The 139,698-nt window shown below is 38.0% G+C and overlaps 9 protein-coding genes across 20 annotated transcripts in view; 3 read left to right on the forward strand and 6 right to left on the reverse strand.

The window, feature by feature from the left end:
* The first annotated feature begins 8,928 nt into the window (after window positions 1-8,928).
* Window positions 8,929-12,465, forward strand: si:ch211-170d8.2 (uncharacterized protein LOC571755 homolog). The gene is made up of 3 exons (XM_051654078.1): window positions 8,929-10,438; window positions 11,476-11,620; window positions 11,742-12,465. Exons 1-3 carry the CDS (start codon window positions 10,030-10,032, stop codon window positions 12,106-12,108), a joined length of 921 nt encoding a protein of 306 aa, XP_051510038.1. The 5' UTR covers window positions 8,929-10,029; the 3' UTR covers window positions 12,109-12,465.
* Window positions 12,466-14,353: 1,888 nt separating this feature from the next.
* LOC127415136 (hepatocyte nuclear factor 1-alpha-like) lies at window positions 14,354-29,667 on the forward strand. Of its 3 annotated transcripts, none has more exons than XM_051653710.1 (10): window positions 14,354-16,847; window positions 19,959-20,158; window positions 20,303-20,486; window positions 20,599-20,801; window positions 21,229-21,380; window positions 22,037-22,178; window positions 22,274-22,450; window positions 25,661-25,773; window positions 28,961-29,045; window positions 29,166-29,667. In XM_051653710.1, exons 1-10 carry the CDS (start codon window positions 16,549-16,551, stop codon window positions 29,288-29,290), a joined length of 1,680 nt encoding a protein of 559 aa, XP_051509670.1. In that variant the 5' UTR covers window positions 14,354-16,548; the 3' UTR covers window positions 29,291-29,667. The 3 variants fall into 3 exon arrangements, with proteins under 3 accessions (XP_051509670.1, XP_051509671.1, XP_051509672.1); XM_051653711.1 differs by having other exon boundaries at window positions 20,306-20,486; XM_051653712.1 differs by having other exon boundaries at window positions 16,591-16,847; window positions 19,964-20,158.
* Window positions 29,668-29,801: 134 nt separating this feature from the next.
* On the reverse strand, window positions 29,802-34,783 carry c24h12orf43 (chromosome 24 C12orf43 homolog). Of its 4 annotated transcripts, none has more exons than XM_051653713.1 (7): window positions 34,667-34,783; window positions 34,320-34,443; window positions 34,154-34,184; window positions 33,978-34,076; window positions 33,775-33,857; window positions 33,459-33,549; window positions 29,802-30,260 (listed from the first exon to the last, which is right to left on the reverse strand). In XM_051653713.1, exons 2-7 carry the CDS (start codon window positions 34,411-34,413, stop codon window positions 29,912-29,914), a joined length of 747 nt encoding a protein of 248 aa, XP_051509673.1. In that variant the 5' UTR covers window positions 34,414-34,443; window positions 34,667-34,783; the 3' UTR covers window positions 29,802-29,911. The 4 variants fall into 4 exon arrangements, with proteins under 4 accessions (XP_051509673.1, XP_051509676.1, XP_051509674.1 ...); XM_051653716.1 differs by having other exon boundaries at window positions 34,655-34,760; XM_051653714.1 differs by having other exon boundaries at window positions 34,663-34,753.
* A 4,596-nt stretch (window positions 34,784-39,379) lies between these two features.
* On the reverse strand, window positions 39,380-49,696 carry LOC127415202 (protein unc-119 homolog B). The gene is made up of 5 exons (XM_051653843.1): window positions 49,390-49,696; window positions 48,921-49,034; window positions 46,757-46,859; window positions 46,168-46,340; window positions 39,380-41,486 (listed from the first exon to the last, which is right to left on the reverse strand). Exons 1-5 carry the CDS (start codon window positions 49,613-49,615, stop codon window positions 41,374-41,376), a joined length of 729 nt encoding a protein of 242 aa, XP_051509803.1. The 5' UTR covers window positions 49,616-49,696; the 3' UTR covers window positions 39,380-41,373.
* A 6,000-nt stretch (window positions 49,697-55,696) lies between these two features.
* On the reverse strand, window positions 55,697-66,391 carry LOC127414818 (malectin). 3 transcript variants are annotated; one of them, XM_051653148.1, is made up of 6 exons: window positions 66,005-66,391; window positions 65,653-65,857; window positions 64,179-64,357; window positions 62,541-62,717; window positions 61,464-61,521; window positions 55,697-58,776 (listed from the first exon to the last, which is right to left on the reverse strand). In XM_051653148.1, the coding sequence occupies exons 2-6, from the start codon at window positions 65,852-65,854 to the stop codon at window positions 58,535-58,537; spliced, it is 858 nt and encodes a 285-aa protein (XP_051509108.1). In that variant the 5' UTR covers window positions 65,855-65,857; window positions 66,005-66,391; the 3' UTR covers window positions 55,697-58,534. The 3 variants fall into 3 exon arrangements, with proteins under 3 accessions (XP_051509108.1, XP_051509110.1, XP_051509109.1); XM_051653150.1 differs by lacking the exon at window positions 61,464-61,521; XM_051653149.1 differs by having other exon boundaries at window positions 65,653-66,391.
* Window positions 66,392-67,998: 1,607 nt separating this feature from the next.
* Window positions 67,999-88,610, reverse strand: LOC127415219 (calcium-binding protein 1-like). Of its 3 annotated transcripts, none has more exons than XM_051653870.1 (7): window positions 86,939-88,610; window positions 73,287-73,317; window positions 72,571-72,714; window positions 72,373-72,479; window positions 70,012-70,086; window positions 69,867-69,939; window positions 67,999-69,737 (listed from the first exon to the last, which is right to left on the reverse strand). In XM_051653870.1, the coding sequence occupies exons 1-7, from the start codon at window positions 87,653-87,655 to the stop codon at window positions 69,712-69,714; spliced, it is 1,173 nt and encodes a 390-aa protein (XP_051509830.1). In that variant the 5' UTR covers window positions 87,656-88,610; the 3' UTR covers window positions 67,999-69,711. The 3 variants fall into 3 exon arrangements, with proteins under 3 accessions (XP_051509830.1, XP_051509829.1, XP_051509831.1); XM_051653869.1 differs by having other exon boundaries at window positions 68,000-69,737; window positions 72,373-72,482; window positions 86,939-88,102; XM_051653871.1 differs by lacking the exon at window positions 86,939-88,610 and adding an exon at window positions 73,422-73,669 and having other exon boundaries at window positions 68,004-69,737; window positions 72,373-72,482.
* A 15,139-nt stretch (window positions 88,611-103,749) lies between these two features.
* LOC127415210 (aspartate beta-hydroxylase domain-containing protein 2-like) lies at window positions 103,750-112,349 on the reverse strand. 2 transcript variants are annotated; one of them, XM_051653852.1, is made up of 4 exons: window positions 111,531-112,349; window positions 109,704-110,894; window positions 106,806-106,919; window positions 103,750-104,936 (listed from the first exon to the last, which is right to left on the reverse strand). In XM_051653852.1, exons 2-4 carry the CDS (start codon window positions 110,602-110,604, stop codon window positions 104,827-104,829), a joined length of 1,125 nt encoding a protein of 374 aa, XP_051509812.1. In that variant the 5' UTR covers window positions 110,605-110,894; window positions 111,531-112,349; the 3' UTR covers window positions 103,750-104,826. The 2 variants fall into 2 exon arrangements, with proteins under 2 accessions (XP_051509812.1, XP_051509813.1); XM_051653853.1 differs by lacking the exon at window positions 111,531-112,349 and adding an exon at window positions 110,999-111,522.
* A 3,414-nt stretch (window positions 112,350-115,763) lies between these two features.
* On the forward strand, window positions 115,764-132,622 carry LOC127415208 (glutathione hydrolase 5 proenzyme-like). 2 transcript variants are annotated; one of them, XM_051653849.1, is made up of 13 exons: window positions 115,924-116,008; window positions 116,246-116,323; window positions 117,353-117,480; window positions 117,585-117,680; window positions 119,089-119,275; window positions 119,705-119,865; window positions 120,100-120,246; window positions 126,829-126,959; window positions 127,256-127,440; window positions 127,624-127,715; window positions 129,390-129,502; window positions 129,580-129,690; window positions 129,782-132,622. In XM_051653849.1, exons 3-13 carry the CDS (start codon window positions 117,435-117,437, stop codon window positions 129,926-129,928), a joined length of 1,416 nt encoding a protein of 471 aa, XP_051509809.1. In that variant the 5' UTR covers window positions 115,924-116,008; window positions 116,246-116,323; window positions 117,353-117,434; the 3' UTR covers window positions 129,929-132,622. The 2 variants fall into 2 exon arrangements, with proteins under 2 accessions (XP_051509808.1, XP_051509809.1); XM_051653848.1 differs by lacking the exon at window positions 116,246-116,323 and having other exon boundaries at window positions 115,764-116,008.
* A 4,154-nt stretch (window positions 132,623-136,776) lies between these two features.
* The window catches only part of LOC127414911 (glutathione hydrolase 1 proenzyme-like), a 10,407-nt gene continuing 7,485 nt past the window's right edge, over window positions 136,777-139,698 (reverse strand). Inside the window, exons 10-14 of the mRNA XM_051653307.1 lie at window positions 139,121-139,308; window positions 138,366-138,493; window positions 137,817-137,929; window positions 137,165-137,278; window positions 136,777-137,056 (exon numbers count right to left, since the gene is read on the reverse strand). Coding sequence (XP_051509267.1) covers window positions 136,910-137,056; window positions 137,165-137,278; window positions 137,817-137,929; window positions 138,366-138,493; window positions 139,121-139,308 — 690 coding nt within the window. The 3' untranslated portion in view covers window positions 136,777-136,909. The remainder of the gene's footprint in view (window positions 137,057-137,164; window positions 137,279-137,816; window positions 137,930-138,365; window positions 138,494-139,120; window positions 139,309-139,698) is intronic.

Below are 139,698 nucleotides of genomic sequence, written 5' to 3' on the forward strand. Positions count from 1 at the left end.
AATTAAAAGGTTTATACCCGTTTATATATGTACAATCTAAAGTTCAGTAAATATGCGCTTCCCCACTGCTCGCACTCACAATCTGCTGAACACTGCACCACAAGTGAAGGCGAGAGGGCGACGCGATAGAGGGAATTCCTTGCATTTTGAAAGTGAAACATGCAGGAATGATTAAAATTGTGCTCAATCCCCGCAATAACCTGCAATTGAGCTTACATTCATTATTTAGATTTTAATCAGGCTACTTGTCCAGTCAAGCAATTAAAATTCTCTTTAACTTGCCCATTCAAAATTCCACTTGTCGCGGACAAGCATTAATGTCGAGCCCTGAGAATGTTGCTGGTTCGAGCCCCACAGCCACCACCACGGATTCCTTGAGCAAGGCACTTAACTCCAGGTTGCTCCAGGGGGGGATTGTCCCTGTAATAAGTGCACTGTAAGTTGCTTTGGATAAAAGCATCTGCCAAATGCATAAATGTAAATGTAAAAATAGAGGCTCCAGGAGGAGAAGGTGAAGTAAATACGATAGCACTTTTCCGCCAAAATAAAGCTCCAGGTGAAGTAAATATGACAAAAATATATTACTATTGTACAAAACTAAAATAATACTCATAATAATAATAATTCAGTAATATATAGTATCATAATAAAATTTAACTAGGCTCCAAAAAGTGAGTGAACTTGTAGTTTTTGCACACCCTGTTCATTCACACATGTTTTGTAAGTAAATATTGCTTTTTAAAACTGTATTGTGGTATTGGTGCATCTAAATGAAAATTATAAAATATTGTTCTTCCTTTTGTTGATTTAGTGAAAAACTGTGGGAAAGCATGCCTTAATTTTTATTTTATTTCATGCATTAAACATTTGAGTATTCTAGGCTACAATGGCTGTTTGGTTGAAATTATGGTTCCTCCGATTTAAAAAAAAAAAAAAATGCCATTTCAGAAAAAATACGTAATTATCAAGATATATGTTGAATATCGTCAATAAGCTCAAAAATGGAGATATCATTTCTTCAGCCATATTGCCCAGCCCTAGTGCATGATGCTCAGGTGTTGCTATGCGGTACCTATGGTGTTCTAAGTGATTTTTAACATGCTGCTATACAATTCCTATGTGTTCAGAGTGGTTGCTAAGGTGTTGTTAGGTGGTTTTTCAAGTGTTCTGGGTTGCTAAGTGTTTGCTTACTGGGCCAAGTCAAAAGAGCCAACCCTACTGTCTGTAGCACTAACGGCACGGGAAGAGTTTAGCTAATAGTTTGGGGTTAGGGGGTTTGACCCCAAGTGTGAGCAATAGTAATAGTGATGCTTGCCTTAGCAAGCACCACTAATACTGAATAACATTTTGTCAATACATACATTTTCTTTCTTATTCTTAGGTCTCACTGCACTCAACCTCCCTGCCTGCCCAGGGGAAAGTCACGCCTCCTGGCATGCAATTTATCTGACACCCCAATCACAGATATTGACTCTTCAAATTCAGACCCCACCCAGTGTCTCCCACACTCCTATCAGATGATGCCGTCCTGTATTGCTCCTCCCTCTCTGATATGCTGTGTTTAAGCCCCTCTCCCTTACTGGTTAACACTCCCCTTCACTCTAGTCTTATGAACCAATCAGAGTATTTCACACCTGAGTCACACGACCACAGCATGTCTACTGGAACAAACTTTGGTATGGTAAAAAAACAGTGTTTGACAGGAAGTCTAACAGGCTTAAACAGAGAGGAGCAGTCACGGCAGGGTGTAGATTTGAAGTTGGATTCAGGGAGTATCAACTCTGAGGCAAAAACTAAAAGTGAGGATTCAAATTCAGACCAGGAAGGTGGAGCCCTGACCAAAAGGAATCAATCACAGTGCCATGAGAATCACATGGATGACTCTCACCATGACAACCAGATTGACAGGACTGAAGGAAACAGGCTGAACACTTAAAATCATGTGAACAATAAAAATGACACATTCCAAGGAGAGACAGAGGAAGAGGCAAGACGAATGAGCGAGCAAGTAGTAGAAGAACAAAGGCTGAAGGAGAATGCAAAGAGCAAATATGACCTCCCAAATGGCTCCCCACCACATGAGACCCTAGCAGACGCTTCTCTAGTGCCCACAATACTGTACCAGCATAGAGTCAGAGGCCTGGTACTAGCCCTGCTTGTAGAGCCAGAATTCAGCACTGACAGGTGAGAAGCATGTGTGTGTCATGCACATGTGAGTTTTTGTGGTGTTTTTATGCCAAACTTCTTAATGTCTGGAAAAACAGTGGCCCCAAAATGTACTTTAACACTTAAAGAGATATTTCAGCCACAAATGAAAATTCTGTCATTATTTATGTGTATGGAACACAAAGATATTTTGAAGGATATAGGTGTTTTTGTCCATACAATGTAAATCAGTGGGGTCCAAAACTTTCAAAGACATAAAGGCAGCATAAAAGTTGTTTAATCCATGTCTTCTAAATTGATATGATCGCTTTGGGTGAGAAACAGACCACATTTTAAGTCCTTATTAACTGTTAATCTGGACATCCACAGTTTCCTTAGCCTATTCATGGGAGAAGCACTTTCATTCACTTCCAAGGTCTTGACGCATGCGCAGAGCGCTGTGCACCAACCATTGTAAACACTAAAATAACCCTAAATAAAAACTAGAAAATGCAATTTTGGCCTGTTTCTCACCCAAAGTGATTGTAGCACTTCAGAATACATGGATTAAACAACTGAGGTCGTATGGATTACTTTTATGCAGTTTATGTCCTTCAGTAGCTTGAAAGTTTTGGACTCCATTGACTTGCATTGTATGGACTAACACCTCATACATCCTTCAAAATATCTTGGTGTTCAGCAAAAGAAAGTCATACACATCTGGGATGGCATTAGGGTGAGTAAATGATGAGAGGACTATCATCTCTTTAAGTCACACTTTAAAATGTATGAATGCCATTGCATTAGATACAGAAAATGAAACCAAGTGGCATCTGCAAATAAATTATGCTAGAACTTTTTTAGATCTAACTTTTCTGAGCCATTTTTGTAATTGCTTTAAACCAGCTGGTCGCAAGCCAAGGTCATATTTAGATCAGTGATTCTCAGTCATGGACCAGAAAGTACACAAAGTGTCCTTTCAAATACCTTTTGTCTTAAGTTTGAATAAGGGTGGGTAAAAATATAGATTTTCCGATGCATCGCATCTACACTTGAACAGTCTCGATATTGATTATTAAATCCCAAGATCGATCTTTTACTCTATGCCCAACCCACCACTACAATGAGAGGAAATCACTTGTATTTGCAACCAAATTTTTGCGCTATGTGACTAAAATGTATATATTTAGAAACTGGGTGGTAAATGTTTAGATTTCACTCACCAGTGATTGTGTAGTATAGTGGTGAAGTATTCAGCAGTGAGATCCTTTCACTGTGTGTTGAGAGTAGAAGTTGTTCCGTATAATGTGTGTCCAAAGAGATCCACACGACCCATTTGTCACTGAATAATGTCTCTTTTAATATCCTTTCTGTTCTCTACAGTCAGTTGTTGATCAAAAACAACAAAAAAATAAACATTTAATTCTAATCACGCATAGCATGGATGAGATAAAGCCGTTCGAGTCTCTCATTAATTTGCATTCATTTACAGATGCTCTTTACAGAAGTGGCAGTTTTCTTAAAGGGACAGTGCCGGTTTTTAGCACGTGTTCAACAAATCAATGTAAATAGTACAAATTATGCAATTAAACAATAAACATGTAACAAAATATAATATATGCAATATATAATCATATTTATTGACTGAATACATGGATTTGTTCATTTTAAAAAGCTCCAATGTGACCAAGTGATGAAAATCAAATAAAATATAATTAGTAAAATTTATATTTTCATAATGTACCTAGTTATAAGTTCTCCTGTATAATTAACAGCATTAGCTAGGAGATCATTTCTTTCATATTTAAGCAAAAGGGACATAATAACGGAAATATACCCATATGAATTGATATTGAATTAAAAGTGAGAGCTTGTGAATCGGAATGGAATCTGGAAATCTGTATCAATACCCAGCCCTACTTCTGAACAGTACAATTGTTATATAATCTAAAACCTGCTGGACTTGAATATTGTGATTTTGCTATCTCAAAACAAAATTTAAATTTAGTTATCTAATGCAATTACTCAAACAAATTAATTATTAGTGTGTCCCAATACTTTTTGGTGCCACTCTCTATGTACAATATATGTATGATATAAACGCAAGCCAGTGAAAGACGGAATTATGAATGAGCAATAAAATACTTTCTCTACTGTTATTGCAGTGTCACAGCAGTGTGGCACCTCTGAATGGGCTTGAGGCTCACCTGAGGAATACTTCGCCTGAGACCCCCGGCCCACCAAGGCCCTACATTTTTGCCCACTATGATTGCATTCAGAACACTCTCACTAGTAAGCAAACTACACACATACACACAGACAGTATTAAGTGCATAAAAACCATTGAAAATTGTTGCAAGTGTAAATATGTTAAGAGCACATTCACAAGTGCAGAAAAATACTAGAGCTCCTCTACCCATGGGCACAAGCACCGATGCACATGTGCAACGTGTACAAAGTTTAAATGAATATTCAGTTGGGAGGCTATGTCAGGTTGGACTATGACACATGCACAACCAAATGAAAGGCATTATACCAAAACAACCTTTTTCAACTAAGGCTAAATGGTAACACACACCAGTCCCAGTTCTACGGTGGTGCTTGAGGGTGCTAAGCACTCTCAATTGCAGACCAGGGCAAACTACTGCCAGCGGGTCGATTTATCATGAATGTTTTTATTAGATCTTTCATTTATCTGGCTTTTGGACCTACCGCGCATCCACAAGCTTTTAATATGCCCAGGGTTGCCAGATAATAGATGCAACGCCCCAATCAGAGATTTATACTTGCACAAATAGGAAATATTTCATCTTATGTCATAATTTATGCAATCTGGCAACCATACATGCGAGTGCACGAGCTTTCTCTCCGCAAAAAACAAACAAACAAACAACAACTTAGCGCTCAATAGTGCACGGAGGGGACACACAAGTAAAACCAAGTGAGAGAGGAATATGTTTATTCTTTGTGTTATTTGTGAAATGCTGAAGTCCCTCACACCTGTATGTGAATGTTACTCAGTGGTGTGCTGAATGGGGTGCCAAACATTGAGTGGGCCACTGCACTACTCCATTCCCATTTCTCACACACAGACACTCTACAGGAGGCTATTGTCAGTTTAGAGTGTATGCTTGAATGGCTGTTTAGTTATTAACAAATATTTTAGGTGTATATTGTTTGGTTAGGTTTATATTCCACATTTGTCTCTGCTTGTGAAAGGATTTGGAATGATCATGGAGATTAGTGCTGAAGTATTTTAAAGCACTTTTCACTTGTGTAAGTACTATAATTATTGTGTGTGTGTTTTTATACTGAATTTTAGAAATGCTGGCTCTGCAGTGTATGGAACCCATACTACGGCTCAGGAGATGTATTTTCTCCAGCAGGGAACACCTGTGAGAAACTCTGGAAGTCCTGATGCTCAGTATAGTGGCTTCTCCCTACCCAGAAAAGCTTGTCAGCGACTCCTTAAACATGGAGTTAACCTGCTTTAACTGGGCTCCAGTTTAAATATCAGTCTATTTAATCTCCTATTAGGTGTCTTTCATTATTATACACTATTGTTATCTTGTTCATACCACTAAGAGACCAATGCTGTTTGTATGCGGAACACTGTTCATTCGTTTTATCATAAACGATAGAAACTAACAGTGTCAAATGTACTGTCACCAGAAATAGCCCACTTTTGGCTCTCAAATAAAGTGTGTCTAATTAGAGGCTGTGAGCACTTCAGCTTTTTAATCAGTGATTGCACTTAGAGAAAAGGAGCCTGATTTTAAAAGTTATGCAAACTATTAAATATTAAAGTTAAAGATATATATGTATAAATAGTCATAGAAACTTCTTGAATATGAATAAACATCCTTTGGTAAACCGGTTAGAGACTCTGTAGAAGTGGCTGAAATGTATTCAATTATTGGCATGTTATTATTAGAGGTCAAACAATAATACATTTTGCCGATACCAATAACTAAGGTAGTGGAAAGAAAAATGCGACCATATGGAAACGTGCACCATCAGCACATACATTGTGTCTCCAACTTCATAGATTGTGAATAATAAAAGAGTCTGTGAATATATATATATATATATATATACACACACACACACACACACACGCACACACACTGATGAGCCAAAACATTGACCACTCACAGGTGAAGTGAATAACGTTGATCATCTCCTTACAAGGATACATGTCAAGGTCTGGGTAGATCAGATGGTAAGAAACAATCAGTTCTCGTTGTCAACGTGTTGAATGCAGGAGGAATGGGCAGGAGTAAAGACCTGAGCGACTTTGACAAGGGTCAAATTGTTATGGCAAGATGACTGGGTCAGAGCATCTCTGAAACGGCAAGGCTTGTGGGGTGCTCCCAGTCAGTAGTGGTGAGTACCTACCGACAGTGGTCCGAGGAGGGACAAACCACAAACCGGTGACAGGGTTTTGGGCACCCAAGGCTCATCGATTTGCGATGGCGACGAAGGCTATCCCGTCTGGTCCGAATCGACAGAAGGAGTGCTGTGGCACAAGTCACAGAAAATTGTAATGATGGTTACTGGAGGAATGTGTCACAACAGAGTGCATTGCACCCTGCTGCGTATGGGGCTGCGTAGCCACTGACCGGTCAGAGTGACCCCTGTCCACAGTTAAAAGCACCTAAAATGGGCACACGAGTATCAGAACTGGACCTTGGAGCAGTGGAAGAAGGTCACCTGGTCTGATGAGTCCCATTTTCTTTAACTTTATGTGGCTGTGTACTTATGCACCGTTTACCTGGGGAAGTGGTAAGCTGGTCGAGGGAGTGTGAGCTCTGGGCAATGTTCTGCTGTGAAACCCTGGGTCCGGCCATTCATGTGGACGTCAGTTTCACACGTGACACCTACCTAAACATCGTTGCAGACCAGGTACACCCCTTCATGGCAATGGTATTCTCTGATGGCAGTGGCCCTTTTTCAGCAGGTTAATGCGCCCTGCCACACATTGTTCGGGAAAGGTTTGAGGAACATGATGAAGAGTTCAGGATGTTGCTCTGGCCTCCAAATTCCCCAGATTTCAATCCGATTGAGCATCTGTGTGATGTGCTGGACCTACAAGTCCGATCCACGGTGGCTCCACCTCACAACTTACAGGACTTGAAGGATCTGCTGTTAATGTCTTGGTGCCAGATACCACAGGACACCTTCAGGGGTCTTATAGGGTCCGCGGGTAGGCGTTGTTTTGTTGGTATGTGGAGGAACAACAGCATATTAGGCAGGTGGTCATAATGTTTTGGCTCATCAGTTTATGTATACACACTCACTGACCACTTTGTTAGGAAGACCTGTACACCTACTTACTCATAAGATTATCTAATCAGCCAGTAGTGTGGCAGCAGTGCAATGCATAAAATCATGCAGATACGGGTCAGGAGCTTCAATTCATGTTCACATCAACCATTAGAATGGGGAAAAAATGTGATCTCAGTGATTTCGACCTTGGCATAATTTTTTATGCCAGATGGCTGGTTTGAATATTTCTTTAACTGCTGATCTCCTGGGATTTTCACACACAACAGTCTCTAGAGTTTACTCAGAATGGTGCCAAAAAACATCCAGTGAGAGGCAGTTCTGCGGATGGAAAAGCCTTGTTGAGAAGGGCCAGACTGGTTCAAGCTGACAGAAAGGCTATGGTAACTCGGATAACCACTCTGTACACAGGGTTGGGGAGTAACGAAATACATGTAACGGGATTACATATTTAAAATACAAAATATAAGTGACTGTATTTCACTACAGTTACAATTTAAATAATTGGTAATTAGAATACAGTTACATTCAAAAAGTATTTTGATTACTGAAGAGATTACTTTGCATTTTATTGTTATTTGTTTCATTTAATATTTAGTCCTTTCTGATGGAAAACATTTATACATATAAATGATGCGATCCAAAGTGCATTTGAACAGCAGTGAAACCCTTTCTTATGATGTGTTACATTCATACGAGCAGACAGAGAAGTTTGAAGTAAGTTTGGAGCAGAAGAAATAAAAATAAACCTTGTGTAAATTGTCAGCTTTATGCTAAGCTAAAATGCTATTTCTAGAGCAAAATGCTACTTCCATTTTACATGCACGTTACCAGACACGATCATATTTGTTTATCAAGAAAATTCACGTTGGATCATAATTTCTTTTTTTCTAGTAAGACCTCTGATATTAGGGCAAAAATCATATTCTTGATAATTTGTTATTGTTTTCTTGTAAAAATGTCTAAAAATCCTTAAATCAAACCAGTGCTGAAGAAGTAATCCAAAGTATTTAGATTACGTTACTGACCTTGAGTAATCTAACGAAATACATTACAAATTACATTTTACAGCATGTATTCTGTAATCTGTAGTGGAATACATTTCAAAAGTAACCCTCCCAACCCTGTCTGTACAATTGTATTGAGCAGAATAGCATCTCAGAATGCACAACACATCCAATCTTGAGGCGGTTGGGTTACAACAGCAGAAGACCACATCGGGCACTTTAGTAGGACCATAGTGTTCCTAATAAAGTTCTCAGTGAGTGTATGTACACGCACGCATACACAATCCTTAATCTGGTGAATATATATAGGCCTTAAAAAGCTTAATTTGGTAAATTGTGTAAATATAGAGCATTGTAACAGCCAAGTCTACTTCATTCAAAATAAGAGTCCCGAAACAAGTAAGGGAAAAAATGGATGAATATTGTCAATGCTAAGAGAATAGAACTAGAGAATCCCCTGTAGGAGGAACATGGAGGGATAATAAAAAAAAAAAAAAAAAAACATTGCAGTTGATTTTTTGACTATAACCGATAGTTCCAAAAAACAAATATCGACACCAATTAATCAGTAGCTATTACATTTACTATATGTGTGCACATGATATAATGGCCATCAAGATAAAAGGATTGGAAGTCTATGTAGTGGGACCAAAAATGTATTCTGACACTTAAATCACACTTAATGTATAAATGTCTTGCATTAGATAACAAAATAGCAGCCAAGCGGCATTTGTTTTAAAGACAGATGGCACAAACAAACTCTTCTAGCAAACCATCTTACAAAAAGAAGTTTGTTCAGTTTTAAATTATAAAATTATAGATTTACTGTTCAAAAGTAAAGTATTTGAACAGTTTCTGATTGACTTAGTGGAACATGTCCACAGATAATGTGACGAAGTACACGTGGTGTTTGCTAGGACACCTGTGTGAAGTCTAGAGAGACCCGTTGGTTCAAAGTAATGGCAAAAATGACTCCAGAGAGAGAATTTAGTTCAGAGAAAAGTTCTAGCACCATGTTTCCAGATTAAATTTTGTTTTGATGTTTTGTTAGCCAATACAATGACATTCATACATTTTAAGAGTGGTTTTAGTGTCAAATACTTTTGAGGGCCACTGACTGTTCCTAGATAAAGAGTTTCAAAATCTACATTCAGTCCAAGGGAACAACTGAGGAGTGCTATTTCCTCTCTTTTTGCTGTGGAGCTATTGTAAGCGTAAAGGCACTTTGGGGCAGAGAAGGAAAGTTTTATGCTTCCCCTAGTCAGAGTTGTTTCTCTTGCAAATGAGCAGCTCGTTGCTGAAGATGCAGATGTTCTGTAATGAGGGTCATTAGGAGGGAGAATAAGAATGGACTGGACTGGCAGGGCTCTAGGCGCCTCATTATGCAGACACATTTTGAAAAGGTCGATGGGGGTGCGAATGGCTACTTAAGGGTGCCAAACAAAACCAGGGGGAGGAGAGTCAGAAGAAGTCAGAATACAAATTCCACTGAAGAAACTGAGCTTATTGTTAGAGCAGGAGGATTTAACCTCTCCCGAGATAAGCATCTCTGTAGCGCAGCACCACTAGCGGATTTATTTGGATACTAGAGATGGCCACCGTAACGCACATATTGATTCCTCTGCTGTTTCTCGCTTTCATGGCTTTTCCCATTGGAGTACAGTGCCGATCTTTGCGTGCACACCTTCGTAAGATGACATCGTTTCAAGGAGAGCGTAAAATCCGTATTGGTCACGTCCAGAGACGGATCCGTCGCGAACCGGGCTCCGAGCGCGCACAGTGTGACCTCCTGAGTGCACCGTGGACGGAGAGCACCACCCCGGTTGGTGACTGGGGGCAAATGTATCGCCTTAAAATATTATCGACGATGAGTGATGGTCCACGTCGTGCTGTTTTCCCAGAGCAACCCCTCTTCCGATTCGTTAGACGGGTTTATCGCTGTTGTCAATTGGGGTACCACTGTGGAAGTGTCAAAGGAATACAAGGGCGAAAACTTGGAGGTAAGTAGCTCTATGTTTCGTATTGCTTTTTATGGGCAGTTCACAAAGAACGCGGCTTGTGCTTAAAAAAAAAAAAAAAGAACAAAAAAAAAGAAGAAAAAAGAAAAGAAAAAGACAGCGCCACGATAGAGCAGATCGCAAATGTCTCAAGCCGCGTTTGACTTTCTTTCTTCAGCAGAACACAAAGAATGTTTCAGCTCTGTAGGTCCATACATTGCAAGATAACATGGTCGAGAACTTTGAAGCTCAAAAAGCATATAAAGGCAGCATAAAAGTAATCCATTGACTCCAGTGGTTTAATCCATGTCTTCAGAAGTGATATGATAGGTGTGGGTAAGTAACAGATACATTTTCAAGTCTTTTTATTTTTTATTTTTGTATTTTTACTATAAATCTCCACTTTCAAACAGCCCTACTAAACACTCTTTTCTCCTAAGTTTTTCTTTTGTTTTTGGAGATTCGCATTAGTCGTGCACATGGCCACCTACTGGGCAGGGGGGAGAATTTATTAAAAAAAAAAGTTACTTAAATATTGATCTGTTTCTTATCCACATCATCATATAATTTCTGAAGACGTGGATCATTAAACCATTGGAGTCGTATGGATTACTTTTATGCTGCCTTTGTGCTATTTGAGCTATCAAATTTTTGACTCTATTGACTTGCACTGTATGGACCTACAAAGCTGAGATATAAAGAATCTTTGTGTTCAGCAGAGGAAAGAAAGCCATTCACAACTGGGATGGCATGAGGGTGAGTAAATGATGAGAGAATTTTCATTTTTGAGTGAACTATTCTTTTAACATGGCACGGCACTCTTGCGAGAGATGCACCGCAATGGTCAAAGACGTACGTTTAGTCTAACGCATTTACATTGAAAAACAGCGCAGACAGACTAAAAATGCATTCGATGTAACCGGCCCCTCAGAATGTTATTGTGGAGCTAATACTCTGTATATTTTACTTCTTATATTTTTTATAAATATATATGTAACAATACTATCTTAACATCCTCTGTCTCATTCTGATTTGACAAGACTCCAGCATTGAGTTTCTTCTCGGTGAGGATGTGCTGTCAGCACCGTTGGTGAGAGCAGAAGTTCATTTTCACTTTTCAAACCCCCAACACCTCAACATCCAACCTGTGCTGCCCTTATTGGAGAAACGAGGCTTCCCTACCAGGTGAGACATAGAAATTTGATAGATGTAGTGAAAATGGGTTGCTATTTTCTTTTAGCACGGTTCTCTGTGCACTGTATGAGTTTTTAAAGATTTAGTCATCCCCATTTTTCTCTTTTTGCAGGTATAGTGTCTGGATGAGAGATGGAGTAGTGGAGCTGAGAGTCGATCTACTTGGCCTCTTCCAGGCACTGCAGCTGGCCATTGGTGGAGCCAAAAGAGGCCCCAGCCTAATGGAAATGCATCGGGTGAGGGGCCTGACCAGACCAGGGGCCCTTGGCCAAAGGGAAAGACCCCCATCCCTTCAAGACACAGCGCCCGTAGTGTGGGGGGAGGAGAATGAGGACAGGGAGGGTGCGGCCCCCCTAAAGCCTGCTTTAGAGTTAGGACTGGCATTACACTACAGCTTAGCACACAACATCTTACAACCCTGTCAAACCTGTGGTGTACAACTGGCACATGCACCCTTTATTGCTTTGGCATATAGATAGCAACAAAACAGCTATATTGAACAGTGTCTTAGGTAATACATTTCCGGCCAAATACTATGAATCCCTAGCTCTCCCCCTTTGCAAGTTCTTTGTGGCCATAAAATCTCTTTCCATTCAGTCCACTAACACCTGGTGTGAATGTTCCCTGGATGGTTCCCTATTTATTCAAGAATTGCTAATGATTCCCATTGTTCTCTGACATTGGTTCATCAACTCTAAAAGCTTACTGTAATTCAGAGTGGCTTATGTTATATGGAACACTATGCACTTCAGCATGTAAATTGAATTTATTAAATTATGGGTCTTGTTTCTGAGGAAAAAACTATCACTGTACAGTATAATGTAAATAGTGTATAATTACAGCTATATATAAACATTTTTTTTTTTGCTTTGTACCTGAGTGTTTGTCCCTCTCTAATGTTTCTTAATGCTGACCGTTGTATTGTCTCAATTATTTAGAGGTTTACTTGGGATTAGTTATTTATCCTAGAAGTAAATTTTATTTTATTTAAATATGAATGGGCCGAAAACGAACAAAAAGAATGTTGGAAATTTGCAGGCTTACATGAGATTTCAAGAACAAAAAAGGTTTTTGTTTAGATTTGCCTTATCTATATTTTTACAGTTAAATATCTGCAGCTACTCACAAATAGAAGCTTCCAACATTGACAAACTACACAACAGAACAAACATATAAACATTATATAGTTTGTTAACTTTGTGTTAGTGACTTGAATCAGTACTTTCTCTCATTAGTTTGGAGACATTTGAGCAGGGCCGTTTCTGAGCATTTAGGAGTCCTAAGCAAAATCACCCCATTCCACACACACCCCACACCCCTTTTCCAACTCTCTAATTGAGCCATAACAGCTTCCTGAGTCTTAGTTGCAGCTTTTATTATATAGATTTATTTATATATATATATATATAGCATATATCTATATATCTATATATATATATATATATATATATATATATATATATATATATATATATATATATATAATCATAAAAAAACAGCTTTCTCTATTAGCTTGGGGACCCTAAACGGCCACTTATTCTGCTTGTAGCTAAAAACGGCCCTGCGTTTGAGTCTCCAGTTGTGCAGTGCAGATATTTAGTAGTGTGTATCATGCTACTATTCTTTTATAGATATGTTTAGAGCAGAGGTTAAATAAAGGGTGTTATCCCCAGGGGGCTGCATTAAAAGGGGGGTTTGTGGAAAATTTCAGAAAAAAAGGTTTAAAAAAAATTATAAATTTGGCATTATTACCGTTTTAATTTGCTTTCTAAATGCTGGAAAGTATTAATTCAGATTAAACAAATTTATTGACAGCCATAGTCTCTTCTATCCATTGTTGCCTTTGGCTTGCTCACTGGGGATTGTAAGGTAACATTTCTTCTAAAGCTGCTCTGGAACAAAATATCTCTGAAAAGCGCTATACAAAATAATTTGAGCTTTAGGTCTATACATCATACATTTTTCTAATACTGGTCAGTTAAAAAATGCACAGTCCACTTAATACACAGTAAATATTTTCTTGATAACATTTTGATAATTTCGTTTTGCTTTATTACAATATAAAATCCTATTATTTAATTTCCTAAACATGTAGTCTTTATAATTTCACAAATACTGCTGATATAGCCAGTATACCCATCGTAGGTTACTTTTGAATTGTAATCTGGTACTGATTACAAATTACATGACTAAAATTGTAGTCAGGTAATCTAATCTGATTGCTTTTGGATTACTTTTGGATACCTTCTGACCTAATTCTTGTTTAATTGATGTCACACAGATTTGAGTAAGCTTGTACCATGTTTACATAATTTAGTTAAATGCATAAAAAATGTACTTAATGCATCAAAATATGAGAATTTAGTATTTGTTATGAATGGGTTTTACTTACAAACACCATCCATGTGTGGTAATAGAACAGACCAGTTATATTTGTGAATCAAAAGTTGTGTACAGTTTTAAAGCTGTGCACAAAAGCAATTTACAAAACTAAAACTAACTTTACCTCACTAATGCAATTGGATTGGCATTTATGTGTGGATTACTGCTCTATCTCTGCAATTATGGCTGATGGGGGCTTGTATCAGGTCTGTGTGTGCAATTCCAACACCCACCCCAGCTGTAGACTGATTTTGAGGGATCAATAAATGAATGTTATCATGTAATCCATAAAATGTAATTTAATCTGATTACAAATACTTGATTTATGTAATCCAGAATACATGTAATCTGTTGCTACCCAGCACTCTGTTTTACATAACACTTACTGCTTGCATGGAAAAAATTGGTCTTAACATATGAATATACATTTGTATACACATACAAATGTTTAGATGTCTTAACATTTTAGGATCTTGCTAGGAGATCATATTTGGGGGTCACTGGCATAAAAAGTTTGTAAACCACTGGTCTAGAGAACAACCAGAATCAAAATTTTAAGCAGATTTTATTACAGCCATAATCACATTTTACTACCATAGTCCAGGACACAGTGACGATAATTATGCATATACAGTTATTACTTTACTATTGTACAATGATCATGTGTTCATATTTTATGGAACCATACATTTAACTTTAAAAAGCACTAAATGATAAAGTTAAATAAATATCCTTGTTACATACCATATTTCTAATTTCTAAAATAATCTGTCCTATCTATTAAAAATACACCCTGCATGAGGTCGATATGTAACCATTTTTTAAACTGTACTTCTGAGATATGGCAAAACTTCCAAATGAATAGACCAATCTGCACAGAACTTAAAATGGCTTCAGCAACAGAACCCCCTATCACTGCAAAAATTATTTTCTTACTACGAGTATTTTTTGTCTTTCCAGTAAAAATATCCAGTAAAATATCATTATTTTAAAAATCTATATATGCCAATTGGGTAAGAAAATAACTTGACTCAAAGGGGGAAATATTCATTTTCTTACCCCATTGGCAAATTGTTTCTTGTTTTAAGCAATGAAATGTAAGATTTCAATGAAGACGTGACAAAATATCTTCTGCCATTCTGCTTCTCAAGTCATTTCTTCTTGTTTTAAGGATGTTTTGATATTTTCACCAGAAAATAAGACAAAACACAGTAGAAGTCCTTAAGAAAATATATATATATATATATATATTTATTTTTTATTTTTTTTATTTTTTTTTTTATTTTTATTTTTTTGCTGTGAAAGAGCAAACAGCTCATCATTTAAAAAGGCTTCTGTCAGGGAAATCTGATGATATACCTTAATGTGTCTGGACATTTTGTGGTGCCTCTTCATGCTCAGTTGCACAATGTTTTCAGACAAATCATATGAAAAAGGCAGCACATATCTGGTGTAATAATAGCAAATAAAAAAAAAAAAAAACAAGGAATTTTAAGATTGTGTTTTCCAATGCCTAGAATAGCCAGGAAATTTCTATAGTGAATGTACAGTACATTGCTCTAGTTATGCTACACAAAATCATAACCAAACTAGTCTAAGTCTTAATGGTTAAAAAAATCCTTAGCCAGTACTAACAAATAAAAGGCCATGGAAATTCATCAGTCAAAAAGTGTGGGTACCCTGAAATACGGTATAGCGAATATTACCCAAAATATTCAACACAAAATAAGCTTCACATGTTCTGTACTGTTTTTATATTTCTCTCAAACAATGGCAGCTATGTATTCAATAGACAAATCTGCATTTCTTTAAATACTCTTATGGATCTGCCACTTCTAATAAAACAGATTTGCTTGTGTTTATATTCTACTTTATATAAAGTTTATTATATATAAAGTATATTATTTTATTATATTTGCACTATGTTGTGTTTTATATTTGTTCTGTGACGTTGCATAATAAGACACTAGAACAAAATGACTGAGTTTTGAAAGTGTTTGTAATGTTCATTTTCACAGATTGGTTAGACTCTACACTTTGCCCTTAACACAGGTTGAAGCCAAAGTTCTCCAAGAGAGAAAGAGAGACTTAGAGTGACCGAGTAAGGGAGGAGGGAATGAAGGAAAAAACAAGCTGGGAAAAAAAAATCACATTTCAAAGCAAAAGAGCAACAGGTGTCTAGACATAATACAGGAGCACAAATAGAGGAACACTAGAAAATATCAAAGAGAAAAAAATGAAATCTTCACCTAAATAAGCTCCTTATCTAGAGGAGAGACCACTGAGCTCCAATCCTGAAAAAACAGGTACATTTGGAATGAGCAAATGTAATTTGCAATATTGTTTTGGCTTCTATGTGTGTGCACATTACTACTGTTTGCACAACCGAAGTGTGTGTTTGTGTTCGATTGCTTCCAGTGACACAGACAATGCTTGTGTTTCCTTTCCCTTGTGTGTCTGCGTACACGAAGGTGCCTTCTTCCAAGATCTTTGACCAAGTCAGGAACAACGGCTGCTGAGACACCAGAAAACGTGAGATGGATGGAGGAGATGGCAGGAGAGCCGGAGGAGAACGAAGTGGCCAACTGTCTGCCTTGCAAGAGCAGCTGGTCTGGTCTCTACTGGGCTCAGGGTTATCAAAGGAGTTGCTGATCCAGGCCATGGGAGATCTGGAGAGAGAGCGGGCATCAACTGGTGTGGAGAGGGCAGACCGGGCAGATGGAGAGAGCTCGGAGGACGGAGAGATGGACAATCCACCTCCCATTTTCCGTGAGCTGGAGATGCTTCCACCGGAGGAGGCCGCGAGACAAAGAGCTCAAGTTGAACATCTGTTGCAGTAAGTGTTCTGGTGTGCTCTGATACACTTTCAGCAGGTTAAAGTGTACTAACTTCATAATCTAATAAGATTTTAGTGCCTAAGATGCTTTTCTTAATAAGCAATTGCACGAGAAAACATTAAAAGAATTCCTTCTTGCATTAATATATTAGAACATCTCTATTAAATTCGCTTGTGTAGAGAAAGCTGTTGTTTTTCTTTTCAAACTTCCTATCTTCCTCCACAGATACCTGAATAAACCAATTGCTTGTTCTTTTCTCCTCTATTCTTGCTCGCCGGCTTCCTCTCCCTTCTACTGCTCTGTTTCCAAACTGATGGGGTAAATATAAAGGAGGTTCCACCTTTTCTAGTTACTAATTACCCACCCTATTCATTATTCTCAGGCCATTTCTATCTTTTTAATAAATGAGCTACATTGACTGGTTAAAATTAACAGAGTGACACAGTGTCCATCTATATCTGTGTGTGTTTGTGTGTACACTTGACTATAGTGATATTGTAAAGATAGCACATTGTGAGGTAGCTTTGTTTCCAAATGTCTGACACTTTGGACAGTTAATTGATAACTGTAACTTGTGATAAAGCACATGATGCACTTTATCTAAATATCAGGGGGCTGTGTTATTTGTGAGTGATTTGTATAGGTAAAATGTATTGCTTTTGGGAATGTTTGTGTGTTTGTGAGTCTGTGTGTGTTTGTCTTGCATTCACAAGGGTTATTTGCGATCTCTTTTACTGGACTTTGCCCCCTTGTCTCTTGCCTTATCTTTCAGTGTAAACATTGCACCCTCTCTATTTGCCTTCTTCTTCCCCTAACCCTTGTCTCAGAGTATCTTTTAAAATAATATCTTGATATATACTGTTTTTGTAAATGTTTTCAGTTCTTGACATTTTACTTTTATAATTTTTTTCTAATGACACGGAGGGGTAATTCTCAGGAAATTAGTGTCCCTAAGACTTACTACTGATACAATTTACAGGATGCTAAACTTAAACAGAAAAATCTATCAAATAATATAGCTCAGAAATAAGTATGTGTTATGGCAATTTTTTTTTTTTTTACATTGTTTGTGAAAATCAGACAATGTGCATGTCCTCATGCATTACCATTGCAATTTAATGGGTTACATACAATAAAAAAATAATTAACTCCACCTAAATTTTTCTTTTATCAGTCTTACTAAAAGAATGTAGCATTTTAGCTGTTGACTTACACTTGGTAATGATAAATAACTTTTGGTACTTTGCATGGCTTTAACCACCATATTTAGGATTGGGGGTAATAGCTTTCAAATCTGTCATTGAAAAACCCATATTTGTTGACCACTAATCTGAATATTTTGGATGGACAACCCAACATTGTACTTAAAGGGATAGTTCACCCAAAAATGAACATTCTTTCATCATTTACTTGACTTTGCATGACTTTCTTTCTTCTGCTGAACACAAAGATTTTTAGTAGAATATCACAGCTTTGTTGGTCCATTCAATGCAAGTGAAAGGTGACCAGACCTCTGAAGGTCCAAAAATCAAATAAAGGCCACATAAAAGTTATCCATATGACAGTGGTTAAATCCATATTTTTGGAAGCGATATGATAGGTCTGGGTGAGAAATAGATCAATATTTAAGTCCTTTTTTTTTTACTATAAATCTCCACCTTTGACCAGCCCTAACCAGTAGGTTATCCAAAAAACAAAAGAAGAAGGATGTGGAAGTGGAAGTAGAGATTTATAGTACGTATTAGAAGAGAAGTATGGAAACCAGTTTCTAGTAATTATGATGGTGAAAAATGTGAACAATGTCCCACAGGCCCAGTAATATATATTGCTGAACAAAATGAAGCAAGATCATGCTTTTTTAATGGCTATTGTTGCTATATCAAAAGTCCTGATTGGATTTTTAGTTCAGTGCAGTTACAGTATTTTCAGTGTCGAAATAATTGAGATAATTAGTTCTGTACACTAAGGGTAAACTGCGCCTTATCTCTGTTTTTGGAAGCGTGTTGGGCTTATTTAAGTTCAGAGCTTGTTCTCTGTTGTCCATAAGAAAAACGCGCCGCATCTGTCAAACGCAGAAATACTGTACACGTGCAGACATACTGTCAAACACGCGATCGGCAGAGCAAAAGACATTTACACTTAACGTGGATGTTTACAAGAATTTATATGATAGGAACATTGCAGCACTGATATAAAATGTATACTTATAAACTGAGGTCATCAGAGCCCATAGTTACAGAATCACCCTGAAAATGACCATGACATAGACAAGCCCATGTTAGCATTATCACCAACACTTACCTTAACACTGCCATTTTAATACTGAAATATCCGCTTGTCTTGGGATAAAATGAAAGCATAGCATGACGAAAGAGAGTGTTTGTTTTGAGAGCTTGCTGCTGCAGGAGTGATGAGCTCGACTCGAGTGACAGAGCGCAGCCGTTAAGTTCCGCTGTCGTAAAAGTCCCATTCAAAAAACTCTCAATAAATTACAAATTTATTATCACTTATTAAATTAAAACCAGTAATGTAACGACAGGAACGTCACCCAATGTAACAAAGTAAATGTACATTAATGTACCCACCATTACATACTGTATACTCAAAGTAAATATAGCGCATTACTACCCACCTCTGCATATAGATTAGTTTTATGCTACCTTGATCTTTGGACCTTTAGAGTTCTCGCCACCATTCACTTGCATTATATGGACCAACAGAGCTGAGATATTCTACTATAAATCTTTTTTTGTGTTCGGCAGAAGAAAGAAAGTCACACATCTGAGTTGGCAAGAGGGTGAGAAAAAAATTATTGACATTTTTGGATGAACTATCCCTTTAAGGCATTTGTTGCAACCGGCTGACAATAGTTTGGACTCGAGGTGGGAAAGTACGATTTCTTGGACGTTCAGTAATCTTTTCAAATAAAATAAATTAATACATAAAACATTTTTGAAAATTACAATTCTGACACTTTCTGGCACAGTTTCTGGAGAATGACCCAGTAAAAAGCATCCTGCTGTTCTTGTAGCATATTCGTAAGAACTTGTTTAGAAACATTAAAGAATTTTACACTGATTATAATATATTTTTTTATTTATTTGTGTCAGAGAAGATTCTTGGCATGTAGCTAAAATGGTGAAGAGCTACATGCAGCAGCACAATCTACCACAGAGAGAGGTGGTAGAGTCCACCGGTCTCAACCAATCACATCTCTCCCAACACCTCAACAAGGGCACGCCCATGAAGAATCAAAAACGTGCCACATTGTATAGCTGGTATGTCAAGAAACAGGCAGAGATTAGCCAGCGTGAGTGTTACCCTTTCTTATTTTTGTTATGTGAGGTTCTGTTATAGAAAGACTGAGCTAATAAAATATTGGCTTAAAGATGTCACACCAAATTAAATCCCAATCCAAATTAACATTGTAATGGTTCTCTCACACTAACCAAAGCAGAATTCACCAACGCCAGTCGAGGTGTTGTGTCAGGAGAGGAATCTGGGGAGGATGGCCGAAAGGGACGGAGGAATCGATTCAAATGGGGCCCTGCCTCCCAACAAATCCTCTTCCAGGCTTATGAACGACAGAAGAACCCTAGTAAAGATGAGAGGGAGGGATTGGTGGAGGAGTGTAACAGGTAAGTGAAGATAAAGTAATGAAAGAGTGAACTGGGCATCATAACCTAAATTGACTATGTTGGTAAAGTTGCAACATGTGCAATACCTGATGTGTATGTATGCTTGTTTTAGAGCGGAGTGTCTACAAAGGGGAGTGTCTCCTTCTCAGCTAGCTGGTCTGGGCTCTAATCTGGTGACAGAGGTACGTGTATATAACTGGTTTGCCAATCGGCGCAAGGAGGAGGCATTTCGCCACAAACTGGCACTGGACGTGCCTTACAGCAGCCAATCAGCACCCCCCACAGGCCAGACTCTACCATCCAGTCCTTCACCAGGTAGCCATACCATTTCATTCAAATTTGAAATTCAAAACTAATGCCTATCAATCCATATATCATCTATGACACGCTGTTATCAATTCAAAGTGCATGAAATTAGTAGTGCATTAGTAGTCCAGTAGAGCATGAAATGAAACTATAGAGCCCAGCTGCAAGAAACCCCTTAAGAAAACCTGTAGTTTCAGTTGTAATTGTATTGTCACGAAGGGTTTTCTTAACTTAAAGGGATAGTTCACCCAAAAATTTAAATGTTCTCATTATTTTCTCACCCTCATGCCATTTTAATTGTTGGGTGAACTAACCATTTAAGGGGGTTCTAGCAGCTGGCTGCAGATTTTAAATCTTTTACTTCAGTTCTTACCTTCGGCTTTGTCATGAATTTGAACACTTTTACCCACTTTTCTCTTTGTTTCACACTCTAAAGGTCTGAAGTACAGTCAGTCAGTTGTGTGTGAGAATTTGGGCACAATAAGAAGCTCAAGTGGTGAAGATAGGGGTGGCGGCGGTCATCTGGGAGCCAGTCCAGGCCAGCTAGAACCCAGCCATACACTCTTGGACACACATCACCACAGACCAGTGAGATTAACAAACAGGACACACTTCATCACAAATCAGTGACATTGACATCTACTGTATGCATTTGGTAGACGGTTTTATCCAAGCGACTTACATTGCATTTCCATGGAGTCAAATCCATGTCCTTCGTGTTGCTAGTCACTAGTTGATCTACAGCAGGGATGCTCATTACATTTATGCATTTGGCAAACGCTTTTATCTAAAGCGACTTACAGTGCACTCATTACAGGGACAATTCCCCCGGAGTTAACTGCCTTGCTCAAGGTCACAGTGGTGGTGGCTATGGGGATCAAACCGGCAACCTTCTGCCTACCAGTTCTGTGCTTTAGCCCACTATGCTACCACCACTGCTGCTCAATCCTGTACCTGGAGGTATAACTTTTTTCAGAGTTTAGTTCCAACCCTGTAGTAACATCCCTGCCTGTAATTTTGTAAAGAACCCATAAACATTGATGAGCTGGTACAGGGGTGTTAAATTATGGCTGAAGCTAAACTTTGCAGGAAGGCAGATCTCCAGGATCAGGATTGAGCAGCCCTGATATACAGGAAAACATTATGCATGCAGTAGCGGTTATTAAGGCACATGCAGTCAAAACATGATTTTGCAATCAATGTTCAGGCATGAAACAAACCTCAAGTTCTGTTTCCTCACCTAGACATCAGGAGGTGGTTCCTTACCTCCTGTTAGTACTCTCACTTCTTTGCATGGAGTATCAGGATCCTCGGCTCCCCCTCCAGGACTGATTATGGCCTCGCTACCGAGTGTAATGAGTCTGGGGGATTCCTCACTTCTCATAGGTATTATACATGCATGATGAAGCATAATGATATGAATTCACAGCTTAAGACCAAAGCACTTGTAATTAATGGCTAATATATGTCTTTTACTACAGGCTTGACATCCTCTCAACAACAGACTGTGATCAACAATGTAGGGGGTGGGTTTACCACCCTCCAACCAATCTCATTCCAGCAGCACCTTCATACTCAGCAGCCAATGACAAACCAGCTTCAGAGTCACATTGGCTCTAGCTCGTTCATGGCAACAATGGCCCAGTTTCCATGCCACAGTAAGTAATTCTGGTAGTGGACATTATTTTCTTAATGATTTTCACAAAAAATACAGACATTAGTGGAATTTTCTGGGTTCAATTCAAACTTGTATTTTTGTTAAGGAACAGATCACTCAAAAATGAAAATTCTGTCGTAATTTTGTTGTCCAACCCTCTATGACTTTCTTTCTTATGAGAATCACAAAAGGAGATGTTTCAATGAATATTGCAGTTTTTTCAATACAATAACAAAAGTAGTCCATTCGGCTCATGCGTCATATGCCAAGTCTTCTGAAGCCATTTGATAGGTTTTGGTGAGAAACAACCTGAAATTGAAGTCATTTTTCAGTGAAAATGTTGATGTCCGTGTTTACCTGTTTGTGTTGTTTAGAGCTACACAACTGTAATTCTCTTGTTAACATTCAAGCCATTGTTAACAAGCTTCTCTCACAGTGCTCATGCTCAGGCACAACAGACATTTTAACTGAAAAATTACCTAAATTTTGGGTTGTTTCTCACCAAAATCTATCAAATACCTTCAGAAGACTTGGCATATTACGCATGACACACAAGCTGCATGGACTACTTTTATGATAGGGAACAAAAAAATGAAATGTTTTCCATTTTGCTTTTTGAGAAACCTGTGTTCCAAATGGTAACCATTTAGAACTAAATAAAGGAACAGTTAATAACATACTTTTTAAAATGACAATACTCTGTGTTAAGGGTGGGTGATTTTCCAGTTGCAGTGTTGCCAGGTCTCGCAAGAGAAACAATGGACCTGGTCTGACAAAACAAGCTCAGAATAAGGGACTGACTTCAGCCAAAATAAGCGAAAATTTAAAAATGTTCCCATGTGGGTGAAATATTTGCATAGTAATGATAACAAGCATAGTATACAGTACAGTAGTCTATATAAGATAACATTTTCTCAATTTTAAATATATCCCCCAAAATATTTGTAATTATTTCAAATATACATCTAGCAATCTAAAATCAATTAATAGCCTAAATCTTTCTCTCTCCTGCATGCATGCACACACAGTATTTGGACTAAACGTCACCTTATGCTGACCAAATTACTTTCATTTTTTAAACCTTGGTGTACCTACAGAGAGCGAATGCACAGACCAAGTTTTCTGGAGCTAATAAAGTCCTGATTCAACTTGTATAGATAATTTAATTTTAATTACATATGCTTTTCAGTCAAAACCTGGCAGCATCAAATCTGTAATAATGTATTAAATGGAAATAATTTGCTTTTTACTGCAAAAATTTTCAATTTCAAGCAATGTATAGCCTTTATTCCTCAAAACAATGACTGACTGACGAGTTTCTAGAAAAAGCTGTTTCTTTTTTGCCATTTTTGACCTAATATTGACCTTAAGACATGCCAGTCTATTGCATTCTGTGGCAACTTAAAAACAAACACAAAGACAATGTTAAGTGTTAGCACAACTGAAACAGCAATGTGATAGAATGTGAGCAGACTTATAAAGCAATGGCTTACATGTGATTGGCTAGGTGTTACCTAGCTAATGGTGCGATGATGTACAGCTGCTAGTCTTCCTGCTAGAACTACGCTGCGCTTACATTTCCTGTTCAGGTTATTTGGTTCCATGTCATGTTATTTCCTGTTTCCCTCCATGTTCATGTGTCTTGTTTTCATTGGTTTATTGTCTTGTTAACTCGTTATCAGTTCTAGTTTGTCATTGGTTTAAGTTTATTAGTCTTGTTATCTTGTTTATAGTTCTGTCTGTTCATTGGTTGTTACCCTTGTCCATGTATATATACCCTCATGTTTGCCATGGTCCTTTGTGAGGTATTGTGTTTTTGTAACGTTGGTTCTATGGTCAAGTCAAGTCTAGTTGTTTATGTCTGTTTTGTTTCACGTTTGATTTACGGTTTTTGGATTTAACATTTGTAATAAACGGCACTTGGGTTCTTCACATCATCTCGTCTTCATCTGCCTGTCATTGCCTTGCCAGCCATCATTACAGAATACCTCACCTAACCATAAACCCAGCAGTTCAACTCCTACACCTACGTCAGGGGAATCGTCCCCTGGAGGAATATGTAGAGGACTTCTGCGCTCTGGCCTGCAGGGTCGACTTTAATGAGATCGCCCTCAAGGACTGTTTCCATTTTGGGCTGAATGAGCCGGTCTCCTCCCTGATGCCTGACGGTTGGAGTATCTACAGCCTAACTCAGTATATCGATCTTGCCCTACTGATAAGTGGTTCACCGTTCACTGTGGGGGGGGGGTGTGGATAATGAGCCAGCATCCCACGTCATGGCCGACGAGCCAGCGTTCCACGTCATGGTCGACGAGCCAGCGTTCCACGTCATGGTCGACAAGCCAGCGTCCCACGTCATGGTCGACGAGCCAGAATCCCACGTCATGGTCGACGAGCCAGCGTCCCACGTCATGGTCACCGAGCTTGCGCCACCTTCTGCAGTTCCTGAGTCTGCTCCATGCCATGTCACAGCCACGCCAGAGTCGGCTCCATGCCATGTCACAGCCACGCCAGAGTCGGCTCCATGCCATGTCACAGCCACGCCTGAATCTGCTCCATGCCATGTCACAGCCAAGCCCCAGACTGCTCCATGCCATGTCACAAGCAAGCCTCTGCTCCACGGTCCAGGCCCGCCTCTGCTCCACGGTCCAGGCCCGCCTCTGCTCCACGGTCCAGGCCCGCCTCTGCTCCGCAATCATCCTTTTAGCGCTGGGACAAGTGTTCTGTTCTGGGAGGATGAAATTTTGGTTAGGTGTTACCAACATAATTCAGGAACTTTCTCTTTGAAAAAAGCACTTTACATATAGATTCGACACATCCTTTTCTGGTATCTTTGCACATTTCTGGTGTAACCAGTTTACTGGCTTTACATGATCATGATGACAGAAGTTGAAAAAGTGAATATAAGATTATTAAGCTATTCTGTCACACTAGTCTCATGTTAACATGTATAATGTTAAAGTTGTTTGCAAAAAGTGAAGTTTTCTGGCTACACTTTGGAAACATATATGCAAATTTTGAAGTTTATCCCGGTGCAATGCCTTGCCCCACAGACTTCTGCTACAAATGACTGTAAACACAATTTGTGATTGTTTTTATATTTTTTTTAATAATTTGTTTTAAGCTCAGAACAGTCATTTAATTGTTGTTTCTGATTATTTGTTTGCATTATATCACTGAAATAGTGGACTGTTTTTATATTATTTTTCAGCGTACAGCAAGGCAGACCTGACCTGTTACCCCTCTAGTCTCCTATCCCAGGCTATGGTCATCGCAGACAGCAACAGCATTGGGACACTGACCAACCTAACAGCTGTTCGACAGGCATGAACAAAACACACTGACCTACTGTAGGATTTATTCACAGTGAGAGAAAAAAGGAATGACGTTTTATACTTTATCCAAAGGCAACATTCAATAACATTTGAATAACTGCTGCATTAAGCAATTCAAAGTCAAACTATACAAGAGGAATTGTAGGCTACTTCATGTAATAACTAGGGCTGTTGATTTAAAGGGAAAGTTCTCTCATCATTTACTCACCCTCATGCCATCCCAGATGTGTATGACTTTCTTTCTTCTGAAGAACACAAATTAAGGTTTTTATAAGAATATTTCAGTTCTGTAGGTCCATGCAATGCAAGTGAATGGGTGCCAACATTTTGATGCTCTAAAAAGCATGTAAATGCAGCATAAAAGTAATCAACAAGACTCCAGTGGTTAAATGCATATCTTCAGAAGTGATATGATAGGTGTGGGTGAGAAACAGATCAATATTTAAGTCAATCTTTGCTAGAAATTCTTCTCACTGCCCAGTAGGGAGCATATGCATGAATAATGTGAATCAACAAAAACACAAGAAGAACGTGAAAGTGAAATTAAAGTGGAGATTGACTGGGCAGGGAGGAAACTTTTATAGTAAAAAGGGACTTAAATATCGATCTGTTTCTCATCCAAACCTACCAAATCTCTTCTGAAGACATGGATTTAACCACTGGGGGTCAAACAGATTACTTTTATGCTTTCTTTATGTGATTTTTGGAGCTTCAAATTGTTGGCACCCATTCACTTGCATTGTATGGACCAAAAGAGCTGAGAAATTCTTCTAAAAATCTTAATTTGTGTTCAGCAGAAGAGAGAAAGTCATACACATCCGGGATGGCATAAGGGTGAGTAAATGATGAGAGAATGTTAATTTTTGGGTGAACAATTCCTTTTAACACGTTAGTGCGATTAATTATATAAAAAATAAAGTGCTAAAAATTAAACACAATTAGTCATACTTTCTGATCCGTACATAAATTCCACAATAAAAGTACAGTATGTATTTGACTAACATCAGAGCAGTTCAGCTTGAAATACATATAACTTCGTGTTTTCACAAGCCGCGTTAGCAGGGGGCAGTCAGCGCTCCTCAACAAACCTCACAAACAGTACAGCCACAGACAGGATGTGTTCTTGACAGCTGGATGAAGCCAAACAGAATGCATGGATCTCAGATTTGTAAAGTTTTAACTACTTTTAACTATAGCTTTCAAAATTAACGCATTAACGCATTAATTTTGGAACGCAATTCATTTAAAAGGTTTAACACTCGCAATAAACGCATTTACCGTTAATAAAGCATAAACACTGGTTGGACCAGAGCAGAACCTTTGTGATATGTCAGTGTGTTCGCCCGGAGTCATTACACTGATGCACACACCACAACAAAATGGGTGCTTCTCAATCGGAAGTCTGCAGCCTCGTTAGGCTGGATATCCTGGCTGCCACATTATCAGGCACCATCGAAGGCCGTCTCATTTGTGAGGACATTTGGAAGGCAGCCTTGTTTTGCAGCCTTCGTTTGCCATATTTTGGGTTTAAATATAAATTCTAAGATCAGTGTTGCAAACGGTATTATATAAAGGTTTTTTTGAGTGACTCTAGCTTTGTGAATAAAACATTTTGCTAAAATAATTAAGGGATTATTGATATATTTCTTGTTTTCTGAAGTATATGGGTTTTCCAAACAAAGTAAAATATCACATTGTTCTAAGCAAAGAGCTCTAAAATACTAAGCATATGGTTTGCCATGCGCACTTACAAGACTGTCTCATTCTAGCACTGAATGCTAGAATAGGAGCCTAGCCTACAGCCTCTGAAGGACTGGTCTAGGAAGTACACTGCCTTACTAGGCTGCAGCCTTCCATTTGAGAAGCACCCTAAGGCTGCGTCTGAAAACTAGAAAATGTTGCCATTGGAGGCTGTATACGGAGTTTCCCTACGAGTTATATTCATTAAAAAACGCTGTGGGTTTACCCATTAACTGATTAGGTAGCAAGTCAGCTGTCTACTTTTGGATGCAGTCATTTACCCTGTCAATGATCAAGTGATGGCGAAAGGAACTCTTAACGCTATTTGTTGTACAAAACAAGCCCAGATGGGACTTCTGACAGTAATCAAGTACTTTACAGCCCGTCATGTGCAATGTAATTACCACAGAAGCACGTCAAGTCTTTACTATTAAAAAAACATCTGCAGCGCTTTTCATGTGGAGTTCAAAGCAGAGCTGGTGTTGATGCCCTGATGTGAATCATGAACGCGGCTTTACGATTGCTGAAGCAAAGCAGATAGCTACACTCTACTGGCAGATTAATCTTGTGGAGGATGAGAGTTTAAGAGATTTAATGCCCATTGCAATAAATATGCAACCTATGGAGGGGCTAGTTCCTTTAATTAGTCATCCTCCCACTTAGACTTTGGGAAATGTGTAATGTTACTTGAATCTGTGCTATTTTAGTACATTTCTATCTTTATACTGTGGAAGGCTTTGTTTGGAAAATGTTAATAAAGCATTGTTGTTATATATTGTTTTCTTTCCTAAAAAGCAAATAAATGCATTTTGACAGGAAAAAAAGGTATATATAGAGTCAAACTTCACTACTTTTAAAATCTGTGATTAATTGAGATTAACTATGAAAAATTTTGCGATTAATCGACTGACAGCACTACTTTTAACTTGACTAAGTGTCCTAAAAATGCAGCAATTACGATGCTTAAAACCACTGAGATGCTCCAAAAGCATTCCTCTGACGCATATGTACATAGACTGAAAATAACTAAAAATAGACTAAAAATAGCGCAGATGGAACAAGTCCTGTGAGAACGGCAGATTGACAAAATCAGTTGCAAAATGGATTGCTGTCGATGACTTGCTGTAGGCTTGTTCAATGACAAAAAACAAAAGTATATTGACTTCTGTTATCTAATCAGTGCTTTACTCTTCTGCCATAGTAATGCAATGCATTTCAATCTGAATTATAATATTGTTCTAAATGTATACTTCTAGTTATGTATTATTTATATACAATTATTTCTATTTGGGGGCCATATTTGTATCCAGTTAATTTGCATGTCATGTAATTCATTTGATTAAAAATGTTAATCGTTTGACAGCCCTAGTAATAACCATACAAACAATACATGAATCTGACTCTTTCAAATTATCTATCTTTTCCCTCTCTATCAGATTCTCACCTCAGATCCTGAGGGTCACACAGACACTCCCATTGATGATGAGTCTTTACACCTACAATCAACTTCACCAGAGCCAGGTATCAACCTTCTCAGAGCCCGTGCTTATAGTCAAATTCAGTTAAATTTCAGGTATTACTGAAATCAACACTTATTCTGATTCCATCCATCTATAATTCTCTTTTGAATCACATTTTCAGTGTCTTCAGGCAGCTTGGAGCTCTACACTCAGACGAGCGAGACCCATCCTTCTCACCTGCTCTCTTCTTCACCAGGGGACATAGACCCTTACATCCCTACACAGATGGTCTCCACTGCACAATAGCTCCTGATGAGAATCCCACCTCCAAACATGGCAGAGAACTGCTGAGATTTCTTCAGCAGAAAGGAACGCTGCTGATCCATTTGAGAAAATGAGAAATAATGTTTTAGATGCATTGGAGAAAAAAAAAAAGAAATAAAAAAAAAAAGAAAAAAAACTGATGACATATCGAATAAAATACAAAACTGCCATGTCGCTAGTTGCTGCCTACCTACTCAAAGATTTTAGAGGTTTGTGAAAACAGTTGTGAATTACACTCCTGACAAGGACAATTTAGTCTTGTTTAATCCAGAATAATATACTAGATTCATGTGTGAACAAGTATAAGATTTAGCATTCAAAATTTCACTGTAATAAATGTAGAGAACTGGGCATATAAATGTAACTGAATGTGCTGAATGTTTTTGTCTTGTCAGTTCGTTAGACAGATTAGTGAATGAAAAAGTCACAGTATACTTTTAGTAAAACAAAATCTTTAATGATTATTTTTTTGGGGGGCATGAAAACTTGGTCATTCTTTGCATTCATTGCAGTCAACTGTTACTGTTTAACGAACATCGTAAAATATTACATCTAGAACAAGTAATTCCAACTTCTGTTTAAACACACAATATAAAGTCTCATTCAACATTTGTCCATTCCTCCCTCCTCCAACTTTATCCTTTTCTTTTTCTTTTTTTTCTTTGCCAGTTTCTCTACCACAGTTGGTTTCTCATTTGTTCCTTTTCCATTAGATTGTTTCTCCGCTACATTCTCTTCACTTCCCTCTTTCAGCATTTTTCTTTTCTTCTTTTTCTTCTTCTTCAGGACTGTGTCTATATTCTTTTCAGTCTCCTCTCCTGTCTGTGGCTGTTCTTTTGTCACACGTTTCTCCTCTATTTTCTCTGTAAGGGGTTGGGCTGAAGGACCGAGGAGGTCTGATACAGACACTGCAGCTTCTCGAAGCCTCATCTCCATCTCACTGTCACTGTCACTGCAGAAAGAATGATAAACAAGATTAATTTCACAACACAATAAAGCACAATATAAAGAATCATATGAAGCCCGTCAAGAACATGTCAGGGTCATATAAAATTTTTTGCATTGTGACATTTTCATGACAATTAAGCACATTACCCCTCAATTCTCAGTATTGAAATAATACTATGGTAGAGTTGAATTGCCTGACTTACAGTAAAGAAAATCATAATTGAGAATAAAAAAAATTACTAGCGCTGTGAATCGGTTACATTTTTAAACTGCACATTTTTCTGGGATCAACCATGATTAATCATGGTACACTAAAACAAAAATTAAAATAGTCATAAATATATGTACTTTATACTTTGTCTCAAAGAACTTGCAAGTAATTGGTTTGATTTTAATTATTTAAATATTTACATGTTAAAATGTTCTGTTTTTCTGCAGACAGAGTTAGACACATTTTTACAGGTATAAATCTTTGATACAAGTATACACTACTGGTCAAAAGTTTTGAAACACTTACTCATTCTTTATTATAATTTTTTTCACATTTTTGAATAATAGTAAAGTCATCACAACTATGGAATAACATAAATGGAACTATGGGAATTATGTTGTGACTAAACAAAATCCAAAAGATATCAAAACTGTGTTATATTTTAGCATCTTCAAAGTACTCTTGACATTTTCTCATCTGGGATGCTTTTTAAACAGTATTGAAGGAGTTCCCACCTATGTTGGGCACTTATTGGGTGCTTTTCTTTATTGTTTGGTCCAAGTCATCAATTTCAAAATGTTTTTTATTTTTTTATTAAATTTTTAGGTTAGGGTTAGGGTAGGTTATTTTATAATGAAATAAATTAATATGGTGGCATAATTATATTTTTGTCTACAAAACTAATTTCAAACATTTAAGCATATGCCTTCAGATCAAAAGATTTTTAAGATCATGAGAAACATTTCAGTCAAGTGTTTCAAAACTTTTGACCGGTAGTGTGTTTACATGCCAAATTCTGCCGTTTTCCAGTTGACTTTTTTAATAACAGAATCAAATGGGCAGATTCGATTTACATCAAGCTTTATTGGAAAATAAACGTAAGTGTACATTACAAATGCATTATAAGACACAATACAACCGATACCGATTTTAGAGGGGGAAATTTACAGATTACTGATATGGTGGCCAACATAGTTAATTTTTGAGCTGGAATGAAAACAGACCTTTTCTATGTGGATTTTTCACCGATTTTGCACCGATATGACTACGCAAAGGTACTCAGAAGGCTGCTTTCTTAAACAAATATTTTTTCAAAAGAATATTTGACATTATTATTATTCATTTTCAACAATTTCTAGAAATGAACACTGAGAAAAGAATAAATAAAAATACAATAAATAGCTTAATAAACATCAGTATTACTGTTTAGTATCAGTCAATGGCTGACCATGTAAATAAAGAATAAATAAAATAAATAGCTAAATAAACATCAGTACTGTATAGTATCAGTCAAATGCTGACCATTAAAATAAAGAATAAATAAAACAAATAGCTAAATAAACATCCATACTGATTATTATCAGTCAAATTCTGACTATTTTAATACTGCCAGTCAATTAGGGGCAGGCTGTAAAATAAGAAGCATTTACACCTGTCGAATCAAGAGATAACAGCGGCAGTGGTGTTACACTGTATTCTGCTGTACAAGTTCAGGGGGAAACTTTCAACGGTGGAAAATCAGACTTCTAAATATTACATTTTATAAATGCAATGACTGGAATTGTTCAGTTGAAGGGGGTACCAAACAGTGAATTCTGAACAAAACAGTTTGGTGAATACATATTTACTCATTAGCTTCCACTCAGCTGACAACAATGAAAGTAACTGCATGGTTAGCTAGTTAGCTCTAAGCTCGTTGTCACGGAGAGTAAAAGATGGACCAGCATTGCGTCTCACCAACTAGGTAACAACGTAGCGTGAAATCAACACTCAACAGACACAATCCACCACCGCACTGTTGTCTGCTGAGCTGCAAAAAGATGCTCTGATGTTTACCTTTCAATCTGCTATGTTACTGACTGCACAGACAACTATAGCTAACATAACAAACAGATGTGATCAACATGAGTGACATGGTTGTCAGGGACAGGGTTCACGTTTTTTTATATAAATTGATGGGGTCATTGTTTATTAACTTTCCAGTATGTATTTCACAAACTAGTTAGCAACTTAACGCGAAGACACCGCTTAACTCCGCCCCGCTGAACTCCGCCCTGTCTGCTGAGCCACAGTCAGCTCAGCTCTGTAAACAATGGAGTCGGAGTGCACTCTGCTGGACAAACTACGTTATGACACCAATTCTAAATCACCCCAGCATTGTTTTCTGCATTATATGTTCTGAAAAAAAGTTTTCATATCTGCGCATATCGGTAAACATATACACCGATACCGATATATCGGTGAAAGGCTAATATCGGCCGACCGATATATCGGTCGGACACTATTTAAAATCTCAAAACTTATTTCTCTGGCTGCTGTTCAGTCTCTATCACACACACGCTGGGTCTCGCTCACGTGGTTTAGCTTTTGACATCGGTTTAGATGACAGTGAGTGAGTGTTTGAGCTATTTGAAGAGATAGGGCAGCTTGTCCGTATCTCTCCCACACCTAGCTCACCACTTGCGGCTGAAGTAACCATTCTCCATACAGTAAATGCGCTCGTGTGTTTATTATGTCCGGGACATATGTTGCACGTAATGAATAAGCATGCGCTGCTCCACAATCGGTTTCTGTACTAGGATATTCAGTCGAGTCAAGCGTTTACCTCCTGGAAATGTATATATGCATATTTTAGCAACAGGAAGTGGGGAAAAACATTAGGGAAGTTTCAACAATGGGAAAAAAAACCCAAAACAGATATTGCATTTATGTCAATTTGTTTAACACGTTAAATAGTCAACTATTAAATCGCAGAAGTGAATGAGTTAATGATTTCCCAGCCCTAAAAATGACACATATTTTTTGGGGCAAAAGTCCCAACCAGAAACAGCACTATAGTAATGACAAATTGGCCTTTTCTTAATGTAAAATGTAATTTCTTTTTTTTTTTTTTTTTTTGATCATGTGGTGCAATATGACCCGGACATGTTTTCGTAGGATTCACCCTAAAAGTAGTGTCTATGTACTATCACAAGCAGGAGTCAAACGCACCTAGAGCTGGGAATTGGTCTTCTTTTAGGGGGTGGAGGTGGTGACTGCTCCATCCATTTTCCAGGAACAGATGTGGTGAAAAGAAGGAAACCTTCAGCAAATTACAAGAAACAAGTCTCAGTTCAAAACCTAAACAGTAGTTGTTGGTATGTTGATTTATTATTGTAAAACTGTCTTTTAAAACTTCAATGGCAGTTCCAGATGTGCATTACTGTACATTTAAGAAGTCCTTAGCTAAATGTTATTAGATAGAACATGCCAAATCAATACTATGAAATATGTAGCAGCAATCAGTCTATTATAGGAGATCGCACACCTTTTTCATCATGTTCTTCCTCTCTGATTTCAGACTGACCAGGTTTTGAGTAATCGGTCTTCGAAAACACCTCTGAAATGCACCTAATGTTGTGTGTGTCAAGGAGAGAGAGAGAGAGAGACAGAGAGAGAGAGAGAGATCACACTTACAAACAAGAAAAGATGTAAAATTGCAAAGAACTGGGAAATGGGATTTTGTCTCACCCGTCCAATAAGGCTCCTAACTTTTTTGCCACATGTGATCTGAACTCTGGGGTTGTCCCGAGCTCATTACCATCATGTTCATGTTTTGAAACGTCTGCTCTGTGTAACAACGTTAACAAATTATTCACAAAACAACAAAAAAATCTCAACGTGATCCATGTTCAAACTGAACTCACCTATGACTTTGTCTGCTGTTGCTGGCTCCATCTAGGTGGGGGTAAAAACAACAACTAAATAAGCCCTAGGATGTCCATGTAACATGTCAACAGTAAATTGGCTAGTGACACTATTAACAAGGTAGAAAGTAAGGGTACATGGATCTCCTTAAGGATAGTGTGGTACCTTTTCCATTGATCTTGACATCCTCTGATCCAAAGCTCCACACCGCCTCTTTCAGTCTGTCCGAATTTTCATCTTCACTGCTGCTTTCTGACATTGTTCAGTTTTATTTGTCCGTCACAAGTACCTTATGTTTTTAATAAACAAACATGAGCAAACCCAGTAGTTTGAAGCATTTACACAAAAATTACGACTTGTGATAGATGTTAAGAATTAATTTGGCTTAGAGTGGTTAGCAGAATATTTGCTTCACCGCAGAAACAACGGCAAATAACGTTGAACGTACAGTATATTCGCATATTAGAAAATGTAACGTGGCTGTTAAACCACATACATACAAACATACATACATATCTGCTTCACCACGCAAAAAAATAACATTTGAGCGCAGTCTTCAGCATGTTCCACATGTTTTAAAAATTCAGCGTTGTTCCGTTGACCATTCAGTACTTTACTGCCCCCTGTTGGCCCGGAGCTGAATCACTCCACTGCTGGAACTTCATAAAGTCATTCTGTTCAAATTCATACTGCTTTATTCACTCCCTATATGTATGTATTACGGAAGCTCTGAACCGCACGGTGGAAAAAAAAAAAAGTGTTGGTGTCTCAGTTCCTTCTGAGCCTAAGTCTTAATTTTTTTCTCTCTCTTCCAACATTTTTTCTTCTCTCTTCAAATTATATATTTTTTTTCCTCTCTTCAAAAAAATGCATGCGGTACCAACCTTGGCCACCAAGTGCCACTATCAGTAAACATGTAATCTTATGCTTTTAATGCTTTCTCTATTGCTGTATAGCTGAATAATACATTTATTATTTATTTAAGGGTTTGCAAACCTTAATCAAAACAAAATCAGGTAACATATGTTTGATATGGCATTTGTTGTCGTGTAACAACTGGAGTTATTTTTTTGTTTGAAATTGTTGGTCTTTCTAAACCATCTATGCCTCAGTGTTACATGGTGGAAGCCAAGGAATGTATTGAGGAAAACGGGAAACATGGGGAAATTATTATTATTTACATTTATGCATTTGGCAGATGCCTTTATCCAAAGCAACTTACAGTGCCCTTATTACAGGGACAATCCCCCTGGAGCAACCTGGAGTTAAGTGCCTTGCTCAAGGACACAATGGTGGTGACTGTGGGGATTGAACCAACAACATTCTGCTTAAGTCCACTATGCCACCACCGCTCCTATTATGTCTGTCCTTTTTAAGTGTTAGGGGTACATCTGGTAATGTTAATATTGTTGTAAGTAATCTAATTTCTAAACAAAAAGATCATTTATAAATTAAATCTTCGTGACTGAACGGGGATGTCATGTGCAGACTTTCATGGTGGAATTTAATTATATTAATATATTTTAATATAACAAGTTGTCTATGCTTTTGAAACACACTGTCCAAGATGAAGAATGTCAAATAAATATCCAAATATTGTTGGTCTGTCTAAACATGAGCTAGACAGTTACGCCGATGTAAAATGCTGATCCCAAACAAATTGGTGAGGGGTGAGGAATCACCTATAGTATCGCTCCCCGGGTTCCACGGGGGAAGAATAGTAGGCTACACACACCTGTTTTGTATTAGCAGTATGGGCGTGAAGCTATAAAAGTATAATGATTTCTGTTGTTGGGGGGGGGGGGTTTGGTACTGCAAATTTTTTTTTTTTGCCGGAGCTGCCGTGCCGTGCCGTGCCGTGCCGTGCCGTGCCGGGACGTGGGCTGGCTGTTATTGCGAAAACGCCGTGAGTAAATTGGGAGGGGTTATTTGCGACTTTATTGGGTAATCTTGAACTTGAGGTTTAGGCGGCCGCTGTTGATGTGTTCTACGAATGGTGTATCCCACGCCCGGTAGCGGGTTAAAACAAATTTTTGAAGAGAGAAAAATAAAAATTTTAGGAAGAGAGAAATTTAAGACTTGGGCTCAGGAAGGAACTGAGACACTTTTTTTTCCCCACCGTGCAGTTCAGAGTTTCCGTAATGTATGGCCCTGGTTTGCCTTGTTTTAATTTGTTTTATAAAGATAAATAAATCTTGTCAGATCTTAGTTTAACATCATTTCCCGTTTACTGAAGGCGAGATTTAAAAAAAATATATAAATAAATAAAAAACAGGTAAGAAAACGAGGTTCACATGCTAGAAAAGATGAACATGATAATGCAAGATCAAGGAATAATGAATGAAAAGATACATATCTTAACAAATTGTAAACATATGTATTTTCAAACAGCTGTTTGTATTGATTCATTTATTTACATAAGGATTCCATTAATTAAAACCACAACTGATTACGTTGTAAGAGAACCAGTGTTAGCTCAGTGCTCAAGTAGTATTTCAACTCATAAATAATCAAGAACATGTTTTTAGAAAATGCTTTATTTTGCTTTTTGAAGAGCAAACAATTTTGCAAACCAATAATTAAACTGAAGGCCGATAAAAAAGGCAAGTACAGTAAATTGAAAATTTGCTATATGGCTTAACAAAACGGATAGAATGTGCCAGAGTTTTAGACTTGTGTAAAACTTTTAATTGATTTATAAGCTAAACCATAACTAAAGCAAGGACATTTTTTTTTAAATGAGTGGATATATCTACTGTAACAAATAACTGAACTGTAATGAAAACAGAAACTATGCATGTTTAAATATCTCTTATCTGCATTTCTCATAAGCAATAACTGTATAAATCCATGTAAACATCCACGTTAAGTGTAAATGCCTTTTGCTCTGCCGAACGTGTGATTGACAACTGGAGTGCGAACAGACAGCATTTCTGCGTGTGGTGCCCTATGTAGGCTGCGTACTCTGCGTTTAGGGAGCGGCGGTACTGTGTACAGAACTAATGATCTAAATTCTTTCAACACTGAAAACTGTAACTACACTGAACAAACAACTATGAAATAGTGAAAGTAGGCATTAATAAAACATGATCTTTCTTTGGTTTATATTTCAGCATTATATATAATGTCCCTGTGGGACATTTTCACGTTTTCACTGTAATAAACGTTTCCAAACCTCTCTTCTTATTGAAGAATTCATTCAGATCTGACAGGAGCCCTTAAAGGGATAGTTCACCCAAAAATGAAAATTCTCTCATCATTTACTCACCCTCATGCCACCCCAGATATGTATGACTTTCTTTCTTCTGCTGAACTCAAATGAAGATTTTTAGAAGAATTTCTCAGCTCTGTAGGTCCATATATTGAAAGTGAATGGGTGGCAACATTTTAAAGCTAAACAAAATCAAATAAGACAGCATAAAAGTAATCCATAAGACTCCAGTGGTTAAATCAGTATCTTCAGAAGGGTTGTGATAGGTGTGGATGAGAAACAGATCACTTTCACATTCTTCTCTGCATATCGCCCCTGCTGTCTAGCAAAAAATGACAAATATTAATCTGTTTCTCATCCACACCTATCATATCACTTCTGAAGATATGGATTTAACCACTGGAGTCTTATGGATTACTTTTATGCTGCCTATGTGCTTTTTGGAGCATCAAAATTTTGGCCTACAGAGCTAAAATATTCTTTTAAATATCTTAATTTGTGTTCTGCAGAAGAAAGGAACTCATACACATCTGGGATGGCATTAGGGTGAGTAAATGATGAGAGAATGTTCATGTTTGGGTGAACTATCCCTTTAAAGTGATAGCTCAGCCATAATTTAATATTCTGTAATCATTTCCCTACCCTCATGTTGTTCCAAACCAGTGTGACGCTTTGTATTATGTGGAACACAAAATATGTTAGACAGAATGTTAAGGACTGACAGTCTCAGTCACCATTCACTTTCAAAATATGGAGAGAAAAAAACACATTCACTGAAAGTAAATAGTGACTCAGGCAAACATTCTGTCTAATATCTCCTTATTGTGTTGCATGGAAGAAAAAAAGTAATATGAGTTTGGAAAAACATGGTGAATGATGACAGAATTTCCATTAATAATAATAATTCTGTAGTACATGTTCAATGTGTATTATGTAATGGAATATAGGGGAGTAAACATCTATTATGTCATTTGTGAAATTAACGAGTTACTCACTACTTGAGTACTCTTAATTGGATACTTTCTTACTCTTACTCAAGTAATTATTTATGTTAGTACTTTTACTTCTACTTGATTAATTATTTTTTTAAAAGTAATTGTACATTAACTTGAGTACAGTTTTTGGCTACTCTACACACCAGGGATTGTGCATTCCTGGTGTAACTCGGACAGCTGTTGTTGCCATCCTGTACCTGTCCTGCAGGTGTGATATTCGGATGTACCGATCCCGTGCAGGAGTTGGTACACGTGGTCTGCCACTGCGAGGACAATCAGCTGTCCTTCCTGTCTCCCTGTAGCGCTGTCTTAGGTATCTCACAGTACGGACATTGCAGTTTATTGCCCTGGCCACATCTGCAGTCCTCATGCCTCCATGCAGCATGCCTAAGGCACATTCATGCAGATGAGCAGGGACACTGGGCATCTTTCTTTTAGTGTTGTTCAGAGTCAGTAGAAAGGTCTCTTTAGTGTCCTAAGTTTTTATAACTGTGACCTTAATTGCCTACCGTTTGTAAGCTGTTAGTGTCTTAATAACCGTTCCACAGGTGCATGTTCATTAATTGTTTATGGTTCATTGAACAAGCATGGAAAACATTGTTTAAACCCTTTACAATAAAGATCTTTAAAGTTATTTGGATTTTTACAAAATTATCATAGACATATTACAAAAAATACAGAACTTTTCAATCAGTGCATCTATTGAAATTACGCTGTTCTTTCAAACTCATTAAAATCTTCAACAAGGGAAGACAATATCAGACCTGTTAGTATAAAAAGAGAAACACATACAGAGTTGTGTATCAGCAAACCAAACAGTAAGACACCGTATATGACCGAGCTTTAAATGACACAAACTTTCGATCAGGCGAAATCGAAACTTTGTGTTGATGCTTCCAGACTGACAAACCTAACAAAATGTTGGTCCTGAGAGTGAAAACAACAACAACAAAAAAATTGTGACACTCTAACGATATTGTATTTTACTTTGGAGGAAAAAGCTTTGAATAAAACCGATCGTTTATCAAATGTTTTATTTGTCTCTCTGAACAAAATTCCCCGTGCCACTTGGGACAGAATTCCTATTTTACACAGTATAATACATTTAAAGGAAAAAGACATTAAATGTATTCCAGTTTACACAATGCACAACAAATAACAATTTAAAGCATTCGGAATAAAGCAACTGTTTTTAATAAAACCAACCAATCAATGTTCATATTCCATTGCTATAATAGCAGTCACCAATTTTAAAAGACCAAAGATGCTTCATTACCTCTCTTTCAGTAACTCAGGGCTTAAAACATAATTTAAATCTACTAAAAAAGGGGGATATTAAGAAGAAATATGGAAGTTGCAGAAATATGGGGCCAAAGCCATTAAACTGAAAAATTAATCATGACTCTTAGGCTTATCTTATCTAATTTATGGACTAAAAGCTGTTTAGCAATTTACTCCTTTGAGGTTCAAGCAAGTCAAAAAAGGCATTAAACATAGATGGTTCATGGACCTATCTAAGAACCCATTGCTTTAACAATTGAGTAAGGCATTAAGACAGATATGCAACCACAAATACTTAATAAACTGTTATTACACCCACTTTTTCTTAAGGACACTTAAGAATGTAAGCAAGTCACCTTCCAGTTGAGAACTGACAGTCTGTAAATGGATTGAGAGTTACGAACCGACATGTTTGTAAATGGAGTAAACCCATTTAAAATAGAAAACAAAATGTGGATGATCTGATCGTGATCTAATCGAACTTTATATTTATTTAAGATAAGGCCAGGGGTTCATAAAATTAGGGTTCTCAGTTGCTTTATATATTTTTGTGTCTCAAGATGTTCCTGACATGTTCACCTATCACTTTGCAAATCACAGCCCCCATTTAACATTGGGTTGAATTAGCTCAAAGGTAAACATCAAAGCTCTGAGAGAAGCTAAATAGCTTGAAAGGTGCACAAGGACACATCCTGCTCTGTGAGTGGAAAGTGTTTTCTGTGTGCACAGTAGTCAGACAGCTGAGTGTGACATGAAAAGCCCTCATACATGACAAAGACACATGTTCTATTAACCCAGTGGTACTGTATGTGAGCCCATAAATGTTAAAATTCACACTGTATCAAAAGTATAACCACAAGACATAAACATTTAGTGTGATAAAATCTTTTACTAACCTTATCTGTATTAACATTTCCAATATTAACTTTGTTGCCATGACGACGTGATGCAGGTAGACTTGGCAAGCGATTTATTTAACTAAATGCATGTTAACATTAATAATGTTTACGTCTTGTGGCTATACTTTTGTGTGTATTTACACGTTTATAGATTGGCCCCATTCACGTCCACTGTAAGCGACTTACTGTAACCACATTGTCCTTTTTTGTTTTTTTTAACAAATAATGTATGTCAAAATTATTTTTCAAGGTGCTACAAATTGTATTGAACCCAGAACATTCCTCTAATAACCATCACAAAAAGTGAGGCAGTATTTATTCAAAGATATAAATGGCAGGATTGCTTAATTTTAGCACATTTTGGAGTGAAACAGTAGTTTTTTTTGTGCATTTTATAAAGACCTCACTCAAATATTCAAGATTCAGGTGGGTTACATCTCTTTAGAGATTATTAAATCTCACAAAATCATGACAAAAGGTGGGTAGGTAGGTGTAGAAAGTAAAAAACAAAACTCTACAAGTGTAGTTAAAATCTCCTACATTGTTGTCAACCTAAAACTGGATGACAAGGCAATTTCACAACAAGAGAACAGCTTCACTTTTTGCCAAACCCACAAGTAGTTTATGCAGTTTGTGTAATGCAGGAACTTCATGGAGGGATGGTCATTTCCAGTTGGGTGGGTTGATGGTGCCATATCGTAATGCTGGTGACAACACCGTGTGTTGTTGGTAGCGAGGGGTGGTCCTGCATTCGCATTCCACACAAACACTATCCAAGCAAAACCCCACGGTCACTCCAACAAACAATTCACAGTTTTCTTGCTGGCGCAGCACTACTGGCCTCCATTATAAGCGTAGTCTGCCTTGTTGTGCATGATGAGTTTGTTGTCCACAAAGTAAAAGCTGTCTGATCTGGTCTCGTATGGGTGCTCAATCATCAATCGAACTGCAGGAAACAGAGAAATGCCACAGCACACACAGTTACACATCTGTTTAAAAGTTCTTGGGTTTATTGTGGCTTGACACAGACATGTAATGCTGGCTCCTCTATCCGAGCACCTGAGGACTGAAATTCGATGCAAGGCTGACGGGATAGGTGGGATGTCTGACAAAGCCAGGTCAATAAGTGACTTGTAACAGAGCAATTGGTAACTCTTTTGTGCCAGATTTTCTTTTTCAGTTAAGGAAAATAAGCAGTTTGGCATTATATCAAGGTGGGTTTTATTATGCAGCATTTGGCATGTGTGTTATGAGAGTGCTGGCAGAGATGCTGTAATGCGGATATGCACCTAAACTTTAAAGTATGTCTAGTATGTTGTTAATATTAACCAAACAACAATAAAAAAAACAACAACAAAAAAACAAAACAACAACAACAACAAGACAATGAGAAAACCACTCATTGCTCTTGGCTGGATAACTTTGGTTGCTTTAACCCTTAAATGCATGGGTGTTTCGCCAAACATTATTACAAACTCAGGTCTTAAGCGACCCGGCACGTATATCTATCACAAATGGATCTACAAAATACCCAAAAAGTGTCACATTTTCAAAACATCCTCAAGACTTTAAGAAAATAATAGAATAGAATATATTCTGATATATTTTGATGTTTTATTTGTTCATATATCAAAGAGGTGATGCAGCGAATCTAGAATAGGATTCATTATTTTCACACTGAAATTTCATGAGATGCAACTGACTGTCAAACACATATTGAGCTACACATAATTAGGGCTGGGTATTGATACAGATTTTTCCGATTCTATTTCCCTATACTACTCCAGCCACCATGAAATCTTGGCAGTACAACACTGCAGATGTTGTTGAACTTTGTACGACAAATTGCTTACCATTTTCCTTATTTGTAAGTCACTTTGGATAAAAGTGTCTGCTAAATGACTAAAGGTAAATATCTATTCATATGGGTATTTTCCATTAATTATATAGTCTCTTTTGCTTACATATGAAAGAAATTCTCTCCCAGCTAATGCTGTTAATTATACAAGGGACCTTCTAACTAGGTACATTATGAAAATATTAATTTTACTAATTATATTTTATTAGTTTTTCATCATTTTGGTCATATTTGTATTCAATCAATAAATCTGAATATATATATATGATATCTATCTATCTATCTATCTATCTATCTATCTATCTATCTATAGATATATATATATATATATAATTTTTTGTTCCATGTTTATTGTTCAATTAGATCATTTGTACTATTTACAAGTGTTTACATTGATTTGTTGAACACCTGCTAAAAACTGAAACTGTCTCTTTAAGAAAGATGGCATTTCTGTAGAGCATCTGTAAATGAGCGCATGTTAATGAGAGAGACTGAAATGGCTTCATCTCATCTATGCCATGCATGATTAAATTTAAATGTTTATTTATTTGATCAACAACTAACAGTAACGAAAGGGGATTAATGGTGCATTCATGTGCTATCGGAATTATTATAAATATGAGTTTCTCACTCGGAAGTTGCACACAAACAACCCCTCAAGTCGTAATTATGACTGGGAAACGGAGATAATTTTGATACCCGAGTTTCCGAGATGGGAGGAGTCGTAAACTTTTAACATGGTGGAAAAGAGTATGGTTTCTGTAGTGAATGACAGGTTTTAATAATTTAAAGCTTGTATTTGACCAAAATTCCATTATCGCCAGAAAGCTGAGTAATATGTATTATGGTGTCAAAATAAATGTTCCTTAGAAATATGTATGAACAAACCTGGCGTTGTCCATGTTTCCTGTTCTTTCCGACACTTGAATGCGACGTACTCGTAATTACCACTTCAAAAGAGGGAAGTAGGATAATTCCGATAGCACAAGAAAGCAGCATAAAAGAGACATTATTCAATGACAAATGGGTCGCGTGGATCTCGTCTTTGGACACACATACACAAAACAATTTTTACTCTCAACACGCAGGAAAAGGACCTCACTGCTGAGTACTTCACCACTATACTACACAATCACTGGTGAGTGAAATCTAAACATTTACCACCCAGTTTCCAAATATATACATTTTAGTCGCATAGCATGAAATTTGGTTGCTAATATGGGCAATTTTCCTTTCACTGCAGAATAGGGTTGTGAATAGATTAAAAGTTCGATCTTGGGATTTAAGAATCAATATCGAGATCATTCAAATGAAGAACGCGATGCATCGGAAAATCTATATTTTTACCCACCCCTCCGCATAAACACACAATCCACACTTAATCTACACATATATTTTCTCAGGCACTTTTTGAGTCTAAACAAAGGCACAACTTACATAATAAATAGTAGGCCTACACCCAAATTACAATAGTCATCTCATACTATAGTTCACTTCCACGTTGCCTTTTCGCCAAATAGCAATGTCAATCACTGACACATCAGCGACACCTTGAGCTAAGAAATTGTATGTATAATATTTGTGTGTACACGTACATGAATATGTCTACTATATGTCACTATTATTCACACACAGAAAATCAACGTGATATAGTAGTCATTCGTATGAATGTAGTACTCAATTGTCTTATATTAAACAAAGAAATATACACTGCCTGGCCAAAAAAACAAAAAAAAACAAAGTTGCCGTCTGGATTTAAATAAGCAGATACTTGAGAGCCAATGATTGGATCATTATTGCAGTGATTAATATGTTTCAGCTGGCAACAATTATTTTAACGCTAACTGATACAGTGTGTAGCTTCTCATTTCTTAAACAACCATGTTGGGAGATGTATCTCGTGGTTGTGGAAAAGATGTTACTGTGTTTCAGAAGGTGCAAATTATTGGCCTGCATCAAGCAAAGAAAACAACTAAGGAGATTGCTGAAATCACTGGAATTGGGTAAAGAACTGTCCAACGCATTATTAAAACCTGGAAGGATAGTGGTGAACCGTCAGCTTTGCGGAAGAAATGCGGTCGGAAAAAAATCTTGAATGATAGTGATCAGAGATCACTAAAGCACTCGGTGAAGTCACATCATTAAAAATCGACAGTAGACTCATGGCTTTGTTAAATAATGAAAGTAACAGCATTTTCACATGCACAGTGCGACAAGAACTTACAGGATTGGGACTAAACAGCTGTGTGGTCACAAGAAAGCCACTTGTTATTGAGGCTAATCAGAAAAAATGACTTCAATTAGCTAGGGAGTATAAAGATTGGGCTGTGGAGCAATGGAAAAAGGTCATGCGGTCTGATGAGTCCAGATTTACCCTATTCCAAAGAGATGGGCGCATCAGGGTAAAAAGGGAAGCACATGAAGCGATGCACCCATCATGCACAGTGCCAACTGTACAAGCCTCTGGAGGCAGTGTTATGATCTGGGGTTGCTTCAATTGGTCAGGTCTAGGCTGAGCAACGTTATGTGGCAATAAAATGAAGTCAGCTGAATACCTGAATGTACTGAATGACCAGGTTATCCCATCAATGGATTTTTTTCTTCCCTGACAGCACGAGCATATTCCAGGACGACAATGCCAAGATTCATCAGGCTCAAATTGTGAAAGAGTGGTTCAGGGAGCATGAGGAATCATTTTCACACATGAATTGGCCACCACAGAGTCCTGACCTTAACCCCATTGAAAGTCTTTGGGATGTGCTGGAGAACACTTTACGGAGTGGTTTGACTCTCCCATCATCAATACAAGATCTTGGCCAAAAATTAAAGCAACTCTGGACGGAAATAAATGTTGTGATGTTGCATAAGGTTGTCGAAACAATGCCACGACGAATGTGTGGCGTAATCAAAGCTAAAGGCGGTCCAAAGAATTAAGATTATGCCACTTTTTTTTGGGGGGGGGGGGCAGACAGAAGACTAAAGAAGTGTGGGCATGACTCCAAAAAAAATAGATGAGGTACAGGGGGTTGGATGAGGTCACGGGTCAGCAAAGACCCGAGGTATGCATTAAAGGGATAAAAGGCATTAATGTATAAAAATCATACATTGAAGATCAGCAATTTAAGTTGTTTGATGTTACATTTCATTAGGCTACATTTTTACATTTCAGAATGTTTACTGGAATAACTGATAATGCTGTTGAAAACTTAAAGCACTGCTGTCTTAATCTTTGTTCTATTGTTTTTATTTGTTCTATTGCTTGTAATTTGTTTCTTTGTTCTTACTTTATTTCCGACTCTTTACTTTACTGTTTATTTAAGAATCACCAAACTGCTTTCAAACGTAAGCAAAATGGATATTATAACTGAAATATACCCAAATGAATCAGAATGGAATCAAAATTGGAATCAAATTGTGTTGATAAATCTGTATCCATACCCAGTCCTAGTAATTTTTTTATGTTAAAAGTTCACATATTCTAGCTTAATATGCAGTCTACTACAATTTGTAGGTTGATTTCTACTACAAGTGTAACAATGGCTCTGTGGTGCTATCAGAACATTCCTTTGCTATTTTGAGCAGCTGGTCTAGCCTGACACAGCAACACAGTCGAGTAGGACTATACATTTTGTACAACCAGTTAAAGACGGGGGAATATTTCTGGAATCTGTTTGAAAAGAGTGATTATTTTTGAAATTCCACTTGGCGATGCAGAAATGACACACTAGGTTAGCAAAGTGTATAGTTTGTCAAAATTGAGAACACTTACTGAGGTCATCTGGGAGCTGAGGGAACTCGTAGATATGCTCACACGTATTCCGACTGTTCGGGATACAGAAGCCAAAGTCAAAGTCAAAGCTCTTCAAGAGGCGGTCTTCAAAATAGTGTCTCTCAATCATTCTGAAGTTGTTTACAGGCCGATCGCCAACTGTAAACTCCACACTGAGAGAGTGTGAAAGGATAAGAGATGAGTGAGATAATCCTCTACACACCATTGCATAAAATGATTCAACTATACAATACAAGCCCATTGAGTTCAGTTTGTCTATAACTACACACAAGAGATTCATGATGCTGTCTGTTGAATTGACTATCAACTATACTTACAGACCAAAGTCTGCTCATGTTTACAGCCATAGTGAAAGAATGACTGAACCAAATCATGACTTATTCATGATTTCTGTGGAATTTGGCTAATAACATTGCTCAAGTGTTTGCAGCAGATGACACAACACAGCTCCTTTGTTTAGAAGCGTGAGATTTATTCCAACATGACTGAATTTTGTACACTCTGAGGTTTGTTTACAAAGCAGCTGAATCCATAAGACCATCCTTATTTGAGAGGTTCTGGGACTTACGTGGCTCCTACTGTGCGTAACTTAAGGAATGCCGGCGTGAATTGGTAACGAACAAAACGGCCAGCACTTATGTCAACATTTTCCTCATCGTCCTCATCAATATCTAAAAATAACATTGTTAGGAAGAGTAAATGAACAAACAATTTTATTTGGACACACTCAAAAACATTTGCCTACTTAAACTCTTAATTTGAAGTTGTATTTTAAATCTAAGGGTGAAACTCAAAAATAAAATGTTACTCAAAGAACTATTAAATTTTTGGTTGAATTGGGTGAAATTTTAGTTGTGTCTCTTGAATTTCACCTGGGTGATTGTCATGAAACCTGTGAAGAAAATATCCTGGTCATATTTAATAATAATAATAATAATAATAATAATAATAATAATAATAATATATACTTAACAAAAAGAAATTTAATTCAAGCCTATAAAAGGGATAGTTCACCAAAAAAATTATAATTTTCTGATCATTTACTCACCCTCATGCCATTCCAGATGTGTATGACTTTCTTTCTTCTGTAGAACACAAATAAAGGTTTTTAGAAGAATATTTCAGCTCTGTTGGTCCATACAATGCAAGTGAATGGTGGCCAGAAATTTGAAGCTCAAAAAAGCACATAAAGGCAGCATAAAAGTAATTCATACGACTCCAGTGGTTGAATCCATATCTTCAGAAGTGATATGATAGGTGTGGGTGAGAAACAGATCAATATTTAAGTGCTTTTTTTTTTTTTTTTAACTATAAATCTCCACTCACTCCCACATTCTTCTTCTTTTGTTTTTGGTGATTCACATTCTTTGTGCATATCACCACCTACTGAGCAGGGAGGAGAATTAATAGTAAAAAAGGACTTAAATATCAATCTGTTTCTTACCCACACCTATCATCACTTCTAAAGACAGATTTAACCCATGGAGTCATATTGATTACTTTTATGCTGCCTTTATGTGCTTTTTGGATCTTCAAAGTTCTGGCCACCATTCACTTGCATTGTATGGACCAACAGAGCTGAGATATTCTTCTAAAAATCTTAATTTGTGTTCAGCAGAAGAAAGGAAATCATACACATCTGGGATGGCATGAGGGTGAGTAAATGATAAGAGAATTTTCACTTTTGGGTGAACTATCACTTTAAGGCTGTAGCAAGGGAGTACTACTATGAAATATAAATTCTATACAACTTAAATAATATAGGCTATAATTTTTTCACATTGCGATAATGAGAACTGAGGGGTAAAATGCGTGCAGCTCTCATGAAAATAATGTTACAAAAAAAAATCTCAATGGCCCTAAAATAGGCTTCATTTTCTATACGCATACTATAATTTATTATCCGTTTCTTTTGAATTTGGAGTAAAATAGGACCGGGACATTTTGTTAACAGGTTTTGTGAGAATCACCCACCTATCATGTCAAAAGTAATATATGTAACAGTACTTATTATTAAAGAGATAGTTCACCCAAAAATGAAAATTCTCTCATCATTTACTCACCCTCATGCCATTCCAGATGTTTATGACTTTCTTTCTTCTGCAGAACACAAATGAAGATTTTTAGAATAATATTTCAGCTCTGTAGGTCCATACAATGCAAGTGAATGGTGACCAGAACTTTAAAGGCCCAAAATGCACATAAAAGCAGCAATAAAAGTAATACATATGACTCCAGTGGTTAATTATATATCATCAGAAGTTAAATGATAGGTGTGGGTGAAAAACAGATCAATATTTAAGTCCTTTTTTATTATAAATCTCCACTGTCACATACTTCTTTTATTTTTGACGATTTGCATTATTCATGCATATCGCCACCTACTGGACAGGGAGGAGAATTTATAGCAAAAAATGACTTAAATATTGATCTGTTTCTCACTCACATCTATCATATTGCTTCTGAAGATATGAATTTAACCACTGGAGTCTTATGGATTACTTTTTTGCAGACTTATGTGATTTTTGGACCTTCAGAGGTCTGGTCACCATTCACTTGCATTGTATGGACCAACAGAGCTGAGATATTCTCTTAAAAATCTTAATTTATTTTCTGCAGAAGAAAGTAAGTCATACACATCTGGTATATCATGAGGGTGAGTAAATGATGAGAGAATTTTCATTTTTGGGTGAACTATCCCTTTAATTTGAACACAAACCAATGAAGCATACCACAGTGTGGTGGTTTGGCAATCTCAAAAAGCACTGTGCTAGACTCCAGGTCTCTGATCTTGAAACGTGTGAAGTCAATGTTGTAGATGTTGTCCTCTGGTTTACACAAATAGTCTGTGGATGAAAAATAAATCATGTATTTCAAAGATTACATAGTATGGGCGGAATATAGACTAGTAATCTCTGAATTTACACACATACTGTGTGTATTTAGAAAGCTCTCAGACTGCTGAGACATGACAGGCTACATCAAACTGAACTAATGAAACCCACAATTCTTGATTTGCTATCTTTAATATAGACATTAAGGCAAAGTTCTCTCTGAAAACTCATTATAAAATGTCTGACATGGATTGGCCCTGTTACTATATAAACACAAGTATTTAAAGGATGCTGTAACTGAAATTAAATCTTGAATTCAGAGCATCTGAAGATAAATCAGGTGTCAGTGCGGTCTCCGAGCTCTTACCGCGAGTGACCGCCCGGAGTCCCAAAACTTCATCCGGAGTGATCTCTCTTCCCAACGCCCGCAGCTCTTCCTCCGTTACAGGCCGCCGGTCCACTTGATTTCGTCGCGATTTCAGTCTTTTCAGAACACCGCCTCCGGTTTTTCGTTCTCGGGAAACAGCAGCTGTAGAATCGGAGCCGTTAACGGCGGCGGTCGCCGTTTCATTGCGGGAGCTCTGGCTGCTCATTTCTCCCTAATTTCACTTGTTATTGTAACGGTGAAGCGTAAACTGCGTCTCTATTGAGCTCGAGGCTCGCTGCATGCAAGATGGCGTAGCGCGTCACTATGGAGAACATACGCAGAAAGCACTGGCCTTTGATTGGCTGAACGCGTTAGAAAGTTGCTATGGTTACCGTTATTTCTGCGTTTTTTGTTGTTGTTTTTTATATAGCAATCCATTATTGATTTTTTTCCCCGCATACGTTTTTTATTATTACATTTTAATTCATTTAACTTCATTTTTATAATCAGTTCTTTTGAAATGTGATTATTAATAGTGCCGTCAAATGATTAACATTTTTACTTATCTTTTTATTTTTCACGTAATGTACCGATTACTTAATCGAATTAATCGCACAAATCAATATTTTCTGAGAAATGCCCCCCCCCCCCCAAAAAAAGATAACAATAATTTTAATACTTAAATTATATAACAAACAGGGGCGATCCTAGGATTTCAATCTTAAGGGGGGCTCAGCACCCCCATGAAACTTTAAGATGATTCCACGTCGTTGTATAGATCCTATTGTTTACAGAAACTTCGGCGCATGCGCAGTAAGTGGCGGCAGAAAGCTGATAGACTGTTGTGTTAGATTTGACAGATTAGACGATTAAACGAAGGTACGACACAAAAGCATCATATATACACAAATATTCTTAGCTATACAATTATTATAATGATTGTAATGATTATAATGAGTTAATAACAAACCTGTAATAATGTTCGCTTTATATGTTTGTTGCAAATCAGTGAGTTGAAATGATCTCCTCAGTCCAGTCTGCTCTGTTGATGACTTGAAGCCACAGCCATCTACGAGAAGCCTCTAAATCATTTTCAACAAGGATTGGTCTACAGATAGTTTTTTTAAATTTTTTATCATTCAAGATACAGTAGCTAATATTCATTCAGAATATTGTAATTTTCTATAATAAACACACTTATTACATCATAAAAATAACTGAAACCGCTTAACTGTTCAAACAATAATTTTTCTACTCTCAATTTAACAAAAATCTTAGATAATGAATCAATAATTTTGCAATTTTTATAAAGTTATAACAAACACCACAAAAGCCTATTGTTACAAAAACGTCACATTTAGTTTAGTTGTTATTTAGTGGAGTGAACTATCTCCAGATGAGTTTTCTACTGTATGTACTCTATGTCATTAACTCATGACTTGAGTTTTTTGAATTCGTCTTTTGAAAAGAGCAAACCACTAGAAAAAGTGATTTTAATATCAAGAGACTAACCTGGTAAAATAAAGGTATAAAATACAAATAAAAAGATTGCAGGTAGTTCAGATTTGTTCACGTAGGCCAGTAGGCTGCAACAAATGTCTTTCATGTGTTTTGAGTGAGTCATTAAACCATTGATAAAGCACCGGATCATTCAGTCAAAACAAGTCTAATTATACTTTATTAAAATATGCGTCTACTAAGAAACTTCAGCAGAGTGTTTAAGCATCATAAGCATTTCTCCGCAACTGACAACAAACATATCATTTTGTGATCTATTGTGCATGACTATCAAGCTATACAAAAGGACAATATTAGCCTAAAAATAATTAGATTTTATTACATCCTGAATCCTGCTGTCATTGAAATGTCATTAGTCACATTTACTCTTAATCCAACCAGCCCTTTTCTCTCCTTGTTAAATGAGATTACTGAACTAAACGAACAACCTCCCTCCTCTCCTTCAGTCGTTCAACAGACGCTGATCCTTGCTCGTTTACTAATCGACTGGGGAAATGGGGCGTATTCGTTCAGTAAGTCAAACCAATAATATGCTCCTTTACAGCCTGGACTTCACTCCAATGCTATTGGTTCGCACTTTAATCAGTCTTTACAGGTGGAAAAAAACACCAATGCAGTCTCACGCTTTAAACTAGAGCAGTGCTGTGGCTGTTTTAAAGATCTGCGTGCTGATTGCAGTCACAGATTTTTAGGGGGGCTGAGATGAATTTAAGGGGGCTGAAGCCCTCCTACAATGCATCCAGAAAGTATTTACAGCGCTTCACTTTTTCCACATTTTGTTATGTTACAGCCTTATTCCAAAATAGATTAAATTCATTATTTTCCTCAAAATTCTACAAATAATACCCCATAATGACAACATGAAAGAAGTTTGTTTGAAATCTTTGCAAATGTATTAAAAATTAAAAACGAAAAAAATCACATGTACATAAGTATTCACAGCCTTTGACATGACACTCAAAATTGAGCTCAGGTGCATCCTGTTTCCACTGATCATCCTTGAGATGTTTCTACAACTTGATTGGAGTCCACCTGTGGTAAATTCAGTTGATTGGACATGATTTGGAAAGGCACACATCTGTCTATATAAGGTCCCACAGTTAACAGTGCATGTCAGAGCACAAATCAAGCCATGAAGTCCAAGGAATTGTCTGTAGACCTCCGAGACAGGATTGTATCGAGGCACAGATCTGGGGAAGGGAACAGAATAGTTTCTGCAGCATTGAAGGTCCCAGTGAGCACAGTGGCCACCATCATCTGTAAATGGAAGAAGTTTGGAACCACCAGGACTCTTCCTAGAGCTGGCCGCCTGGCCAAACTGAGCAATCAGGGGAGAAGGGCCTTAGTCAGGGAGGTGACCAAGAACCCGATGGTCACTCTGACAGAGCTCCAGCATTTCTCTGTGGAGAGAAGAGAACCTTCCAGAAGAACAACCATCTCTGCAGCACTCCACAAATCAGGCCTGTATGGTAGAGTGGCCAGACGGAAGCCACTCCTCAGTAAAAGGCACATGACAGCCCGCCTGGAGTTTGCCAAAAGGCACCTGAAGGACTCTCAGAGCATGAGAAACAAAGACTGAACTCTTTGGCCTGAATGGCAGGAAACCAGGCACCGCTCATCACCTGGCCAATACCATCCCTACAGTGAAGCATGGTGGTGGCAGCATCATGCTGTGGGGATGTTTTTCAGTGGCAGGAACTGGGAGACTAGTCAGGATCGAGGGAAAGATGAATGCAGCAATGTACAAAGACATCCTTGATGAAAACCTGCTCCAGAGCGCTCTGGACCTCAGACTGGGGCGAAGGTTCATCTTCCAACAGGACAACGACCCTAAGCACACAGCCAAGATAACAAAGGAGTGGCTATGGGACAACTCTGTGAATGTCCTTGAGTTGCCCAGCCAGAGCCCAGATTTTAACCTGATTGAACATCTCTGGAGAGATCTGAAAATGGCTGTGCACCGACGCTCCCCATCCAATCTGATGGAGCTTGAGAGGTCCTGCAAAGAAAAATGGGAGAAACTGCCCAAAAATAGGTGTGCCAAGCTTGTAGCATCATACTCAAAAAGACTTGAGGCTGTAATTGGTGCCAAAGGTGCTTCAACAAAGTATTGAGCAAAGGCTGTGAATACTTATGTACATGTGATTATTTTCGTTTTTAATTTTTAATACATTTGCAAAGATTTCAAACTTCTTTCACGTTGTCATTATGGGGTATTGTCTGTAGAATTTTGAGGAAAATAATGAATTTAATCAATTTTGGAATAAGGCTGTAACATAACAAAATGTGGAAAAAGTGAAGCACTGCGAATACTTTCCGGATGCACTGTAAATAGGGTCTAGCAACGACTATGGTTCCTGCCCTTTTTGACTGCTTAATTTCCATGACCTTTCCAGTCGCTTGTAATTACTGAATAAGATTTTTTTTTTTTATTAAGAATTTTGATTCAGATCTATCTGCTAATGATTTGTTTTGACCAATTTGTAAACCGATTTGACTGATTCACAAAAAAAAAAAAAAAAAAAAAAAAAAAACCCACAAGAAATATCAAGCCGATTAAATATTTTAGAGCGGAGCCAAATCTGAAAATGTACACCAATGAGCAAAAACATTATAACCACTCACAGGTGAAGTGAATAACACTGATCATCTAACAAGGCCACATGTCAAGGTCTGGGTAGATCAGATGGTAAGCAAACAATCTGTTCTCATACTCAACATGTTGAATGCAGGAGAAATGGGCAGGAGTAAAGACGAGCGACTTTGACAAGGGCCAAATTGTTGTGGCTAGACGACTGGGTCAGAGTATCTTTGAAACAGCAAGGCTTTTGGGGTGCTCCCAGTCAGTAGTAGTGAGTACCTACCGACAGTGGCCCGAGGAGGGACAAACTACAAACCGGCGACAGGATGTTGGGCACCCAAGGCTCATCGATGCACAAGGGTAACGAAGGCTATCCCATCTGGTCCGAACCAACAGAAAGTCTACTGTGGCACAAGTCACGGAAAATTTTAATGATGGTTTCGGGAGGAATGTGTCAAAACACAAAGTGCATCGTGCCCTGATGCGTATGGGGTTGCACGGAAGAAGGTTGCCTGGTCTGATGAGTCCCGCTTTCTTTTACATCATGTGGATGGTCGTGTACATGTGTGCTGTTTACTTGGGGAAGTGATGGCACCAGGATGCACGTGGGAAGACGACAAGCTGGTGGAGGAAGTGTGATGCTCTGGGCAATGTTCTGCTTGGAAACCCTGGGTCCAGCCATTCATGTGGACATTAATTTGACACGTGCCACCTACCTAAACATTGTTGCAGACCTGGTACACTCCTTCAAGGCAATGGTATTCTCTGATGGCAGTGGCATCTTTCAGCAGGATAATGCGCCCTGCCACACTGCACACATTGTTTGGGAATGGTTTGAGGAACATGAAGAAAAGTTCAGGGTGTTGCCCTGGCCTCCAAATTCTCCAGATGTCAATCTGATTGAGCATGGGATGGACCAACAAGTCCAATCCACTGCAGCTCCACCTCACAGCTTACCGGACTTCAAGGATCTGCTGGTAATGTCTTAGTGCCAGATACCACAGGACGCCTTCAGGGGTCTTGTAGAGTCCATTCCTCGGCGGGTCAGTGCGGTACTGTCAGCTCACGGAGGACCAACAGTGTATTAGGCAGGTGGTCATAGTGTTTTGGCTCATCTGTGTATTTTCACAATAGAAATTTCCATGATTTTCCCATGACTTTTTGAGGCCTGGAAAACACTATTTTAAAAAAACGGAATGACTATTTGCACCCAGGTGTAGATAAAACCTGCCACACAGTAGAGCTATTTGCACCCCAGTAGTCTATTGGAAACATAGAAATTTACGACAAATTGCTTTGACAGTGTGACTTCAGTGGTGTTGGGCAAGGATCTCTAAAATATGTGTGGGGCGTAATATCGGTGTTAAAGTGCCTTTTCGACCCGGGTTCGATTGCGCATTTGTCACTATCTTTCCCCATTCATTTTCCCGTCTCCTCTCAATATTTTATTTAATACTATTCATAATACATAAAAAAATTATATAAAAGGTAGTTTTACTATAGTAATATTTCAGTAACCATGTTTGTTGATGGAAACCATAGATTTGATGCAATTAACAATTTGTTACTACAACAGTAATATGGTGTTTATATAGTAACCAAGTTCAATTTTGTGGTTACTATGATCTTACTACAAAATACCATGGTGATACTATAGTTACTGTAGTAAAACCATGGTTAATTTTTTTTTTAGTAGGTTAAGGTTAGGTTTAGGGGTTGGTTGTGTGTCTGTGGTACAAAAAACACAAAAAACATGCTGCAGTGATGCTCATACACTGTATGATAGTATTTAATTAGTGGTGCAAATAGTATCTGCCACTATTTACACCAGGGTGCAAATAGCAACTGCCTTTAAAAAAATCCCTATTATTTCTAGGTTTTCCATGACCGTCGGAACCCTAAGTAAATATAATAATTCTGATAATTCAAATACATTACATTATTGTGGCAGACGAGTAACAATACAATACAAAAATAAAACAATACAAAAAGTGGCTTTAAAAGTAAATAATTGTACATTGACTGTAAAGTGCATTGATTGTTGAACTTCTAAAAAGGCACCACACCAATAGTTATCAATAAATAATACAATTATTTCTAAACCTAAACTAAAACTGATTGTCAACAGTCTAATGAATGAAACGGCGTAGATAAGTGAAGGCAAATGTCCTATATAAAAAAATAAAATCAAAAAAACTTCAAGGCCAGTTAGATAAAATAGCACATTTATTAAAAAGAAACCGCATCAATTTGCAGTTCTCAGTTCAGAAGCCTCTCTAGGACAGTGGGGGTAACAGTTCTGTTATTATTTCACCAGTTTCCATGTTCTGTTCAGTTCACAGGGAGGAGGGTTAAAGGGGGACTGGTAGTTCAACAGAGACATGTCTAACATTATCCGAGGAACTACATCCTGCGACAACAGTTTGTGTGGCATGAAGCAATACACATGAACTCTTCACGAAAGAGGGCACAATGAAGGACCTCCATGTGGTCTTCGGCTACTGTCCAAGGAGATGTGTATTTTGATCAGGTGACAAAACAAAGAAAAGATGAACCACAATGCAACAAATTAACAGAGATCAAATCTGAGAGCACATAATGTTAAAGCACATGAGGATGTATTCAAATTTAAGGCAACAGGGAAAAGTACATGATGAAAAACAGAAAATAAAAAGAAACCTAAAAAGAAACCAAAAATGCTTTAAAAACAAACATCCGACAGTGCAATAATTCACACTAGTAAATCTAAAGATCCTGAGGAAAAAGCAACTGCTTTTGACAAAGTGTCCATATTTTTAATATTCAACCCATATCCTTTGCTTATATTATACAACATAAAAAGAAATCCAACCGTAAATTAACTACTCTCAAAATGATTCAAGCGCTTTCTGACAATAAGTCAGAGTGTCTGTGACTATCTGCAAACCATATCACTGTCATTATAAAGACCATTTCCACAACCAGAACAAATTTCAAGGCTACTCCTTCAAACTTTAACAAGTGATTTAAAAACCCAGACACCCCAATAGTAAGAGCATTAACAAACAGCAAAAGAAAAATAACCGTATGGCACAACAAATGTGAACAAAGTACCTTATATACACATGCACCGTGTAAAAGTTCATAAGAGGAACAACAAAACTCGTGACTTTGGCGACAATAAGCAAACAACTTTCTGCAACACTCTAATAACTGAAAAAGGTGCTTCAATGTTATCATGAAAGGCAAAACGCTGCCCTCCCATCGTGAGAGGGTGAAGACCAACATAAGTATTTTATTTTACAAGTTAACGGAAGAGAAAGGGTCAAGCACTCACACATGGGACACAATCAAACAGTACAGTGGCATGATTGTGTCATTATTGAAAGAGTCCGATGGTTTCAGCAGTGTGAGAGGTGGTCTCTTGGTAGCACACAAATCACATTTTAAGGCAAGCTTGTATGACCAAAATTAAATGAACAAAATTGCAGTTTAGAAATACCTGGGTGAAAAAACGACATACAGCCATGATCGTAGAGACAAAAAGGATACAAATTGTAAGACATAACATATACTAGTCACAAAACATGCTGAGAGAATGCATTTTTCAAAGAAATTAAATTGATGAGGTGGAATGCAAATGTTCCCAGATTTGGTGAAAGTTCACTTTCGGCCACCACTCAACAGTCGCAATTATCATTAAATCACAAAGGAGTGCGAGCTTAAATGACAGCACTGAAATTAAGCCACTTTGAATACAAAATTCATGCTTCACATCTGCATCCATACTTCACAGTGTATGGCAGGCATGTATCTGTTGAACTATGCATCATTGGACGCAATCGATCGCAGGCAACATTTGTCAATCATAGCATTATCAGGAAACACTTTTCATTTTCACCACAACTGGTGGTATTATGTGTAAACACACATAAATCAAAAAGTTTCTTTGGTGGTGGTGTTAAAAAAGGGCCTGGAGGAAAACTCAGTGATAGTGGCAAAAAGAAAACATGGTAATGACAAAAGTCCATGCAATGTTAATTTAGACAATAATGCACACTGACCAATCAAATCAAATGCTTTCCAAGACACATCATGTACCTATATGAGTGGAGAAATATGGGCATTTAAAACTTTCAATTAGCACTTCTGCTCAATACAATCTTAATGTCTGGGACCCAAATGCCAGTTTATGAAAGACCCACTTTATGTTCCTAATTAAAGGGGGAACAACTATGCCCAACTTTAGCAGAAAATTGCATGTATTATTTAATGCAGAAGATATGCAGTAATTTTGAGACCAAACTGTCCTTGTGAATGGGGAAAAAAGAATAATTTACAGCTGGATATTAAAATGTGTTGCTATGCAAATATGTAATTGAAGAATGGGAAATAAGGTGATTAACATTGTTCTTAATGCTTCTTTAAATCATGAAGACAATGAAAGAACCTGGAGTAACAGAAAGCTTTGAGTGTTTAATATATCTCCTGATTACCTGCCACTGAGGGTTGTGTCAATAAGGGCTTCAGAGGTTTCCTGTACTATTTCTGCCTCCCACTGGAGGCCAATGAACAGCAGATCAATGCTATAGGTGATCAGAAAATACTCCTAGCCAATAATTTACTATGAATTAGGACAGGTGATCTAGGAGCGTCCCAAACTCTTCCTCTTATCTCTTGCAAGACCAGACAAACCAGGTTTGCAAAGTGGTTTGTCCTGCCTCACGTGTGTGTAGGTGTGCATTTATTCAATACCTCTTGGATCTCCTCAAACTAAAACTGATATTAAATGTGTACAAACACACACACACACACACACACACACACACACATGATCTCGCCCTCGCCCTCGTATTTTCTGGGTCACCTTTTTCAATGAGGAGCAATCTCTCAAACCTCCACATTTCTGCATGCTGAGTTCCTCACTCATCTTTTGTTTTCTCTCTATCTGTTATAACTTCAATCTGTATTCCTTCCTGTCCCCGCAGCTGTGTGTCCCTCCCCCCACCCCTTCACAGCCTGATGTCAATCGCTTTTCCTCTCCCTCTCTCGTTCACCTGGTTCCCTTCACAGTCGGCAGAGGCAGAAGAGGGTGGGGATGAAGACCCCGAACGCCACTAGTATAGGGAACATCAGGCTGCTGTTATCAGTAGCATATGGGTTGGGGGTGCGTGGACCGGACCGAACAGGATTCTTGGAAGCGGTGGAGGCACTCTTCTTTTCGCCTTCTCCAGCCTCAACCTCATCTTCTTCCTCCTCATCCTCCTCTCTCTTCTCCAGCCCAGGATGTGGCTGTAGTTTTGGAACATCTGATAAAGTTAGGGAATAAACCAGAGGTTGTTAGAGGCATCATAGACAAAAACATCTTAACATAATTGAAAAAACTGAAATACATTTTCATGACTCCATAACTAAAACAACATAAATAAATACATTCTAGTTTTTGATACTCTGTATATTATAAAATTATAACCTTTACAACCAGCCTTATTAAACATGAAAATGCCACTAGATGGTGATAAAACTAGATGTTCTGAGAGATTTAACAGCATTAAATGATATCAGTTAACACAATAAAGGGATAATTCACCCCAAAATGAAAATCCCCTCATCATTTACACACCCTCATGCCATTCCAGATATGTATGACTTTCTTCTGCAGAACACAAACGAAGATTTTTAGAAGAAAATTTCAGCTCTGTAGGTCCATACAATGCAAGTGAATGGTGACCAGAACTTTGAAGGCCCAAAAAGCATATAAAAGCTGCATAAAAGTAATCCATAAGACTGCATTGGTTTAATCCATTTCTTCAGCAGCAATATGATAGGTGTGGGTGAGAAACAGATCAATATTTAAGTCCTTTTTACTATGAATTCTCCTCCCTGCCCAGTAGGTGGCGATATGCACAAAGAATGTGGACGTGAAAATGGAGATTTACTGTATAGTAAAACAGGACTTAAATATTGATCTGTTTCTCACCCACACCTATCATATCGCTTCTGAAGACATGGATTTTACCACTGGAGTCTTAAGGATTACTTTTATGCTGCCTTCATATGTTTTCTGGAGCTTGAAAGTTCTGGTCACCATTCACTTGCATTGAATGGACCAACAGAACTGAGATATTCTTCTAAAAATCTTTGTTTATCAGAAGAAACAAAGTAATTAACATCTGGGATGGCATGAGGGTGAGTAAATGATGAGAGAAATAACATTTTTTGGGTGAACTCTCTCTTTAACTTTGGCAGCCATAAAATGCTAAAACTAAAATAAAAACTAAATATATTGAAAAAATAAAGTAAAACAGTATATGTATAAACTAAACTGACAGGACATTGAAAATAAAGAAAATATACAGATATAAAGCTATCTGGTTAGAGGAAGAAAAAAAAATATTCTAGAAATCAAGGCTCCCACACCTTTAGACCAATGAGTTTCCACGACTTTTCCAGTTGCTCGTGATCACTGGATAAGGATATTTAAAAATCGTTTATGGACCTTTTTTTTTCTTTTACAGTTGTGATTGAAAAAGAGGCTGTAAGGGATAGATGTACACATTTGTTCAATGGGTTGGACATCTTCGTGTTGATCATCCAGCTGACGAAACATTAAAATACATCATGCCAAAAAGAAATCCAGCTCCAGAAAACAGGGGTGTTGATAATTAGACATGATCTAGAACAGTGCTTCTCAAACTTTTCAGGCCAAGAACCACCTTCGATCAAATCAGAACATTCAAGTACCACCTAGTCACCACCAATGTTCACTCAAATATTTTTTCTGCCTTTGGCAGATATACATTTTTAGCGTAGTCTTAACGATTGTGAGCAACAAATACAATGCCATATTTGATTAATATCAATATTCCTGTAGTTTACACAATCAGCAAGAGTTTGTTTCTAAAATCAAACATACAATATTAACATTTAGAAGTTTTGGAATCCAGTTCAAACAAACTACTATATATATATATAAATTTTGGAGCTTGGGCATTGCTAGACCCTATTTTTCATCTCAGCCCCCCAAAAATTATACAGCTAGCATCACACTTAAAATATGTGATAATGTGCATGTGATCTATGAAAATGGCAGCTGCAGTAAGCTATATGAGGTTCATTTTACTCTGAATCATGCCCTTACCAGTCGTTAACTTTAAAACTGGTCAAGCTAAGTATTTTCCTTCCTTCTAGTCATAGGCGGACTCGGCCATAGGTGACATAGAGGCAATGTTCATCACATAGCGCTGCCTTGCACACAGCTGTCAGACGCGCACTCCATTTCTCTGTCCCTCATCAGAGCAATCTTCCAGTGAAATCAAAAACAAAATACAGCCAAATACAACCCAGTGTCTTTGAGTCAAAAGCACCATTTAAGTCTGAAGAATGTGTAAAATAAACAGAATGATATCTTGCCTCAATCGCATCTGTTTTTGCTGTTCTATTTTCTGCATGGGAATAATATTGTGCTGTGCACATAGAGATATCAGCGCAGCCGCGCGCAACGAGAATGTTAATCCCCCCCCACCAATAATCAATCAAGCAAGTACAACCCCCCCAATTTTTATACCATGATCAATGGAAACATGTAAATGCTTCATGCTGCAACACACCCAATGTTCAAACCAAATCTACGGCGTTGAAATATGACGTTCTAAGGTCTATAGAGACTAAAATCACAAAAAGTGATTTCTAGCCAATGAAACATTTTAGAGAGGAGAAGAAATAGAAAAGTATATATATTTACTAAAGAAATTCCCATGACGTTTTAAGATTGTATTAACTTCCATGACTTCTCCAGGCATGGAAATCACAATTTTTAAATTGGGTAAAGTAAATAATATTAAGTCAAATTCCCTGATATTTTCTAGTTTTCCCATGACTGTGGGAACTTCGAATATTAGTAGATTGGTACTTGACAGAAGAGGACTGAACTGATGAAACAGAAATAACGAGACAGACATGGTGCATGCAGACAAATCCAAGGGGTCCCTCTCACCTTCTAGCTTGCCCTTCATCACATACAGTGCACAAACCTTGGGGTTGTCATAGTAACCCTGTGAACACAAGAGATCAAGACATTTTAAGGTTTAATGCTTGAATGCATGCAAACACATGGATCCAGTGCAGAAAATATGCAAATCAATTCTAGCATATTCTGGATGGCGACTGACTTGCAGGGTTTGTAACAGTGAATACAAGGTTTGAGGCGTGCACATGGTCAGGCCTGTGGCTTTTAGCTCTTTTGATTTCTTCTTTGAACCTCAAAAATTAATGATCAATATAAATGTTTTTATTTTATGCAACAATGACTACTTCTCTATACTATCGCAAAAGCTTCCTGAACTCTATTTGGCTGTATTTTGCTATCAAGGAACACAAATTAAACTAACAGCAAACTATCCAACTCAATCAAACAAGAACTTTCCCTCTGGTAAAATGGAACGGTTTGCCAAAATTGAGTTGCATTTCACCAGGTGCAAAAGCGTGAAAAAAAGAACAGAAAATGTGATGATTTGTGCATTGACTGACAGACAAGTTAATGCGTATTGCTTCGCCATATCCATTATTGTCATCAGGCTCAATGTACACAGTTCCTCAGAAATTAATCGCTGGCAGAAACCCCATAAGCCAAACACGTTTGCTGTTTACATAAGAAAAAAGGCAGCAGCTTTGGAAAAATCAATAAAATAGCACTACTAAAATAAGAACTGTTTTAAGCGACCACAATTAGTTTAGACAGAATTTGTCTAAAAAATGGTAAGACTACACTTTTTCTAACAAAAAAATGAATGTTCTTTTAGCAAACAAGAATTAAAGGGCTTATTACATTGATCCATGTCTGGTTTATTCAATAAAAGATGACTGAATAGCTATTACTCAAAGAGATTGTTTTTATAGATTTTAGAGTGCTGAAACTGAAACCAATGTCTAATTCCATTCTGTTTGTTTGAAAAATATCTTGATCTTGAAGGGCTGGGGAATCTATAAAAAACTTGATGCAAGTAAAATCCACTTTAACATCAAATGCATACGTTGTTTCAAAGGTATACAGTAAGCATAGGGTGACTCTTACCTTTACAAACTCTACCGTGAGTTTCCCATTAAAGGTAGAAACTTCTCCATGCACACTCAGTTTTCCTCTTTTTATTGAAAATGGCACTATTTCATCATGAGCTGTGCTGTGGCCCACACGGTCAAAGATATCCAGATCTTTCACCACAACATGGCCATTCAAACGCACATCAAAAACCTGAGAAGAGTGAACAAATGGTTTAAAAGCCAAGAAAGAGATGAAATCAAACACTAGGAGGGAAAGCTGTATGAAATAGAAGGGCTACGGGTTAGAACATCAAAGTATAATTATCATGTTCAAATATCAACTAACAAAAACTACACAAGGATGGTCCTGTTTACACCTGGTGTTAATATCAGACTCTGCTATCCGATCACAAGTGGTCAGGCGCAACAGATCGACATTTACGTGTAGTAGTACCAACTGCCTCAAATGCATCACCTTCGACCACTTCAGATCGGATTTCGAGGGGAGGGTCTCTGTTTTCATGACTATATGTATCATTTACTAGTTTTACTGCTTGTTAATAAAGCAAAAAAAAAAAAAAAAAAAAAAAAAAAAAAAGTTGTGCACTCTTCAAGGTATAGTTCACCCAAAAATGAAAACTCTCATCATTTACTCACCCTCATGCCTTCCCAGATGTTTATGAATTTCTTTCTTCTGCAGAACAAAAATGAAGATTTCTAGAAGAATATCTCAACTCTGTAGGTCCATACAATAGATGTGAATGGTGACCAAAATCTTGAAGCTTCAAAAAGCATATAAAGGCAGCATAAAAGTAATCCATAAGTCTCCAGTGATTAAATCTGTCTTTAAAGCAATTTGACAGGTGTAGGTGAGAAACAGATCAATATTTGAGTCCTTTTTTACTATAAATTCTCCTGCCTGCCCAGTAGGTGGCGAAATGCACAAAGAATGTGAATTTCCAAAAACAAAAGAACATGAAATTTAAAATGGAGATTGATAGTAAAAAAAAAAGGACTTAAATATTGATCTGTTTCTCATCCACACCTATCATATCACTTCTAAAGATAAGGATTAAACCACTGGAGACTTATGGATTACATTTATGCTGCCTTTATTTGCTTTATGGAGCTTCAAAGTTCCACCATTCACATGCATTGTGAGGACCTACAGAGCTGAGATATTCTTCAGAAATCTTTGTGTTCAGCAGAAGAAAGTAAGTCATAAACATCTTGAATGGCATGAGGGTGAGTAAATGATGAGAGAATTTTCATTTTTGGGTGAACTAAACCTTTAACATGATCTGAGTGACTGCATGTTGATGTAATTTATGTATATGTGCATGCATGCATGGATGGATGGATGGGATTTTCCAAATTTTCTGTTAAGTCTGTTATTTTCTTTTAAAGCCATTTGTAACTGGCAAAGTGTAAAACCATTATTTTAGCGCAATGGATGATTTACAGGTGATCCCTTGTTGTCTGGTACGCATCAGGACATTTACACAGAAAATATGTGTAATTTCTGCGGAAATTACACGTTTTTTGGACCCCGTTTACACCCATGTTTACCGCTTTCCACTTTAGATTGGATCACCTGAAACAGATCTAAATACCAGATGTAAACATTGTGTGATTTTATGAGGGTTGCAAGCAGTGTAGCAGAAATTCTCACCTTTTGTTGAGACTGAGCGAAGTAAACCTCAGCATATTTCATGACTAGTATATAGTCTCCCTCTTCCCTGATGGGTACTTCATATCCAAATGTATCCTCATTGTAGCGTTCCGTCTGGTAGAGAATCTGATCCTCTGGACTGGAGCGCAGTATAGGCAGCCGAACACCATAGTCTGATGCTGGAGATGAGAAAACAGTGCCAACATGGCCAAAAGGTGAATGTGGGAGCAGGTGTACATGCCGGTTTGTGCTTCATAACATGCTGATGAAACGTTAAACTAGAGGATGTTTTTTAAAAACCTCTGTTAAGAAGTGGCCTCATTTTAGTTCTTAAATCTATTTATAGCCAACAAAGCGCAGAGCGGAAAATTAAGAATTTGAAACCGTGGTAGTTTTCTGGCAACACTGACGCAATAATTTGACATCTGACAGAAACCCATGGTGCATAATGTTTTTACAGAGCTTTCAAATGGATTTCATAAGCCCTTACATGTGCATGAATGCTGTATTTTTCATCTGACTCAGGAAGTGACAGTCATCACATTTCAAGTGATAGTAACTTCCTGATATGTTCAACAGTCCTAATAACCAGCTACTAATGGACCAGATAAACCAAAAACCAATCCCTCCCTTCATAAGTACTATTTATTATGACTGATTTATGCTTCACACAATAATCAAACTGCAATAAGTGCCAACAAACTAACAAGAATACCATCCATTCTTAGAATTCTTTATTTGTACAGTGCTTTTCACAAAACTTATTGTTCCAAAGCAGCTTTACAAAGAATAGTGCCAATATTTCAGCTCTGTTGGTCCTCACAATGCAAGTGAATGGTGACCAAAACTTTGAAGCTCAAAAAAGTACACAAAAGCAGCATAAAAGTAATCCATACAACTCCAGTGGTCTAATCCATGTCTTCAAAAGTGATATAATAGTTGTGTGTGAGAAACCGATCAATTTTTGAGTCCTTTTTTTTTTTTTTTACTATAAATTTTCCTCCCTGTCCAGTATAGTGCACAAAGAATGTGAATTTCCAAAAACAAAAGAAGAATGTGAAAATAAGTGGAGATTGGTAGTAAAAAAAGGACTTAAATATTGATCGAAAGTCATGCACGTCTGGGATGGCATGAGGGTGAGTAAATAATAAGATAATTTACATGTTTGTGTGAACTATCCCTTTAAAAAATACTGCAAATCAATAAATGCTAAATACTTACAATAATGTGTTTTTATAAAACAAGACAGTGCTGGTATGTTTTTGTTTTTCTCTCCATCTTTATACATAACATAGACAGCTTATTCATTCACTAACAGCTAACTGCTCTTGATTGGTCACCAAACCTGGTCTGGAGGACCAGTTGACTGGTTTAAGGGTGGTTTGAGACACATTTTGCTGGTCAGGCTGGAAGACCATCTTGAATCATGTTTTATAAGCTGGCAATAGCCACAGCGTCATATTTAAGCACTCACCTTTCCCCAATTTTCCTTCCAGTGGATCTTTTTTATAATGAATGCCGTGCACGTCTGTGTGCGCGTCCCCGCCGGCGTTTACAGCCCAGATAACTCGCTCAGCCAGACTCGGGGCCCCGCTCTCAGCCCGACACTCTTCCACCAGCAGCCACAACGCCGCGAGCAAGAGCCGGGCAACACAGTGCACGGTCACCCTCCTCATAGTCTAATACAGTCAGAGGGGAAAATACAAAATAAAGCAAAAACTAAAGGTGGAAGAGCAGTATATGTGCGGAAGTCAAACCAGAATGCCAGTGTGCCAAATGCTAGACCTGACACTCAAGCAATATCAGCCAATATCTGACAGGCTTACTGTGCAGTCTGCGAAATACTCCCTGTAGTGGACGGCCGGCTCCGTTCAGATGCTTTACGTTGAGCCGTCCAAATCGACGCACATTTACCCGCCTGATAGTCGGAGTTTAGCTTTGGGTGGTTAGCTGGCTAACTGACTTCCCCCTTTGCTCTGTCATCAGTGTGGCAGCTGTTGTCTGCAGGTATATTCCCTTACATCTGCACCCCTGTGTGCGGCTCACGCAATCTCCCCTTTAATAGATGATCGTGCGCAGTGCTAATTCTGCGAGTGTAGTGATCAATGGAGACGCTTCGATGTATTTTGCGCCTGAAATCACAGTAGTTTCTGACCACAGAGGGCCGCCGCAGCACTGTGTGGGTATGTGTGCCGTCAGCAGCGCAGGTTGAAGGGATGGAACCAGCGAGGAGTGGCAGACTAGCATGATGGTTAGCTTCTGGTGGAGGCGGGACTTTACAAAGATTAGCCAATCACACGAAAGCAAAAACAGGTTCTGCTTGTTGATTTGCTTGTTAAAGGAATCGATTCGTTCAAGGAATCAAATATGACCAATCACAAAAGGTGGAAGTGTCCAGAACCAGCGAATCAAGTGTATCAACTTTCACTTACTTCCTCACATAAATTTGCTGGATTCAGTCCATTGGTTTGTTGTGCATGCGAGCAACGATACGTTATAATATAATATAATATTATGATATCTTTTATTTTATATTATATTTTTTTATACTATATTGTATTTTATAATATTATACTATATTGTATTTTATTACATTTTTTATTTGTATTATATTATATTATATTATTTTATTTATTATATTCAGTGTTGGGTAAGTTACTCTAAAAAGTAATTAATTACTAACTACTAATTACATCTTCTACAGTGTAATTAGATTACTGTACTAATTACTCTGTCTGAAAAGTAATTGCTTATTACTAATTACTTTCTAAAACCCTGATCAGCCTCGACCAAATGAAAAATACAAGGATAGCCATGAAATTGTTCTTTTAGTTCTTTCAAATAAATCATATAACATCAAATAAATTATTCATGAATTGGCCAAAGAATTTAAGGGGGCAGCATTTAATTCGAAAACATACATTTTAACATACATTTAGACGTTAAATTTCGATTTTAAATTCACTATTTTTTATATAGAATTGTTCTATAGTCTATACAGTATTTAACACAATTACATCAGAAGTAACTGTAATTAAATTACTGAAAAATGTACTTTTTTAACGAAAAAGTAATTTAATTACAGTAATTAATTACTTGGTAATGCATTACACCCAACACTGATTATATTATATTATATTATATTATATTATATTATATTATATTATATTATTATCAGCAAGGGAATGTGGTGTTAAATCTGTGCCAAGTCAAATATGCGGATCATGGATGGTCCGATGTGGTGACCCCTAACGGGAGCAGCCGAAAGAAGATATTTTATATATATATATATATATATATATATATATATATATATATATATATATATATATATATATATATTATTATTATTATTATTATTATTATTATTATTATTATTATTTTATACTATATTGAATTGTATTATATTATCCTTTATTATATTTTATTTGTTTATTTATATGACATCATATTATAAATATATATCTTGCACTCCTCACAGCTGTAGTGATATATGTACACTGTATATAGATATATGTAGCCTCTTTTTAGCACAGGGTGGCAGCATTTTTAGGCCTGTCGTTCTGCATCCAGAATATCCCGTATTGGTCCGAAGGAAAAAGCCCGTTGCCATGACAACACGAACAGTCTGTTCCAGCCGCTGGGAAAGTGATGCGCGTTGCTGAATGATTTGGAGAACAGCTGAGCAGACACAAGAAAAATTGTTGCTCCTTGTGTATATAAATAGAAATTCTTTAAGAGGATGTGTAAGCAAACCTTTTGTAAAGTATGCCTAATAAACAGCAACATAAAAAACTGACAAAGCCTGAAGTAATGAAACTTACACAAAATCTACTGATGAAAAATATACTATTGCTAGACACCATATTTTATTTGCTTCATTTGTTACAATGTATTAAAACCACCATATTACTTATAAAGCTCTTTTTTTGGCATGCAAGATGTCTGATCAGATTACAATTTAAGACAATATTCTACAAAATGTACAACATTGGTCACACAAACAGGCATAAAGACGCTCAATTGAAATAAATAAATCTTCGCTCTCTGTTTATCAAGCATGTAGTTATTTTGTCAGTTTGTATCATATCTGGACACTTTGTCTTTGATGCAGACAGGGCAGGCCTATGCAGATTAGGACTGTGACTGCTCTTGAAATTAGTTGCCTGATAAGTATGTCATGACAACTAAAAATAGTGAATCTGATCAAAGCATTAGCTATCATTTCTAAACTTAGAAACCCCTCAGTTAATGTGTTAAAATATCTTAAAATCCATAGAGGCCAAACATTTACCTAGCAACAGTAGTTTCTAAACTATAAAGTTTTTTCTTTCCAAAATTTTGTTCTGTTTTCATCTTTTACTGTAAGTGAACCTTAAAGGAATTCTGGGTTCAATACAAGTCACGCTCAGCAGACAGCATTTGTGAAATGGAAGTGAATGTGGCCAATCCGTTAATGTTAAAATACTCACTGCTTCAAAAGTTTAGACATAAACAATATGTGTGTTAACATGATTTTAGTGTAAAATCACTAACTAATATTTTCTGTGTAAAGTTAGCCAATATAACAACTTTGTTGCCATGAAGATGTAATATCAACAAACCCTAAAATGACAATTTAAACAACGTTACAGCTCAAATAATACATGAGTTTTATCAGAAGAATTCATGTAAGTGCTTTTATAAAATTATAAGCTTCACATTTCTGCCTTTAAACACTTAAAAAAATTGGAATCCATTGTAAGTGCCTCACAGTAACCTTGATTTTTGCTTTATTTAAAGAAAAGGAGGAACAAGATGAAATTATGTTTTGTGGTAATCAACATTATACAACAAATGCTGTCGACTAACACAAGCTAAACTCATATTAAACCCAGGATATTCCTTTAACTATGCTGCACAGTGGTATATGTTTGTTTTAAAGGCAAACACTGTGATTTTAGAAACAAAAACTTTCAAATAATTCATATATAGTCAAAACTGGAATTTCTGTCTCACAGTGGAGTAGTTGACCATGACTCATGTTGTGTATAACATATTATCACAAAGTCAATGCATTCAACATGCCAACTGTACATACACACACACACACACACACACACACACACACACACACACACACACACACACACACACAGAGAGAGGCTTTAAAAACACTCTTCACCTAATTTATCACACAGAGACACACAGGGACAACACATAATGTGATATTGCCATCATTAAACATTGGTACCCTCATTCAAATGTGCTTGTAAAAAACATATATTGTTTGGTCTTGCATGGTTGAAAGTGCAGAGACACTTGGCTACAGTATCAATAGGTAATATGTGTATTGTTATTTATGTGTACATGCATGTGTGGTCATCAGTTTATTTCCTCCTAAAAAAGTCCAGTTGTCAGTTTCTAAACTGTAAAACACTGGCTCAGCAAGGCTTTTCTTGCAGTAGTCTAATACTCTGTCTGCTTTGACCAGCAGGAAGCAGTACAGCATCTCACTTTCTTGCATTGGAGACACCATATAAAAACCATCCTTTCAACGGGAGACCATACGCACAAACTCTAAAAAGGACAGAGATAAAAAATACAGACTTGAACTTTAAACTTGAACATCATATCACATAAAGGGTTGCTATACATCCATTGTTTATATATATACATATTCATACATGGTGTTATTGTGATTCTTACCTTCAAAGTCTACTCGGCCATCTCCATTCAGGTCAATGTCTCTCAGTATGTCCTCTAGGTCTCGATGACCAACCTAACAAATACAATAATGTGTTAAAGACAGGTGATTTAAGAACATCCACACAGGTGCACCAAAAACACTCACCTGTTGTCCCAGCAGCTTCCTCATAGCTTCTCTGAGCTCGCCTGTGCTTATTTCACCATCTCCATTTGTATCAAACTGACAGAGACACAAAGAAAACAGATATGTTTATCTCTGTATACCATGGGGTCAGTGTTGGGTAAGTTACTCAAAATAAGTAATCCACTACAAATGACTAATTACGTCTCTAAAATGTAGTCAGATTACTTTACAGATTACATCATCTAAAAACTAGTCACGTTACTAATTATTTTACTATAAGTTACTTTTTAAATCACTTTTCCTAGAAAAGCTTTTGGTTTTCCACTCATTCAGAATGTCTATATTTCCTCCTCATTCATTGTCGCACACACTTCAGCTGTCACAGAAACGCTAACAGACGTACAGTACATATGAATTCATATTTCAAATGTATTATACAAATTACTTTAGTGGATGTAATGTACTAAAAAGTAATTACTTTAATTGAAAGTCAGTAATCTGATTACAAGAATTTAAAATGTAATGTGTTAAGCTACTTTTTGACTAAAAAGTAATTTGATTACAGTAACTAATTACTTTGTAATCAGATACAACTGACACTGCTTGGGGTCCAAAAATAAAAATGCTTCAATTTTGAATTTTTCTAATTAATTTTTAATATAATAATAATAATAATAATAATATACATGATTATTAATTAATTCATATATTATTTTTTTTATTTATCTAATAACATATTATTAGTATATATAGAATAATACAATTATTATTAATTATTATTATTATCATCATTATTATTAATTAATATTGTCATGGTCCTGTCACTCTGTCAGTCTGGGTTTATGTCTGATAGGACCGTGGCATCATCATCCCATGTCTGTCTTGTGTTTCGTGTGCTGTGTGAGCGCACAGGTCCGGTTGTGATTTCCCGCCGTGTGCTTTTTGGTATGTCTTGTTTCATGTCTGGAGCATGGTGTCTGGATCCTGACCCTTCTGTCTGGTTCGGTTTTGTTGTCGGGATCCGGACACTCATGTTCCATGTCATGTATTGGTGTGAGTGCATTGCGTTTATCATCTTGGTAGCATGCACTCACATCAATAATCTGTGTCTGTCTCTCGCGACAGCAGACGCGTGTTGCGCTCGCTTTGCGCTGCGTGCCCGGGTCGCAAGCTGTCTTTAGGTTGTGCTGAGGTTCAGTCACTTCGGTCTAAGGTGCCGGGTGTGTGTGTCTTGTTTTTGTCGCCTGTTGAGTGCGTCATGGCGTTTGCCTTGCAATGTACGCTCAGGTTTCGTTTTGTGTGAGAATGCGTGGCATCGCTTTGTTTGGTGTTGCTACACATTCTCTCGTCTTGTTTGTCGGTTGGCATGGGCGTATATTGCCTTATTGTCTTGGCGATGTGCGCTCATGCTATTCGGGTGTTTTGTTGTCTTGTGATAGTAAGTGGCTTTGTTTTGTTTCTGTGTCTCTGTCTTACATCATACCCCACCTCCTTGTTTGCCCATTATTAGTTTATTATACACCTGCCCTGTCTTGTTAACCTGTTGATTTCTCTCCCTATTTAGTCTCCTCTAGTTTGCTGTCCAGTGCCAGTTTGTCTTGTGTGCTTATGTTTCCAGTTGGTCTGTTGGTTGGTGTGTTGGTCCGTGTTCTTGTTATTCCCTGTTCCCATTTCCAGTCCGGTCGTTCCAGTTATTCCCTGTTACCCTCTGCCCCAGCCTGGATACATTTTTCCCTCTTTGTTGCAGTTCTGGTTTGATTTCTGCCCTTTTGTTTGTATTAATAAATTCCTTAATTTTTAGCTCTGCGTTTGGGTCCTGAGCCTCTGTCATTCTCTGCAATCCTTGACAAATATAATGTATAATTTAGTATGCCGATATAATATAATATTTTTTTATTATGAATTATATTATCAGCCTGCCAATTTGAGAGAAAGTTGAATTATTGAAAAATGAAAATCAATTTTAGATTTTGTTAGTATTTGATAGGACACCTTTTGCTAATGACACCATGCACTCAAGTGTTGTTTGAAATTGTAGAGTTTGTGCAAAACCTAATGATCCATGTGTTCCAAGCATGATCTGAGAATGTTCCAAGAACAACTTGTGTGCTTCAATGTCAGCAAAGAAAATGTGTGCTTTGTACAAAGTAATTAACATGGTCAATGTCACAAATGTGCTTATTTGACTAATAAGTGATCTTAGTGCAGAATCTTAAATATCTTTAACATTTCTTATTCATTTTACATTTAATGTTTCTTTGATTTCCAGGTTTAAATTAGATTTTCAATTCCAGATTTTCAATGTGGCCTCAGACTTTTGGTCCCCACTGCATTTATATGCTTGCACATGAATGATTGTATTCTTTCTCCCTCTCTACTAACCTCTTTAAAGGCATTTCTGAGCTCTTTTATGCCAATCATGTCTGCTGTCTCAGCAAGTAGTTTAGGTCCCATTAACCCTACAAAGTCCTCAAAATCCACATGGCCACCTACTGATAGTAAAATAGAGATTGTAAGTAATATTTCAAAATGAAAAGACATGACTTGTTATATGTGAATTTTGCACACACAGAAACTTACAATTCATGTTGATTTGTTGGCTCAGTTCGATTAGTTCCATCTCAGTGGGCATGTAGCCCATGGTTCTCATGCAATTCCCCAGGTCCTTACAACCGATAAATCCATCTTTATCTTTATCAAACTCCTTAAACGCTTCTCGCAACTCTTCAGTCATCAAGACAAACAAAACACATGACCTGCATTTTAATGCATAGTAGTAAAAAACAGGAAAAATTGCACTATGAGGTTTAAGAAAAATCAAGTCCCATGTTTAGCATTTAGCAGACACTTTTATCCAAAGCAACTTACAGTGCCCTGATTACAGGGACAATCCCCCTGGAACAACCTGGAGTTAAGTGCCTTGCTCAAGGACACAATGGTGGTGGCTGTGGGGATTGAACCAACAACCTTTTGCTTACCAGTTCAGTGCTTTAGTCCACTACACCACCACCACTCTTGCCACCACCTCATAAGTATATGGGATTTTTCCGGCCCTTTTATCATCTGAAAATTGCAAGTCTGATCGCTTAGAAAAGAAATAGCACAATTCTAGTAGAATTCATGTCAGTTACAAAAAAGAACGGAATTTTACAAATGGCTATTATAGAAAACAATGGTAGTAATTTAGTTTATGCAGGTTTAAAAGAGTTAAAATAGCTCAAATTCTTCAAGCTACGCACTTTGAGTCATCTCACAATAAGGGGTGCTAATGAAAAAGTATAGAGCAGAAAACTTACCATCGATCTCCTCTGGTCTCAACTCTCGATTCTGTTACAACAAAAGGCAATAGAGAAAGAAAATATCAAAACATCAGTAAATGTAAAACATTAAAGGAATAATGACCCCCCAAAAGGAAAACATCAGTCCCTCACAATAAAATGGTCATCCAGGCAATCAAGTTCTTCAGGAGATGGTTCCATTACCAGAAAACCTTGATTAATCAGTGTGCCCATTGTTGTTCAAAGACATACAAGCTGTGAACTTGTTTTATAGTGGCAAGAAAGAGCAACAGTGTGTTAAAAAGAGGTCACATGGTCACGTGGCAATGGCATTTCTCCAGCGTCACAGCCAAACTGAACAAATCCTGGCAACATGCTTGAGACGTAGAAAAACCAACCCCCCCATCTCCTCACCTAACAGTGACAACCTTTAAAGGCGATAGAGGAAAGAGAGGGAGAAAGATGGAGAACAGAAGCTGTAGCGTTAACCATGGGGGAAGAAAAGAGAGTAAACACACAGTCATTCCTGACGTAAGATCATGACATTTAACACACATGCAACAACATGCGACCTACATTTTTTCACCAAAACAAAGAAGTCGAGATTTATGTGATGTAAATACATACACCTACGCTTTAACATGCGGACAAGAAAAGCGAAATTACTTATGCAAGCAACATCAAACATTCCAGGGCAAAGTCACACATACACTGAATGTGTGAAAATTAAGTTTGGTTTTCACAGCCATATATCTCTCTAGACAATATAAAAATCTGTCACATTATATACTCATTCTGTGACCTTGCAAGTAAGCAGAGCTAGTTTCACTAAAATCTTTTAATGTGTTAATGTATTTATTAAAACCTCTTCAACTCTGCGAACCCACTGGCGGGTCCAAAAGGGGGTGCAATGGCACAGAAAAGTTTATGCTTAAAATGTTAAAGTCTCCAAATACATAAGTCAGGCATATGTGGCGTCATTTGAAAGAATCTGAACTTTTCATAGATAACCATACAAAATAAGGCCTGAAAACATTTGTGTCGCAAATAAGCGCCCCCTAGAGGTAATGGGGTAGAAAAATATATTTTTAAACAGACAAATCATATATCAAATGAAAGCTCACATTCTCAGGAATGTGACTGTATAGATTATTTTGTTGCCTTAATACCACAGTTAGAAAGATTTTCAAAAGAATCACAAAGTGAAATATGATTTCTGTAAGACATCAAATACAAACATCTCTTTTATGTGCCGATCAATGCTGCTGTAAGCCCCAAATTGCTAAAAACTTTATATCTGATTTGACCTTATGCAGTTTTCTAAAAAATTAGCCATTTTTTACTTCTCTGTGAGCTTGCTTCCAGTGTTATATCTTAGATGTCCAGAACAATATATGCGGTCCAGCAGGAAAAGAATGCTAAATAAATCATCTGAAATATATGTTATCTACTATTGATTATAAAATGTTAGACATCAAAGGGGAGGATCTCAGATTTCTAATGACACCTAGATTGAGCTTCAATCCCACTCAGAGGCCAAGATATTCACTGAAACATTGGGGGTGTTGCATGAACTGAAAATTAGACTGAATGTCTATGAACAAACACATCTGTGAGGGCTTAAATGTGTTAGAGCGCCACCTACATTCAGATCTGCTTTTTGTGATGGAAAGTGATAGAGGAAAACAAATTCTAGTACTTTCTGCTATCTAGTTGAATAAATAAGACTTTTTGCAGAAATATGAGTGAACAGAACCAGAATTACATGCTTACAAAGTTAGGACAACAACAAAAAAAAAATATATATTTTTTAAAAATTATATTATTCATAAGAGTGTAAACAAATAAAATATTTTATATGTATGATTGGAGTCTTTTTTTAAATTTTTATTATTTTAATTAAAATGAGACCAATTTTTGGCTATATTGGCACCACAGTATACATGGTGAGCTTTGAAATTTGAGTGTGAAAATTTGAAAAGGTTAAACCCATTACTCATTTTTTATTTTCTATAAATCTCTTTTATTGTCTGCTGATTCTACATGCATCACTAACCAAGTTTGTTGTGGACAATATTTACCTGTTTACAGCATCACAATGTGCATGAATGGTGTGTGTTTTGTTTTTTATTTATTATTATTTTTTTATAATGTATGTCTTTATTTGAGCTTGCTCATTGCCTTTATTCATTTGGCAGATGCTTAAAGGCAATTTACAGTGCATACAGTGCAGGTATACATTTTAGCAGTATGTTTGTTCCCTAGGAATCAAACTCATGACCTTGGGGTTGCTGGCTCCATGCTAACGGAGATGTGCTATGAAACTAGAAAATTATTTAAAAGGTTGTCCGTGTCAAAACATTTACAGCTGTACACTTTAACACTTTTACAGACACTCTTTTACAAGCTCTTGCCAATGTTGTTTAAAGATGACAGACACTCTGTATTGTGTAAAGCTGACAGACACTGCTGAGGGTGAATGACACCGGAGTCTTTCTTTATTCAGTGGAAAACAAACTAAAATATTTTCATTGATGCATAATGTGTTTATATCCATAAAATTCAAGTTCATGGGATTCCAGGCTGCTAAAAAGACATAAAGGCAGGATAAAGGTAATCCATATGACTAATGTGGTTTAATCCATATCTTCCGAAGCGATACGATCGGTTTTGGGTGAGAACAGATCAAAATGTTTTTTTTTCTTTTTAACTATAAATCTTGCCATCTGCAGTGTCCTAGGCGAACATGATTTAAAGCTTGGTTACACTTCCTTGCGCTTGACGCATGGGCGGTGCGCTGTACACGCTTCCAAAGACATGGATTAAACCACTCGAGTCGTATGGATTACCTTTATAATGCTTTTATGTCTTTTATGGAGCTTGGAAGTTTTGGACCCCATTGACCTGCATTATATGGATATTTTATATCATATCTCCATCAAAATATCTTTACAGATTTTTCTGTAAAGTTCTGCAGGCGTGTGGGCCTGATTTAAGATAATACAAACACATGGACTCAGGAAATATTACTTGTTATGGGTTCAAACACAGAAGGTGGTGGTTCTTCCCTAAAAGTGTCTGTGCATCTGAAACCGTACGTGCAGAGACACAAATCTTAGTGAAATGATCCCAAAGCTCAAACACTACTCAGGCAAGCTAAATAACATTCATCTGCCATTAGGGGGGCTGTTGGGGGGCCTTCACTTAAAACGGGTCATTGTGCTAAAATGCTAGACTTAGCGGCACGAATAGAACAGAACGCAGGTGTCTTGAGACCTGTTTTTAAAAGTTTGTTATAAAAGTTCTTTTTAACTTGACATGGCATCTATAAAATGCGACACTCTAATTTAGAAGCTGAAGTCGTCGAAGCTGAATGGTCAAAGCCATCCCTCTAGGTTGTTTACATAGGAAAACAATGAAAACAAAAGCATTAACAAATGCAAAAACTTGTTAGAAGTAAACGGCCCCTAATAAGAACATTTACATTTATGCTTGTATTGAACCATATTACCAGTCAAAATTCCCTGAGTGATTCCATAGGTAGGCTAATGGTCACATGGTTTTCAATTTAAAGAATCCACCTTTTTCTTTTCGTTTTTTTACAACTAATTTATTATTGACAAACATAGTTGAGAGAGGACAGGAAGCTGGACAGGAACATGGCCTGGGTTGGACTCAAACCTGAGTCTCCCATTTTAGCATCACTGTTTAGGATTTCAGAGCAGCTACACCAACCACAAAGCCACAGCTCACGAGTCCCTCTAGAAATAAAAGCCAAATAAATTTTCAGGCATGGCCCGTATTGACTAATCGACTTAAATCTTCTGAACGGAAAGTCCAATCTTAATGAAACTTGGTACATAATAAAAAAGATGACCATTTGAGAACATTTCGAATTTCATCTAATTTTGCCAATAGGGGGCGTTATAATTGAAATATCATTAGAAATGTGCAACTGTATAACCAAGAAAATTAAATGTCACCAGCTGAAACCTGTTCTGCCAAAATTGGAAATTGTGATCATTTTCTTCCTTTTTTTACAATGTACTTTAAGACAGATAATTCTATGTTTTTTGTTTTGCCCATTCAAGCACAGCCATATGTGTTGTGAATGTCACAGGGTGGTGAATGTGTGTATGTGTGAATTTGCGTGTGTGTGCGTGAGTGAGACAGATTGAGAAGGAAAGCATTCCCATTAATAAAAATAAGCCATCCAGCCAACATTTTCCATTCATTCGTCATAACAGTTTACTGAACACATTGTGTAGACTTGCTCTTCAGATCTATACACTCTTACAGCAACTGTAAACAGAGAAGAAGGGAAAGAGAGAGTGAGATACTGTAGATACAGAGAGAGATACAGAGAGAGGGAGAGAGAGAGAGAGAGAGAGAGAGAGAGAGAGAGAATAACAGACACAGAGAAAAAGACATAAACTGTATTAACAGAATTGGGGAAAAATATCATTCAGCTACTGTGCCTGCCTGACTGTGTAATACACAATATACCTAAAATCCTGCAAATTTTCAAAGGGAAGTTATTGTGATTTGGTGATAAACAGGTAAAAAAATATGGTTTATTCAAAAACACAGCCCATAGATGTGAGAAAGAAAAACTACAAAGATATTTGAATTTCTTAGACTTTGCATTGCGAAAGCAATATCATTGCACAGAAAATCAACATGCCGCTAACGAATGTTCGACACCATACTGCATAATTACTGACAAGAACCATCCTCCATCATACATTTTTCCCTGTGGTGCTACTTCACTTCATATGGGTTCTGGTCCTCTGGAAACCAGGAAGTAATCACGTTCACATAAAAAATAGTAAGCGCTATACAAAGGTTGCATTTTTGCTCTAAAATTAAATTTTTACTCCACTGATGGTTACGTGTAGGGTTGGGGTTTGGGTTAGTGAGTAGGGTTAATAAAATGATCATTCCTGTTGCCTGTATTACATGATAAAAATACAAACAATACAACTAATCTTTGGCGGCACCCAGTGGACATTTCACCTCAACAACACTTCCAACTTCATCCACTAGGGGCAGTGGTTAGAATTTCGGTAAGCACAGAACGATTTCAATAGCAGATCTTTCAACCTCTTGTCACCGAATTCACAGTGTGATCATCAGTCTGTGCGAAATAATAGATAAGGTGATTATCAAAATCTAGACGCTTTGCAAATTCTCAGATAATTGACTGAAAGTATCCTTTTGTAATGTGAAAGTGTCTATACATATTTAAGCAACAAGGTATAAGAGGTACCTTATAACCATTTTGGAAAATATATTGTGAATATACAGTCGTCAAAGCTAAAAGGTGTTGTTAGGCATGAGGCGCATTAGAGCCTTTTCATGTGTTATTCCGGAAATTTATGAGAACCAAGACGCACATAAAAATAACTAGGACACATATCAAAATGTAAATTCATTAATATTCTTTGCTTTTAGTGCAGAATGTGGTTTCTAGGCATCCGAAGTCATTGCGGCTTGTTAGTTTGCTTTTAGAGGCATTCAGAGTATTCAAAAATGTATCCTGAAACCTTCAATTCATTCAAAGACCGTATGCCCAGATAGTACACATAACACACTGGACTTTCTCTGATTAATAATTACAGCTAAATCTAGGTCAGTCAGCGAAATTGGGTAGCAAACATAGCTAGGAAAAACTGGGGACAAGATGTGCTCAGGTCTCACATTTTGGAGAAACCATAACAAAATCCAATAAAACATCCCTTATTTTCCCTCAGTCAACAGGGTAAACGTAATAGTTCATATGTGTTTAGACGTCCTAAATGTTATGTAGGCCTTTTTTCTTGAAATGACTGTATGTTGGGAATTGGGCCAGTCTGGGGTGCTTCATTTCCATAGAAATCTCCTGTTGCCATATAGGGGCAGATGATAAATGAATTATAATATAATTTAACAATAGAAAGATAAAGCTCTGCAAATGGAGAGGAGTGTATAAATTAGAAATAAGATCTGCCAAAACTCAAACCTCTCTCTCTCTCTCTCTCTCTCTCTCTCTGTGTGTGTGTGTGTGTGTGTGTGTGTGTGTGTGTGTGTGTGTGTGTGTGTGTGTGTGCATGTGTATGTGTGTGTGTGTGTGTGTGTGTGTGTGTGTGTTTGTGTTTGTTTAAGAGATTGGGAGGAGAGTGAGTCTCATTCAGACATACATATTACCATTCTCACAGCTGGAGGCCTGGTCTCTAATCCAAACAATCATTTATACAGACAGCTAAATATACCACACACACACACACACACACACACACACACACACAACTCTTACCACTTAAAGAACTGCTAACAAATAGTACCATTAAATTGCCATGGTATTTTGGACAAGTGTACCATGGTAATACACTATGGTTTTATAGACAAGTACCACAGTGTTCTTACCATGGTATTCCCTGAAGTACTTTGAAGTGCCATGCAAATACAGTGGTACAATATGGTAATGATTATTATACACCAAATGCCAAATATCGGATACCACCACGGTACCGCATGTACATTAAAGTTTTTCTGTAAGGGTTTTTTCAGCAGAGTTCAAAAAGATTATTATTTCGGGTTACTATCAGCAGGCTCCTATTGCTTTATTGTGAGCATAAAAATATTTATAAACTGTAGAGCCGAGGAGGGCGGGGCCGGGCTGGAATGACACACGCCCGGTCCCCAGTCAGCCTGATGGGGTGCACGAGGGATAGGGGCGGCCGGGGACGACAGTTCGAGAGAGAGAGAGAATTACAGGCAGCTGTACTGTGTGTTTTGGTTGTGTGTTTTTGGTTAAGTTTATTATTAAACTATTATTTAAGTTGTCAAGCCAGTTCTCACCTCCTCCTTTCCACTGAACGCCTTACATAAACCTTTTAGAAATGTCATAGCCATAGATGCATACAAGCTTAAATGGTGTCAAAACTTAAAGAGTGGACACAGAGGCCAATTAATGATCCTTCTGTTTTATATTAGTCTGTGACACACAGATAAATGTTGTTTCTGGCTCTGTTTTTGTTCTATAAGAATCTCTCTCTCTCTCTCTTTCTCTCTCTTTCACACACACACACACACACACACACACACACACACACACACACACGCATCTGTGTATCTGTCACAATCCATCCATCTTTATTTTCCCCTCTCTTTTTCCCCACAATGACTCATCTTGAGAAAAATAGATGCCCTTTACTGCCTCACTTCCTCTGATACTTTAATTTTATCTTTCCCTCCATCCCTTATTCAAGCTCTCTTTTGAACTTCAGAGCTCGAACCACTTTTAACTGTCAACTCTCATCCTGTCAACACACACAAGCTCCACACACACGCAAACACACACAATGCAACATGATCACACAATGTTTTTCACAGTTCTCAGTCGTACACCTTTTCACACCTGTACACAAACAAAAATGTGTGTAGGCAAAATAATTCAACTGATTAAGGTCCTCTAGAATGCATTACTGTAACAGGATACGGCTCAGGAAAAGAGAGTTACTTTAAGGAATCTATCAAGCAGAGAAAGCTTGCCATAAAAACAGACGAGAAAGGAGAAACAAATATTAACAAAGAATATCTTGTCCCAAAAACCCAATTTTCTGAACCAGGAAAAACAGTGCTTGAAGTGGGGTGGTATGCAGCAGTCCGCAGTACCTGCATTTCTATAATTTACTCTACAGAGTACAGGCAGTTTTTCTTGTGTACCACTACTTTTCAGAGTCTGCCGGTACAATGTAATGTCTTAATTTAATGTAAGTCAGTGATTTGGTGCGGCCCGCCGATCACTTTTATCTGACCTTACAAATGATTTTGATAAAATCACGGTAAACATCCAAACGCTCTCTGACCAAAACTCAGTGGTGAGTTTAACAACACTCAACACGTACAACAGCACGTCAAGCTATCCGTTGTCCAGTTTCGGAGGCGCACGCGTGTTTAAGCTTGTCTGGACATAGCTCAGTTTCACTCTTCTCCAAAACATGAACCAGCAACTTTTGGGTGAGCACATTTTATCACGTCTTATTCACTCAAATGTATTTATGCAAATTGCTTAGCTGCGTCAAAACTACAGACTTAAAAAAAAATCTGTTACAGAAGTGATGTCAGCTCATATGCACAACCTTTTATCACAAGAGACAAAACGATGATGAAAACCGAACCTTCAAAGAAAATACATAGGAAATTTTACTTTTATTGTCCATTCTTTTCTGTAGTGCTTGTAAAAAGATTATGTGAATTTTCACTGAACTTGCCTATGCATAAATCCTGACAGTGTTTGGTTCTACATCATTCTCAATCCCGAACATCATCCAATCAGTTTGTTCACCGTTTCTAATGATTATTATCTGCACAAGTATCTGGCTCCTGTGTGCAAATGAATGTGTGCAGGATAAAGAAGGCAAATTTTGCCCTCATTGAATGAGAGGATAATACAAATTTAAAAAAGGAAATACAGACATAATGCTCTTTTTGAGTTTTAGGCTAAATTTATTTTGTGTAAAAAGACAGTTCTACATTAGATTGTTATTGTTCTCTTATGTGTGTTGATATTGACAAAGATACAGACTTTAGCAGATCTAAATGTTCTTTCTAAACAATAACCCTTTTTATGTTTTTATTTTCGAAGTAAAGCTAATCAAAACCTATTTGTTAGTTGAGAATGTAAGGTCATAATTGTTCCTCAGCCAGATGTTAAGAAGGAATTTATGCCCAGACCTTGAAAATAATAATAACTTTTCAAATTTAATAATAAAACGTTAATACTAACAAGAAGAGTACCTGCACTTTTTTTTTTCTTCCACTTCAGGCACTGAGAAAAACACTATATTTATGCTCAGGTAAACTTATGAATGCAAGCTAGTTGAACTTTAGAAGACATGTAGACATCACTGTTATTTCTGAATTTTTTGGACTTAATTTAACTAATTTGGCCTTAAATGAAAATTCTCTCATCATTTACTCACCCTCATCCCATCCCAGATGTGTATGACTTACTTTCTTCTGCAGAACACAATCAAAGATTTTTAGAAAAAAATATCTCTATGTAGGTCCATACAATGCAAGTGAATGGGTACCAAACTTTTGAAGCTTCAAAATGCACATAAAGGCAGCATAAAAGTGATCCATGTGACTCCAGTGGTTAAATCTATATCTTCAGAAGTTATATTATATATAAGTTATATATAGGTGTGGGTGAGAAACAGATCATTATTTAAGTCATTTTTTGCTATAAACTTATAGTAAATTTAGTAAAAAAGGACTTAAATATTGATCTGTTTCTCACCCACACTGATCCATGTCCTGAAGACATGGATTAAACCACTGGATTTGTATGGATTACTTTTAAAAACTTTTTCAAAGTTCTGGTCACCATTCACTTGCATTGTACGGACCAACAGAGCTGAGATATTCTTCTAAAAATCTTACTTTGTGTTCTGCAGAAGAAAGAAAGTCATAAACATCTGGGATGGCATGAGGGTGAGTAAATGATGAGAGAATTTTAGTTTTTAATGAACTAAAAGTTGAGACACCTTTAAAAAAAGCCCTGAAGCTGGTTGCCTTAATTTTTTTTTTACGATTTTAACATAATTTAATTTAGTTAAATTAAATCCAACAAACTCAGAAATAATAGTGATGATTTTTTGCAGTGCACACACGCAATATCTCACGAGCAGGACTGCTGTTGTACTGAATATCAGCATCAGAACACTCATGTAATTAAAGACTGAAATTCAGTTCAATAGCATGATTGCAAGAGTGATATTGCTTTTATACAACAGTTCTTTAAACAAGAAGTTTATATCAAGTAACTTACATTTCAGACACAATATGTGCAGTTAGTTAGTCTACATTTATTTCCGCAAACAACAATAGTTCCAAACAAAGCCAAAGCAGGATCAACCGTTGCAAGTTTGACAAGCAGCAAGCGGTGAGGTACAAACAGTCCCATTGCTATGATACTAAATATCAGCCCTCATAAAACACAACTTGTCCAATTAAATTAATGGAACGGAAGAAGCTTTTGTGTATTGTGTTTAAAATGCTCTTCTCTTCAGTGAGGTACAGTAGCATTAAGAGTTATACAGAATAGCAAAATCAATGCGAAAGAAAACTAAAACCTGAACTCACCTTAAAATCTTCTTAAATTTCAGTCTACAGTATTTATCATACAAAGTGATCATATGCCTTCAGAGGACTTGGAATATGATGCACAAGTCAAATGGACTAGTTTTATGACACTTTTAGGTGCTTGTTAAGCTTTGAAGTGAGTCACTACCAACTGCTATTTTATAGAAATCAACAATCGCGATATACTTGAAAATATTTTCTTTTTGTTCCGCATAAGGAAAAAACATCATATGTATTTGGAATGACATGTGGGTGAGTAAATAATGTCTTTAACTAGTATCCATACAATGCCATTTTATGCATGTGCAAGTGCTGTGTGATTATGTCTGAAAAAGTGTGATTTGATCATCACATTTATATATTTCCTACAATATTGACACTAGAATAATTTTTGTTTTTGTTTTTATTCTATTTACAATCATCTTTTCACTTATTTTCCCTCTCTCTCCTTCACACCCTCACTCTTTTGCTATATGGTTCTTGGTCTCCCAGCAGACCATAGCAAGGTCACAGTGACCTCAAAAAACATCATTAAGAGAAAAACGAGGAGGGGCATTTTGACAATAGATATAAAAACATATTGGAGGAATGAAACACACACACACACATACGGAAAAGAAAAAGAGTGAGATTAAGAATAGCACTAAAGGGAAGGGGAGACCATATCTGGTTTAACATTAAAGAGATTTATGAAGGGAAAGAGTGGCATTGTCATCCAGGGACATTTTTGTCATTCTCATTTCAACACTCAAAGGCATGCGCTTAGAATTCAGATAGATGGATGTAGAATGTGTCACCCCTGTGATCCGAAGCCTATTATACTGCATTTCTGGTAAACTGTGTGTTTACACACACACGCACACAAACAGTGAGAGACATAGAGACTCCAGCATTACTGATTCATACAGTGTCTGAGGCTGGCAGCCTAAACAACATACTTGCAAACAGAAGGGTTTTTTTTTTTTTTTTTTTAAGTAAATATGAGGTGCCAAAGAATGCCAGTGAAATTCTCCAACAGTTTATACATGCATGAGATAGTACAGGCAATAATGATGAAAAGTCCACATGCCCAAAAATATAGAAAACCCCATAATAATTGTGGTGGGTCTTCTTTCTGTAAGAAGACTGGTAAACTCACTGTAGCAAATGTACATTACACTGAGCATCATACAATATAAACAAAGATTTATGGATGGTTACAGTAAGAACAGCTCTGACCTTGAAGGTGTATCTCATAATTGGTCTGATTTGCTCATGTTTTCTAACTTGCCGCTGGTTCGTTGTTTACCCTTTAATCTAACAAGTGCATTTTTTTCTATTTGTGATATTCACTGTTACACTGAGCATAGCTCTGACCTTGATGCCATATCAATTAAAGGGTCTGATCAGGTCTGTGTTTTCCTTTACCTTCCAGTTCATTTCCACCTTTTAACTCAACAAGATGGATTCTGACCGAGTGTGAAATGTCCATTTAAAAGCTTCACTGATACCCATTCTGTAATTGTCAGGTATAGCTTAAAATAAATATGTTTGTGCATGTGTGTGGTTTCATAACCACAGCACAGCGTCAAAGCCATTGTTGCAATGCCATCAGATCTCACAACAGCTTTTAATCATTAATACACTGATTATTCACAGCATCTGTTTGATTTGGATTTCCCTAAAAAGATTTGCATTTAACAAACAGACATTTTACAGGTTCTATTCATCATCCATTCAACCTCTGTGTCTAAAGCTTCACTAACAAAGGAACACCCGCTTTCTCAGAGCTCTTCCTTCTGGCCAAGACCTCCTTTATTATTAATGTAATTGATTTTCAAAGTTCTGTGATACGTGTAATGAAAGCAGGCTACCACAACAATCTAGACAGCCAATCCTCAGAGGAACGCATTTAATCAATGTCAGCTAACAGCTGTTTACTGTCAAAAAGCATTCAATCAAAAGAGAAAAAATCATGAATATAAATGATCGTCATTTAGATAATATTGCTTGTTTCATGCTCCTTAATTAAGCATCCTATGTCACAATTACTGTAAATGTGCATAAACAGGTGCATGAGAAACAGCTAGGCTATTGTTGCATATTAGTATCATATAGGTCAATCTACTGTGTATGTGCATCCCAGCAAACACAGACATACGTTATGTCCCCATAACAAAAGTTTATGTTTTCTGTTTGGTTATTTGTTTTTCGGGAACCAACTCCTAACATTTTAGGGAAGTTCTTTTAAGGGGGAATGTTTTTTATTTTTTATAACCACAACCTTCCCAGAATGTGTTAGGGAGGTTTTTGTGTGACAACCTAATAAAAATTCACAAAGAACATCCACTTAAAAAGTATTTTAGCCTGTTTTAAAGATTTACTTATATTTATCTTTATTTTAGATTTAATATATATATATATATATATATATATATATATATATATATATATATATATATATATATATATATATATATATAGTATATAGTATATATATTTAAACCCTTTACTGGCTAACCAAAAAAGAACTGTAAAGGGATAGTTCACCCAAAAATGATAATTCTCTCATCATTTACTCACCCTCATGCCATCCCAGATGTGTATGAGTTTCTTTCTTCTGCAGAACACAAAGATTTTTAGAAGAATATCTCAACTCTGTAGGTCCATACAATGCAAGTGAATAGTGATCATATATTTGAAGCTCAAAAAAGCAAATAAAGTCAGCATAAACATAATCGATATGATGTCTTCAGAAGCGATATGCTGTGAGAAACAGATCAGTATTTAAGTCCTTTTTACTAAATCTCCACTTTCACTCTCACATTCTGAAAGTGAAAGTGGAGATTTATAGTAAAAAAAGGATTTAAATATTTGTCTGTTTCTCACCCAAAGCAATTGCATCGCTTCAGAAGACATATATTAAACCACTGGAGTCGTATGGATTACTTTTACGCTGCCTTTATGTGCTTTTTGGAGCTTCAAAGTTCTGGTCACCATTCACTTGCATTGTATGGACCTACAGAACTGAAATATTCTTCTAAAAATCTTAATTTGTGTTCAGCAGAAGAAAGAAAGTCATACACATCTGGGATGGCATGAAGGTGAGTAAATTATGAGAGAATTAAAATTTTTGGGTCAAATATCTCTTTACAGATCTTTACTGTAAACGTTCTGGGAACTAAAAACATTTCCAGAACGATGTAGGAACTTAAAATGGCTTTGAAGGCCCTACCCACTTGTGGCATCTTAAACACAAATTAAAGGACCCAGAAAAGATGTTGCACTGTGTAAATATAGTTTAGAGTTTATTTTAATCAAGTCCACTTGCAATCAATGAACAACTGATCTCGCAAACCTGAAAAGTAATTGACAAGTGTGTAGGACACAAAGCCAAGAAAAAAGAAAAAATCCCGCACACTATCTTAGCTATCTTAGCAAAGAGTATTACAAAATGTATTTATGGCAACGTTTCGGTCACACGACCTTCGTCAGGCATTTACCTAATCAAGTCCACTTGTAAAGTTGTATTACCCGCATGTAGGCTACTCAGGCCTTACCTGTCCAAACACTGAGCTGAGGTACGGGCGCAGGTTGAAGTCTGCTTCAGAGGATGCTGCGCTGGAGCGCCCTGATCTCCGGGAGGAGCGGCTGGAGGATGCGGGCACCGGTGAGGACGAGGCGGTGGAGGGTGGACACGCCTCTCTGCTCGTTGACGAACCCGGTCGATTCCGGTCCAGTTGAGGTGACTCCAAAAAGAGAGCAGTTTCGTCCCTGCACTCGGAGAAAGATTGAGTTCTGTTGGGCATGCGAGCGGCGTGAGAGTGTTTGGGTCGGGGCTCCTGGGGCAGGTCGTCCCGGGTGGACCGATGGCGGTGGTGGTGGTGATGATGATGGTGATGATGATGATGGTGGTGGTGTCGTCTGGCTGTCTTGCGCTCCCTTGCACCTGGAAGCTCAGACAGGTCCTCCTGACTGTGAGCCGTAGAAAGAGCGCGTCCGTGGGAGTGTTGTGGGTGGCTCTTCTCCGCGCTGTTCCGGTTAGCGACCAGTGATGGGTGACACAGGGGTCTCCGTGAGCTCGCATCGCAATCCGCCGTCCAGAACGACTCTTCTAAAGCGGTCTCTGCCCCAGATGACGCCGCTGCTGCCGCTGAACGCTGATGATGAGTCCGACGGGATCCTCTGTGGTCGGGATGTGGAGCTGCTCTCCTACTCGGTGCGGAGGATCTCAGCAAGGAGGTCGTCGAATCGCTTTTAGGGAGCGTGAAACTCATTCTCAGCCTTGTAAAATGCCCTTGAAGGTAAAGGCGTACCTCTGGGCTGTCATATTATTACTGTTCGAATGAAATAAGTCGACCCAGAGTGGCGAGAGTCCATCGGATCCTTCTCGATGGCATGTTGGGCTCAAGAAAATGATGCAGCAGAGATGTTCTCCTCTTGAAGTTGGTGCCACTTGATTGCTCTGGAAGGCGGTGTAGCGCTATTCTGGTAGGACGCGTAGGTAAGGGGAGATAAATAAAAAAACCAAAAAAAGATAGATAGAGAGTGAGAAGGAGAGAGAGGATACGCGGAACGTATGGTGTGCATCATCAGATGCCGCGTGTGACCTTCAGCCGTGTTACACCATGTGATGAGACAATATCTACATGCAAAATCAAAGCAAGGTCTTGACGCAAAACATGAATGGAAAAGCTACATGTCTCAGTGTTTGATCAAGTTCAGAAACTTTGTGTTAAAAGGCTAGATTTTGATTTGCCAAAGCACCATTTCTTTTAATGTGGCAGCAATGGGCTTCCATAGTGAAAATAATTTCAGTTATTTAAAATGAGACTTTTAGGCCCACAGCAGTGTGTAACATTATCAATAGTCTTTATTCTTTTTACCATGCCTATTAAAATTGTAATCGGTGAAATTAAACAATATAAATACCACAACTTGTCCTGGGGACTCCAACACTGAATTGTAGGAATGGCCCAGAAACCAAATGCAATCATTTAAGAATGAACCACTGAAAACCCATATCAGGCAACTAAAAATCTGAATATTGGACAGACATGTAGAATTAGAATAGAATTGCAAATCTACATCTTGAAAGGAGTTGATGGTAAAATCCATTGGAAATGGAAAATTAAATATTGACATATTGCAAAATGTAATCATTACGTTTGATAAAATAGTCTTTCATGTCTACAGTTCATACTCTTTTGTATCATATTTTGAAAGCATATTGCATTCATTTTCCCTTTGTTAAGGGTTTATAAAGAGGTTCATTAACAACTAATAAGTAATTTACAAATGCATTATAAATCATCGATGTGCAATTATGACAGCATGCATAACTTCAGCAGGAACATCTTGAAGCACAACTTCAAGAGAACATTTCTGCTGCATCATTTACTTGAGCCCAAAATGCCATCAAGAAGGCTCCGATGAACTCTCACCACTCTGGATCGACTTATTTCATTATTTCAATGAATTGTAGGAATGGCCCAGAAACCAAATGCAATAATTTAAGAATGAACCACTGAAAACTCATACCAGGCGACTACAAATCTGAATATTGGGCAGACATGTCCCCTTTGATGTCTATTGTGGTTAGGGCTCTGATTTATATCATTAAAGAATTTCAGAGTATTAGGGGTTTTATGTATTGTTGGGTATAGAGTTTGCAATCTGCATTTGATATCCAGAATATAAACCATCAAATATCTTATTCGTCAGTTAGTTCCGGTCCTTGAATATGACTGGACAAGTAATGTTTCAAGAGTGCTGATATACAGTCCAAAAGGATGCAGAGGCAAAAAAACAACTATATATTCAATGTATGCAACGCATGGTGCCACACAAAGGAGGGTGGCAAATCGATCCTAAGTGGGGGCACTCTAAAGTTGAAACATGGGTAACTGGATAGTTGCATGGATTGCGCCCCTACTGATTTGAGCTGATTTCTTTTCTGCTTCTTCATGTTCATGGCTTTCCAAATTGAGGTGAGTATTTTGATTTATTGATTTCATTCACTCTCATTTGTGTAGGGGCCATTTCTGGAGATTGCATATTTACTCCAGTAAGTGGCGACAAATAAACATTGTGTAAATCATGAGTGAGTCATTTAATCATTCACTCAAATGATTTGTAAAAAAAAAAAAAAAAAAAAAAAAAAAAAAACAGAAGCAGTTGAAACACAGAAACAATGAAAGTGAATCATTTGTTCGCTTAAAAGATTAGTTCAAACTATTTTCGCTGGCAGATAAGAAATGCACAAACTAACAAAATGTTTGTCTGAAATGTAAGTTATTTAAAATTATATCTTCACTGACCCCAATACACACCCCCACCCATTCTTTTACCCTCAGTTCCACAATCTTGAATGTGTTCTCTGCCCCCCTGGGGTGATACATTTTTCAGAACGCATCATGCTGAGGAGTCTTCTTCTCTCGCCCACAGGTTTTCACTTGATTAAACATTGCATCCTCCTGTGTAGGACATCCCATCCTCAGGCCACTTCATGGTCCATTTATTCACTATGAACTAGAATTGAGATAACCTGCATAATACGTGACAGACTCAGAAGTTCATCTCTGCCTTGCTGATATTTCTAGCCTTGTTTAGGAAAGCCCTCAGCCTCACAAATGTCTGAAAACACACACAACATATTAATACAAAGCATTTTTAAAGTAAACATATCATGCAGGTAACAGTGCAGGTTATAGTGCGAGCTATAGTGTCATGTCTCATGTTAGTTACCGAAGACTCTTACAATTGTGCCAGAGCATGTGTAAATTCAAAGAATGGTGCAAAATTACTATCCTTTATTATAATCCTATTTTAACAGTACATGTTGTGGAAATATCCTCAGCACGTGTTTCTCATCCATATTGGTATGATCAGTGGTTCCATCTCTGAGCCATACATCTGCAACAGTGCGAGTCTTTTGTTGGAAATACAGTACTGAATGGACATGAAACCCAGACTTTTTCCACACTACAACAAATTAGAACTGCAAATGTACATCTTGAAAGGAGCTGATGATGAATACATTTTTTATTAAATACTGACATATAACAAAATGTAATCATTACTTTTGATAAAACAGTCTTTCATGTCTACAGTAACATACACTCACTGAGCACTTTAATAGGAACAAAATGGTCCTAACCAGTCTGAACCAGTCTGGCCATTCTCCGTTGACCTCTCTCATCAACAAGGCCTTTCTGTCCCCGAATTCAAAATATGGGGGCAAAAAAATGCCCACGCAATGAGTTCCCGTGTTTTATTAATAATATCTGATATATAAGGGGACTGGGTATCTCAGCAAGTAAAGACGCCGACTAAAACCCCTGGAGTTGCGAGTATGAATCCAGGGCGAGCTGACTCCAGCCAGATCTCCTAAGCAACTAAATTGGCCCGGTTGCTAGGGAGGGTAAAGTCACATGGGGTAACCTCCTCGTGATCGCTATAATGTGGTTCTCGCTCTTGGTGGGGTGCGTGGTGAGTTGTGCGTGGATGCCGCAGAGAATAGCGTGAAGCCTCACACGCGATAAGTCTCCACGGTAACGCACTCAACAAGCCACGTGATAAGATGCGTGGATTGACGGTCTCAGATGCAACTGAGATTCGTCCTCCGCCACCCGGATTGAGGCGAGTCACTACGCCACCATGAGGAATTAGAGCGATTTGGGAATTGGGCATTCCAAATTAGGGAGAAAAGGGGAGAAAATCAAGAAAAAATGCAAAAATAAAAATTAAAAAATAATATCTGATAAAGTTACAATTAAATACATTGTGATCTTCTTTTGACTTTTCATTGAACATTATTTTTTCCCCACCGTCCGCTTCTATCAATCTGCATCAGTTCGGTATTGTACCCCTGTGTTAAATTCCGTAACCGTTCGCCCCTCTTGTTCAAAATAAACTGTCCTAGCAGGTAAAACTCTCACGGTGCTGTACTGTACTTCCCTGCCCTGTCTCACCTGCTAGAGGCCAAAAATTTGTGCAAGGGATGGATGTTATATAAAGGTCTGAGAAATCACAAAACAAAATGTAACCAAATACTACAATTTACTTAATAATAATACCTCAATATGTTAAATAACCATAATGTTAATTAATACTTTATTATTACAACTGTAATACAATAATACATATACAGAACAACCACTTTTAGTGTTTGAATCAATCATATCTCTCACTAAACACTGTGTGTGAAATGTTTATTTTTGCCTTATTTTATTCAGTTGGCATGTAGAAGTTGATGACAAGTTGCTTAATAATCTCATTACATATCTGGATAATTGCTGCAGTATCATAGAGGTTAAATTTCCTCCTCTATGATATTGCATTATATCAGCTTTGTACAGTATTTTAACTTAATAGCCAAAATACGTGGACATACGTGAATGAGAATAAACCTGAAATAGGAATGCGTTTCAGTCACAATGCACATTATGTAGTTTAGAGATGATTTAGAGACATTTAGAATGTTACAAATGTCTATTTCTATTTAAATAAATGTTTGTCCAAGAATCCTCTTGCAGCAATGCAGGTCTTTGGCATTTAGAAGCTGCTAGTTTAGGACCTGTGAGGAGTCTGTTTCTCAAACTAGAGACTGTGATTTACTTGTCTTTTTGTTGTGCATCTGGCCGTCCACTTCCGTCTCTATCCTGGTTACAGATTCTTTTTTTCAAAACAGTAATGCATGGAATAGCCTTCATCTCTCTAAAACAATAGACTTAAGAAGAAAATAGAATTTCAGGAGAAATGTGTTTCTTTTTGCCTATTTTTTAAACCAAAATTTGACTTGCAAGTGTAAAGCAACTTGTAAGAACTCAATACCTTAGTAAATGTGGAAAAAAACCCACTGTATTATGATTTCTGCATGGTAGCGCAACCATTTTCAGCTGTTCTAATAATAATGAATTTTTCATGAGTACCAAATTAGCACTTTAGAGTGCTTTTGTAAGTAATAGGTGACATAGTATATGTTTGCCGTCACGGGTAAAGAAAAAAATGGAATAAATACCACTTAAAACAATAATTTCAAACTGTAATAATAATTTGTTATGAATGATTTTGGCAGTATTTTTGATCAATTTAATGCATCCTTGGTGAAAGGAAGCATCAATTATTTTCAAGAACAAAAATGTCTTTATGTTCTAAAAATGGAAGTGTATATACTATGCTGTATATAATATAATTTTCATAAACAGATGTACAGGTAGCTGTAATAACCTGCTGGGCATTATTGCCTGCCGCACCTGCACCACTGCCTTCAGCCCAGCTGCAGGGTCATTGGCCGGGAGCCACCTATCTTCAATGTTTCGCCCTATTAATCCCGGAACACCCGGTGGTGGGGCAGCGGTCAGGGACATCTCCCTGCCACCCCCCGCAGTTGGACACCGGATCCCCTCCAACGCCTTCCAACTTCATGTTGTTCAAGTCAAGTCAAGTCATTTTTATATGTATAGCGCTTTTCACAACACACATCATTTCAAAGCAGCTTTACAGAAAATCAAGCATTAACAGAACATGAAAAATTTAATATCTATAAGTCTTAGGGTCATCATGTAGTTTGATTAAATATGACTGAAAATTGTGTATAAAATAATTAATTAAATAATTAAATCATAATTGTATTTAGAACCCCAGTGAGCAAGCCGAGGGCGACTGTGGCAAGAAACACAAAACTCCATAAGATGTTGGTTAATAGGGAAAAATAATCTTGGGAGAAACCAGGCTCACTGTGGGGGCCAGTTTCCCTCTAGCTAACCAGCATGAATATAATGCCAATATTAGTTATTTATGTGCAGTGCAGGTCATGGTTTAAAATTAGTAAACTAATAAAGTGTTAAGGGTCAGTGTTTAAACAAAGATTTTGTATGAACTTTAAGATTAATGACTAATGTCTTTGAAGTTCAGCCTGGATAGATGCATGTTCACATAGATGCATTGTCCTTTGTAAATTGGCTGATGAAGGCTATGTATTCCATTTTAAGAGTGTAGTCCATCATTAGACCAAGGTGATGCAGGCAGAGATCAGTGAGGTGCATTGCAGTTCAACCAGCAGGTCATTTTGTTGAGGTTTGTCCTAAGTCAAAGGTTCAGACAGTGGCATATGAAATATTCCATGTCTTATGGTTGGAGTTGGCATCAGTTCATCCCCTGAAGTCCATCGTTATAGACTGAAGTGATGTCTGGCTGGCACTGGCTGCATGTAGTCATCATTACTCTGAGACACATAGCAGTGGTGTCCGACACCAAGCAGGAACGGAGGTGGATCTGGCCGGCTCTGGTCATCTTGGGAGGTTGAGACAGGGAAACAAATAGAATAATATTAGCGTAGATGCCATTCGATTTGTTACAGAGCATGATACATTTTTCTGGTTCCGGCAGACCTAACTAAAGCAGCCTAATTGTGAGTTGATGGATAAATTAGGTGTATGCCTGGCTAAATAGATGTGTCTTTAGTCTAGACTTAAACTGAGTGAGTGTGTCTGCATCCCGAATAGTGTTAGGGAGATTATTCCATAGTTTAGGAGCCAAATAGGGAAATGATCTACCTCCTTTTGTGGATTTTGATATTCAAGGAACTAATAACAGGCCAGAATTTAGCGATTGTAATGAACGTGATGGATTATAGCGTGGTAGAATGTCACTTAAGTACTGCTGAGCTAGACCATTCAAAGCTTTGTTTGTAGTTAACAACATTTTAGAATTAATACAAAATTTAACAGGTAGCCAGTGTAACAATAATAAAATGGGGCTAATATGATCATATTTCTTGGTTCTAATCAGCACTCTGGCTGCTGCATTTTGAACCAATTGAAGTTTATTTATTGAACTTGCTGGACATCCTACCAGTAATGCATTAAAATAATCTAGTCTTGAGGTCATAAACGCATCAATTATTTTTTCGGCTTCAGCAACAGAGAGCATACATTGTAACTTAGCAATACATTTCTGAGGTAGAAGAATGCTGTTCAACAAACATTGGAAATTTGATTTTCAAAGGACAGATTGGTATCAAATATAACACCTAAGTTCTTCGCTGTAGAAGACGATGTAACAGTACATCCATCGAGAATCAAATTATATTTTAGCTGCTTATTTTAGAGGTCTTTGGTCCAATAATTAGTACCTCTGTTTTGTCGAAATTGAGTAGAAGGAACTACCACTTTCTGGCCATCCAATCTTTGATTTCATTGTTACACTCTGCTAATTTGAAGAATTGTGAATTTTCATTGCGTTTAGAAGAAATATAAAGTTGGGTATCGTCAGCATAACAGTGGAAACTTATACACGATTCCTGATAATATCTCCCAGGGGAAGCATATATAAGTAGAAAAGCAGAGACCCTAAAACTGATCCCTGTGGCACTCCATACTTAACTATTGTTTGATTTGACAATTCCTCATTTACACAGACAAAGTGGTAGCAGTCTTCTAAATAGGACTTAAACCATGCTAATGCAAGTCCACAAATGCCAACATAATTCTCAAGCCTATTCAAGTGAATGTCGTGATCTATTGTATTGAAGACAGCACTAAGATCTAAAAGCACTAGAAGAGAAATGCAGCTGCGATCAGATAATAAGAGCAAGTCATTTGTAACTTTGATAAGTGCAGTCTCTGTACTGTGATGGGGCCTAAATCCTGACTGAAATTGTTCATATATACTATTTCTCTGTAGAAATGAACATAGTTGGGACACTACCTTTTCTAGTATTTTCAACATAAATGGGAGATTTGAAATTGGTCTATAATTAGTCAATTTTCCAGGATCAAGCTGTAGCTTCTTAATAAACGGTTTGATAATTGCCATTTTAAAGTTTCTTGGGACAGGTCCTAAGGATAGCGAGAAGTTAATAATATTTAGAAGAGGCTCTGAGATTACAGGGAATATCTCTTTTAAGAGCTTAGTTGGTATTGGATCTAACATACATGTTGTGGCTTTTGATGTTTCGATAAGTTTTGTTATCTCTTCATGACCTATGACAGCGAAGTATTGAAGTTGCTCATGAGGAAAATTATGAGACACTGTTTTCTGTGGTACTGTGACAGATGATTACATAATTCAAATTTTATTTCTGATTATTTACATTTTATCAGTAAAGAAATTCATGAAGTCATTATACTATTGTGCTGCAACGGAATATCTGGTTCAGTTGAGGCTTTATTCCTAACCAAATTTGCCACAGTACTGAATAAATGCCTAGGATTGTTGTGGTTATGAGTTTGCTAAAATATGCTGACCTGGCAGCTTTTAATGCCTGTCTGTAGCTACAGACACTATCCTTCCATGCACCGCGAAATACCTCTTATTTTGTATTCTTCCACTTGCGCTCCATTGTCTGAGCTGCTCTCTTGAGAGCATGAGTGTGATCATTGTACCATGGTGCTGGGCTTTTTTCTTTAATTTTCTTTAATCGAAGGGGGGGTGACACTATAAAGAGTGCTAGAGAAGACTGCATTTATATTTTCTGATATTACATCAAGTTCTTCTAGACTTTTTTGTTTACTGAGTATATGAGATAAATCTGGAAGATTATTAGTGAAGCTATCTTTAGTGGTCGAAAGAATGGTTCTACCTGAACGATAGCGTGGTGTAGATTGAGTAACATTAGCTGATAGCAGCATACAAGAGACGAGGTAATGATCTGAGATGTCATCGCTCTGCGACAGAATTTCTATAGTATCAATATCAACTCCATATGACAGAAATAAATCTAGCATATGATTATGGCGATGAGTTGGTCCTATCACATTTTGTCTAACTCCAAGAAAGTTTAGAATATCGATAAATGATAATCCCAATATGTCATTTTCATTATCTATGTGAATGTTGAATTCACCAACAATTAATGCTCTATCCACAGTAACTAATAGATCTGATAGAAAATTAGCAAATTCACCAAGGAAATCAGAATACAGCCCGGGTGATCTATATACTGTAGCAAGTGTAAAAGACTTCAAAGATTTTTTAATTGTATCTGACAGTATCACATTAAGCATTATTAGTTCAAAAGACTTAAACTTATATCCTGTCCTCTGAGTAACAACAAAAACCTCACTGTAAATTGCAGCAACACCTCCTCATCGACCCTTCAGGTGAGGCTGATGTTTATAACAATAACCTGGGGGAGTAGATTCATTTAAACTAATATATTCATCTGGTTTAAGCCAGGTTTCGGTCGAGTGCATCCAAACTATGATCTGTAATAATTTCATTTACAGTTAGTGCTTTGGTGAAAGAGATCTAATGTTTAGTAGCCCTACCTTTATATGATGTTTATCTTCTATTTTTTAATTTTATTTTCAAGTTTTACTTTAACCAATTTTTTTTCTAAATGATTTAGTTTGGTAGTTCAGGGAACAGACACAGTCTCTATGTGATATCTAGGTGATACAGTCTCTGTGTGTTGTTGTTTATGTGACATGTGTGACGTCTCAAGGTAGCTAGCAGATGTTTGGATTAGCCAGTTTGTCTGCTTCCTGACCTGGGCAGCACTTAGTCAAATACTATCAATATTAAGACTATGAGCCAAATTACTAGAGAGGAGACCGGCACCTTCCCTGGAGGGATGGAGTCCGTCTCTCTTTAGGAGATCAGATCTACCCCAAAAACTCTTCCAATTGTCTATAAATCCTATGCTATTCTCCAGACACCACTCAGACTTCCAGCCAATCAGTGACACTAACCTATTATAAACCACGATGAGCAGGGAGGGGGCCAGAGCTTATTACAGTGTCTGACGTTTTTGCAAATTCACACACCTCTTTAATATTATCTTTAGTGAACTCCGACTGGTGAAGCCGGACATCGTTAGTGCTAACATGAATAAAAAATTTTGAAAATCTATGTTTAGCATTAGCCAGCACTTGTAAATTTGATCTGATGTCATAATACCTTGACCCGACCTATACCAATTCCTTCAAAGACTTTTTTAAAGCTGCTCCTACGATGCCAATGTCTCAAAATAGGTGCTGCATTGATGTTCCCATAAATCTTCGGCACCCAACCTCAACAGGGTAGGTGGCAATCCTCCATCTATTTTCCTTGCACTCTGCAGCCAGATCAGCATATCTTAGCTTCTTCCTCTCATAGGCTTTCTCCAGACCCTCTACCCATGGAACAGTAAGCTCAATCATTACTATTTTCCTAGCTGAAGTCGACCACAACACCACATCCGGCCTCAAGGATGTAATGGCAACCTCAGTAGGAAATTTTTGCTGCTGGCCAAGGTCGACCATCATTGACCAATCACTTCCAGGTGCCAAGCTTGATCTGGCTTCCCTCCGTGCTGTGCCTTGTGCGGTACCTCCCTTTTTATCAAAATCAACACCCTACCTCTGGGGAGCATGGTTGCCTTTGTTTGCCTTTATGCACCTCTAGGATCTCTGCCAGCTTCCGCAAAACCTGATCATGCCACCACCTGTACCGTCCTTGTGCCCCCCTTCTATATGGTCCAGCGCCCTTGCTGCTGCTGGCTGCCTGCCCTAACCGTATACCCTTCCTCTTCCATCCTAGTTATTTCCATAACTACCATTGCTTTCCTATATTTTCGGTAGGCTGCTGACCACAGTTTGGGAGCCACACCCATCCAAGGCCTGTTCTTCTTGACTGTGTTCTTCCAACAATCTCTTGATGCTTCTGTCTTGAAACCACCTGGTTTACGAACTCCTATGCCTTGCAAGTTCTGCCTGTTCGGACTTGGACTTGACCTGCCCTCACTGCCTGATCTGTCGATTTCCGTAGCTCCAAAGCAAGCCTGGTCTTTTCCTGCTTGTAGCCCAGATTGAGTGATTTTAGAGGCAGTTGTAAAGCATTTCTTCCAAACAATGCTACATCTGAGAGACAAAGTGGCAGGCTTAGCCACTTCCTGATATAACTGTTGGCCTTGGTGTCCATCCTTGCCACTGCCGTTGCTGAAATCTCACACATTTTTAGTGGTCACATCAGGCAATGGTAAAGTGTAAATTGGTAACACCAAATCTTGAATTTGCCTGGGAGATGACAATTGCCTATCTTATCCAGGCCCTCTTTCAGTTGCTTCAGGACCAACTCTGCCATGTGTTTGTCTGAAAGATCTGCTGTGTATTCTCTCCCTAAACTTCAAATAGGCTGCTCTGCCACAACTGGGATTCTTTCACCGTCCACCTCAAACGAAATTTGATCGTCACTCACCCCCTTTGTAATAGAAAGACTACGTGATTTTGTTGGATTAATCTTCATTCTGGCCCATGCCAAGAGCCAGTTAGTACATGCAGCAGTCAGGAGGATGCTTGTGACATCATCCATATAACTGCGCAGAGCTGGCAATCTCACCCCAGACTGTGTACAGATTCCTCTGATCATTTGTCTTGAACCAATTAGGATGATCTCGAACGCAGCTTGTCAAGATGGGAGAGATTGAACATCCTATCACTATTCCTTTTTCCAGTTGCTGCCATCGCATTGTGTAGTCCTGTGTTGCATGAAATATCTTCAGGTCCCCATAGTAGCTGTCTACCAAGCTCCAAATGCACTCTGGTACATGGAAAAACTCCAATGCATAGCTAACAAACTGGTGTGGAACTGATCTATAGGCATTTGCCAAGTTCAGCCAGAATACGTGGATGTCTTTCTTATCTCACTTGGCAGACTGGATATAACTACTGATTACTGATGCATGTTCCACACACCCAGGAAAACCTGGTATGCCTGCATTCTGGCAGCTTGTATCTATGTATCCATTCTTCAGGAGGCAGTCAGACATCCTCCTTGCTACCACCGAAAAGAAAAGCTTTCCCTCCACATTCAAAAGAGCAATGCTCCTAAACTGAAATGCTGGTGAATCCCTGCTTTTTGGGTATAAAGATGGTCACTGCCCTTCGCCACTCCACAGGTATGCACTGCTTCTTACAGGCAACCCTAAACAGTCTCCATAACATTTTAAGAACTTTGGGGCACTTCTTATACAGCTTGTATGGTATCCCATTCAGGCCTGGGGCTGAAGTTGCCCTTGCTTTTTCTAACACTTGCCTCACCTCACTCAGTTTAGCTGGATCTGTTTCAAATTCCACTACTGGCTCTACTGGCCAGGGGACATATCCTGGGGAGCCAAGTGGGTTGTCTTTGTAGGGGTCACCAAGATGCTGTTCCATGTGGTCTTCTAGTTCCACTTTTGCCATCACCAGTTTTCCACACCTCTTTTCTTCTAGCAAGTTTCTGGCAAACTTAAAAGGGTCCTTGATGAATTTCACCCTTTCATGCTCCTTCTTTCTTCTCCACTGTCGGATTCTCTCTGCCCTCCTCAAGACCGCTAATCTAGCCTTTATGCCATCCCACAATACCTTCAAGCCCTCCTTCTCCTGCTCCTCTGCCTTCCTCCAAGCCTTACGAAGCTACCTCCGCTCTTTCACAATCTGAAGTATCTCCTCTCTCCGACCCATCACTCTTGGACCACTCTTCCTTACTACTGTTTCACCAAATCTACCTATGCATTCTTAATACACAATATCGCTAAACATATTAAGCTTGGCCTCCACCCTTCCAGTAAGGGCATTCTCCAAGGTGGAGCACAGGTCCTCATCTAGTCTGCTCCACGCATACTTATCATTAGATCTCAGCCACTGGATTAGCCTCCTTCTCCCTGGTTTCTTCTCATTGTCATGTCTTCCCTGTCTTGTCTGTGGATTGAAGGGTGTCTCTTCTTGCAGCTCACCTTGCAGGCTTGACCTGTTCTGCTGGTGGTACTGGTCTTCTCGGTGTCCCTCCACAACAATGGATTCAGTAGCACTGTGGTGCTCAACCGAACTCTGTAACCTTCTTGTCTGACCTGCTGCTGCAGTGCAAGGTTGTGTCTGGCTGCTCCCGCCACACTTCATCCTTCCTTGATGAATCCACAAGCCTTTGTAAGTTGTTACCTTCAGCCACCCACAAATGCATCATCTAAGGATCCTTTGCTCATTATCCATGGCCGTTCCAGTCGTATCCATATTGTCTGTCCTAATTGGTCCATCTTCCATCCTGCCTCTTGGAGGACCACTGGGTAAATAAATGTTTTCCTTTAATTGTGCTCGTAGTTGGTAAGGGTGTCCCATGTGTATGGACCTGTGGGTAAGGTAACTAGCCTGCCCACTCCTATGCAGACTTTCCTGCTGTCAGCCAGTCTTTCCTGACCGTCCTCCAGTCTTCCCTGGACTCCATCTGCCCTATTCACAGTAGTCACTGGTTTCCCAGAAAAAATACTGAACAGATGCACAGATAGCTGTAATAACCTGCCGGGCATTATTGCCTGCCACACATCCACCAGTGCCTTCAGCCCAGCTGCGAGGTCATCAGCTGGGAGCACCTATCTTCAATGTAAAGTAACTTGTAATGTAATTACTTGAGTAGTTTTTTGGCAAACTACTTATTTACTCTTACTTGAGTCATAATATTTCTCAGTACTTTTACTTGTACTCAAAGTGAATTATTTCTTCAGTAGCAGTACTTTTACTTAAGGAAAAAAAATCAGTACTCTTTCTACTACTGCAATATTAGAGTCCTTCTGCACTCAGTGAAGACACCATGAGTCAGAGAAAGAGAACAAAGAGGGCAGTTTTTTACTATTCAACGAAGAAAAATGAGTTTGGGAGTATAGCTGAGCAAATGCATGATAATATTTACTATAGAGTAGTCTATATATAGAAGCATTGTATGATTACTGTTGATTTAATGTATTGGTACCACTTTGTGTATACTTTAACATTACACAATAACACGAACTAAAATGAACAATATTTTTACAGCATTTTTAAATCTTGGTTCATGTTAATTTCTACATATACTAATACAATTTTAATATAAAAAAAATTGTGATCTAACATCATTAAGAACTAACATGATCTAACAGTAGTATTAAAAACAAAAATTAATTTATGATGCCTAATTTAGAGCTTAATACATTTTACATGTGCATATGTTAACATATTGTATATAATCTTATCGTAATCTGTTACTAATCACAAAATCGTAATCTCTGTTAACCCCAAATGTACAGTACATTGTGAATAAATGTAGCCAAAAGTAATTTTAATATTAAAATATCCTTTGGTGTAATTTGGTTTTCTTTCTTTTGCATTCAGTCATGCAGAATTGCTACTTTTGAAATGGTTCAGTGTTTGTTAGGGGCTTTTTACTGAAGGCACTGCTGATTATCTGCTGTAGTGCACAGGGAATGTGCCCTGAAGTGTTCTTGTCTGCTTCAGAATGTTGCTCCACTATGTTGCCAACCTCTAACAGCCATCATACATTTCTTTTCCAGACATTGCTATTGGTAAAAGCTGTCCTTTTTGTGCTGATACAGGCCTTACTCCTACAATAAAAAAATCTCAACCTTAACCTTTAAAAAATGAGTAGTACGCTTATCTAGACTCATTATTAACTGCTCGTACAGATTCCATGTCACCCTGTTCCACTAAGAAACGACTTTCTAGCTCCCCCTTGCGTCCATAGAATTTTATTGCAAAGACTTGGTGTACGTTTCCTACTGTTAGTGCACTGAAGTATATTCAATACTGTATGGTACAGTATGCAAAATTTTGTCCATGCATTTGAGTGTACTCTGTGTAGTGTTTACTTGGGGAAAGAGAGTAGCTATTTTGGGAGAGGTGTTTTATTGATCGATCCTCAGTGTCTCTGCTAAAGTGGAGTTAAGATTTTACATCATGATTAGAAGGCCATTCAAGGGATAGTTCACTCAAAAAAAACAAAAAACAAAAAACAAAAAAAAAAAAAAAAATTCTCTCATCATTATACTCTCCCTCATGCCATTCCAGATGTGTATGACTTTCTTTCTTAGGTACATACAATGCAGGTGAATGGTGACCAGACATTTGAAGCTCCAAAAAGCACATAAAGGCAGCATAAAATAATCCATACAACTCCAGTGGTTTAGTCCATGTTTTTAGAAGAGATATGATAGGTGTGGGTGAGAAACAGATCAATATTTAAGTGTTTTTTTTTTTTTTTCTATAAATCGCCACTTATACATTCTGTCACATTTTAAAAGTGAAAGTAGAAATGTATGGTTAAAAAGGACTTAAAGGGATAGTTCAACCAAAAATATATATTCTCTCATCATTTACTCACCCTCATGCCATCTCAGATGTGCATGACTTTCTCTCTTCTGCAGAACACAAACGAAGATTATTAGAAGAAAATTTCAGCTCTATAGGTTAAGCAAATAAAGTCAGCATAAACATAATCAATATGACTCCAGTGGTTTAATCAATGTCATCTGAAGTGATTAAGTTGGTTTTGGGTGAGAACAGACCAAATACAACTATTTTACGCTGTACATCTTGACAGCAGTCTCCTTGGTGATCATGATTTCAAGCTCAGTTACACTTCATATAGTGTCACCTAGTGCTCTGCGCATGCATCAAGTGTAGTCGAGCTTGAAATCATGATTGTAACTAGAGACTGCAATGGCAAGATGTACAGTGAAAAATTAGTTACATTTTGGTCTGTACTTACCCAAAACCAACTGGATCGCTTCAGAAGATATTGATTCAAACACTGGAGTCGGATGGATTACTTTTATGCTGACTTCATCTCCTTTTTGGAGCTTCAAAGGCCTGACCACCATTCACTTGCATTTTATGGACCTACAGAACAGAGATATTCTTCTAAAAATCTTCATTTGTGTTCAGCAGAAGAAAGAAAGTCATAGGGTAAATAAATGATGAGAGAATTTGCATTTTTGGGTGAACTATTCCTTTAAATATTGACCTGTTTCTCATCCACACCTATCATATCGCATTGCATTGTATGGACCGACAGAGGTTAAATATTCTTCTAAAAATCTTAATTTTGTGTTCTGCAGCAGAAGTAAATGATAGAATTTTATGTTGTGGGTGAACTATACATTTTTAATATTCTCTGATTGTTAAGCTGTTGTTTGAAACTGAATAATAGATCTGCAACCTCTGCAAAATGCTATCTAGAGAACAGATATGGACTGTAGGTGGATTGCATTAGTTGTTCATCTGCAGTTTCATTCATCAAGTATGTATCTCACTCTCCCCTCTGTTTTAGCAAAATAGGTTAGTTATGTAAATCTCCAGAGCTGTTGTGTGATTATGACTGCAATACTACCCTGCAGTCTGACACCCCCATATACAAATCTTCCAATTGTCCAAATTGTTGCTTTAATATTTATTAAGCTGTTTTCCTTGTGGGGACATTTAGTCTTCACAATGTAGGCAAAACCTGTCCATCACAAACACACACACATTCAAAACCTCATTTGCATCAATACAATATCCCACTGTATATGTTATGCCATGTGTGGAAATATTTAAATACAAAATTCACGGCATCAAGAACAGAATCCAACTGCCACATATTAAATTAGTTCTTTATTTAATCTACAGAATTACTCGTCCATTGCAAAGTGAGTCCATGGCACACAATTTGAAACATGGAAGTAGGAACATCATAAAATTTATTTGCAACTCCAAAAGTCACACAATGATATAAAATGTCACTTCTCAAATGTCAACTGTCTCAAAACTGTCTGTCATCTTACAAAAGGAATGCACCAATATCAATGTGACAACCACTAAAGCTCTGTTTACAAGCTGTACAACAAAGCACAATAAGGTTTAAACTAGCACACATAAACAGCCATAACATTGTTTTCCAAAAAATAGCAAGCACTGTGTCCCACTGTTGTTGTACAGAAATACAAAGCGATTGATACGTGTTTTGATTTTATTGGAAAATTCAGTGTAGGAAAGAGTAAAGTGGAAAGCAGGCTGATTTGATGTGCTCTTCTTTTTCGTCACCGGAATGATCCAACCCTGGCTTAGGAATGGCAAAATAACTTGCCACTAGTGCGTTTAATGGAGGTCATTTTACCCAATAGCTGGTAGTGTTTCCTTCACGTAACATCTCTGCCATATATCCACGTACCTTTGTTGTAAATATCAAATCCCCTGTCAATGCCGTGCAAGTCATTTTACGACTGTTTATGTCAAATGTACAGACCAAACTTTGTACTGTGCTTCCTATACAACCATCCTTGCCTATAGCAACCAGTGTTGGAAAAAAGTGCATTTCCATGTGCGTTTGACTGTCAATACTTTAGGTGAAATGATAATCATTGGGTATAACGAGACCCTGTCAATTGCAGCTAACTAAACCATTATTCAACCTAATAATTCAAGGGTTCGTCTCAAGCAAAAGTTATGGGAAGGTTTTTGCTAAAGTGGTCTGTAAACATTGATAATGTCCAATAGTGATGGTACATCAAATTCTCTACTGTTGCAGTGCCACGAGGGACAGTTGTATACTAGAGAGGTACGTATACAAGAGGAAGTGTTTACCAATGTGCTTATTGTATGTCTTTCCCATTGCACTCATTGAACTTTGCCAAATATCAAATTTCCCATGTTGTTTATTCAACAGAATTTTCCCACTCTCAGCGTCCAGGGGTGAAGATGTAGTCCAGTGCCTGTCTCTCAGCTGCTGCCACATTTGGATGCCAGAGGTCCACCATGAATACAACTCTTGGACCATCTTCTGCAGGACCTAAGCACACAAATGTAATTCATAAGGTCAATAGTAATCACCAACTGGATTATTTTAGAACTAAATCTGAGTGGTTCCATTGTAACACCACATTGCTAGGATATTGCCAGTGCTAAATAAGTCAGTAAGGAAAATTTCATGCAAAAATGATAATTCTCTCATCATTTACATTAAATAACACAATGCATGTCAATGGGGAAACAATGTAAGTCAATGGGGATAAAAACTTTCAAGCTCCAAATAGCACATAAAGGTTTCATAAAAGTAATCCACCCGATTTGAGTGGAATATGCAGAGCCATCCAAAGCCATATGATAGCTTTGGGAGAGAAACAAAGCAAAATGTACGTCCTTATTCACTATAAATGTTGACATCTGTCTTGATGGCAATGCGGCGATGTCACCACTTCTTGCAAGCAAACCCTTGCACTCATGCGGACGCATCAACCTGGGTTGCGTTCCATTCAGAAGTGATCATCCCTATGCCCTATTCCCTTCCAAGACTTCACTTTCCACCATAACAGTCATTCGTAACTCACTTTTTAAGTCTTTTTTATTTGAAATTCAGTTTGAAACGACCCTACAGCTTGGTTACCATAATTTGAAGTGCCCTGTGAAGGCATCATTTATCCCATTTGGAACACAGTGCAGGCTTCAAGATGGGGATGCTTTGCCAGGTGCTCAATTCTACATCAGTACATTCAAGACATTGCTTTAACATTTTCTAGTGTTTACCATCAGCCTTTTGGTGACCTCTGTACATAAAGTAATCTGGAAAAACAAAATCAACCTGCGACTATAATTTTAACCTGCGAATGCATTTTCAAAATAGGGCAAATGGGCATAAAAACCACAAACCTGGCAGCACTGTGTATGGTTTGTGTACAGTGCTTTGCGCAAGTGTGAAGCGTGAGAAAGTGTGTGAGTGATGTGTGTAACACGCCAAGGCGACTGCAGATGTCAAGATTATTGTGAATAAGGACTTACATTTTGGTTTGTTTCTCACCTAAAGCTATCATTTAGCTTCAGAAGATGTGGAATATACCACTTGAATCAGATGGATTACTTTTATGCTGCCTTCATGTCCAGAAAAAGCTTGAAAGTTTTGTTCCCTTTGACATGCATTGTACGGAAAAACACCACTAACATTATTCAAAATATCTTTCTTTGTGTTCCGCTGAAGACAGAAAGCCTAACTAGTTTGAGACAGCATGAGGGTGAGTAAATGTATTAGAATGATCATTTTTAGGTGAACTATTCCTTTAAGTGCAAATATTGATTATTATTTTCTTAATAAATATTAAAGGAATATTCAATACAAGTTAAGCTCAATCGACAGCATTTGTGGCATAATGTTGATTACCACAAAAAATAATTTTGACTTATCCCACCTTTTCTTAAAAAAAAAAAAAAAAAAAAAAAAGAGCAAAAATCATGGTTCCAGTGAGGCACTTACAATGGAAGTAAATGGAGCCAATCAGTAAACAACAAAATACTGTCTGTTTCACAAGTATATCCACAAGACATAAACAAAATGCATGTTAACATTATTTTAGTGTGATAAAATCACTTAACACTTTGTGTAAAGTTATTGCCAATTTTACAACTTTCCATGATGACAAATTGCTTTAAACCCTAAAACGACCATAAAAAAAACGATTTAAACAACTTTACAGCTCTTAAAGCTTTTTTTTAAAGGAGGTACGAGTTGGAATAATTTTTGTGTTAATCAACATTATGCCACAAATGCTGTCGACTGAGCTTAACTTGTATTGAACCCAGAATATTCCTTTAAATTTAACACTTATACACATCCTCTACTGCACATTCAACTTATTCTGCACATAATTTCTCTCTCTTTCGCTCTCACCATCATGAAATGCAGTGTGAAGAAAAGAGTCATCGAACAGCAGGCAGCTTCCCTTAGACCAGCACTGCGGCTCTCCACCGACTATTAATTCACAACCAGAGGGCACCTTCAGTCCTGCACACACACAGAAAATGGCTATACCTTAAAACAGGCTCTTAGACACCTACACATATATCGTTGCTCTCATATACACACACACACACACACACACACACACACACACACAGGCGGCCAAAAGTTTGGAATAATGTACAGATTTTGTTCTTATGGAAATAAATTTGTACTTTTATTCACCAAAGTGGCATTCAACTGATCACAATGTATAGTCAGGACATTAATAACGTGAAAAATTACTATTACAATTTGAAAAAAATGTTCAGAACTTCTTACACTACTTCAAACCTCCATGTGCAGCAATGACAGCTTTGCAGATCCTTGGCATTCTAGCTGTCAGTTTGTACAGACACTCAGGTGACATTTCACCCCACACTTCCTGTAGCACTTGCCATAGATATGGCTGTCTTGTTGTGCACTTCTCACGCACCTTACAGTCTAGCTGATCCCACAAAAGCTCAATGGGGTGAAGACCCATAACACTCTTTTCCAATTATCTGTTGTCCAATGTCTGTGTTTCTTTGCCCACTCTAAACTTTTCTTTTTGTTTTTCTGTTTCAAAAGTGGCTTTTTCTTTGCAATTTTTCCCATAACTTACTTCAAACTTACTTCTCTGTCTGCTCGTTTGAATGTAACACATCATAAGAAAGTGTTTCACTGCTGTTCAAATGCACTTTGGATTGCATCATTTATATGTATAAATGTTTTCCATCAGAAAGGACTAAATATTAAATGAAACAAATGACAATAAAATGCAAAGTAATCTCTTCAGTTATCAAAATACTTTTTGAATGTAACTGTATTCTAATTACCAATTATTTAAATTGTAACTGTAGTGAAATACAGTTACTTATAGTTTGTATTTTAAATACGTAATCCTGTTACATGTATTCCGTTACTCCCTAACCCTGTATGTGTGTGTATATATATATATATGTATGTATATGTATGGCACATTCACTACCAGTCGAAAGTTTTGGACACACTTGACAGAATTTATGTTCTCATGATCTAAAAATCTTTGAATTAAAATTTGAATAAAGGAAAAGCAGCCAAAAAGTGCCAATCATGCATATTAAAATTCCTTTAATTCTGTTAAAAAAGCATGCCAAGTGCTTAAGTTGGTTGAGAGAATGAGTGTGCAGAGCTGTAATTGAAGCAAATGGCATCTTTTAAGAATGAAAAAAAATTAGTGCTGTCAGTCGATTAATATTTTTATATCATGATTAATCGCATCATTTTTCATAGTTAATCGCTATTAATTGCAGATTTTGAAAGTGCTGAAATTTTACTATAGATATATTTCTTTTCCTGTCAAAATGTATTTATTTCCTTCTTAGGAAAGAAAACAAAATGATATGTAACAATATAATGCTTTATTAACATTTTCCAAAGAAAGCCTTTCACAGTATACAGATAGAAGTGCACTATATACAACGACGTACTAAAAAACGGATACGTTTTTCCTTTGCGTTTTGGAAAAGTTTTGCGTACAGATGACAACGTTGTCAAAATGATCCCCATTCACACGGATCCACGAAAACGACTAAAAACGCTGTATTATGCATGCCAGGCCAGTATTTGGCGATGTCACTTTGTAAAGAAACACTACGTGCTTGTGCACATAAGCATTGTAACAAATGTGTCTCCACTGGTCATAGTAGTGATGCAGTAAATCTACATTTTGCTGGAGAAGCGTCAATAAACTCAAAATCTTGAGCAGCACAAACACAGTCCCGTAGTCCGCCACTGTAGTTTTGAATGTCTCGCGCGTTGTTTTGAAGTACTCGAGGGCATGTTTATAGACTGAACACGTAATACGCGTGCGCACGACGTCCGTTTTTCACAAATTCGTGTTTTTGTATGTTTACACGGAGACGATAACGGCATCGTTTTCAAAAACTTGCACTTTGAAACCTGTTTTCAAAAGTTTGCATTTTCAGGCCCCAAAACACTGTTGTCATGTAAACGAACAGCCAAAATGCATAAAAAGTTTTCCGTTTTTAGTTGAAAACATTGTGTAAATGGCCCCTAAAATAGCACCAATTCAAGTAGCATTAAATGTTTCCTAAAGTCCAATTGGGAGTTTGACTAATTGAAAGAACTAGTCCCCCACATTTTCATTGCAATGGGCATTAAATCTCTTAAACTCTTATCCTCCACAATCTTAATCAGCTGGTAGATTGTGGCGATCCGCTTTCCTACAGCAATCGTGAAGCCACGTCTACGATTCACGTCAGGACGTCAACATCAGTGTGAAGAGCAGCTTTGAACTCCACACGAAAAGATCTTCCAAACAACATCTTGTTCTGCATTTTCGTGTAAGTTAAGACTTCATGTGCTTCTGTGGTAATTAAATTGCGCCTTACAGAGGCTGCAGAGTACATGATTTATATCACAAGTCTCATCTGGGCTTGTTTAGTACAACAAATAGCATTAAGAGCTCCTCTCCCCATCACTTTTTCACTGACACTGAATCACTGTGTGTGTTTGTGGTGGGTTCAGCCCATCCAACCAGTGTTTATGCTGGTTTATGCTGTATTAATGGTAAATGAGTTTATCGCGATTAATAAGTTAGATTTAGTTAACTTTAGTTTGACAGCTCTAAAAAATATATTTTTGACTTTCCCTTACTTCTATTTGTGTTATTTCATAGGTTTTATTACTTTACTATGATTCTAAAATAGTAATAATATTAATGCTAATAATAAGTAATGACTAACCCTAACCCAAACTTTTTGACTGGTAGTGTACATATATTTACGCCCTTGACATCTATCTTACCAAGGTGGCATCGCAGGCGTACGTTGGTTGGACCATAGTGCTCAGTAATAGTGGCTCCTGGACTAATCACTGAGAAGCAGGCATTGCCAAACACATTATTAGCAATAAAGGTACGGAGTTGCCCAAGCACCCTCCATGCCCGTGGACAACGTCTGGCATTCAGCACCATCGGAGTCCCCTGGTTCACCAGATAGAAGGTCCACCACTGGCCTCGAGGTGTGCTATTAACCTTCCAGCCTGGTGGAAGTGTGGAGCCGGTTCGATTTGACGGCAGCCGGTACACGCTTTCAAATTCAGCCAGCAATGCAGGGAAACTTCTCTCCAGAAGCTCCACGTCGTGCTTCTGTGCCTCTCGTGAGAAGAAGGGAGCAGAGGGAAGATCTGGCAGGAAAAAGACCTCTGGTTTCTGGATGGAAGGGCGGCTGCAGAGCAGGTAGCGCCCCTGCTCGCGCACTCCCTTGTGCACACGACCCATGCCGGCCCAGGTGTAGCGTTTGGCGTACTCTTGCAGGCTGTGGTAGAGCCGTTGATTCAGGCCCTCGCCAGGCTTGGTGCAACGGAAGCACTCGGGTGACTGGCAGTAGGCGAAGCCGTTGAGTTCTTCCTCACTGACTCCGCTTCCTCCGCTGGCCTGATGAAGTTTCAACGAGCCTCCTCGGGCCAAGAGGTCTGAGGCCAGAACTCCGCCGGGCATGGCACTGCCGCGGCGTTCTGGAGTGAAGCTGCCATGGAGAGATGGGGCAGCATGCTCGCATCCCACACGGTAGCAATACCAGATAAACAGAAGGGCGAGACAAAGAGCAGTGCCCAGAGCGCTGGATTCACACTCCCGTACCGACTGCATGCCACCTGCCACCCACTCCCTCATTCGCTCTAAAGACCACTCCATCCCTACATACATGCACTAACTCAAACACGCATGTGGATACGAGTGGTTACATGGGAGTGCTTGATCTGGAATTTCAATGAGGCGATGCAGCCTTTGCCTCGCCTTTTAAAAGTCCTTTTTCCTTAGAGCACCTCGGGTCCATTTTCATATTGCCACGTCATCAAACAGCTTATTGGCCTGTTGTGAGATCAGTCTAATTTGATCATGTGGTGACCGCTTTTGCATTTGGAAATGTTGACTGTGAGATATCTCAGCTGCTCCTCGTGCAGACAAACACAGAGACACAGTGCACTCCAGAGCACCTGGGAGACAGAGGGAGAATGAGGCAAGATTAAGGAGATATAAAAGGACATTTCATGATGAAGTGCAGCAGAAAATGTCAACGTGCAGACTGCATCACACTTACCTTGACAGCCCGGTTTGACCACATGATCATTTCGATATACCACCCACACACATTCCAGCTTTTTACCCCCCCTCCTCCCCACACTCACACACCAAGCACTGAGAGACCGCAGCACACGCAGGCTGTGCATTTGAAATTCAGCTTTTGCAACACACCTCCACACTGCACTTTGTAAAATCATGAGTCATGGAAGAATATAAATACAAAAGCATGCAGATAACAAACCCCAACCACAGACAAGAATCTAGAAGACAAATCTACATGAACACACTTGACTCTAGAGCCCAGAAGCCAGACATGCAAAGACAACAGAGAATTGTTTCGTTACTGTTGCATTAGATGTTTCAGGTGGAATGCATTCCCACAGGACAAGAAAGATGGAAAACAGATCAAATGTCAGCAAAGACAGATGGCATTTACAAGGAACGCGTGCAGTTAGCACAAAGAATGAGGAATCCCCGCCACCCAACGCAGCATGCAATGAAACATCAATGCGCAAATGACATCTCGAGGCGGCTATTCAATTGCTTACCGATAGCTTCGACACTTGTTTTCCGACAGATTTGCAACGTCTGTTCCGCCCAGGCACAAGCAATATTCCTGCCCCTCTCTATACTTCTCTCTCAGACACCTCCCTTACGGGTTCAGGGTTTCATTGCAGTTTCTAATCCTGCCTTTGTGTCCGTAAAACGCTCTCAAGCGACGTTCATAAGACAGCCTGGCAGAAAACAACACGACGGATGTCCGTCGTCTCGTCACTATAATGGTGAAATCTGGTCGTTTAAATAACAAAGCTTGTAAATATGGCTAATTAGGAGCGTTCTTGTTAAAAAGAGCGACACTAATGGTTTCGCGGGTATGCCGAGACGCGAACTTATTTGAACGCGACAAAGCACCTTAAAAACGCGGCGTTCCTGCGCGAGAAGCTGAAAGAACAGAGAGACGCGGCATGTTTACAAAGAAAAACAGCGCGGACGGACGCAAGAACGCGTTCGGTGTGAACGGCCCCTTCTTAGTAGCGATATTGTTTCTACTTACAACATCAACGCGGATGATAATAATAATGCTTTTGCATTCATTTTAATTGCTTTTAAAATATATATTTCCTCTGAGGCTTACTGCTGCATGCCCATGTCGTAAATCGCATAGAAGGGATGTAACACCTGTTTCGCTGCCCATGTACATGTAGCCTTTCTTACTCAGTGGTTGCAAAGGTAAACCCTGAAGCGCAACAAGACCAAAGTAATCACGAACTAATCAGATGTGGAGGGGACAGGATAAAATTTCACTTGAACACTTCTGCCATGTGGTTAAGCGTTGTCGTAGCTTTGCTCTTACAATGCGCATCTGCCTTATTTATTTTTTTGTTACCAAGTGACCTACAATTCCCATGATGCATTGCGCGGCGCATAGTCAACTTCCTCTGGCTGTGTCTCGTTTCGAAGGATGCGTCCTCCTGAGGTCGCATTTGTCGGCCGCATACGTCATCGAGTTTCAGAAAAGCGAGTAGGACACTTCGAATGCAGCCTTCGAATGCGACCTTCTTTCACGGGAATTCGGAGGATGCATGAGGTGTATCCTTCGTGGGCACTCACAACCCATAATTCTTTGCTTCAACAGAAATGAACATCATTTGTCCCAATAAAATTACGCCAATTTGCCCGTAAATATGATGTTCAAACGCAAGGAATGTTAATTCCCAAGTTGAAGTACCTCAGTAGATGGGTGGAGAGTATATAATATGTATAATTATATTAATATATAATTAAAATAAAGTATTAGTCTAAAAGTACACCTGTAAAATCTATTTTCTGTTCTCATTACATCATTATAACTCTCCTAAAATGTACCTCATACGTTCCCTTCTAAAGGGTCTTTGTTCCCTTCTCACTCAAAGTGCTTGCGCTTGTTAAAGAGTGGCGTGTTGTCATAGCAACCATGTTACCTTCCATTTCCGTTTGTCCTACTAAGGCTGTCTTGTTTAAACGAGACTTGTTTAAAGGAGGACGCTCACTATACTACAGCCTTCAAAGGACACGTCCTACCTAGCACGCAGACATCGAAACAAGGCAAGCCTCTGTAGCGGAGTTTAGCACAAGAGTCACTAGTACAAATAAAATGTCAATAAATGTAACGCTGTGGCTTGTTTATAGTCCAATTGGCGACTTTGTTTTGATACTATGTTTCAAGTCGTCTTCGTCAGTTTAGGCTTGGCCTTACTCTCCCGTCATCAATACAAGATCTCGGCCAAAAATTAATGCAACTCTGGACGGATATAAATTTTGTGACATTGCATAATGTTGTCGAAACAATGCCACAACGAATGTAAACAAAGCTAAAGACGGTATTGATGACGGGAGAGTCAAACCACTCCGTAAAGTCTTCTCCAGCACATCCCAAAGACTTTAAATGGCGTTAAGGTCAGGAATCTGTGGTGGCCAATTCACGTGTGAAAATGATTCCTCATGCTCCCCGAACCACTCTTTCACAATTTGAGCCTGATGAATCTTGGCATTGTCATCCTGGAATATGCCCGTGTTGTCAGGGAAGAAAAAAAATCTATTGAGGGGATAACCTGGTCATTCAGTACATTCAGGTAGTCAGCTGACTTCATTTTATTGCCGCATAATGTTGCTGAGCCTAGACCTGACCAACTGAAGAAACCCCAAATCTTTTTTTTTTTTTTTTTTTTGGCCAGGCAGTGTAGTTAATATAGACAAGTATGTTATACATGCTTTACAAACACTTTTACTCATATGCATTCATAATTAGGTGTAGACTAACGAAGATTTTTAGAAGAATATTTCAGCTCATACAATGCAAGTGAATGGTGACCAAACCTTTGAAGGTCCAAAAAGCACAAAGGCAGCATAAAAGTAATCCATAAGACTTCAGTGGTTAAATCTATATCTTCAGAAGCGATATGAAAGGTGTGAGTGAGAAACAGATCAATATTTAAGTCCCTTTTTACTATAAATTCTCCTCCCTGCCCATTAGGTGGCAATATGAATGAAGAATGCAAATAGTTGAAAACAAAAGAAGAAGAATGTAAAAGTGAAAGTGGATATTTATAGTAAAAAGGACTTAAATATTGATCAGTTTCTCAACCACACCTATCATATCGCTTCTGAAGATATGGATTTAAACATATGAAGTCATATTGATTACCGTAATGCTGCATTTATGTGCTTTTTGGAGTTTCAAAGTTTTGGACCCTTTTCACTTGCATTGTATGGACCAACAGAGCTGAGATATTTTTCTCAAAAATCTTCATTTGTGTTCAGCAGAAAAGAAAGTCGTACACATCTGGGATGGCATGAGGGTGAGACAATTTTCATTTTTGGGTGAACTATCCCTTTAAGCTTCTCCTTCGCATATTTAAACCTAAAAAGGTTTTCAAACATTTAAGAGGCTGGGGAGAGGAGCAATGAGTAAATCGGTCAAATGTTTGTGAAAAATGTTGAAAAGGGGGCCCTGCAAATACTGAGGCCATGTGACGTGACTTTGTACAGTATACAAAGTCTTGCATGAATTTACAATCTTTTACGTAACAAGGAAGCATTTTTGAGAAAGCAGCTAACCTCAATGCAAATGTTCAGTGCTACTTTCATGATTTCTACAAGCTGTAAAATTGAAAATAAAGCCAATATTTTAGAAACAAACATGAAAATGTATTATGTGGACCCTAATGTGTTGGAAAATTGCAATTAATAGATTTTCAGAGGTACCTTTATATTCTTGCCCTATAGGGTTAAAAAAAAAAAAGAGCAAAATCGTGGTTACAGCAAGGCACTTACAATGGAAACACACTTTAAAAAAAAGAATGTTAACACACAAATCTCGTGGATAAACTTTTTAAATAATGTGTATTTTAACATTTATGGACTGACCTTGTTTGCTTCCACTGAAAAGGACCTAATGTAACCACGATTATTGTGGGACAAGTTACAATTATTTTGGTAACACTTTACAGTAAGGTTCCATTTGTTAAGAGTTAATGCATTAGGTTTCATGAACAAACAGTTAACAATATATATTTTTAATAGCATTTATTAATCTTTGTTAATGTTAGTTAATACAAATACAATGGTTCATTGTTAGTTCATAGTGCATTAACTAATGTTAACATGTAAAACTTTTATTTAAAAATGTTGTTATTACCATATGTTGAAATTAACATTAACCAAGATTAATAAAGGCTATATAAGTAATGTTCATTGTTAATTCATGTTAACTAATGTTGTTAACTAATGTTAATGAATGGAACCTTCTTGTAAAGTGCTACCAATATTTTTTGTATTAATAAACATGAGCAACAAATGCTGTCGATTGATGTTAACACAGCTTTGATCTGATATTAGAGAGCCATTCCACAACATGACTAGATACTTTGTCATGAGAAAATTAGTTAAAGTGACACCCAAGTTCATATGGAGGCGTGAGATGTTTTTCTAGGGATAAGCAGGAGAATGAGGTTCATGACTCGTCATTAGGGGTGGCGTATGTGCGGTGGTAACTGAAAGGTTGTAAGTTCAAACCTCACTAGGGGTGGCGATGATCCATGAACATTATACCCTGAGCAAGAAAACAGCTTGCTTTAAGGGGACTGTCTCAAGGGACCTGCTAAAGTTCCCCCTGCTGCAGTCCGCCAAATAACTTAGCAGCATCAGTGAGAAAACACACTTCTCTTTGGCAATCCTATTTAGAAACGACCGCTACACCTCGACAATTCGCTTAATTAGGCATCCGCAGTCTGAAAAAAGGGGAGGGCTAATTGCGCACTTCTGCTCGAGACTACAAGTTGAAGGATCACGCAAGAGCACGGTGCCTGCGTCGGGTTAAAATGGCCAGAAGGAAAGACAGACTGTGCTTGTGTATCAGTATTCCGGTGATATGTGTAATTATCATCATTATTATCTGCGTGGCTCACTTTAAGGAGGGGTGTTCCGGCAGAGCTTTCCAAAAAGCAGCAGTGGCGGCGGACTCGGAAACCTGTTCAAAGATCGGCCGGTGAGTGATGATGGTGCTGAAGTTTGCAGACGCATACTACTGATGTAGCACACGAATGCAGTGCACTTTGAAATGTATTTAGACGTGCTATCACAGCTGATCTTGGTTTTAACACCAGAGAAGGGTGTAAAGTGCTTTCAAGAGCTTTTCAACCAACTAACCACTCGTCCTCTGACACACCTGAAAGAATGATGCTGAAAATCACTTTTTTTTTTCTTCTTTTCTTTTTTCTTGGAGAGTGTGAATAACTAGGTCTGTCGTAATCCCTTTGGATGGCTGGGTCGGGTAAATATCAGGACATGGATGGCTAAAGAGGTGAAACAGCCGGTTGAATGTACACAGAAACTTTTAAGTTAATTAGTTGAAATATCTACAAAGGCGACTAATCTTCTTGACACCAATCTCTGTCTTCCTATCAACTTTAGTGGTGACCAAAACAACACATTTAGGCTATACATAGTACTAAATACTGAGTGTGATTAATTTCCACACTATTTTAGATTTAATTACGTTACTGTCACACTATATATATATATATATATATATATATATATATATATATATATATATATATATATATATATATATATATTTAGAAATATAGGCTACATTTTATATTATATTATCTAATGAGGTGTTCAAGGGCCGTTAACACCGAACGCGTTTTTGTGTCGTTCTGCGCTCTTGTATTTCCGTAACCATGCAATATGGATGTTTTTTGCCGCAAAACCCAGCTGCTTACTCTGGTGGAGGAGCGTCCCGTTTTTTAGACGCCGCGTCAGGTAATGAAGACTGTCAACTTTTAAAAGAGTGTCTTTTAACACTCAAATAAATTAATAAAAAGTGCTTGCTTGTTGCACTCTAATCTCATAGTAGCTACTTTTCGTGTTACTGTCTCTTTAAGATGAATTACTTTTGTTGTATCCTTCCTTATTTTGTAAGTCGCTTTGTGTAAAAGCGTATGCTAAATGAATAAACGTAATGTAAATGTGTCTCGAGACACCTGCACACTGTTCTTGAAAAACGAATTTGGCCTGAACGGCCCCTTCAGTGTATTTATGTACAGAGTACGGAAAACCCTGAAAAATATTTTATATATATAAACAGTTCTGCTAGTGCCCGTCGGGTCTTAAAACTAGTGAAGTTACGTGCCTTTGCTTGTCACGACATGAACGGATGGCAAGGATCTACAACTGTAATTGTAGGTCATCCAAATTAGCCTACTTCCTCATGTCTCTCTCTCTCTCTCTCTCTCTCTCTCTCTCTCTCTCTCTCTCTCTCTCTCCATTGTCATTAATTCGTCATCAATATGCCTTAGCCCATTTCTAGTCTTTTGTTCTATAGAGATATACTGCAGTCGGGTGGGTCAGCGGTAGATGGAGCCATTGCTACTTTAGTGTGCACGTCAATCATACACCCCCAGAGTATGGGCATTGGAGGAGGCTCTATATTCACAATACTGGAAAAAAGTGGTGAGGTTCTGATGTCTCCTGCCTAAAGGAATTTACTGTATTCTTCCTTTCTGGCACGGTAATGTACATTATTGTTAATGTTCATCCACGTCTTTGTTCTCTAGGCAAAGTGAGAATCATCAATGCTAGAGAGACTGTTCCAAAAGTTTTTAAAGCAGATCTTCTTGCAGACTGTCCAACAACATTCCAGCCAATGGAAGGTGACAGATTAATATCTAGATGTGCTGATAGTGTTGTGTTAAAATGTTTCCTTTCGAAAAACAATTAATTACAGTATGTGCAATACACAATTGCTTACTTTAATTACAGGTCTTGTTATAAATGATAGAGGAAGCAGCATTCTTTTTTTAATAACAACACATACTACAGCATACTGAACACTTTCTGCATATATGATGACAGTATTTTACGGAAGCCCTGAACCGCAAGGTGAAAAAAAATCACCATTATTCACCACTGATGAGTTTTAGGTGTCCAAAAATAAATAAATAAAAAAAATAAAAAAAATCTGATTTCTTTTTTTCCTCTGAAATTGTTTTCCACTGGAATTTTTCTCTGACATTTTTTTTTTCATTGAATTTTTTTCTCTCAGATTTTTTTTTTTTTCTCCACAAGAGGCAACACATGATACTTTTTTCATTAATTTAATTGTGGGATGTTTTAGAAGATTGTCTAAGATTATATATATTTTTTCTTGATTAAGATTTGCAAAACATTCTTGTTATTATATTATAATATTACTATAAATCTGCAGTATAAATCAACAGATAAAGCACCACAGACATTATATCAACTCGTAAGCATAATATTTCATGTTTACTGATAATGACACCTGGTGGCAGAGGTTGGTCCACATGCTTATCGATAGCTAGCAAGAATTTATTTTCTCCCCTTTTCTCCCAAATTTTGAATGCCCAATTCCCAATGCGCTCTAAGTCCTTGTGGTGGCGTAGTGACTCGCCTCAATCCTGGTGGTGGAGGACGAGTCTCAGTTGCCTCTGCACCAGCATCTTATCACGTAGCTTGTTGAGTGCATTACCACGGAGATGTAGTGTGTGTGGAGGCTCACGCTATTCTCCGCGGCATCCATGCACAACTCACCACGCGCCCCACCGAGAGTGAGAACCACATTATAGCGACCACGAGGAGGTTACCCCATGTGACTCTACCCTCCCTAGCAACCGAGCCAATTTGGCTGCTTAGGAGACCTGGCTGGAGTCACTCAGCATGCCGTGGATTCAAACTCGTGACTCCAAGGGGTGGTAGTCAGAAGACATTTTTTTCTAATGTATTGTCTCTTGAGGAGAAAAAAATAAATAAGTGAGAAAAAAAACATTTCAGAGAGAAAAAAATATTTTCAGTGAAAACAAAATTCTGAGAGAAAAGAATTTTAGAGCGAAAAATTGTGTGAAGAAAAAAAAGTTGTAGGATATAGGCTCAGGAAGTTACTAAGATATCTAAAAAATTGTCACCTATTGAAATTGTTTTGTTCACCTTGCGGTTTCAGGGCTTCCGTATTATTTATATGTACAAAGTCCGGCTTCATATTGTTTGCGGTTGCTTCTCTTTTACCTTCACTCCTCACTCTCTCTTTTACTTTTTCTGTAGGTGCTCAATGGATTGGTGTCCCAGGTGATATCCGTGGCTATGAGCGAGCTCATAAACTTTATGGGCGTCTGCCTTGGGCCATTTTATTTCAGCCAACTATCAAGATGGCTAGAAAGGGCATCCCCATTCCTTATGTGCTCTCTCGATTTTTGCCATTCTTAAAGGAGCAAAAAGAATCACCACTAGGGTAATACGCTCAGATCCATTTATAGTTCACCCAAAAATTAACATTCTGTCATCATTTACTCACCCTTATGCTGTTCCAAACCCATATGAATTTCTTTCTTCAGTGGAACACAAAATAATGTGTTAGACAGTATGTTAGTCATAGTCACCAATCACTTTATTGCATTTTGTTTCCATAAAATGAAAGTGAATGGTGGCTTAGCCTATAACATACTATTCTTTTGTGGTACACTATAGAGACAAAGTAATACAGCTTTTGAAAAAATGAGGGGAAAATGAGAGCAAATGATAGAATTGTTATTTTCGGCTGAACTGTCCCTTTAATGTTTCATTTGACACCAAGAGCTCTTATAAAAAATGAAATCTATCACATTTGAATATATGAAAGTGAAAAAGTGACAATTTTTCTTCTCATGTGTTTCTCATATAGTCAGTTTTACCAGAATGAACAAGGGGAGATGTTAAAAGAGGGGGACATAGTTAAATTTGAGAAGCTAGCAGATACTCTTGAGAAAATTGCAAAACAGGGAGCAGATGCATTCTACACTGGAGACATTGGCAAAGACCTAGTCAGTGATATACAAGAAGCAGGTAATTAGAAATTTCACTCTCTACAACTGTGATATCCACAAATTATGTGCCTTTAAAGGTGGTCTCTGGACATAGGATATTATACAGCAAATTATTGCCAAGTTGTCTTTATATGTGCATAAATACAATATTTGAGCTGATTTGCCTGGTCTTGTCATTCAGTCTGCTGTTATGAGAATTGTTGATATTTTGAAAATGATATAGCCTACTGTAAATTCTTGTTGTGTATTTAAGGTGGAACAATTTCTCTGGAGGACTTGAGCTCGTTCAGTGTAACCGAATCAGATGCCTGGGATGTGACTCTTGGAGAGTATGACATGTACTTTCCCCCACCACCAGCAGGGGGTGCTGTACTTAGCTTCATACTTAACACAATGCTAGGTGAGAAATGTAACCTATTCTTCCTTTATTAGTGGTGCTTGCTAAAGCAAGCATTACTATTATTGTTGCTCTTTGAGAATGGAATTTGAGCAACCCCAAGTTTCGGCATGTTACTCGTCCTGCACCATTTGGGCTACAGACATAAATTATTACCTCAAATCAGGCAGCTTGTTGAGGAGAGGTGTGCTATTACTTTTCTAAGTGATCAGGGGCCATATTCACAAAGATTTTTATCTTACCACTAGGAGTTATTCAAAGAGTTCCTAGCTAGGAGTTTTTGCTTAAAACCTATTCACAAAACTGCAAAGAGCATGTTTTACTAAGGAAATATTAAGATAAGAGTAAGGCGGAGTTGACCTCGTTGTTGTGGATAATGTCATGTTTTATTAGCGTGCTCTTTTAAATTGCCCTCAGTGACTGGTAGACAGAGAACTGCTATTTCTCAGCGAATACAGACAACGATACATACATACATACGTATAGTAGACAGACAGACAGACAGACAGGTAGCTAGGTAGATATATGGATGGGAAGATATTTTTTCGGTTGATCAACATTTCTTTATCCTGTGTTGATGTATTGAAACGAGTGTGCATCCCGTCATCAGCATCAAAATACCAGGAAGCACGCCTTTCTCTGCAGCAAGCACACATCCACAGGAAAAAACACACTATGAATTGTCGGACGATGTGCAGTCTGGAGAGGGTATATTATATATTGTTTGATAGATTATTCTGCTGATGGATGGCAGAAATTCGCAATTTATCTGTGCTTCACAGTTTTAATTTGATGTGGTGAGGGAGTGCAGAGTTGTCAAAACCTTTATCTACTGTGTAACTAGGTTGTTTCAGTTTGTGAGAGAGGTAACTGCATCTTTAGCTAAGTTTACATTAATAAAAACACCCTCGAGATTCAGACGATACCGTTTTAAAGGTCATTGTCAACATTACAGTATTATATTATTAAAATACATAGAATCAATTGTGATTCAGGCGAGGCCTTTTTAAAAAGCAAATGTCAAAATAATATTCTAATATATTGTTTTTAATGTGGATTGATGACAGCGGCCATGCTCAGGATCATTTGTGAGTCACACTTAGGGAGTCCTAGAATTAGGAGTGACATGCCCCTAATTTTTAAGAGTTGCTTCAAAATTTCTGTGTTAGGAGCTACTTTTAGCCTTAAGATTTTTTGTGAATAGGGGCACAGATTTTTGGGATTTAGAGACTTGAGGGTGGGCTCTTTTGACTTGGGCCAGTAAGCTGCCCCCTAGCAACATCTTAGCAACAACATAACAACATGCTAAAAACACACCCACAACACCTAAGCAACCACCTACAATACTCTAGCATCGTGACGGTCAGTTTTAGACAACATCACCACTCACATTATTGCGTAATTTTAAAGTATTATGTTAATCTTGAGTTATTGCATGTCATGGGATATGGCATACTGGATAAGCCGTTAAGAACGCCAATAAAGGTTTTTACATGCAAAGTGAAATCAAGGTAATGGGCAAAAATCGACATGTGTCAATCAGTTTTTGCTTAAACCATTTATACTCACCGGCCACTTTATTAGGTTCACCTGTACATCTACACAATCATGCGATTATCTGATCAGCCAATCGCGTGGCAGTGGTGTAATGTATAAAATCATGCAGATATGGGTCAGGAGCTTCAGTTAATATTCAGAATGGGGAAAAAAATGTATCTCAGTGATTTAGACCATGGCATGATTGTTGGTGCCAGACGGGCTGGTTTGAGAATTTCTGTAACTGCTGATCTCCTGGGATTTTCAGGCACAATAGTCTCTAGAGTGTATAGAGAATGATGTGAAAAACAAAAAACATCCAGTGAGCAGCAGTTCTGTGGACAAAAATGCCTTGTTGATGAGAGAGGTCAACAGAGAATGGCCAGACTGGTTTGAGCTAACAGAAATTTTACGGTAACTCAGATAACCACTCTGTACAATTGTAGTGAGCAGAATAGCATCTCAGAATGCACAACATGTCGAATCTTGAGGTGGATGGGTTACAACAGCAGAAGACCACATCTGTCAGCCAAGAACAGAAAACTGAGGCTGCAGTGGGCCTATCATTTGTGTACCTCAGCAGAAATTCAGATTTGTCAGACCAGGCAATGTTTTTCTAATCATCTACTGTCCAGCTTTGGTGAGCCTATGCCCACTGCAGCCTCAATTTCCTGTTCTCAGCTGACAGTAGTGGTAACCGGAGCAGCCTGCTGCTGCTGTAGCCCATCCGCCTCAATGCACAACGTGTTGTATGTTCAGAAATGCTTTTCTGCATAGCACTGTTGTAACACGTGTTTATTAGGGTTACTGTCACCTCCCTGTTAGCTGGGACCAGTCTGGCCATTCTCCTCTGACATTAACAAGCTGTTTTCGCCCACAGAACTGCCGCTCACTGGTTGTTTTTTGTTTTTCTGCATCATTCTCTATACACTCTAGAGACTGTTGAGCCTGAAAATCCCAGGAGATCAGCAGTTACATAATACTCAAACCAGCCCGTCAAACCATCAATCATGCCACAGTCTAAATCATTGAGATCAAAATTTTTTCCCCATTCTGATGGTTGATGTGAACATTAACTGAAGCTCCTGACCCATATCTGCATGATTTTATACATGACACCACTGCCACGCAATTGGCTGATTAGATAAGCACATGAATAAGTAGATATACAGGTGTACCTAATAAAGTGGCCGGTGAGTGTATGATCTTTTTCCGATAAAGGAAAGCCTTTTAAGGCATTTACATGACCACACACTTTGTCTTTTTAAAGGAATATTCTGGGTTCAATACAACTTAAGCTCAATCGACAGCATTTGTGGTATAATATTAAATACTACAGAAATACATTTTAATTCGTCCCTTATTTAATTCAAGCAAAAATCTGGGTTCCAGTGAGGCACTTACAATAGAAGTAAATGTTAAAATACTCACTGTTTCAAGAGTATACTCACAAGGCATAAACAATATGCATGCTAACATGATTTTAGTGTGATAAAAATGCTTACTAACCTTTTTTGTGTACAGTTATTGTCAGGAACACGCAGATAGAGGGCGAGCACTCAAATGCAGAGTTGCAAATGGGCATTAATACAAAAATAAACAAAAAACAAATAAAAACTACCCCGTAGGGCACAGTCACAGTCACAGTCCAGGACAGGCGATGAGCAGACTGGCTGGGCTGGAGGAACAGGACAGAAACAGACTGACTGGAATAGACCGACATGACAGACACCTAACAGGGTTAACAACAAGGGAAAGGGTGAAGTGGAGTGACAGTGAGAGAGAGAGGAGAGAGAGAAAAAAATTGCTTGCCGGTTCCCAGACACGCCGTCGCCTGGTCCTCGACCACTCCTGCACCCTCTGGCGGACGACAGCTGCTCCTCCCCGGGCAGACAGCAGCAAGTTCTCCGATCCCTGGCGGATGGAACGCCCCTCTGCATTCTGGTGGCCAGTAGTGAGCCCCTCCGCCCCAGGCAGTGGCTCCACTGCTCCAGGCGGCCGGCAGCGAGCCCCTCCTCCCCTCGCGGCTGCTCCTTTGGGCGGACGACAGTGGCGAGGACTCCACGACAGCGCATCCCTCCTCCTTCCCAGGTTTCGGAGCCAATGTAACAGGGTTATAATGGGAAAGGAGGTGGCGGGAACCGGCTGAACAGTCAAAGTAATATTTAATTTAAACAAAAAGACACATACACAAATACACACACGGTAGCTGCGTGTGGCTCTCTCTCCTCTCCTCAGCTGATTAGCCTGAATAGGGCTGGGCATGCGTAGTCACGGCCCGGCCCTGCCCTCCTCCTCATCACAGAGATTAAATAGGGAAGGAACTGAGGAGGGTAACGAGGCATGTGGAACTGATAACAAGATAACTAGGCAAACGAGGGGGCAGTGTATCACTTAAAACAGCACAGACACAAGTGCACATGGCAATGAGGAAACCAACAAGGCCAAGTGCACTCACTCAACAAAAAGACAAAACATGAGTGCCAGAATCCAGCCACTAAAAAAAAAAAAAAAAAAAAAAAAGACAGACAGACAGACAGACAGACAGAAATGGCAGAATCCTGACACTACCCCCCCCCCACTAAAAGGGACACCGTCTGGCGTCCCAAAAGGGGAACATCTAACACAAGACAGGACCAACAAAACAGACACACAGACTGGGACAAGACAGACACCAGGGCAGGGCTGGAGGCACAGACCAGGGTGGGGCTGGACAGAAAAAGGCCAGTGGGGAAGGAGGGCGGGAGTTAAACCAGGGAGGCACAGGCAGTACCAGCCAAGGGGGGGAGGGTGGGGGAAACCAAGGTGGAGGCTCCAGGAAAGGTGCAGGGTCCGGCGGCCTGGGAGGTGGCTTTCAGAAGGGGGCGGGGTCTGGTGGGCAGAGAGGAGTCTCCAGGAAAGGGGCAGGGTCTGGCAGCTGGAGAGGGGGCTCCAGGAAGGGGATGGAGTCAGGGTCAGCGGCACCCAAAGGGGAGAGGTCAGACTGGGCGGCGGCCGCTGGGGACAGGACAGGGTCAGTCTGGGATGGCAGTCGCTGGGGACAGGATTGAGCCAGACTGGGTGGCGGCTGCTGCTGGGGACAGTACTGGGTCAGACTGGGCGGTGGCCAATGGGCAGGGGTCAGACTGCAACAGGGCAGTGATGAGGTCAGGCGGCTCCAGGGGAGGGATGAAGACCGGGTCAGCTGTGGCCGCTGGGGAGAGGACAGGGTCGGCGGTGGGCGCCTCCTGGTGAACAGCGGTGAGGACGGGCACCTCTTGCAATTCAGCGGCGGGCTCGGTGGACACCTTATGGCATTCAGCGGCAGGCTGGATGGACGCCTCCTGACAGGGGTCAGACGCAGAGCTGCGGCGCACTGGGCTGCCTCTAGGGGAGCTGCAGCGCACTCAGCCAATTCTCGGGGAGCTGCAGCTCATTCGTCCGCTTCTCGGGGAGCTGCAGCGCACTTGTCCGCATCTCAGGGAGCTGTAGTGCACTCGGTCATGAGGAAAGAGGCGGGACAGTTCTTCCTCCTCATTCTCCGTTTCCTTGTCATCAGATGACTGAGGGTGGAAGGGTGGGACAGTCAATGTGGGGGGACTCCCCTTGAAGTGAGAGTTCAGTCTCTCCGCAATGGAAAATGTAATACACAAAGTCCCAAAATGTAAGTGTCCCCAGCCAGGGGCGTTTCTAGGACTTGAGGAGGTTCAGGGCTTAGCAGGAGCGGGGAGGGGGGGGCGGTCACGTCACATGAAAGTCACAGGCAAAGTCCCCAATGTCTGCCTCCCCTTGACGGAGGGAGAGGCGCTGGACAAGCTGTACCATTTGCTCTTTAACAGAGCCCCAAAGGGTGGGAGATAGGAAGAGGAAGATACCCATCTCTGAGGAGTCCTCTTTCTTGGCCAGTACGTTCTGTCTGGAACATGCAGAGAGAGGGCGAGGACTCAAATGCAGAGTTGTAAATTGGATTTTTTTAATAAAAAAATAAACAAAAAAACAAACAAAAAGTAACCGATAGGGCAGGGTTTCTCAACCACTGGGGCATGACCCAAAATTGGGTCTCAGATAATTTTCTGCTTGTTCACGAGATCTTTTCTATCATGAGTACAAATGACCCAATTAGAAGGATGGAACTGTACATTTGCAATGTTTGGGGCAACAGTGACCTCTATTGTCGAATCGTGTTAATATCTCCAGGTTTACGTAAACGAATAAGAGGCTGCATTTCTCTTATGTTAATTATTAGCCAGTGGCGGACTGGCCATTGGGAGAACCAGGACTTTTCCCGGTTAGATGGCCGCGAAATGGGGCCTCATTGGCCACCGCGTTATGCAGAATGCACCAAAAAATGGCACCATGATATGCGGAAGTGGGCAGCGATATGCAGAAAAGGACAGCAAACCCCCAGCAAACTTTTGGGTCAGTTTATATGTAAAATCCCAGGCCGAATTTTCTTCCCAGTCCGCTGCTGTTATTAGCTGTCCAATCACAATAATCCATCAACGCCACGAATCCTTCTTTTTTATCAAGGTCTCTTTACATAGCGTTGCATGCGCTAGCTTCATGCATTACCATCCTAGTCTGAATGGAATTCAATCTCTGTACATCATCATTTCAGAGCGGCAGTCCCAAGTGTCACGTTAACGTGAGTAAAAAAAAAAATTTCATGTGTTTAATGACTGAACATTTTGGTCTATTTATAAAATGACTCTGGCTGCAAATATTGAGCTGTAAATATTAGGCCGCTATATTATAAGCATATACATATAACTAGATTAATTAAGTACCTATTCATTTATTCTGCAAAACATGAGAGTAAGAATCCAGCCACTAAAAAACTAAAAACAAGACAGCCAGAAATGGCAGGATCCTGACAGTTAAAGCCAATTTTAAAATGTTTGTTGCCATGACGACATACTCACCAAACACTAAAACGCTCAAATCACAGTAAAAATTATGATATAAACAGTTTTAAATCTCAAATAATGCATGAGTTTTAACAAAATAATTATTGTAAGTGCTTTTGTAAAATTACAAGCTTCACATTTCTCCGTTTTCTGTGTTCCTCAGGTTATAACCTAAGCCATAAATCTCTGCAAGGGGAGGAGAAAGTTTTAACATTCCAACGATATGTAGAAACCTGCAAATTTGCCAACGGTCTCAAGAGATTCATGAGAGATCCCAACTTTGCTTCTCAAATGGTACACCCTGTAGTAGAATATCGTTTGTTTTAAATTCTAAACTTTTCTCCATTGTACTTGTTAAAGAGATGATCAGGCTCTGCTTTAGTAACTCAACAGAAACATTACTGTCATTTCACTCTATGGGATCTCTGGTATAATTTACTATAATGACTTAAGTGCTGTGTTCAGCGGATCATTACTACAGGCAGTACATCACAGCAATACTGTCATTAATGCTGGCAACACCCTGGTAGAGCCACACATAAAGTCTTGTATGAGTTGATCATCCTCATCTTTCTGTGTGACTTGAATAGGAGGCAGTTGAGATCATTCAGAAGCATTTTGCTGAGAAAGTGAGAGCAAAAATCAGCCCAGACCGCACGTATGATATTAGCTACTACAACGTCACTCCATACCTGGACTCACATGGCACCACTCACGTGTCCGTGCTCGCTGAAGATGGTATGGCTGTGTCTGTGACCAGCACCATCAACCACATGTATGTGCGCTCCAACTTACACTCCATTTATTCAAGCCCTTGGAACAAAGGGAGCTAATATTTCCATAATATCCTTTTATTAACAGTCATTTGTACTATTATGGTGAAACAAATTACTATTTGGTACCATGAGTTCTCATTCAAAACACTGGGCTCATCTCTTGTTTCCTTCTCTCTTCTCAGATTTGGATCCAGAATTTACTCGTCTAGAACAGGCATCCTCCTCAACAATGAACTTGCAGACTTCTGTGGGAAAACAGATAAAGTTCATGCTGGTAAGTAAACCTTCACAAATTATCTCTAGATTGTTGGATTCTTGACATAAACCACTCAAATAATAGTATTAGAATAATATGACTCTCCCTGGACATGTGGTCCAAAATTAACTTTTTGTCACACCTGCCAATGGTAGATGAATTGAGAAAATGTATAATAATAATAATAAATACTAAGAAAATGTTTTTTTTTTTTTTTGCATGATTTCATTTAAAATATACAGTATAGGGGTTTGCAGCAAAGCCATTATCTGTATCTGTATTCGGATAGAACCAGATGTGAACGTGGCTTAAACCGGAAGTGCGTCAAAACTCATTTTTAAATTTAACTCTCTTACATTTAGGCTATAGCTTCTGTATATAATGTATGCCTTGGATGGGCCTATTTAAATATTATTATCATTATTACTATCAAATGATATAATCTTTATTTTTCTCACCAGATGAAGCTGAATATGTAGGCTACATAGACTGTGGAATATGTTGTTAACTGTGTTTTCTCCTGGTATTTCGGACATTAAGGATTACTCTGAATATTTACACTCTATGAAGTATTTAAACCTCTATGGAGCATTTAAACATTTTTGGAATAAAGGATTAATCAGATAATTACCTTAATCGGTAATGTGTATATAAATGTGATCAACTTACAGTCGAGCTCTGCTATAAAATCATCACTTCTCTGGTCAGGAATTCAACAGCGCTCAGGTTGGTTTATATATCCTTACGTGTGAATTGTGTGAAATATTTGGAGTTAATGTGTTACAGATCAGACATTTCAAACAGACATTTCAAGAAGTGGAAAATGTGTGTGATATAGTTAATACTCTTGAGTCTTGACAAGCTTAGATTTCTAAGACGTGCACAATTAACGGAGACTGTCTGCAAACGGAGTCGAGAATGCAGCCATCCGATCTAAACTTGAAATCATATTGTGCGCATTTTCATTCATAAGGTTTACACTGTAGTAATATTGGCTTGACAGACTCATCGTTGCTTTGTCATTTTTGATATGTTTATTTAAAAAAATTGCTTTATACCTGTGCTCTTTGGATGATCATTCTTCCGAATATTTTTTTCTATTATTCGGATGAATACATTATTCCTTTTAAAGTCATTATTTGTGCCTTTCCGAATAAGGTATTCGACTTCAGGCACGTCCCTAAAGACAGTATGTGTGTCCTTATGGCAATTGAATATGTTGGCTGTTTTTTCCTTGCCTAATAACTATGACAAACAGTGAGCCAATATCAGTCTCTCAGTGAAACCGCACCTGTCACAAAAACACCAAAAATAAGTTCTGGAGAAAAAAGACCTTCCAGATAAACTTTTGATAGGCATCCTAGGTAAACATATTGTCGAAATTTTCTAAAAGTTAAAAGATGCAAAAGTTGCAACAGAGGTTTTCTTTTGTCTGATGGTTTTTGTATGTTTTTATATTGAATCATTTGTGTCACTTACATCAGCGAGAGTCAGACCAACATTCCTACAATTTGTCATAAACCATGTCATGCAATAAAGTTAACAGCCAACTGGCTATTTTATTTACCACACCAAAGCCAATTTTTACTTGATTTGACATTTGGCAAGTATTAACTTTGGATCCTCCATGTGGCACTTAATCTGCATTAGTATCTGCATGTGACTCTGTTTTTTGTGTGTGTCTATGTGAAGGCGAGCAGCCTCCTTCCTCCATGTCTCCAGTGATCCTCCACTCCCCATCTGAGAAACACACAGTGGTCATAGGAGCATCAGGCGGTAGCATGATCACCACTGGCGTGGCACTGGTGAGTTGAAACTGCAATTTAACATATTTAATACATTGTGTTTCAGTAAACAAACTTTGTCTGAAACCCTTGGCTAGACCCTGTTGAACTTCCTGTGGTTTGGAAAGACTCTGAAAGATTCCATCGCCGCCCCTGTGGTGTATGTGGACTCCAAAAATGTTCTCAACTTTGAGCCCTTGTTTGACAAGGTAAACAGATAAAAACTGTACCCTGCATCTAAATTACTTGTAAAGGATCAAGTGAATTTTTCAAACTGCTTTGATCTCTTTTCTTTCTCAGGAAGTTGTAGAGTCACTTAACAAGAGTGGGCACCAAATTAAAGCTCCACTTATGTTCTATAATGTGGTTAATGCAGTATCAAAGAAAAACAACTGCATTGAGGCCGTATCTGACTCAAGGAAAATGGGAAAAGCTGCAGGGTACTGACCTGGAGTGCAGCAGAGACCAATTCATATCAGTTCTCTCAACTCTAATTTATTCGTCTGTCCTGTTTTTGGAGTACATAAAACAAGATTAAGTACACTGGGCAGATTACAAACTAAAATAATAGCAGAAAACAGGTCAAACGGGTCATACCTATTATACATTTAATTGTGAAAAATCTGAATGGAATGAAGTACTTGTGTTGTACATGTATATATTATGTTGTATATACATTATACAGTATGGAAATGTTTTGTTTTTGTTTTTTAATAGAGCACAACAGTCTGGTTCCAGAATTAAAAATCCCATTCATTTTCTCCATAGACAAATTTATTTTTAACCATAACTTATAAACCTTTAAAGACAGACCTACTATGAGTTCCGTGGTTGTTAATCAAGGTATATGCTTCTGTTGAGTCCACCAGTCTGCATGAAGAACTGATTTTTATTTTGAAGAGATAGGCAACAATCAGAGAGTAGCAGGCAGCGGCAAACTAACCGGCACAAACAAGCTCTCCAGCGACCGTCCACTCCCATGATGCACACACTCTCAAACTATGTATATATTTGTAAATATCTGAATATTTTGCAATAAAAATAACATAAATTGTTCCTATACTCATCAACTTAATATCTAGAGTTTTTATATTTTTCCATCATTTTTAATTCGATTTCGTCACTTGCGGTGCTTCATGGGATTGTAGTTCAAGCCCTCATTAAAGGAATAGTTCACCCAAAAATGAAAATTTGCTGATAATTTACTCATCCTCAGGCCATCCAAGATGTATCTGAGTTTCTTCATCAAAACAGAATTTAAGATTTTTAGGATTTCATTTCAGGCCTCCTCCTTTAAACAATGCAAGTGAATGTACTCCATTTTTTGACGGTCCAAAATGCATATTTAGGTGCATCAAAATAATCCGCACGACTCCAGTCGACAAATAAAGTTCTTCTGAACACAAACGATTATTTTTAGAAACAAAACAATACTTATATACTTTTTTACTACAAATGTTCACTTGCGTACATCTCTGTGATGTGCGCTCATGAGAGGGATGACGTAAGCTCGTTGGTAAGGTGACGCGTCACGTGGAGGAGGAGGCAGGAAGCGCGTCATTGTTCTTGAATTCTGTTTTGATGAAGAAACTCCGATACATCTTGGATGGCTTGAGGGTGAGTAAATTATCAGCAAATTTTCATTTTTGGGTGAACTATTCCTTTAAGTGTGTTTTGTACCTTTGTCTTTTTGTCCAATTTTCAAATAGCTTTTTGCTTCCAATCAAAGCTTATTTTTGTATTTATCTTGGAGCTTGTTGGTTTGGTTCATGGCTTAGAACTAAAAGGATTTCATGAAATCCCTATGGAAAAAAATTAATGGGAAAAATACTTCCGGAAACCAGATGGCTGAAAAGGTGGGCGGCTATTGTTGTGCTTTATAGTTTGCAACATTATTTTAAGGAGAAACATAAAATACTTGAAGTAAAATGTAATTACATTTGATACATTTACCAAAATGTGTTGAGTTGATTTGTTTGCAGGGCTGTCTAACAGGGCAGATAAATGTCACAATTTCTTAAACTGAAGTGGTTGTTAAAACAACGAGCACTGCAGTGACCCGTCCACTCCCATGACAAACTGTGAATTATGCATTAGAGTTGGTTTCCCTACATTCTTAATAAACACTATAAATGCGGTTTAAAAAAAAAAAAAAAAACTAACATTGTTAGTTCATGATACCTAATGCATTAACTAATCTTAACAAATGGAACCTTACTGTATAGTGTTACCATTAAAAATATATTGTTCCTGTACTTAATTGTTATATTTCCTCACATTTTTAATTCGATTACATCATTTGCAATGCTTCATGGGATTGTAGTTTATACCCTCTGTCAGAGCCGTGACTTGAACTCAGATTTCTAGCACGAGAGTCAGACTCAGAACTCTTGAGCCACTAAAGGATGGGAAACCACAGAGTAAGATGCACTTAGAAGTTGAGATGCAGAAAATATTTTAATAAAAAGCTCAAGCAACAAAAATCCACAGCTAGAGCAAAAAATAAATAAATAAATAAATAAATAAATAAATAAATAAAAATCCAAGGGCAGAGATAAACAAATGTCACAGAATTTAGAGAACACTTACTCAGGCACTAGCTTCAGAACAACTAAACACCAAGCAAAGAAACTAGGAGACAGAGCCACTTAAATACACAAAGCTGAATGAAACACATGTGAACCTAATAACACTAATTACAAGTTGAGAAAGATGGACAAGAGAGCACCATGATGACCTCTAGAGGCCAAAACACAACACAAGGAAAAATACTGACACCCTCATTTAAGACGTTAAGTACACAATCTTGTACCTTTGTCTTTTTGTCAGATTTTCAAATATTTTTTGCTTCAAATCAAAGCTTGTAATGTTGTGATTCACCTCGGATTTTATGAAATCCCAATGGAAATACATCCAGAAACAAGATGGCTGAAAAAGTGGGTGTGCACTGTTGCGCTCTATAGTTTGCGACATTATTTTATGGAGAAATATTGTACTTGAAAGTAAATTTCCATTATACTTTTTATATAAGCCAAATTGTTTGTGTAATGACTTGATTTGTGTCTCTTATCAGCAATAATTTTAACTAAATAAATGTTTTTGTTTAAGAGGCTTAAAACTTTGTACAATAGATTTTACATAAACTCATTTGTTGAAAAACTCAGTCTCAGTTTTATGGGTGTTTTTCCACAATCCAGAGTACTGTAACTCTCGGAAACAACATGCTGACGTCCTGTCTGATCATGCTGGTTATTGCTGAAAATTTATCAGTCTGCAATCTGCGCATCCTATCACATGGCTTGTTGAGCGCGTTACTGCAGAGACATGGCACGTGTGGAGGCTTCACGCTATTCTCTGTGACAACCACACACAACTCACCATGCACCCCACCGAGAGCGAGAACCACACATTATAGTGACCATGAGGAGGTTACCCCATGTGACTCTACCCTCTCTAGCAACTGGGCCAATTTGGTTGCTTAGGAGACCTGGCTGGAGTCACTCAGCACTCGCGACTCCAGGGGTGGTAGTCAGCGTCAATACTAGCTGAGCTACCCAGGCCCCCGCCATTCCTCAATTCTAACTGGTTTACCTTTCCCTGTGGCGCTACTTATAGAGCACTACGAGCAATCAGTGAGGCAAGGGTTCTGATCCCATGGAAACTAGTTAGTAATTGCGTTGACTCTGGGATACAGGATACTACCCATACTACTTGTACTACGCAGAAATAGAAACAGTAGTATGGTAGTTCACATAAACAGGCATGGGGAGTAAAGGAATACTTATAATGAAGTTACATAATCAGGATACAAAAATTGTGTAACTCCAATCTGTTAATGTTACATAAAAAGCCAACATATTCAGATTACAGTTACATTTGGTAAAAATTGGGATTACTACCAGGGCTACATTTATATATATATATATATATATATATCAGTGAAAAATATCAGTGATTGGATTTGATTTGGCATCACGATAGAAAAGGTAAACAAGGCATTATGAGCTCTAGTTATTCTGGATTACAAGAGTAAACATTGTCATGGAATTGCTTGGCATTAGTAGTTAGCATAACTTAAGTTCCAGTCAGCAAATCCTTAGAGCCAGAAGACGTGCAGTCTAAGGCCCAGACATTTACATTTAGCCCTGATTCTGCCTGCTGGTACCCAAAATGTTCTCACTCTCATTCAGTCTTTGTTTTCTCCTCCATCCTTGAGATGAGAACATATGGAAGCCAGAGAGTTTCCTGCTTGACAGTAAAATAATAGGATATACAATGAATCATCTCTTCTCAGCCCAACCATCTACTGGCTGGGGGACAATACAACTCTCAGACATTTGTGCGCTTTTGGATGTTGCTTTTGTGTGTCAGTCAGTAGATTTATTTTTTTTTTTCCCCAGTTCATTCATAGTATGAATGTATTCTTAAACTCTTTGACAGAACATTCATGAGCACTCCAGAGTCTATGCCCACAGAACAAAGCTCTTCCACAGTGAATTATTCACAGCAGCGCCATCTTTGATTTTTGACGGGAATGACAACTATGCTGTCTGGGATCAACGTAAACAAATTTTCAGTGGGATTGTCCTGCAGTTTAAAGTGTTTTTGGATCGTTCCGCGGACAAAAATTGAAAAAAACCTCATTAGACAAAAAAGTCCAGACAACATGAGTTGTGGAAAATCAGATGTGATCTAGAGTAGAAGCTTTTTACAGCTTTATACCATGCGTGCCATTGTAAGTCTATGACTCACAGCCTCGTTGTCATTCCCATTAAAAATGGGATGGCGCTGAAGTAAATACTGTTCTTTGAGTGATTTTATTCTGTCTTTTCTGACTTTTATTCTATACCCTGCTGAGTAACATTAAGTAAACATGGACATATACTGCATATCTATACATGCAAATCTCACACAGAAGAAACCTGAGGCAGTTCTGGAGATACTGGTTCTATAGGTTGGCACTTGTCTGTATCCTAATGGTAACAATATAAAAATCCATGTAAAATAAAACTTGAATGGCATTTCCAGACCTTTTTTGACGTTGGGAGCAGCAATTTTACATTTCTTGCCTTAAAAAAATACATTTCTGTGATTATTCAGCTATGCCCCCATTATTGTTCAGCAAATGTCTGATGATTTACAGTGTGAATCCTTAAGCAAATAGCTACAGTACAGTATTTAAATAAAAATGTATGAAATCAATAGCACACATCAATTTGGCCCTAAAGCAGTTTAATTAATAGCGTAGAAACAGCCAAGGCATAAGAACAACGTGTGTTTAAAAATATATATAAACAAATGTATTTTTTCAGAATGCCTATACATTTCACTTAATGATAAACATTAACAGGTCTAGAATTACATCTGCAGCAAATTCTCTCATCTTTACTCACCCTCATGTCATCCCAGATGTGCATGACTTTATTTCTTCTGCTGAACATAAACAAAGATTTTTAGAAGAACGTTTCAGCTCTGTAGGTCCATACAATGCAAGTGAATGGTGACCAAAATTTTAAAGCTCTAAAAATCACATAAGTCAGCATAAAAGTAATCCATAAGATTCCAATGGTTTAATATATGTATTCTGAAGAGATGCAATCACTTTGAGTGAGAAACATATCAATATCTCAATCTTTCTTTACAATAAATCTTACACTTTTACTTTAATTTTAAGTGAAAGTGGAGATTTATAGTAAAAAAAGACTTACATTTTTATCTGTTTCTCACCCACACCTATTATTTAGACATATATTTAACCACTGAATTCATATGGATTACGTTTATGCTGACTTTATATGCCTTTTGGTCTGGTCACCATTCACTTGCATTGTATTGACCTACAATGCTGAAATATTCTTCTAAAAATCTTCATTTGTGTTCAGCAGAAGAAAGAAAGTCATACACATCTGGGATGGCATGAAGATGAGTAAATGATGAGAGTATTTTCATTTTTGCGTGAACTAACCCTTTAATCAAATAGTATGAATATGTTCATTTTATTGATCTGTACATTACACAGTAGCTTATTATATTGCAGTTTGAATGATTTGGTAGAAAAAGACTTGCATCATGTCACATCAACAGTCCAGCGATAGCGTTTAAATTTAACAGAACATAAAATATGACTGACATTACACAATAATTTTATTTTAAAACAGATTTATCCTAATCTGAAAACATGTGTGTGCCCTGGGTGACATTCAGCAATGTTTTAAATTATGAAGCATTAAAGATACTTTTGATAGTTTTGACATTTTCTTCTTACAGGCAGCTGGAGAGCTAATCCTGACCCATGAAAATCATGCCACAAAAACACTTTTTAAATGTTCTTAATTTCCAGTTACACAATGTTACCATTTGGTGCTCTGCAGACTCCTAATATGCTCTTAAATACTCAAAACATTTATACCCGGAGTGAAATATAATGTTTTTCTGCCCTAGGAACTAGCATCTGTTTCCTTACACCAGTCATTTAGACATAACAGAATAACAGTTTTTACTGTTGTTCAGCATTTCACACTATGTAAGTCACTGCTGTTACTTTAAAATGTTGTTCTTCAGAAGAGGATGTATACAGTGGGTAATGGTGTCCAGTAGAGGTAATATGATGTGACTGGACGCCGTTAGCCCAGAAGTTTTCTTATGAATGTCTCTGGTGTCAATAGTAAAGTTTTTTATACCATAAAGACAGTAAGTCTTACAGCTCAATATTTAAAAGTTAATATGTTGGTTGCTCCTTAAAGAGGAGTCACATACAGTAGTTTAATTATTGACATTTCAAATACTCATATCAGAGAAACATTCACCTTCTAGATAGCAATATAAAAGCATTTCCCACACATTTGAGCTTTGTCTTGTTATTCCGGTGTATATGTACCCATGAAAAATACAGGCTTAACAATACCTCAAAAAGTTATATTTTAGCATGATTTACATTAAAAGCCTGTGATTATTTTTATGAGTATTTTAATTTCATATTTATTTCCTTGACTTATTTCTGTCACTTGAACACTTTTACAGGTAATTCTTCTTTTTTTTCTACCGGCAATAATTTGGAGCAGTGATTGCATGCTCTGAACATATGACCAATCGAACTCCATTATACAACAAAGAACCCATACAATGGAATTAAAGTACCATACAAATGATCAATCTCACTTCTTTTTTACACACAAAGGAAATAAATAAGGTTGGTAAAATCAGACACTGGGGTATTCAATAAGAAAGGCACTATTGATACCAATATGAACAAACATTTCCCATCAAAAATAAAAAAATAAATAAATACAGGGAGTCTTTGTGCATTGTGGTCCATGTTGATTGTGTGGCTATGCATATTTGTTATTTCTGGTTCATTACTGAGTCACCAATGCAGTCTGTTGAGTGAAGGTCTACAAACAAAGAGTAGGTAAAGAGGGAACGGGACAGTCAGTACCCCGCAGGATAGCCGCCTTTCCTGGGGTCAGATTCAGCACAGATTTTGTCACCCTGTCGCACAACTGCCTGAACAACTGCTCCTGGAGTCCTCAGCCATTCTGTGATGTGATTCTTCTGAGCCAAGCCATCGAGAACACTCTTTTACACAAAATAAAAATGTGAATTATTTTCAGTTTACTGACTTTGTGAATCTGCCTTTCATTGTTTACTTTAAGCAACTTTAACTGTCAAGTGAAAGTAACTCACCTTCTCAATGTTCTGTTCCACAACTGTCATGTTTGGGTTGAGCTGATTGTGAACTCTGGGCTCTGTAACTGCTTTCTTCAGATCATAGTTAAAAAACAAGGAGTTCAGGATCACCTGGGATGATGAAGAAAGGAAAAGTTATAATATGTACAAATGATACATGACAAATAATGATACCTTTATAAAAAATAATAAAAAAAAGGTTTAAATGCACAGCTATTGGAATATTCCTGGGATGCACTTATATGGAATTTCTGTGCTGATGCAATAACTGATAATTTATGTTTTAACACTTTTGACTTGAGCGGATAGCTAATTCCAGAATTACTTTAGTTTGGACATATATAATATACATATATACTGTAAATGATCATTCTGTTACAGTGACTACTGCAAATAAGGTGTTTTTGTGGTCCAAAATTCTGATTATTACAGGAATATGCCAGCTGATTTTTTCAGATTTCTAGATACCAGAATATTGGCTTATTCAGGTTATATAGAATTTTCTTGTATGTGTCACTGTTAATTTACTGATATTGGCTTTTTTATATGTGCTGTACACATTGTATGTATTGTGAAATATGTATCCAAACATCCAAACATGATGGGCAAAATTTACATTGTTAAAATCTGTGTGGAAGTTTGTTTTTACCAGAGCAGTTGCTGTAGTGATTTTCGTCCCACCTGAGGCCCCGACCACCATTTTGACTCTGTTGGGTTTGTCAAATATTATTGTCGGACACATTGATGAAAGGGGTCTTTTACCTTGCCAAAAGAAAAAAACTGTTTGTTCATACATGTCTTCAAAATTTTTGACTTTGGTTTGAAAGGTTTCTGCTCACATTTGGCTTAATATTTAACTTCAAGGGATTGTTCACCCCAAAATGATATTTCTCTCATCATTTAAGGACTTACATTTTGGTCTGTTCCCCACCCAAAGCGATTGTATCACTTCAGAAGTCATGGTTTAAACCACTCGAGTCGTATGGATTACTTTTATGCTGTCTTTAAGTCCTTTTTTAAACTTGAATGTTTTAGACCCCATTGACTTGCATTGTATGGACAAAAACACATAATACATTCTTCAAAATATCTTCATTTGTGTTATGCAGAAAAAAGAAATTCAGACGAGCATGAGTAAATGATGACAGAACTATAACTTTGGAGTGAACTATCCCTTTAAGGCGTGCGAGTCTGTTACCTGGCTGAATGAAGTTGTTGGGTGAAGGGGGAACCCCAAAGCCGTTTGTAATATAAGGAGAGCTGAAATCGTCCATCTCATCATTAAAGATAATGCCAGTTGAATGTGACATCACCTTAGAGCCAAAACTATGAGAAAACAAAAAAAAGATAAAGACAAAAAGATCAAAAGGGAAGAGCAAAGCAATATAGTGCATTTAGTAAAAGACTCAACAAACATAATGTTATTATTTGAACACAAGGTTAATATTTTCAATGCTTATCTATTCCTTATCTATAGAAGAGCACTTCAGAGAATCAAGTGGCTTCTAAGAAGGATAGACTATTTTATGTTGCAACTACTGACTGAATATTGTTAAAGGAAAAGTGTTTATATTTTTTGTAACTGTCTAGAACAGTGTTTCTCAGTCTTGTTCCAGCTGGATGCTCCCCAGCACTTTACACAGTATTTAACATGTCTGATGTGACTCATTACACATCTGATATTACCTCATTACCACACTGCCTGACCTGAATTTAGATTGTATGATTACTGAGACACCTATACTGCCCTACAAAGGCCAAATGCAGCAATTTCCTCAAAACTCAAACTGGGAAAAATGGATTCAAAGTTTTTTGATTGTCTAGCTAATATGGATTATCATTGTTTCCATCTGTTAAAGAGCCAAAACCCTCTGGTAAAGTACAGATTCTGCGTTGTGCCTTTTTAGGGCAGTATAATGTCCTGAAGGTTATGTCTCTGCCTCTTTCTCTTACTATAAGTTGATGGTGCTTGTGGCTGCCACCGCACTCCCGTCCTCTGCGATGACTGACAGGTGAGCTGTTCCATGGTTATCGGGTACAAAGTACTCAGGATCATAGTAGCTGTCTTGGTGAGTGGTGTCATCTGTGATTTTACTCCTGATGTTGTCTGCAAAGTAGTCTGAGGTCATGTTTTGGATGAGCTGAGAAAGGAGATAGTTGAAATGAGATTTACAAGAGGCGATTGAGCTTGCAGGTGCATGAAAGACGAGCAGTTAAAGGCCTTGAGAAAATAATGTCTGCTCTAACAGACGTTACTATGAAAGACTCTTTAAACCACTTCAGAAATCTTGAGTAAAATTGGATCAGATTAGGTTAACCAAGAGTTGACTCTTTAAAATTTGAGATGTGTGTTGCTGGATTTCGTATTAACCAATTGCTTGCAGGTATATGGGAAGAAGCACAAGAAATACATATAGTGGTGCCAAAAAGGATTTGGACAATTAAGCCATAATTAAAAATGTATGTCTTTTTGCATTATCCTCTTCAACTCTGGGGCATTTTTGGGCTGCCATCAGCAATTTTTCACACTC

Source organism: Myxocyprinus asiaticus, chromosome 24, assembly GCF_019703515.2.
Source record: "Myxocyprinus asiaticus isolate MX2 ecotype Aquarium Trade chromosome 24, UBuf_Myxa_2, whole genome shotgun sequence".
Lineage (NCBI taxonomy): Eukaryota > Metazoa > Chordata > Actinopteri > Cypriniformes > Catostomidae > Myxocyprinus > Myxocyprinus asiaticus.

Coding starts and splice junctions, on each gene's coding strand:
- LOC127415208 (XM_051653848.1), top strand. CDS start 115,842: ATGGCCAGAAGGAAAGACAGACTGTGCTTGTGTATCAGTATTCCGGTG. Junction 117,481..117,584: donor CACAATACTGGAAAAAAGTG/GTGAGGTTCTGA, acceptor TTTGTTCTCTAG/GCAAAGTGAGAATCATCAAT. Junction 126,960..127,255: donor CCAACTTTGCTTCTCAAATG/GTACACCCTGTA, acceptor TGACTTGAATAG/GAGGCAGTTGAGATCATTCA.
- LOC127415210 (XM_051653852.1), bottom strand. CDS start 110,604: ATGTATGTAGGGATGGAGTGGTCTTTAGAGCGAATGAGGGAGTGGGTG. Junction 106,920..109,703: donor ACGCCTGCGATGCCACCTTG/GTAAGATAGATG, acceptor GTGTGTGTGCAG/GACTGAAGGTGCCCTCTGGT. Junction 104,937..106,805: donor TCACACTGCATTTCATGATG/GTGAGAGCGAAA, acceptor TTGTGTGCTTAG/GTCCTGCAGAAGATGGTCCA.
- LOC127414818 (XM_051653148.1), bottom strand. CDS start 65,854: ATGAGGAGGGTGACCGTGCACTGTGTTGCCCGGCTCTTGCTCGCGGCG. Junction 64,358..65,652: donor GGAAGGAAAATTGGGGAAAG/GTGAGTGCTTAA, acceptor TCTCATCTCCAG/CATCAGACTATGGTGTTCGG. Junction 62,718..64,178: donor TCGCTCAGTCTCAACAAAAG/GTGAGAATTTCT, acceptor CACTCTTCTCAG/GTTTTTGATGTGCGTTTGAA.
- c24h12orf43 (XM_051653713.1), bottom strand. CDS start 34,413: ATGTCAGAAAGCAGCAGTGAAGATGAAAATTCGGACAGACTGAAAGAG. Junction 33,858..33,977: donor TTAGGAGCCTTATTGGACGG/GTGAGACAAAAT, acceptor ACACAACATTAG/GTGCATTTCAGAGGTGTTTT. Junction 33,550..33,774: donor GGAAGAACATGATGAAAAAG/GTGTGCGATCTC, acceptor AATTTGCTGAAG/GTTTCCTTCTTTTCACCACA.
- LOC127415219 (XM_051653869.1), bottom strand. CDS start 87,655: ATGAGTTTCACGCTCCCTAAAAGCGATTCGACGACCTCCTTGCTGAGA. Junction 73,318..86,938: donor TCAGCTCAGTGTTTGGACAG/GTAAGGCCTGAG, acceptor TTGTTGTAACAG/AATCGAGAGTTGAGACCAGA. Junction 72,715..73,286: donor GAGACCAGAGGAGATCGATG/GTAAGTTTTCTG, acceptor TGATGACTGAAG/AGTTGCGAGAAGCGTTTAAG.
- LOC127415202 (XM_051653843.1), bottom strand. CDS start 49,615: ATGAGCAGCCAGAGCTCCCGCAATGAAACGGCGACCGCCGCCGTTAAC. Junction 49,035..49,389: donor ACTCCGGGCGGTCACTCGCG/GTAAGAGCTCGG, acceptor TTTCATCCACAG/ACTATTTGTGTAAACCAGAG. Junction 41,487..46,167: donor TCAGCTCCCAGATGACCTCA/GTAAGTGTTCTC, acceptor TGTTTCCTGCAG/TTCGATTGATGATTGAGCAC.
- LOC127415136 (XM_051653710.1), top strand. CDS start 16,549: ATGGATGGAGGAGATGGCAGGAGAGCCGGAGGAGAACGAAGTGGCCAA. Junction 21,381..22,036: donor ACACACATCACCACAGACCA/GTGAGATTAACA, acceptor TTCCTCACCTAG/ACATCAGGAGGTGGTTCCTT. Junction 22,179..22,273: donor GGATTCCTCACTTCTCATAG/GTATTATACATG, acceptor CTTTTACTACAG/GCTTGACATCCTCTCAACAA.
- si:ch211-170d8.2 (XM_051654078.1), top strand. CDS start 10,030: ATGGCCACCGTAACGCACATATTGATTCCTCTGCTGTTTCTCGCTTTC. Junction 10,439..11,475: donor ACAAGGGCGAAAACTTGGAG/GTAAGTAGCTCT, acceptor TGATTTGACAAG/ACTCCAGCATTGAGTTTCTT. Junction 11,621..11,741: donor AAACGAGGCTTCCCTACCAG/GTGAGACATAGA, acceptor CTCTTTTTGCAG/GTATAGTGTCTGGATGAGAG.